At 40.8% G+C, this 144179-nt stretch overlaps 1 protein-coding gene and 2 long non-coding RNA genes across 5 annotated transcripts; 1 reads left to right on the top strand and 2 right to left on the bottom strand.

The window, feature by feature from the left end:
• Positions 1–1340: 1340 nt before the first annotated feature.
• SP3 (Sp3 transcription factor) lies at positions 1341–56046 on the bottom strand. 3 transcript variants are annotated; one of them, XM_027589466.2, is made up of 7 exons: positions 55875–56046; positions 55105–55245; positions 54477–54605; positions 45873–47232; positions 11656–11848; positions 6163–6359; positions 1341–3251 (listed from the first exon to the last, which is right to left on the bottom strand). In XM_027589466.2, the coding sequence occupies exons 2-7, from the start codon at positions 55225–55227 to the stop codon at positions 2935–2937; spliced, it is 2319 nt and encodes a 772-aa protein (XP_027445267.2). In that variant the 5' UTR covers positions 55228–55245; positions 55875–56046; the 3' UTR covers positions 1341–2934. The 3 variants fall into 3 exon arrangements, with proteins under 3 accessions (XP_027445267.2, XP_027445266.2, XP_027445265.2); XM_027589465.2 differs by having other exon boundaries at positions 54477–54596; positions 55105–55256; positions 55875–56026; XM_027589464.2 differs by having other exon boundaries at positions 55105–55256; positions 55875–56026.
• Positions 56047–100656: 44610 nt separating this feature from the next.
• LOC113920103 lies at positions 100657–103012 on the top strand. Its single transcript, XR_003519233.2, has 2 exons — positions 100657–100994; positions 101946–103012. It is a non-coding gene; the product is annotated as an uncharacterized LOC113920103 (long non-coding RNA).
• A 39063-nt stretch (positions 103013–142075) lies between these two features.
• On the bottom strand, positions 142076–144087 carry LOC113919218. Its single transcript, XR_003518897.1, has 3 exons — positions 143966–144087; positions 143433–143499; positions 142076–142377 (listed from the first exon to the last, which is right to left on the bottom strand). It is a non-coding gene; the product is annotated as an uncharacterized LOC113919218 (long non-coding RNA).
• Positions 144088–144179: the final 92 nt, after the last annotated feature.

Raw genomic sequence — 144179 nt, forward strand, 5'->3', positions numbered from 1 at the left:
TCTAGCTTACTAGACGAGTATGTTCTGATAAACAGGAATTATTTGCATGTAAATACACTGAATATGCACTCTAGCCTTCATGAAAATAAAGCAATTGATGAAACACCTATTAAAGAGTATACTTGCATTAATATACTCAATATTGATTCTGTAACTAGAAAAAAAATCAATATATTCAGCATTTTTAAATACAAAAATAGAAATATTTGAAATCACCTAGGCTGAGGTGGAATACTCATTTTTTTGTTAGGCAGAGATTCAAAGCTCACTGACATATTCCTAGTGGGCACTCTTTAAAATCCAAAAACTTAATTTTCAGGACTACTTACTTTCTTGATTGTATTCATGCTCTAAGAACTGGTAAAATATGCTTGGAAACTCATGGATCAAAAACACTCTAGGGGCGCCTGGGTGGCTCAGTCGTTAAGCATCTGCCTTAAGCTGAGGTCATGATCCCAGGGTCCTGGAATCAAGCCCCGCATTGCGCTCCCCGCTCGGCGGGAAGCTTGCTTCTCCCTCTCCCATTCCCCCTGCTTGTGTTCCCTCTCTCACTGACTCTGTCAAATAAATAAAATCTTAAAAAAAAAAAACTATAAACTTAGTGTAGAATTTCAATATTATTTTAAAACATCTCTATCACACTCTAAAAAGATTTTTAATCTCCTGACTTAATGGGTATTTTGCTCAAGTGAGCAACCCTCTCACATAATCTTCACACATCCTCAATAGTGAAAAAAATTCTAAAAATTATCTGAAGGAGTTTAAAGATTCAAATTCTAATCCTTGTTAACTTCAAAATAACTGTATATTCCATTAATTTTTATAATTCAAGTAATACTTCCTATTGCACATCACAAGCTTAAGTCTCATATTTAAGAAAACTCTGTGTTTTTATGTGTATCTAGAGTTGTCCTATGCAAAGATATTACTGACAGTATCAGATTGGGCCCGGAAAAGAGACAATGGAAATCTTAATCTTTACCCCCACTGTACACATGTGGAAAGTAATTGGGACTTTTAGTTTTAAAATATCTAAAATAAAGTCACTATTAACTTCTCCCTTCCTCTTACTCTGCTTTTATCGTTAGACATACATAAACCCGAAACATAACTTTCAAATAACTCTTGCCATGGTTTACCAAAACATGTTACCAAGTTTTCAAGAATCTTCATGTAAATTCAAGTTTTCAATAAATCAAAATATTCTGCACTGCTTTAACAAGGGAAACAAGGTTTGCAAAATGACATTATTACAATTAACATGAATCAATGTGGACTTAAGAGTTAAAAGATTTTTTCAAAAGTTTTATTTAATAATTAGTTCATTCTCAGGTGAAAAATTAGTAATCTGTTAGTGCCCCTGCTCTTCCAAGTAAATATATCTGCTCACAGTAATTTTAGTGTCTGAAATCAAGAATCTGTGAACAAAAGACTAAGATGAAGAAAATAAACCACACAGATTTTTCTTACCCCATACCACTGCAAAATGCATAGGAATACAACAAACTCAAAAGAAAAAAAATAGTGTTTTATTAACTACCACACTGTTATAATACACTTTAAACGTACAATAAGGTAGCCTTTAAATTTGAGGTGGTCTTAAGAATAACAAATGAACAGAATTCCAAATTTTTGAAATAGGTGAACTGCTGCAGTTATAGGTGTACATTTAGGAAAACTATAGAGCTCTTACAAGACCAGCAATGAAACTGCATTTTGTACATTTTTTTAATAATTGAAAATATAAACAATAATTAAAAAATAAAAAGAAAATACAGCATAATAAAAAAACATACATTTCTCAATTAAATGTACTGGATACATATAAATTTAAAGGGAAGAAGCAAAAAAGGAAAATGGTTGATATTTAAGTGCAGACTGACTACCTAGACAAAAAAAAAAAAAAGACTTAAAAAAATATCATAAACCTCTAGTTTTCTATGACTAATATCCATATGGTTGGAGTATCGTCACTATGGAAGTGATTTTGTTATGTTTGCATATGTTATACTTTACTGGTAATTTACATGATGGCTTTTAAGGCCCTGGCAGACATATGGTTTTTGGAAACAAGATTGGATAAAAAAATCACTGCTAAGACGCAATACACCTTATTTTTTTGGTCCTCCAATATTCAAGAAAAGGGATAATTCACTGTAACATTTTCTTACCACCCAAATGCCTCAACCTATACATTTTAAACTTTTTTTTTAAACATTGGTTATATTGCCCAACTTCGTTATTGAAAGAATATTAACAAGACATTATTTTGGCAAATTAAATCTTAAACATGGCTTTTCAACAGGATTTAAAAGGTGACTATCCCTAGAGTTCCATGTTAAAATGTAGTTTTCAAAATCTTACAAGAGTAATGCTTAAAATATTGTACATAGTTAACCTAATTAAAATAATTAGCTTCAAAATGACAAATTGATAAGCTAAGTAAAGCCTACACTATGTAACATTTGCTTGGAAACTTGATTTGTCAGTTATGCATAATAAAAATTCCAGTCATCAAGAAAATTACAAAAATTTTTTTTATCATAACATGATTTCTTTCACCCACCAACTTTTTTTTATCTTACAATAGATAAATACCAACATGTTCTCATTTTTACACTAAACCACACAGGATTGATGCATTTGGTTAGACTACCATTCGCATTGTTAAATTCAATTTTCTCTTTATATAACTTGGTAAAATTTCATTTCTTCTAGATTCCAAAAGTACCTACAAAACCCATGCAATTTTACCATTTTTAATATACTATGGAATATCATACAAAGTAAGGCATTTCAGTGTCATGTATAACCAAGTTACTGTCAATCCAAAAATTTTTGCACATCAATAAAAAGATATCTAAGAACTTAGGAACAATATTCTTCTCACTACTGTATAAAAATAACCACAATGAATAAGTATTTGTGTAATATTTACTCCATTGTCTCATTTCCAGAAACTGTGACAAGCTGTAAAGGTATTTCAGTGTTGGTAAGGATATCTTGATTGCTGGTGGTGGAAGTATTAACAGTTCCTATCCCTGAAACAGAACCTTGTTGAATATTGGCAAGGATAAGTGTTGTTCCTCCTGCAGTAATCAAAGTATCATCTCGTGCAGCTTCCACAGATGCCAGCACTGTACTGCTAGAGTGAATACCTTTTTTATTCTGATGTGTTTTAATATGTTTGGCAAGGTGGTCACTTCTCATAAAGCGTTTTGAACATTCTGGACAAACAAATTTCTTCTCACCTGTTAAAAAAAAAATTGTTACTCAATTTTTAAAATTCAACATTAATAGACTGCTCGTTTGCTGAGAAAGAAAGCCAACCTAACTGACAGGGACAGGAAGCAGAGTTCAATTAAAACTGTATTAGTATCATGAGCTGCCCTTGCAAGATTTCTCTCTTAAGAGTATTTTCCCTCAAAATAAATCTGTCATCTTTACTTTTCGATGAGAAGCGATCTTCAAACATTATAGACTGATACTCAGATAAGACTTTAATATTTCAACTATGCCAATAGTTTTGAAGCATGTTACAAGAAAGATACCATACAGCTAAAAAATGACTTCTTTAAAGAGTATACTGTTATTTAAGATATTATTAACATGTCATATCCATGATAACTAAACCTTCAACTCTTAAATGTGAATTCAAGTAACTATGCAGAGTACTTTGAGATTAAAGCAAAAACACAAGCTTGAGGTCCATTAAGACTGAGTAATCCGAGGAATAATGGAGATGGCTATATGACTTGATTTTAGCTGGAACAGTGAAGAGCAAGCCGATATATCATGATATTAAAGTTAACTTAAGACCCTCATGCCTAAATTTATTTCCCAGCATGAATGAAATACGTTTTTTAAATACAAAAGACAGGCTGGAAGTCTATTTAATGTTGGAGACCTACTATGTAAGAGAATTACTGGAAGATAAAGCAAAAGGCCAATCTAAAGGGAATCCAAAGAGAAATCAATCAATAAACAAATCGTGTATGTTCTTAATTAATTTCCTTTAAAATTCTTACCGATCTCGTTCCAGCACCTCCACCCTAAGTAGGTCTTCACCAGGCTTCATGCCTGATCTACGCTCTGATGACACCTTAAGTCATTCCCTCTCCAATCCAATAAATCAATGCCAGACAAATCTTCTTTAAATACCAAATTGTTTTACAGTGTAAAATTCCATCATTATACTAAGTGGTATGGGAATACAAAAGTAACTTGCAGATAACTAGTTTAAATTCTCTACTGCCTAACTTAAAAGGACCTCTTTGTGGCTCAATCCTACTTATTAAGAGAAATGTGCTGTACAGACTCTCATCTTCACTCATGGCAAATGGTCTCTCACCTCTTCTATTCACATACTATTCTATTCTTCCAGGAAATTATTTCCCAAAGTTTCTCTTGGAATTAATCTTGAAAGATGCTCCATGGAAAATGGCACAACAATCAGAGGAAGTTGGGAAATGCTACGCATACTACACATCTCCCCACTTACAGATACAGTCTTGCTAACGTGCAATTAAAGGTCCTAAGAGGTGCTGCCCTGAAGGTACTTGCTGTGACCCTGTTTAACCAAGTGCTTCCCACATTCATTTGATCAACTTTTTTTTTCCTTTTACATTATTCCTTTTTATACCCTGCTGATCAAATTCCACAGATGAAAATTCTGTCATCAGGCCATCTTAAAGTCTACTATCCCAGCCCACTACCCAATAAGCCCTTACTATCCTAAGCAGTAATGATCTCTGCCTCTGAGCATACTTTATTGACTTTCCTACACTGCTGCAGTTTCAAACAGTTTAATAATAAGCTCATCTACCTACCTAACAAGTGAGACAGAAAATAAAACAAGTAGAACATGTAATATATATACTACTACATACTTCACAGGTTATTTTATATATTTAGAGAGAACGTAGGAGGTGTGAGAGCAGAGTGAGAGACAGCTTATTTGCCTAATCTAACAGAGAACCTGGATTTGAATCCAGATCTAGGAGACTTCAAAAACCAACACCGTCTTTCATTTCACCATGCTTCTTCCATCTAAGCTCTCTAGTGACTAAATACAGATTTTTCAATTCTTCAGTGTTGAGCATAGACTGATGACTACCTTGACCATCATATGGTAGCAAGAGAAAACTATCTCTAAGATATATTAAGTTAGGATTTAGTTTGTGTCATTCCTAGGCTCATTTCACATAACCACAGAATACCGTGTAAAAACAATTAAATCAAAGAGTCTTTCCATCAATAACATCTTGGTTAATCCTCAATGCAATGTTTTTTGCTTACCTCACAGATATTAAAACGAGAAAAGGTGAAATGCTTGAATTTATCAGAAAAAAAGGAATTACTCTTTACTGTAGTATTGAGGAAGAAGAGTAAGAAGGTCAAGAGTAAAAGCAGACAACTAATTTAAAATGTTAATATAGGGGGCGCCTGGGTGGTGCAGCCAGTTAAGTGGCCAACTCTTGGGTTCAGCTCAGGTCATGATTTCAGGGTCATGAGATCGCCCGGCATCTGGCTCCGCGCTTGGCGAGGAGTCTGCTTAAGATGCTCTCTCCATCTCCCTCTGCCCCTCCCCTCCATACTCTAAAAGAAAGAAAGAAATAAAATAAATCTTTAAAATGTTAACATAACAAACAACAATAGCATTAAGTGTGGCTTAAGACATTCAATGATGTTAAAGCAAAACAAAAAAAGCTAACTAAAAAGGGAGGAAAAAGCTAACCAAAGTCCGAATAAAATAAAATATTATTTTACAAGGTAAGCCATATTGGCTTATTTGGAATTATTGTTTTTCTTTTTCAAGATTTTATTTATTTGACAGAGACAGAGAGAGCACAAGCAGAGGAAGCGGCAGGCAGAGGAAGAAAGTGAAGGAGGATCCCCTCTGAGCAGGGAGCACAACATGGGACTTGATCCCAGGACCCTGGGATCATGACCTGAGCCAAAGGCAGATGCTTAGCGACTGAGCCACCCACGGGCCCGGAATTGTTTTTAAATTGGTATTGCTGAAGATAAAAAATGGATTAACTGGTCATATTTTAAAAGATACAGATCAGTAAAGTATGCTTAAAAAAAAAAAAAAAAAACTTCAAGGTAGTATGTAGCCCTGTAATTCACTTTTGTCTGGTAAAAGTAAATATTAGTAACCTGTATGTGTTCTTCTGTGCCTCTGTAATTCATCACTTCGAGTAAATCTTTTACCACAGAACATCCAGTTACAAACAAAAGGGCGTTCCCCAGAATGCCAACGCAGATGAGCTCTCAGATGTGAGGTCTTCCCATAGACTTTACCACATCCTGGTATATGACAAATGTGTTGCTTCTTTTTCCCAAGATTGGTACCTCTAAAAAACACACAAAGAATAATATACACTTATATGAAAATATTCAAATAAACATTACCACTTATATATTCCCGTGCTGAATTTCAAATAGAAGACATTATCACCATGAGGTCAATCAGAAACCAAGACTATTTAAAATCAATTTAAATAAAAATTTGTATGTCTCAAACATATAAGTATTACATATTAATTTTACTTCAGAATTAATATGATTGCTGTCCAAATGTAAATATGCTCAAGAATTACATAACTTAAAAGGACATTTCATAAAGAATGTATAAATAAAGCTTTTTATTATTCTGTCAGAACCATTCACAAATTTGATGCATAGGCCCAATCCACATTATGTTAGTTGTATAAGAAACTAAATGATCTATTCAAAGTCATGATGTCAGCTAATTTAAAAATTAAAACCAAGAAACGACTGCAAAACTAATCACAGGTACATTTAAAAACAGATAGGCACCTTAAGCAGACTTTAACATGACTTAAGCATATTTATTCATGTATTTGTATAGCCACACCCTGAGTATACACTGACTTGGAGAAAAATCAAAGGAAAAAATCTAGACAAAGCTATTGTCTCAGCTCCTTTAGCACTATATGAAATAAATATAAATCAAAATTATCTTTACAATTAAAATTCCCTTCATATTAACCATGCAAAGATATCCCAAATTATATACATCAGTTATATAATAAAAATACAGTTCTCCACAGCGCAAAATTTGACGTTTGTTACATTTTAGTATTTGATACCAAGAACAAGGTTTGGGGGATATGTGCTTATTAGATGAATGAACACAAGTATTTTGGCCTAAGCAAGAAGAAAACTTTTTTGATTCCAGAACTGATATTCAAATAAATATTAAACACTATAGAAAATGTTGTTACTCAAGCTCAAAAAAAAAAAAATAGGCTAGTTACTGAATAAAAATAAATGAGTTCACAAAAAACATGACATTTTAGACTCACTGTCAAAATAATATAAACTTTGCAATGTTTCTGAGATTTAAAAAAAGGTACATTTAAGAACCCCGACTTCCCCTCCTCCCACAATCTCACAGTCTAGGTATAGCCTGTGAACTTTCCATAAGCCTGCAAATCCTCCTTTATATATTATACCTATCGTTTTTCAAATTTTACTGGAAAAATGCATATTTCCCCACATTTATATTTTAATGTACTCACACTCAGTAGCATGTGAAATTGCCATAGGACAAACAGTGCTAAACGGTGCAGTGCTGGCTGTTAGATGCCATAGGTGTTCTGAACAGGGAGACATCAATGTGGGCTCCAGTAGTTAGAGAAGGCTTCGTGGAAGAGGTGGGTAGGATTTAGATAGAAAGGAGGGAAGGCATTCCAGGCAGAGGAATAGCATAAGTAAAGACAAGGAGGAGTCATGCTGTTGTCTTAAGGGCAAGGACGTCATAATCTAACACAATTCTAGTTTCTGCTCCAGTCCACCCCCAATTTCTACAACTCTTTTCCAAGAGCTGAGTTGAGTGAAACAGGTTTTTCTGGCTCACCTGCAATGCCAAAGTATTAACCAAAGCCAATATTTCCATTTAATTTAGCTTTTAAAATTTATTTTATTCTTAAACAGCCCTAAGAAAAAGAGCAATGTTTGTGATTATTGGTGTACAAACCAATTTTACATATTGTGTTCACCATAGCAATTTCACAGAGAACCCAATTCAGTTCACTCTTCTTTTCATGACTTCTTGCCTCTATGCTAAGCATACCACTCGAGTGAATTGATGTGCTTTTATAAACTCAAAAGTGCTATTTTACTAACTTAGCAAAATTTAGCTTAAGAGCACTAACAAAGCACAAGATTGTAATAAATTACAGTAATGAATCTGGGTTCTCAAGAACCAAAACGCCCGGGAAAGATATTTTCAGCTGAATTTAAGAAAACAAAAATTCTCTTTGAAAATGGGATAGGCATCTAAGAAAAAAAAAATGGGGACAGGGATGCACACAAATATATGTAATGTAAAGGAAAAGCCCAATACCCGGGTCCAAGTTTCTATTTAAAAAGAAAATGTTATTCAAGATAATATCTATATATGCTAGATATGGATTTATGGCATGTGATATGAAGGAGGAGCACTGACTTTCTCAACAAATAAAAAGGTAATAAAAGATTTGGCTATAAGTTTTCTTCTTGATTTACATAATCAGACCACTAATACCTAATATACAACCTAGAAAAAAACAATTTTAAGCTTCTATTCCTGATTGCCTAAACTTTTTCTCAATAACTTAACAATGCCAAAACAGAGTGACACAGAATAAATAAAGCTAATTCTCAGTATGGGAATTAAAAGTTAAGTATATCAAGTGCTTTCTCTTGCTTGGGATGGGAGAAATGAGACACCAACTGAAATGCTGACAGAGAAGAAAATTTTTAAAATATGGATCAATGTTTAATCCACACAAAACCCACATAACAATAATGCCTTTAGAATTTACTCTATTAAAATTATTTGTCTCTCCGACTAGAGTAAAAAGTCTCTGAAGGCTGGTTCTGCTTAATAAATATTGGTTAAATGCCCAGATAAATACAATTTTAAATATTTATATTTTATATTTTTATAATATAAATATAAAATAATTATATTTTACACCTTGCTCAAGAAGGTAAACAAAATTTTGTTCTCTAAAGTTGTCACTTTGTACATACATATACGTGTGTGTGTGTGTAAAGAATATGGCTAAGGAAAAAAGGCCAATATTCCAAAATTTTTAAAGTACTCCCTACTTCACCTTTGCAGAATACTTTGGAATGTTCTGGATTTACTATATGCTATGCTTCTATTAATTAGATGCAGCAACTGTCAATGACACAATTGTGCCTATCATGTATGTTAGTTGAAGTTTGTTCAAATTAGCTCTAAGAAACAATACAGTTTTTTCTTAAGGACTTCAATTTTGATTGCTTAGAATAAGTTTTTAAAAAAAAATTCACAAAAGTTCTAGAAAAAATTTAAAGTCAAGTCTCCTTATAAGGTATTTCATAAAGATTGACCAACTAAAAATTTTGTGCATAAATTAAGTGATGGAACTCTTCTTTTTTTACTTGTATTAACAATGCATTATGCAAACCACTGACAAAGTTGAAAGACGATGTAAAACTAGGAACAAAATATCTGCATATATGACAGTTAAACACACAAACTGTTAACAGATTCACAAAAGACAAATAATTCACAACAGAAATTTTAAAATGGTAAAATAACATCCCAAAAAATGAATCTCACAACGTAACTAAAAATATACTAAATGAAACAATAATGAGGAATTATTTTTCATCTGTCAGACTTTAAAAGGTATTAAAAAAATGTGAAATCCATTGTTGGCAAGGGTGTGGGAAAGCAGATACTCTCATACAACACTGGTAGGAGTATAACTTGATACAGACAAGAAAAGCAGACAATTCCCTTTCATCCAACAATTTCATTTCTGCCAACGTACACTGATAAAGTAATCAGGCAAATGTGCAAAAATGTATGTGTAAGGATTGGAATGACAATAATAAACTCTCAAAAAAGATATTAAATTCTTATGCATCCATACAATAATAGAACAGCCATTAAAAAATTGACGTAGACTCTATATAGACTTGGAAATATGGTCACAAAACTTTTCAAAATAAGAGCACAAACAGGCAAAACAGTAAGAATAGGATGGTTCCACTTTAAAAGATACGTAAAATGTGGAAGGATATATAAAAAAAATGTTATAATGGTTATCTTGATATGGGGTAAGTTTGGTATTCTTTTCACATTATTCTGTGTTTCTGAATTTTTATGTGCATGTTTTAGTTTAATAAAAACAAATCTAAAGGATTTTCAAGAAAATGACAAGTAAAACATAGGCCAGACTTGACCCTCAATTAGATTTGACTTTCATGAACAATTTATCTTGAAAGTTATTCTAAAAATGAGAGTAAGTTTCAGAAAAGTTATTGCCTAACCAAAATTCCACATTCACTTATTTAAATTGACCAAAACATTTCAAAGAATAAATATTTCAAACAATTAGATTACCAGTAAATACAAATACCTAAGGATCAGATGCAGAAGCAAATCCACTTGTGAGGCAGTAAGTACAGTTTAGTGGTTAAGGCTCTGGAGTTAGACACTGGGTCCAAATCTCACTTGCAATTCAACCTCTCTGTGCCTCACTTATGAGACGGTCTAAAACTCTCAATGTTAGCAGTTATTAGTCATTATTACCATCACTGCGAGTGGACTGGCCAATGTGCAAATCAACTAATAGCACCAACTCAAAGGCAGCAAGAAAGGCTATTTCTAATAGATGAAGTTCATTAACTGAATTAATAGTATATTTGGTCTAAATTTAAACTGTTTCTGGGAGAGATGTGTTAAGGCTTTTCACTAGGACTGGGGATTTGATCTCTATGTCTTTACAGTGTTCTATCAGTTTTTGCTCTATGTATTTCAAAGTTATGGTGAAAATTTTGTATTAAGAAACCTACCCCTATTTATCCATTTAATGATATTCACCTTAATCCTTCATTGCCTAATAGTAACATTGCTATCCAAGGTTTCTTGTTAACATTTGCATAATATATCTATTTCCATCCCTTTATCTTCAACACTCCTGTGCCAGTCAGTTTGAGATGTTCCTTATAATCAACATAAGGCTGGATTTCATTTTTTAAATATGATCTGAGTTTCAAGTTCTTAATTATTAAGCTTAATCCATCCACATTTAATATAATCAGTAATCTGTTTTTAGTTTTTCCTGTCATGTTATTCTGTCTTAACATTTATTTTTTTAAAGCACTAAATTGAAATACTACAGTTCCACTTTTTTAAAAAATTCCATCATTAGGCTTATTATTCATTTCTGTTGAAAATAGAAAATGTTTAGAAAATGTTTATGCTTATCAACTATTTCTGAACTCATTTTTATATGACTGCTATTCTCAAGCTAAAAATCAACTTTATCTTATTTAGGCAAATCTCATTGCTGGTTTGCAAATAGGCTAATTTCTGATATGGGCCTATTAAATGGCATCTGCTACATTTTTTTTTTAAGGCAAATTAAGTAACTTTAATTTCAGAAAAGGCGTTTATATCTGAAAATTCTATCTTACATATTTGTTCTCTTTTTCTGCCACACTCATACAGACATACACACAAAATGATCATGTAATGAATAAGTTCCCATAATTAAGTGATACAGCATGCAGTATTTCAAAAATTAGGGTGATGATATTAGCAGCCTAAAAAAAAAAAGAGTATGTTTCATGTGTGCATACCTCCCACCACCTTCTTTACAGTTGGGACAGGTGCAAGCTACCCTCCGAAGTCTTTTTCCTTCTTGATGTTGTTGGTCCCCTTCTTCATCTACCACCTGTACTCTTAAGTGTGTTAGATCATTGGTATTCAATGTAGAATCGCCACTGAGCTGCCACTCTTCAGGATCAGGCTCTTCTTCCTTGATCCTAATATCTAAAGAAAAAAGCAAATACAGATGAGAAGCAGCCCACTGGCCCAAAAAGCATGAGATCTGAGCCCCTAGATAAGGTGAATACTATGTAAAAGTCAAAACTCATGTTTGTGGAACATAACCATTGGTCCTTATTGTGACTTATTCTTTTAAAACTATTTCTATTTTATTCTAAATACCAAAGAATTCAGCCAAAAAAGGGAATAAAGCCAGCATGAGAGCTTGCTTTTTATAAGAAAAACAATTTTTTTTAGCAAGCTGAATCATCAATTTTGAAACTTCAATTATATATTGTTCAACTAGTCAAGAAATCCAACAGTCAATTCAGATCAGAACAAATTCTAATGCCTTAAACCTCTTTTTCATAACCTGTATCAATTAATCATCCCTACCTATAGGTACTATGTGAATGCAAAAGAAGGGGTCATTCACTTGAATCTGTTACTCACAAATTTAAGCTTTAAATTAAGTCAATCATTACTAAAATATCTACAATAGCCATAACATCATGGTGCGAGAGGGTACAGAACTATGAGACAGTTTCTTTTTTCAAGGAGTTTTATTACAAACCAGACTGGGAAACAGAATGAGGATGCAATGGTAAGGAAGAGCGGACATGGCAGCAAGTTATGCCATTTTTCTCAGCAGAGCCAATCATATTTATTTATACTGATAATGATACGATATCATTTTCTATGTGAAACAAAGAGGTTTTTTCATCTCAGAAAACTTTTTTAAAGAAATAATACAGGATTTAGAACAAATACTGAATATAACCATCTTTGGTAAAACAAATTCTTGTAAAACAGAAACTTATTATTTTAGATCTAAATCAGTCACTAATAATTGGGGCAAAAATAGCCTTAAAAAAATCAAATGTGCCTAGTAACTCCCGAATTTAAACTAATAAAAACTAGAATATATAGCCAACAATCAAGAAAAATGCCTCAAACAGTTTAAAACTGGTTTATTTTGGGCGCCTGGATGGCTCAGTTGGTTAAGCGACTGCCTTCGGCTCAGGTCATGATCCTGGAGTCCCGGGATCGAGTCCCACATCGGGCTCCTTGCTCAGCAGGGAGTCTGCTTCTCCCTCTGACCCTCCCCCCTCTCGTGCTATCTCTCATTCTCTCTCTCTCAAATAAATAAATAAAATCTTTAAAAATAAATAAATAAATAAAACTGGTTTATTTTATCAGAATAACCACAACTAAGAATCAGGCAGAAAAGTAGGAAGAAAGGGGAGTCTGGCCTGGGCAACAGGGTAGATAGTGGTACCATTCACTAAGACAGGAATACTGGAGAAGGTCCAAATAGAGGTAAAGAAGGACAATTAATGAGTTCACGGTTCAAGACCACGGAGCCTGAACTGTTTATGAGACGTACAAGCAAAGAAGTTGGGACCTACAGCTCTGGAGCTTTTAAAAAAAAAAAAAAAAAAAAAAGGCAAGTGCTAGATACAGAAATTATCAGTATAGGGCTGTTGGGTGGCTCAGTCGGTTGAGCATCTAACTCTTGGTTTTGGCTCAGGTCATGATCTCAGAGTTGTGTGACTGAGTCCTGTATCAGGCTCCATGCTCAGCGGGGAGTCTGCTTGAGATTCTCTCCCCCTTCTTCTTCTGCCCCTCCCCCCCACGTGTGCACACCTGCTCTCTTAAAATAAATATATAACTCTTAAAAAAAAAGAAAGAAAAAGAAATTCTCAGCATATATATACAGTGATGGGAGTCCATCCAAAGAAGTAGGTGAGATCACTCCACAACTGTAAATAGAATGAGAAAAAAAGTAGCCTATGAGGAATACAAACATTTAAGGAACCAGCAGAAGAGGAGGAACCTGCAAAGGAAATTAGTATCCAGGAAAATGTGCTACATCAAAGAAAGCAAAGAATGTATTTCAAGAAAGAAAGGAAGTAGTCAACATCAAATCTTGCAGATAAATGAAGAAACTAAACTAAGAAAATGGGCAAGAAGTGAGAAAGTGTTTAATATAAAGTACAGATAAGTTTTTCAAGAAGTCTGGTTTGAGAGACAAAAACATGGCAGTAGCTTAATGGGACCAAAGAGGAGAGTTAAGGGGAGGAGTGTTTTGTTTTTAAAGACAGGAAAAACCTGAACATGTTTAAATGCTTATGAGAAAGATCCATTACAGACAGGCTGAAAATACAGGATTGAAATCCCTAAAATGTGAGGAAGGGATGATAAGCCACAGCACTTACAGGTTTAGCTAATGGTTTAGCCACAATTTCCTCCATTACATGAAGTAAGAAAAGATACGACCATATTCATTCGTCCAGTAAATAATTAGCTACTATGTGCCATGAACTGTGCTAGACTCCAGACCCAGAGAGAATTCGACAGCTGGAAATTAAGGGAAAATTGGTTTCTCTTTCCTCAGTGAAATGAAGAATTAGACTATGTATAAAATTCCTCCAAATACACAACATAAATGAGTACTGATCTCTGTTCCTTTATAATCAGATGTCCATCTGCATCACTATGACAAAATACTTAAGTAACTTGCACAAACACTGCACAGTACTAACATAATATATGGATAACATATATCCAAAGTTGGGTAAGTTTGAAGTCCATAAAATGAGGAATTTTATCAGATGTTTTTAAAGCTGCTTGTCTTACATTATTGTGACAAGACAGCAAGTAAAAAGGAGGGCAAAATACTAATATCAAGAATGGACAAAGGAGTCTAGAGAGACAGAAGAAAAGTTTTACAGACATAAAGAGAACAAAAAAAGCAACTGATGAGAAAGGGCAACTTGACCGAGGGGATGAGGGTATTGTAACACATTCCTGCTCCTATCGCTAATTCTCTTCCTGGAACCTACAAAATATGTTTAAACGATATGTCATGGACATGAATATTCACAACACAGGCACATAAAAGCTAACATATAAATTGAACACATCTTGTCCACCTACCAAACTTTCTCCTTGCATCCTCCTTAGTTTTACAGCATTATAAGCCACCTAATTGCTCAAACTATCAACTCTAGGTGACTCCTGTCAGTCCGTTCCCAGCCTCTCATCTTCCTCTTTTGTCAATCCACCTTCTCCACAGCTTCTAGAATTTTCTTCCTAAATAAGAATCTAATGGCATCACTTTCCTGATAACCATACTTGCACTAATTCTCTATTTTCTACAGTATAAAGACCAAACTCATTAACTTGGTATTCAAGAATGTTCTCAATCTGGCCCCAACCTGCTCTTCCAACTTCAGTATTAAAAACACTAAAATTCTCATTTTCAAAATATATGCCCTTTGTCAATGACACTCTCTTGTGTGTGCGTTTTGCCTAGACTGTTTTCTAGTTCTTTCCTTTTTCATCTAACCTCCGTTTATTCTTCAAGGCTAGTTCAACTATCATCTCCTTTATATATACTTATGGTAGTTAGATGTATTGGCTCATACATCCCTTTAGATAATGAATGCTTCACTCCAGGGTGCTCAGAAAATACAATCTAACTAAATGAACAAATCTTCCCTAAGGAGGAACTTCCAATATAGGTAATAATCTACCTGGAAAGACTTTGCCCTCTACTTTTCTATGCTCCTTCTATCTGCAAATAATAAAGAGATTTTTTATAAGATTAAGAGCCATTTACTGGGGGCAGGACTACAAAGTGCTCACTAAAAATAATAGATTAATTGCCCCAACAAGTGTTACACCAAGTTTTAATCACTTCACTTGCTCATACACAATCTGGGGTATTTTAGAATCTTAATGATAATATTAATTAATCCAATAAATCCAAAATAATTCCCCTTTGCCAACTGCATACCAGTTTAATTACAGACACCTTAAAAATAAGTCTCCAGTACTAGGTGGTCAAGGTTACATCTTCCTCAATATCTTAGTGTAGATGTTAGGAAAATATTTTTTACTGTGCTCTATTTATTAACGTCCGACAGGTGGTACCTACTTATTCTTAGAAGTCTACGATTTACAAGGCTCAGGAAAAGGGGAAATAATAATCCATTAAAATGGCCCACAAAAGTATGAAACAGTACACATTAGGTATCAGGAGAATAAAAATTAGTATCACAATGAGATATCCTACATACCACCTAGACGGCTAAAATTCAACAGACCAGGGCAACTGCTGGCAAAGTAGTGGAACTGAAACTCTCCCACACTACTGGTGGATGTGTAAATTGGTATAACTTTGGAAAATCTTATGACCACATCTTCTAAAACTAATCCTATGTATATCCTGTATCTCAAGCAATTTTATTCCAACAGAAATGCATACACATGACACCAAAAGTAAAAAAATTCACCCTAAAAATGGAACAATTCCAATATCCACTAGTATTGGAATGGAAAATAAATCATGATATATTCATTCATACAACGAAACATGTTAAAACAATGAAAATTAACAACCTATATGCAAAAGAAACAAATGTCACAAACATAATTTTAAACAAAAGGCTCACACGCACATGCTTTCACTCTCTTGAAATTCCATTTATATAAAGCTCAAAACAACAGGTAAAACTACTGTATGGTGACTGCCTACCTTTAAGAGGGGTAATGGCTGGGGACAGGGAGACTGCTGGGTTGTTGGTAATATCTTATTCTCTTGATCTGGGTGGTAATTTTTCCTAGGTGTTCATTTTATGGAAATTCATCAAATTATACACATATGATTTTACATTTTTCTGTATATTCAATATACTTATACTCAATACACTTATATTCAATTATACTTCGATATAAGTATTATTCTAAATTTTTTTTTAGTAATCTATAGGAGATTACTTAGGAATTCTGTGTTGGTCAACTTCTTTTGTTGTGGTTTCATCTCTTAGTTCCTATATAATCAATTGTAACACCTTCCCCCAACATAGGAATTTAAAACAAAACAAAACCCTTAAGATGAGTGTGCTCCAAAAAATAAGTCCATAAATTGATGTTTAGAATATAATGTTATTCACTCAGTATGTGAATGACAACAATGTGCCAGTCACTGTTGTAGGTTCTAAGGATAAAACAGTTAACATGAATGAAGTTCATACCTTTATCAAGCTTCCTTTTTAGTTGGAAGAAGACAGAACAAGTAAATACATCCACAGTATTTTAGGTGATAAAGTGTTATGGAAAAAATGGTAAAGAGAGGCAGGAAGTAAAAGGAGTGAGGTACTGGCTATTTTAGAGTGGTCAGAGAAAACTGCCTAGAGGCAACAGATCAAGTATGGTGGAGGAAAGTATTCGGGCAGAAGGAAAAGCAAGTTGGATGTATGCTTGGTGTATTCAGGGAAAAGCAAGGGGGCTTGTGTGGCTGGAATGAAATGACTATGAATAAAGTATAGTAAGTGATAAGATCACAAAGGTAAAAATATGGGGGAGATAAAAATATACATGAGTTACACATTGTATATTATCTCACAGGCCATTATAAGGACTTTACATAGGGAAGCCACCAAGGGATTAAGAGTAGAGGGGTGATATATAAATTACATTTTTATTAAAATAAATTCAAGATCACTCTAGCTACTGCACTAAAGAGACTGCTGGGAGGCGAAGGCAGAAGTAGGGAGACTAAATTATGAAGCTACTATATAATTACCAAAGCAAAAAATGATAGTGGCCTAAAACTAAGGTGTTAATGAGGCAATAGTAAGAATTGGTCAGAGTAAGTATTTTGTAGGTAGAGTCAAAGACATTGCTAACAGGCTTAATAACAGGGTTTTTTTTTTGTGTGTGTGTGTGAGGTGTGAGAACAAGAAAGGAGTTAAAGACAATTCTAAGGGTTTTTTCTTGTGCCATTAACTGAGATAGGGTAGACCAGAAGTAGAAAAGACTGTGGGAAAGGGGTGCCAATCAAGGGCCCATTACTGGATACGAAAGTTTTGAGGTGCCGAAGAAATAACCAAGTGATGATGCTACTCAGGCAGTTGGTGGGTCTGGAGTTCAGGCAAAAGTATGGCCTGCAGTTATAAATTTGGACATCATCAACATATATAGTTGGTTATTGAGAGTGACCTGGAATAGAGTACAGATAGGAGGAAACTCTGGGCCACTTCAAAGTTAACAAGTAGAAGAGATTCAAAAGAACCAGCCAGTGAGACAGGAGGAAACTAGAATTCAGAAAGCAAGTGAAGCAATCATTTCAAGAAGAACAGAATCAGAGGTGTCAATGCTTGGGATAAGTCAAGTAAAATGAAGACTAAGAAATGACTTTTGGATGTAAAAATGTGGTAATCACAGGTGATCTTGACAAATGCTGTTGCAGTAAAGAAGTTAGGACACAGCCCTGCCTAGAGTAGATTCAAAAGAATGGAAGATGAATTGGAAACAAGTATATACAACACTTCCCAAGAGCTTTGCTGGGAAAGCAAGCATTATAAAAATGTCACTGAAATTCCTAAGCCACCCAACAAAGGCAGATTTAACATGTCTAGTAGCAATACATGTATAATATACACCAGCAGTATAAAAAATGAATATGCTTATTTAAACATGATTTTGGGTACATAAGGAAAAAGAAGTTTAAATGCAAAAAAATTTAAGCAATGCAAATAGATTTGCATACACATTTAAGAACTTTATAAACAGTACTATTTTTTTTAAATTATATTTACTCTCTACCTCAAAACGTTTAAATTTCCTTTTCATCTGGCCTGGTATATGATAGTACTATCTCATGATTATGGTGGTTTTCAAGGCCTACCCTAATAAAACAAAGGGATACAGAAATGAAAAAAATTACCTATGTATCTGGGCAAGACTTGAAGGAAAAGAGAAAACAGGGACTTTAAATGATGAAATACATGCGACATAGACACACACACATGCGATATGGTTACACAGACTAATTTTCTTGTATAGCCTATGGACAAACACAAAACTGAGAGAATGATACACCTGAACATGTTATTAATACACTTTAAGTACAGAAATACCAAAAAAAAGGAGAAAGAATGTGATAGAAGCAAAATGTCCTGGGGTACAGGAGTGTGGTGAGGGTTTAGATGAAACTAACTTCCTATAGCCACCACTATATAGCACTGTTGACTTTAAAGAGTTTGACTGCTTTTGTGTATCAGGAAGATAAAGCCAGCCAGTGGTCTCCAAATCTTTCTGACTGTACGGCACTATTAGTAAAGCTGTGAATAGGAATCCCATAAATATTAATTAAGCATATACACTCTGATTATAAAATATCGTAAAACACAAATACATATAAAAGATAAACAATTTTAATTTTGTTAATTATGATAGCTCAACATTAGGTAATATGTCACAACAAAATATTTAGGGCAAGATTCAATGTTATCAATAGCAGATAGAAAGGGACTACTCTGTCACTTTCTTGTTCAGCGATACCCCCATTTTCTTTTCTAGTCAATCCATGGTTTCTTTACATGGATATTAAAGTCCACTCTGAAGGTTATTCAGTTCAAACCAGAAAATATAAATCCATTTAATTCAAGCTTATATAAACAGCAATATGCAGAAGGCGTGCTAAAAGCATATAAAAAGTGAGAGAGAGAGCAGGCTTAGCATATGTAACACAAACATAGCTGACATGCAATTAATGAAGGCACCAACGGTAATCTGTATAATCAATATTAGTTAAGCATTAATAACTCAGGGCATGCCTAGATTTCTATTAAAAATATTACCAGAAAATGCTAAATGCTTCCTCTTAAGACTAACTGGCTAATTATTTATCAATAGAGCTAACAGAATATTTAAGATACATTCTTAACTGGTTTATCAAGTCTGGAATATGCATATTTAATTTAAATAACACAGATAAATATGAATTACAGTACTGTTGATAAAATGAGATATTCTTCTTTATCAATAGCATATCATTAGGATTTTGTTGGTCTTATCAAAAGCTTTCATATTCTCTGCCTTCAATTTTTTAAGCCCTGATGAAATTACTTCATTTGATTCTAAAGTCTATGTTACATTTTCCCTTTAATCAGTTTCACCTGCCTTAAAAAAAAAAATCACCTAAACAGAATTATAGGATAATCCTACAAGATCTCATATATTATTTTTAATTAGATTTTCACATTCATAACAATTCACATTCCTAAGGACATATCAGAGCTACCAAGTCTTTTTTTTCCAATTTTTCTTTCAAGGAGAGAGTTTTCAACTACAGACATGGATTCTTATAAATACAACTTCGTTAACTTAATCAAAAGAAGTTAACACTTTAGGGGATAGTTATAAAACCGAATTTTATTCCTTTACCTATTATAAACAAAATATATGTACATGAAGCAAATCTCTTTCCCACAAACCCTATCTCCCCAGATCTGGATTGTTACTCTTCTATGACTGCTCCCTTCCCCCTATTTAATCTTTAATTTCATCTCAACTAATCTTTTTTAAAGCCTCCCTTCTATTTTTTTTATAGCAGTTTTCCAAATTATCTTCAAAGCTTTTCTACCTAATTGGGAGATTATACAATAGGATTATTCATCCTAGTAAATCTAGACAATACAACTTTTTATAGGATATAAACACACACAGATGTAAACACAATTAGAAATAACTGATTCTAATACACCTTACAGAAGACCTCAGTTATAGCCACACCACAAATATATAAGAAAAAGGCCATGCGACTTACAATTAACACACTGTAAATAGTAAAATATTAACTTCACTTTATTTCATCTGAAGTACTAAAGTCTTTGTCAAGGGAGCAGTGTTCTATCAGATGATGATGATAATAACTAGCACTTAAGATTTTACTTGTCAGACACCATTGTAAGCACCTAATATATATATTCCCCTACTTTCTACATAAGAAAACAAGGTTAGTAGTTTGAAGTAGTAAGAAGGCACATAATTGAAAATGGATAGAACCAGGATATAAGACAAAGAATTATGCAAAACATACTGCAAGTATTGCTAAAAATCAGTTCTCTACCAGGGTCAGTTCCCAGGAAGAGCAGCTTAAGTTAGCTTCCTAACATATGAATATGTAACTTTAACTGTAGTATGATCAAATCAAATTAATGTGACTTAAAATCTGGGGAGGATAAAGAAAATGTTGTGTATACATACAATGGGAATATTGTGCAGCCTTAAAAAAGAAGGAAATCCTGTTACATGCTATACAACATGATGAACCTTGAGAACATTAGATGCTAAGTGAAATAAGCCATTCACAAAAGAACAAATGTTGTATGATTCTTCTAATATGAAGTATCTAAAGTAGTCAAAATCACAGAAACAAAGCAGAAAGGTGGTTGCTAAGGGCTAGGGAGTAGGAAGGGGAGAATGGATACAGAGTTTCAGTTTTGTAAGATGAAAAGTTCTAGAGATCTGTTGCAGAACGGTGTGAGTATACTTAACACTACAGAACTGTACACTTAAAGTATGTCAAAATGGTAAATTTAATGTTATGTGCTTTTTACCACAATAAAAAAAATCTGGAAAAATCTCCCTTGTTGCTTCCCACCATGGAGGACTTCATTTTAGGAACCTCACAGATAAAATCTTCAATGTCACATATAAGAAATTCAGAATAATATAAAGGAACACATCAATATATTACCGCAGACAGTATTCCTTCCTAAGGCTCCTCCCTCCCCCCCGCCCCGTAAGTCTGAGACTAGTTTTCCTCTCTCCTTCAGATAAGAAAAGACTACTTTAAAGTTACTCTAAAGTTTAAAAAAAAAAAAAAAGATAAAGTTGTTCTCCACCACTTCCCCAGGTTAAAATACTAAAAAGGATGACAGTTCCCAATAATCCTTGACTGATAAGAAACAACAAAGTGATTTGTTACAAGCAGCTGTCACAACTCTCACTATTCAAATCTTAAGAGTACCAAAACATTCATCCTAAAAGTAGATTCAATTTTTGGATACAACTAAAGATGAACTGAAATAACATATTATGAATAACATTAATTAAACTGGGAGATATAACATTGTTCTTCATTCAAAACAGACCATAACATAAACTGGATCCTACAGAAATGTACCTCCTTACCACCTAATCATCTAAATATTCTATCCCTGGCATAAGCAAACACTTTCCTAGTCTAAGTAGTTGACGACAAAATTACACTTAAAAAAAATCTTTTTCTGGGCACCCAGGTGACTCAATTGGTTAAGCATCCAAGTTGTGATTTCAGCTTTGGTCATTATCTCATGGGGGGTGAGATTAAGCCCCCCATGGCGCTCCACACCCAGTGCCCAGCAGGGAGCCTGCTTGAGATTCTCTTCCTTTGCCCCTCCTCCACTCATGTTCTCACTCTCAAATAAATCTTCAAAAAAAAAAAATATTTTTTCTTCAGTCTAGTAAAAGGGGGGGAATATACAAAAACAGCAAACAAGTTACATATGATTTTTTTTAACCTCACCTGGCAAATCCTATTCTTTTTCATGCCACCTACCCAAAAAACATATCTTCTTCCATGTTCATATATATATATATTACTCACAAGAATACAAAAAAATAGGGGCACCTGGGTGGCTCAGATGGTTAAATGTCTGCCTTCGGCTCAGGTCATGATCCCAGGGTCCTGGGATTGAGCCCCACCTCGGGCTCCCTGCTCAGCGGGGAGCCTGCTTCTCCCTCTCCCTGCTGCTCCCCCTGCTTGTGCTCATGCTCTCTGTCAAATAAATAAAATCTTTAAAAAAAAATGCAAAAAATAGCTCTATATTGATTTTATTACTAATCCAATCTCATTTCATGCTGCAAGAAAACTCTCTTCCAAATTACATGGTTTGCAATCATCTCTTAAAATATTCCTAAAAAAAAAAAAAATAGCCATTAGAGGGGCATCAGTCAGTTAGGCATTGGACTGTTGATTTCGGCTTAGGTCATGATGATCTCAGGGTTGTGACACTGAGCCCCAAGCCTGCTTAAGATTCTCTCTCTCCTTCTCCCTCTGCCCCTGCCTCCCCTCTCAAAAAAGCCATCACAGAACAGATTTCAGTTATGCTTTTTAAATATATTATACTCTAACTTCTTGAAATACAATGGCAATGGCATATAGCATAATATAAATTCATTTTCTCAAATTAAAATACCCTGGGGCTCTTTTCATTAAGTTTTAATTATAAAAAGTTTTTTTAAAAAATTAAACATTGGAAGAGTATTATTACTACTTCAATGTTTAATTATTTGTATACCACTTTAAAAATACATCAAAAACTTTTTTTTTTAAAGATTTATTTATTTGAGAGAGAGAAAGAGAGAGAGAGAGCACGAGAGGGAAGAGGGTCAGAGGGAGAAGCAGACTCCCTGCTGAGCAGGGAGCCCGATGTGGGACTCGATCCCAGGACTCCAGGATCATGACCTGAGCCGAAGGCAGTCGCTTAACCAACTGAGCCAGCCAGGCGCCCTACATCAAAAACTTCTAAAAATCAAAACCTTCACAGCATGAGCTGTTTAGGATGGTAGTTTACGAGATTAACTACAGGTTACCCACCGTATTTTGAATGGAAATCTCTCCAGAATTACACACTCACCTACTTTCTTTAGCAGGAACCTGAAAATGTTATTTAATCTTTGTTTAATGATTCCAACTCATTATTAAAAATAACTTATGGTATTAGACAAGTCCTGGAACACTGCACTAAAATAAGTCCAGAATTCCAATTTGCCTCCTTCCCAACTTCAGTGGTATCAACTCTCTCTGTCTCCCAAGTCACATACCCATCATCATCCTTTCTAATGTCTATCTTCTAAGCCAGTTTGAAACTTGGAAATCAGCCCCAGGATTGTTAAAAATTGTATATGAATACTGGAAAAATGAAGCCTAAAGAATCTGAGGCTCTTCCTAAGAAACCCAAACCCCCCAAAATACACCACAGTGCCTATACCTGCTCCAGCTTAGGGGCTTTCAAACTGTCCTTAAAGGACACTATAAACTTTAAGTTCATCAGCAGAGAACATGAATATATAGGGTCCCAGGTTCTCATATAAATCAGAGCAGCCCCATAGGGTCAGTTTTATATACTGGGGTTCTACTGAGACTGCATTTGGGAGGAAGGGGTTCTACTCTCCGTTGTACTAAAACTAATGTGCCTATCACTATATGGGTAGAAAAACTAATGTTTTGGGGTTTATTTTCCACTGCCCCCTCATTAAAAAAAAAAAAACAAGTTAAACAAAAGATTCCCTTTCCTCCATTGTTTTAGAAATGCTTATTTTGGGGTGCCTGTGTGGCTCAGTTGGTTAAGCATCCAATCTCGGTTTCAGCTTAAGTCATGATCTCATGGGTCATGGGATCGAACCCATGACGAGCCCATGGGCTCCATTCTCAGTGGGGAGTCTGCTTGGGGAGTCTCTTCCGCTGCCCCCCTCCCCATTCACTATCTCACTAAAAATAAATAAATCTTTGATTAAAAAAAAAAAGAAATGCCTATTTTTTTCCCCTAAGGATTATTTACAACACTTTCTGTGTATTTTCAACAATCTTAATTTGAGTTGCTATCATCAGAAATAGGAAACCATACCACATATGTGTAACTCTGAACAGTTATTTTTAGTTGTATATTACAAGTTTCATTGTTTTCTATGTTTTCCTTTGTCTTCTACCTAATCTCTTTGCCATATCACCTATGTTAAGAGGGCACTTAGTCACCGCGTGGGCTTGGCTATTACAAGAAATATAAACCAAAAAGCTGCATCTCAGCAGTTTTAGAATTTGTACATTTTCCTTTGCCCTCAAATTCCAGTATCTTCAATTCAAACATTTAATGAGCACCTACTGTGACTAAAATTATAACCTACCACATCAAGCAGGACTAGTAAGGCTGTGCTGTAGTAACAAAGAATCCCAAAATCTCAATGGCTTGACACAACAAAATTATTTACTTCTCACTAATTTTACATGTCTGATTCAGGTTGGCAGAGGGGGATCTGCTCATCAGTCCCTCAGGAACCTACACTCTACTTGATACATGCTTCCAAGACTGCCTTGACAAGGAAGTGTAAAAGGGAATGTGGTAAATCACATCCTGCTTTTAAACTTCCATTCACATTTTACTGGCCATAATAAATCGCATGGCCTGACTTCAAAATGACAGGAAAAGGCAAGAGAACAGAATTGGACTATTTATGAAGAATCCTGACTCCCAAGATCCCTTGCTGGTCAAACATTCAATTTCTTCTCCTTCCTACAAGTGGAATACACCTGTACCCTGCAGAAGATAACCCGGAACTCCCATCTAGTTACAGCCATCAAGCTCAAAGACCAGGATCTGTGGATGATATGGACATAACCTCTCTATCATGTCCAGATGTGGCCCCTCTTTACAGAAACCTATTACTGGCCACCTGGGTGGCTCAGTTGGTTAAGCGACTGCCTTCGGCTCAGGTCATGATCCTGGAGTCCCAGGATCGAGTCCCGCATCGGGCTCCCTGCTCAGCGAGGAGTCTGCTTCTCTCTCTAACTCTGCCCCCTCTTGGGCTCTCTCTCAAATAAATAAATAAATAAAAAGAAACCTATTACTACAACAAGTTATCTACCTCTGCCTACACATAAAACATACAATGATATATAAACATATTAATGAGGTAAGTATAACCATAAAAAATGAGGTAAGAACGAGGTAAGTATAACTTAAAAAACACTCCCGTTCAAAAGAAGAGGAACGGGAGACACAACAGTCAGTGGTTGGTGGTAATTCATAAACCCTGCTGAACAGAGGACCGGGTACGCTCTGACTGATCACTGGGAGGAGTTTCTCAGTACAGTGTTCTCTGGGCTTCTTTCTTAGCTCTGCCCTCCAGTTTTTCCTTGTCTGTTATCCTCCTCACCACAAGTAGACACAGAATGTGCCTCCCTCAGCTAAGCAGGATTCTCAGCCTGCTGGTAGAAGGCTAGGGAGCAGGAACCAAGAACATTAAATCTCGATTCGTTACAATTTTTTTCACACTTTTTTCATGCTTGTGGTTTCCTTGGCTACACAACTCCCTGAAAAACTTAGAAGGTTCTTATCTATTTGATTCTAGCCATTTCCAAGTGCCAATATATAGAACACAGCTTTTTTTCTAGATACATCTCTTAGACTGACTAAATTTCTTTGCTTTCCTGTCACATGAGACTGTGTCTACTTCTACTTAATTGTGAGTACCTTGGGCTTACCTTTACCTGGCTTTAGTAGGGAATCCATACCTTTAGTCTCTTTACCCTAACTAAAATGAATTAGTAAACCATCAATCTGAGTCACCTTAATCCATTCAGATGTTTTAACAACGAATGATGGTCATAATCTTGTTTGGGTCCTTGCCATTAGACAGTTTTGATTATCTGCTCAAAAGTCTTCTCAGTTCATCTCTTACTGATTGAAGGTGAAAAGCTGTTGCTTCTTCCAATCCTACAAAACCCCCAAATTTCTGGCCTCTGTATAGATTCTCATTCCTATCATTTTCTAGCTCATTTCCTCCGTATATCTCATCAAATGGAGCTAACAGCAGTTAAAATACAATTGTCCAACTTCATCCCCTAAAGCTAAAAATGCAAGTTATTGCAGGCAAGTTTTACCAGATGCTTCTCTGCATTGCATCTTCCCATTCTCTAATATCAGTTTCCTTGCTGCCTGATCCTCGAACCAAAGTAACCATATTTGAGGATTTTTTGTTAGGGCACCCTACTGCATCAATTTTGATTTTAGTCAGGATAGGCTACATTGGTGCTGCCCAAAAGAAACATAATACAAATCACATATGTAATTCTAAGTTTTCTAGAAGCCACCTAAAAAACTTAAAAACAGTGGAATTAATTTTAATAATATTTCAATATACCCAAAATAATTACATTTCAACCTGTAAACAGTATAGAATTTAAGTGCTTACCTGCATCAGGGAGCTAGTAGCTACCATATTAGAAATGCAGGGCAAAAATTACATTGTAGTAGCAAGCAAGCCCTGAAATCTCAGTGGTTTATCTTTTTATTTCATGTCCATGATAAGTCAGCTGAGGGTATATACTGCATGCTTTCCTCACTTAAGAGTTTAAGGCTAACAGAATAGTCACTTTGGTATATTTCACTGGCCAAAGCAAGTCAAATGGCTACAACCCAACGTGGGTGTACCCAGAAAGAAAACCAGAATTATTAGACAGATAGCACTAATGACAACTATATCCATTTTTTAAAATCACATTTTAACACTTTCAAAGTAAGCCTTTAAGGAATTAGAATTTTAATTTTTTCTTTTTTGCTAGTATATACCTACTTCAAAATGCAAAAACAATGAAGTAGTAAACTACTTTTACTACTAGCTATTTAAAACTTGAACTCTAGAATACATACAGTTTCTTTACTATGGAACTTGATTTTTTCTTCAACAAGGTTTCTGAAGATCTGATAAGAGCAACTGAAAAGATAAGACTAGAGCTCAAATACTATTCCTTTTACTTCACTTTGGCAAACAAGTACTTCAAATCTTTAACTTCTTGTACCAAGCCTAAGTGATTATGGCTGCTGAAACAAGTACAGGCTGGAAAAAAAAATTAAATGGGAGAGGAAAAGCCAAATTCCTCAAAAGTGGGGTGAAAGAAAAATGAGACAAATAATACTATTCGTAACTAAGGATATTTTTACCATTTTTCAAAAAGAATTCCTTATCATCTTTATAAGTTAACTTACTGCCATTTAACACTGTAACATAAAAATCAATTGCCTATTTATTTAACCAAAATATAAGGTATTACTACTTCAAAGACTAAGGCTTTATTTTCACAGGTTTAAGGCTGAAACCCTCTTCCTCCAATAGACAAATGCTTATTAAATTCTATTCTACCTTCACATAAGCATCCAAAGAAAGAATTTTGGCATATTTGAGGACCCAAGATAATGGCTGGATTAGATGAAATACTGGGAATTAAAGCGTATCACAGTGAGTTATATGTAGTAGGCAATAAAAAAGCATCACAAGGAGGGGCTTGTGTAAATAAGAGCAAATTTTGCTTAGGGAATAAAGGCACTGGTATATATGTGGACTGGTTTCATATAGCATTTAATTCCTTTACAAAATCTTTGTTTTGAAGTCTGGTGTTCTAACTTAAGAGTCTAGAATAAAATAAGCTCTTTTAAAATAAAGCAAAAGTGATAACAGAACTGATAAGCAATCCATGTGGATGCTTTGCTGAATGATGGTCATAATCTTGTTTGGGTCCTTGAGAGAAAATAATCAGACAAAGCCAAATCCCAAACAACAAAACATCCGAAACCAAATCTATGGAGTCCAAACTAAATTTTCTGATGCCAGAAATGAGACAGACAAATGTGTGTCTTTCTGCTACCCAAAGAAATAATCACCCACTAAAATTTTATTTTTTTTTAATTTTTTTATTTATTTGAGAGAGAGAGAGAGAACAAGCAGGGGGGAGTGGCAGAGGCAGAGGGAGAAGCAGGATCCCCGCTGAGCAGACAGCACGTCATGGGGCTTGATCCCAGGACCCCAGGGTCATGACCTGAGCCGAAGGCAAACGCTTAACCGAATGAGCCACCCAGGTGCCCCTCACCGACTAAAACTTTATAATCCTACAAGAATGTCCTAGAAATGGTGGAAAATATGTTTTTCTGCATGTTTTATTGATGTTAACAAGCAGCTAATTTAGACTCCCCATCCCTAAAAATCTCCCAAAACACCTCTCTTGTTCAGTTTTATCTACTCTCACGACTCCATGTCCATCACTGCTACAGAATTTCAGTCCTTCATCTCTAGTACCAACGGTCATTTCAACCTAGAACTACAAATTCAATCCACTAAAACTGCTGTCCCGGTGCACCTGGATGGCTCAGTGGGTTTTAACAGCGTATGCCTTTGGCTCAGGTCATGATCCTGGAGTCCTGGGATCCAGCCCTGCATAGGGCTCCCTGCTCAGCAGGGAGTCTACTTCTCCCTCTCCCCGACTTGTTCTCTCTCTCCTCTCTCTCAAATAAATAAATAAAATCTTCAAAAAATGAAAACAAAAAAACTGCTTTCCCTTTGCTTCCCCCAGATCAGTTTCCCTTCCCAAATCTGCCAATGATATGACCTTTTTTAAAACAAAGGATTAATCTTTTATTTCCAATAGCTAATCACGAAATCTTGTGGATTTGTTTTTTGAAATGTCTAACAGCATTTTTACTTCCTTACTTTATTCCTGTATAACTGAAATAGTGTGACACTTATGAAACAACTAAGTATTTCTCACACCCTGTCCAAGCTGTTATTGTGAACAAGGCTCAGTAACCCAAATATCATGGGATTTTTGACACCAAAATTAAGTCCAATCTTATATATTAAATTTCTTTTTTAGAAACTTAGCAATCCAAAAACAAACCAACCAACCACCAAAAAACTTAGCCATCCAAAATGTCCCCTCATCAAAAACAAGAGAGAATAAGACCTACATTTCCAAAAGCTTTTTAATAAAGAAACCTCAAATATATACAAAATTAGAATATAATAAACCCCAATGTACCCATCACCCAACTTCAACAATTAACTCTGGGACAATTCTGTTTGTCTATATCTACATGCTTCCATTATTATTTTGAAACAAATCCCAGACGTAACATTTGTTCCACAAATACTTCAGTTAAGTACTGCTCAAAGATACAGAATTTATATTTTTAAAATCTTTCATGTTATTCTTATAATACCCAAAACATATAGTGTTTAAAAAAAAAAAGACTTCGGGCAAAGTCATTTAATTCTTCTAAACTCCCTCACACTCAGGCAGGACTAAATCTAAAATTCCTTTTGCTTCTCTTGGCTTTCCCCCCCCCCCCACAGGTTTATAGGCTGGTTTCTGAAACATAATTCTAAATGTCAAGTCTTTGCAAAGCTATAAATTTAACAAAATTACACAACTCAGAGTGGTATGAAATAAACAGGTACCATGCATCCCAAACATCTGAACAAAGTTAACTATTTCAGAAGTAAACAGGTAAAACTTACCTTATATATTACTACACAAATCTATGTTTATTCTGTAACTACTACTGATTATTTCTTCATGTACTCATTCTCAATAAAAGCAGAGATAGAAATGAGTAAGAATTCAAATTTTAAAAAAATAAAGGTGCAGTCTACACTGGATAAAAAAAGAGTAAGAAATGACTGCTGAATTCCAAAAGAAGCTAGACATGTTAACTATAATACAAAACAAAGGAAACAGACGCTATTAAACAAGCAGTAATTTAAAAGAGGCAGGAGTCACAAAAGGCTATGGGACAAGGTAGCACCTAAGCTAAGCCTTCAAAGATGTCAACCAGGTTACTCCTCTCTGCTCCTAAAGTACTGTAGTTCAATGTTAGTATACCATTACCATGTCATATTACAATCTTATACATGTCTGCTAACCCAATGGTTCTCAAAGGGAAGAAGGTGGAGTTTTGCCCTCCTGTGGACCTTTGACAATGTCTGAAGCCATTTTTTATTGTCATGAATTACAAGGTAGGGAGTGCTAACTGACATCTAGTAGGTAGAATTAAGGGATGCTACTAAACATCCTAAAATGCACAGGAGAGGGTGCCTGGGTGGCTCAGTCGTTAAGCGTCTGCCTTCGGCTCAGGTCATGAGCCCAGGGTCCTGGGATCGAGTCCCACATCAGGCTCCCTGCTCAGCAGGAGACCTGCTTCTCCCTCTCCCACTCCCCCTGCTTGTGTTCCTGCTCTCGCTGTGTCTCTCTCTGTCAAACAAATAAATAAAATCTTTAAAAAATAAATAAATAAATAAAATAAAATAAAATAAAATAAAATGCACAGGAGAGGGACACCTGAGTAGCTCAGTCGGTTAAGCATCTGCCTTCAGCTCAGATCATAATCCCATGGTTTTGGGATGAGTCCTGCATGGGGCTCCTTGCTCAGTGAGAAGCCTGCTTCTCCCTCTGCCTGCCGCTCTCCCTGCTTGTGCTCTCTCTCTGACAAGTAAATAAATAAAATCTTTTTAAAATATTAAAAAAAATTTAAATTTTAAAAATTAAAAAATAAAATGCACGGGAGACCCCCCCTCCCACAATCAATCATCAGACCCAAAATATCAATGATGTGGATATTGAGAAACTGGTCTAACCTGTTAGATTATGAACAACTTTAGTGCATCTTTGTATCCCCAACATCTGGCACAGCAGGAACTTTCTAAGTATCTGTGAATTCAACAGACTTCAATTTAAAGGCAATGGAATACAATTTTACGTATCAAATATACCTCAATACAGTTGAAATAAAAAAATAAAGGTAACAGAGAAGTCGGTGAAGATTTTAAGGAAAGCAACAGCATGACCTGTGTTTAGGGAAGAGAACTTCTGTAAATAAAGAATATATTGGAACAATTTTCAGTATCTTCCAAAATTTAAAATCCATATACTGTAATCTCTAATCCAGGAATTTTGCTTCTAGATATTTATCTTTCAGATATATATACTTTCTCTAAGGGAAAAAAGAATACATGTATATAAGAATATTTATAGCAATATTAGCTGAAGTATGACTGAAAATAAATACCCATCAATAAGGATCTTATTAAATAAATGACAAGGTATATTTGCTCAGTAGAATACTGCTGCTGCCATTGCTAAGAATGTGAGAGCTTTATACTTGTAGTATTAAGAGATCCAACATAAAAAATTCAAATGCAGACAAATGGGTATAGCATGGTATAATTCCAAGAATGGCAGAGAATATATAGGTATGTTAATGTTTGTACATGTATCCTTCCACTAGAGATAACCCACACACTGGAAAAAAAAAAAAAAAGGTGTCATCTACACTTCAATAATAAACGTAAAAAAAAAGAAAAAAACCTGGTAATGATGGCTACCTCTAGGGTAGGGAATTGGGGGGCTAAAATAAGAACGGAAGGACACTAACTTTTTCTAATTATCCTTTTATACTTTCTGAATTTGTGCCTTGTGCAGGTATTGCTTATTCAAGAAATAAACACATTTTTTAAAAAGAATTTTAAATGCCCTGGGGAAAGATTGAGGCTTGGAAAAAGATTAAATGTTATAAACAATAGCCTAGAACAGTAAAAGCCGGACTAACAATATAAGAATGGAGAAGAACAGATCACAAAAATATGGCAGAGATAAAACCAACAGGACTTAGAACTTCCTACAAGGAAACAGAGAAGAGTTAACCCTGCATCAGCATCAAAGCTGCTCAAAGTACTGGAGAAAAAAAACACAATTGTGCTAATAATTACTCCAGTGGGCACCCAGTAAACCCTGCAATTCTGTATTTCATCAGTAATTTTACTTTCTAATTCTCTCAGATGACCATTTCATATCTTCTTCCTTCTTAAATTTCTATCACCTGACCTCCTCAGCCATCTCAGCTTGTTTCTTATTACAAAAGGAAATTAGAAGCAATATAACAAGAATTACCTTATCTTCCTACCAACACATCTGTATCTGCAAAGCTCTATCTTATGCCCTTTGTGTTAAAACATGATTATCCCTATTTTTATCAGTAGTGGCCAACCCCTATACTTGTGTCCTGGATTTCATCTTGCTTGCCCTCTTAAAAATTTTCCTCTATTATACCCTCTTTCTGCATCATCAATTTCTCACTCTTTATTCAGACATTCACAAGAATGTCTTGACCTCAAGTCCACCTCCAGCTACCATCTCCTATTTCAAAATTCCTCTTAACAGAAAAAAACCTTAAAATATTAGTCTGTAATTACTATCGCTACTTCCTCTTCCCTTAATCTCCTTTTCAGTCATTCTATTCAGGCCTTCCTCACTAGCACTCCATTGAAACCCCTTGTCACCGACAACCCATTTCTCTAGCAATCTTAAATTTCCTCCACAATATCTGAAAAGTTAAGAACTATCTCCTCCATTCTTAAGCAGTTTATTCACTTGGCTTCCTGGATATCACTTTCTCCTGGAAGTTACTTCTATTTCCTTTGCTGGCACCTCCTCTAATTTTCGCCCCCTAAAAATGCTAAAATGTATGGGATTCAGCTCCAAGGATTTCCCTCAATTTTGGCTGTTTTAAGTTTCAGTTACTGAATTTCTATTTGGTTCTTTTACAGATCTGCTATGTCATTTTTGTTATAGTCTCTAACTCTGTTAAAAAGTGCTCAAGATTGGCTTTTATCTCCTACATCATAGTAAACAGTTTGTGTTGGTCCATGTTTGAGAATTCTAGTATCTAGAGCTCCAACGTATCTTACTTCAGTTGTCTGCCAGTTCTCACTCATGCTGTTTCATCTCCTCATATGCCCTGTTACCTCTGATTCTGTGCTCAACACATTTGAAAACCTAGAAAAATAATTCGAAGCTCAGAACGACACTATCTTCCAATCTCTTCTCTAGCTATATTCTTTCTCTACTACATTATTTCCAAGCCAGCTGCACCTCAAAATCACTTGGGGACTTTCAAAATAGATCTTTCCTAAACCTCATGAAGGGCAATTAAATCAGAATTGGGAGGAAAGTGAACACAAGCTGTTGGCATTTTTTTAAAGTTGCCTGTCAGAGCTTATTATGCAGCCAAATAAGATTTCATCTGATCACAACTATCTATATTAATGACTCCCAAATTTTAACTCTAGCCCAATTGAGTATCCACCCGTTTACCTGAACCATCCACCTGAATATCTAATAAGCATTTCATATTTAACAAAGCCAAAACAGAAGTCCTAATTCTCCCTTAACTCCACCCTTCCCCAGACTTTCCTTATTACTAGCCTAGCCAAATTCGGTAACCTCTTTTGCCTAGATTATTGCAGCACTAGCCTTGTGCTGACTTCTGCCATTCCAACTCCCACCCATCCCATCCCCATCTGCCACAAGGATCTGCCAGAGTGATCTTTTTAAAACATAAATAAAATGGTATCATTTCCATACTCAAAATCCTCCAGTGTTTTCCTATTAAAAAGATAAATAGGGGTGCCTGGCTGGCTCAGATGGTAGAGCATGGGACTCCTGATCTTGAGGTAGTGAGTTTGAGACCCATGATGAGATTACTTAAAAATAAAATCTTTAAGGGGCCCCTGGCTGGCACAGTTGGTTGAGTGTCTGACTCTTGGTTTCAGCTTAGGTCGTGATCTCAGGGTCATGAGATCAAGCCCCACATTCGTGGGATCCGTGCTTAGCATGGAGTCTGCTTGGGACGCTCGCTCCTTCCACCTCCCCACAGCGCTCTCTCTCTGGAATAAATAAATTATCTTAAATAAATAAAATCTTAAAAAAAGATAAATAAAAATCCAAACAGCTTACCATGGCCTATATCATCTGGCCCCTGCCTACTTCCAATCTCGTCTTCCAACACCTCTCATTCACTAAGCTCCAACTATCTCAGTCCATTTCCTCTTCCAGGAATACTCTTTCCTCTAGATTTCAGTAACAGGCTCTTTTCTTAATGTTCAGATCTGTACTTCAATTCCATTTCCCTTATAAGGAGGTATTTCCTAAACATCCGACCTAAAATAACCACCATCCTCCATAGTTTTTCCATGTTCCCTACTATTCCATAACCCTATTTCATTTTCTTCATAACACTAATTATCTAAAATTACTGTTTGCTATTTATCTTCATCCACTAAAATACAAATTCATGAGAGTGAGGACTCTTTACTATTGCAAGAACCTAAAAAACATTACCTGGAATACTTTAGCGTACCCTCAAACATCTGTTGACTGAATGAATGATGACAGATTGCTCTCATCTAGGTTGCTGGGAGGATGATGTTACTATTTATCAGAGGAGAATTTATGAGATTTATGAAAAGCATCACATGTCAAATACCCTCATGAAATAAAGTTGAATACAAAAACTATTCCAAGAACCACTAAAATGACCGAGTATTTTAGAGACCACCTTCAATAAAGTTATTCTTAGATTAAAATATGACACTATAGATCAATGTATCAATGAAAGCATACTAATAAAAAATCACACATTAGGTGATTTCCATTCTGTTGTGTCTATCCAGAATTCTAATTTGCATTATTATTACTGGCTAGACTATGGAATAAATTCAGTTAATGACAGATTGAATATACTATTTACAAAAATATTTAAAAACAGACATGAGCAGCCATTTGTTAAAGATGCCTTTAATGAGGAATGTCTGGGTGGCTCAGTCGGTTAAGCCTCTGACCCTTGATTTCAGCTCAGGTCATAATCTCAGGGTCATGAGATCAAGTCCTGTTTTGGGCTCCGCGATCAACAGGGAATCTGCTTGAGATTCTCTCTCTCCCTCTCCCTGCATCCCTCCCCCACTCGAGCTCATTTGCTCTCTCTCAAATAAATAAATCTTTAAAAAAAAAAATTTTTTTTAGTAAGAACTTACATGTACCCAAAACTCAGCATGAACAAACTCAAAGGCAAACAAATGGAGAAAATATTTGTGGTAACAAAAGATTAATGTCCTTAACATATAAAGATGTCTTAAAAAATTTTTTTTACAAATCAGTGGGGGTGATACATACAAAAAAAAAAAAAAAAAACCATGAAAGGCAACTGATCAAGCATAAACAGCCAACAAACTGGCAAAAATGTTAAAATTCCCCAATAATAAATGAATGCATTAGACTCTATTTATACCCTCCAAAACTTTGCTCATTTGATAAAATGATATCCCAGTATGAAAGAAGTATGGAAAACCTGATACTCATACAATGCTAGTACAAGAGCACTTAGGCAATATATTAAAAAAGCCTTAAATAGTTAACATTCTTTAACCTAACAACTCCACTTCTAGTACTTCTGCATAAGGAAGGAATTAGAAACGGGAGCAAAGATTTCTATATAACAGGAAAAAATAAGAAATAACCTAAACACCTGACAATAGGGGATTAGTTAAATCATGGAACATCCATACAAAAATACTTAGTAATGAAACCAAATAATCATGTAGAAAAAACTACTGTGGGAAAATACACACAATACATTGTTTGAAAGAAGTTACAAAGCTGTTATGTATATAACCTCAATTTTATCAAGACACTTAATAGTATACAATATACACAGAAAAAAAGACTGGAAGATTATATAGCAGAATATTAGTAAATAATTTACCAACTTTACTGGCTGTGGTATTACTATTTTTTTTTTCCTGTTTCCCTTTCAGAGCTGTCCTGAATTTCTGTATCTATGATTCTTCTTCTTTGCTATATTTCTTTTCTATTTTCTATTGGACTGATCATTTTCTATCTCCTGCCCCAATTTATAAGTTAAAAATTGCATTTTTATTCTCTTGATACTTATATCAAAATTTAAATTTCTGCAAAAAAACTAAAACTATTCTAAAGGTTATCCTAAAAATGACAAGGACCTTTACCCACACCTGGATTCCTTTGTTTTCATGTTTAGCATTCCATTTCTTCTCCAATAATATAAACATTAACTACCAAGAGTAATTGCTATATATTAAAACACAATTGATAAAATGAGTTCATAATGATATTCCAAAAAACTGAAGAGAATCTCTGATAGAAGCTAGGAGAACAACTCGTTCCAAAAACAGATAAAAGGAATGAATTTAATAGTTTATCCTGCCTTTCTTGTACAAACTGTACTTTTGGGTAACCAAATAGCTAATGAGGGAAAGTTTTTTCTGGAAGATTCAAAGCTGTAACACAAAAGGATTCAGAAAATTAGAAAATTTCTGTCACCACTTTACAAACCTTAATGAAATAATGAATCCAAATGACAATGAAAAGCTGGTAAAACATTAGTCGAGAAGCAGAGAGTTGGAGGCACATCAACCAATAAAATACACAGTCCCGTTTGAATCCTAATTTGAACAAATTCTAAAAAGGCCTTTAAAAAAATTTTTTTTAATTTATTACTGAGGTGTAATTGACATACAGTGTCACATTAGTTTCAGGTGTACAACATACTGATTTGACAATTTTATACATTATTCAATGCTCACCACAACACGTGTAGCACCACCTGACACCATACGTTATTACAGTATTACTATTTTATACTCCCTATGCTGTACTTTTCATCTCTGTAGCTTATTTATTTTATAACTGGAAATTTGTACCTCTTAATCCCCTTCAACTATTGAAAAGACTTTTTTTAATCGATTGGGGAAAACTAAACATTGCAAGGATATTAGGTAATATTAAAAGATTACTAGAAATTTAGGGTATAGTAAATAATGGTACTGTGCTTATATTTTTAAAAATCCTTATTCATCAGAGCAGGTCTCAAACATTTAACTCTTATAAAACTCATGATCACTTTAACTCTTAAAAATTGCTGAGGATGTCAAGGAACTTTTGTTCTGTGAATTATACCTATTTGCCAGAGGACAGGGTGAGGGAGAATGGCTATGAAGTAGCACATGGGAACTGATAGGTGTGATGAAATGATACTACATCTTGAGTATGGTGGTGATTACATAACTGCATGCAGCTGTCAAAATGCAGAATTATGCATTAAAAAGGATGAATTTTACTGCATGTAAATTACGTCTTTATAAAAAAATGGGAAAACTTTGTTAAATATTTGAGGACCTCAAAGGGCCTTTGTTTACCTAAGTATATATATCCATATTACCATATTAGGCATCAAAATTGGGAAAATTTTAAAGCTGTATTTATTAATTTTAAAATAACAAACTCATTAAATGTTAGCATAAATAGCATTTTAATGGAAAATAGATTTTCAAAAAAGTAAGCACAGTAGAAGTTTTTGCAAATCTCTTTAATATCTAGCTTATTGGGAAACAACCAGATCTTCCTATCAGCTTCTGTGTTCAATCTGTAGTGTTAACACAAATTGTGTAGCCTCAAGAAAACTCCACGGTACACACTATATGTGAAGGTGAGAGTAAAAAAGGCAAATATCTTAGTAGTAGTATGAAAATAGCTTTGACCTCACAAACCCCCATGAAAAGGGTACCAGGGGCTCCCAGACCACACACTGAGCATTCCATCAGTATTTTTGGGTAAAATTATACAATTCTGAAATTCTACTTTAAATGACTCCAGCAAGAGGGACGGTTATGGCTCAGTCAGTTGGTCTTGGAGTTGTGGGAAGAACCCCATGGAGGGCCATGCTTGACAAGGAGTTGGCTTGAGATTCTCTCCCTTTCCCTCTCCCTCCCCCCCAACCCCGCCTCCCATTTCCCCACATGCACACACCCTCTAACAAATACAATCTTAAAAAAAAATAAAATGCTCCAGCAAGAATAAAATTTTAAATGGCAGAAATAGAGGAAACAAGAATGACAGAATACTGACAAATGCTGAAGCTGGGAGGTGGTTACATTAAGGTTCATTATACATTTTTCTGCTTGTATGTATTTTTGAAATTTCCTATAACTTTTAAAGTTACAAGTATTTTATTGTCAGTTAAACTGTTAATTCTGGGTGCCTGGGTGGCTCAGTCAGTTAAGTGTCTTGCCTTTGGCTCAGGTCATGATCTTAGGGTCCTTCCGCATAAGGCTCCCTGCGCAGCGGGGAGTCTGTTTCTCCCTCTCCCTCTCCCCCTGCTCGTGCCCTCTCTCTCTCAAAATCTTTTTTAAAAATTAAAAAAATAAACTTAATTTTTTAGCCACTTCTGTGATCACTATTATTTCCTTATTTCCCATTCATTTCCTCTTGAAACATTTTTCCACTTAATCCTTCAGTAGTTTAGTAAGGGTCTTTGAATAGTAAACTCTAAGGCCTTGAATTAAAATGTCTTCATTACATCCTAACTCTTGAGTAGAAGTTTAACTGCATATAGGATTCTTGGCTGCTGGTTATTTTCTGTTGGTACTATGAAGATATTACTAAACCATCCTCTGGGATCTGTGTGGGTGGCTGATGACAAATTTGTAGGTCTATAATTTCTTTGTAAATAATTTGTCTTTTCTTTCTGCCAAATATAAGAGTACCTTTCTCCATGATTTTAGGGGTGAACTTATTTCTGTTTATCTTAATACTTGGAAGTAAGATTTTCATCTGCTAACTGTATTTCTTCAACACAAGAAAATTCTCATCCATTATCTCAACAAATACTTCTCCTGCCATTCACTCTATTCTCTTTTTCTAAAATTCCTACACTGGTGGCTCTCAATCTATTTTTCACGTCTCCTGACTACTCGTTCGTTATCTCTATGCTGTACTCTGGGCAAATTCCTTAGCATATTACTAGTGACTCACTCTTTTTCTAGGTCTAGCCTAAAAGTTGTCCTGTTTCCTCCCCCCCCCCCGCCCCTCCGCAAATTTCTCTATTTCATCTAAGACAACGCTGACAAGACACGCCACTACCAGTAAAAAAGAAAAAGCACTGTCGAACCTTCACATGAATTGTGAGATGTACTCCGATTTCAGAAATATCAAAATGTTCAACAGTGTGTGTTTTAGAAGCAAATGTTTCTCATTTCTAGGATTTCTGATTGTTTCTTTTACACATCTACCGTCCTTTCACAACTTTTCTAAAAATGCTACAGCTTTCTTTATCTCATTGACAATTATAAACATACTGATTAAACTCTTCAATAGGTTGTTCTTTCTTTAATATGACATGAATTCATTTCCAAATTGTTGATTTTATTGGCTATCCTTCATAGATTTTATGTTTATCATGTATTTTGGAATTTTGGTTTTCAGGCTTATCGAGTAAAATTTTTCTCTGTATTACAGCTCCAAGTCTGGAACTTTTACAAGTGCTTCCACCAAGTCTCTCCAGCCCCAGTGCAGATCCACGTCTTATACTGGCTTTAGAGAAAGTACTGGAGACAGCACAAATCCAGACGCTGAGCTAACAGTTCAACGGTTCAGACCGGTTCAGGGGCTGACCACAGATTCTGTCCCTGTCCTATTTCCTTGTGTCTTCTTCTCGTTTCTGTAAGGATAAGCCTCACGTAAGCCACACCTTGGCGTGAGAGAGCAGCACCCTTTTTTTTTAAGCTCCCCTCTAACACAAAGGAGCCCTACTCCAGCTTGGTATTAAGCAGTGAATCTGATCCTTGGCTCTTCCTCATGTGAGGTTACTTTTATCTATATTAACAGATAATTAAACAGGCTATAATTCCTGACCTAAATACTTAGCAGGTATGTTCATCCTATTTAAAAAAAAAAAAAAGTAACTAAAAATTAAGCAGGATAAAAGAACTGTACAGGCAATATGATTATAATAATATTAAAAAACATATATGACACCAAGTTTGATTCCTGAGATTAGAGATTTCCACTTTCTACATTAAAATTTCCATGCCAAACATGTATTACTTTATAAGCAGATAAAGCAAACTTTAATAAAGTACAGAAAATACATAATTATAATAACACTAAAATCGAATGAACAAAAAAATAGTTGGGGAAAAATCAGAATATGAGTGATTTTCCCAAACTCTGAAATAAAAATTTTAGAAATTTTTAGAAAAAAAATTAAAAAGTTTAGTGAAAGACCATGGCATGCAGGTACAGGGTACAGATTCCCAAATGAAGAACTTAGAATTAGAACAAAGCAGGGTATAATGTACAATACCTAACTAAAAGGTCCTCAGTTATACTGAATAATAAAACTTTAAGGTCTACATAAAACAATAGCTAGATTGGTCCCCTATTTGTGTAAGAGGGCTAAAAGATCTACCAATTGCTTTAAATCATCATGGATCACAGACAAGCACATTTTTTCCCATTCTTTCTTTAGCTCTAAAAAGACTGCATTTCCACCATACACTCCACTTTTTAAGCAATAGGTTTGGCCTTTTAGCAGTATTCATACATTCCTATAATCAGGCAGTTCTGACATGTGATTCCTGAGACAAAACCAAAAACCATTATTCTTATTTTGTTAGAATCGCCAATAAAGTTGTTCCAGAAGACACCCCCTACTTACCATGAAAAAATAGCCTAGTATCTTTCTCCAAAAAATGAAAAAAAAAAACCATATTGATGCAAATTAAACAGCAGAACATCCAATCAGTGTAGCATAGAAAAACGATAACCAGAAAACCAAAAAACAAAACAAAAAACAAAACAAAACAAAAAAACCACCAAAACCCCAAAGGCTGTTGTGAAAGCCTTGGGCCAGTTTCCTTCCCTACCCAAATGTTAGAATAGTAACAAGATTACTGCAAGAAAGAATTACATATCTAAAAACACCTAAACAGTAGCTGACATATCTCTCTCTCCCTTTTGCCCTTCAATACTTAAATTAACTACAAAGTTTTAAAAATCCAACTTTTTGTAATGCTTCCATTCACTATTAATTTTAAAAAGCACAGCTACCAATTAGTTCACAACTATGCAGTTTTCCAAGGGTAATGGGAAATTCCAAACATGAGGCTTTTTGCTCTAAAGAAGTAATGATTTCCATAAACTTTTCTTCCTACCTCAAACACCTGACTGAATTTTAAATACACCCAGTCTTAAAGGATAAATTTGTATTCATATAGAACAAAATCTGGTAAAGAACTAAAATTTGAGAGACTGAGTAAGTCTTGGTTTGAACTATGAGGAAATTTTCTGACTAGAAAAAACTTTGGAAAGATACATAAATCCATACTTTGTCTCTTCCCACCCATTTTCAAATACACAGCAATGGTAGACAAAGTAAAACTTCAAAACCAGAAGTTCTCTAAATCAACATGCATTTTCTCAGTGAAAAAGAAACAAATATTAACAGTGAGTGAGGCTGGAGCTTGGGGCATGATGAGCTGCTCTACCTTCCAAGGAAAATGGGGATCTGGTGTCTAAAGGGTAAGAGGCACTAAACATACCCATCACGAGGGGGTCCAGAGTCAGACTCACTGCCTTAAACAGGCTGAAGCAGAGGTCATTTTTGTTAAAGGGGAGCTTAAGAAAAACAAAAAGTCAAAGAAATTCCAGAGTCCCAGTAAAAAAATCTGTGTCTTCTCATTCACTGTGAAAATTATTATATTATTTCCATACTTATCAAATACAAAAATTCAAACCAATGATGAAAAGTTTTAAGCATTTCCTCTGGGCATACTATGCTCTAACACAGACAAAAAAACTTTATTCTTAGTTTCAGGTAAAACACATCCTGAAGTAATTTATCTGGCTTCTTGCCAATTAAAAAGACAGTACACCAAGGGGCAGTTTTCCTATTACCAAATCTTCCCAAAATTAAAATTTCCAGGTTCCATTACTAAATATGCTGTTGTATACTATGCAGCATTTATTCTCATTCTCTTTAACTTTTATTTTCTCAAATTTTTTCCCTATTCCTTTAAAATTGGGACAAAATTCACATTTAATGGCCTTCTGGAGTACTTCCTTATTTTACCCTACCTTGTCACCATTCAATAAACTAAATTACCATTTTAAAAAGTCCATTTTAGGGGCGCCTGGGTGGCTCAGTCGGTTAAGCATCAGATTCTTGATTTCAGCTCAGGTCATGATCTCAGGGTCATGAGATCGAGCCCCACCTTGGCTCTGCACTGGACGTGGAGCCTGCTTAAGATTCTCTCTCTCCCCCTCTGCCCCACCCCTGATCTCTCTAAAACATAAAACAAAACTAAGTTAAATTTGTAAAGTACAATTTGAGAAAAATAAAAAGTCCATCTTGTATCTAATTCATACAATGTTGCTATTTTTATAGTATTTTAGAAATAAATCACTGTACTGAAGTATTTAGTGCTCTGTAACAATCTACTTCATAAATCCACAAAAATCACAAATAAATCTCCTAGGAGTTTTTTAACATGTATAGATCTCCACGACCTTAATTTTGTTCAAACTTTAAAAACTGGTTTCTAAAAACTACCAGCGCTATCTTTAGAAGTCTGTCATTCTATCAGTATTCTGAAACTTTTTTGTCTCAGAATTCCTTCTAAACTCTTAAATATTACTGAGGTCTCCAAAAGCTTTTGTTCATGTAGATTATATATTTTAATACCTACCATATTAAAAATTATGACAAACTATGATTTTCTGTTTTAAGAATAATAAATCTATTACATTAACACAAATTAACATTTTATGAAAAACTATTTTCCAAAAATATAGACAAAAGCTTAACGAGAAGACCATGTTTTACATTTTTGCAAAACTCTTAAAAAATGTCTAGGTTAAAAGAAAACAACTAGAGTCTCATATTTTGCCTCTGCATTCTGTTGGCAGCATGTGGTCTGGAGTGAAGTACAAAATGAATATCCAGTCTTACAAAGATATATGCCTGGAAAAGGGGGGAGTAATGTGACTGCCTTTCAGCATTCTTTGATACTATATACCAAACTTGACAAGTGGCAGTTTCTTATAGGTCAGTTGTAGTGTAAAACCTGAAACCATACTGATAAACTTTCTACACACTTGTGACTGGTCTATCTCAAACTTTGAATGGATCTTTTCACCCCTGCATGATTTTGTAACGTGAATTTATATTTGACAACTACTGGTTCACTGAGTTATCATATAGATCTTCCAAATGTTGGCACATTTCTTTATAATACAGTAACCCCCCAAAATCCCATTTATTAATATCACTCTCCATCTCATCAGAAAAGTATCTTATTAGTAAAAGCTATCAAATTCACAGTAGTAGTTTCGAGTTTTCCAAAATTCTAATTTTCACTGGAAAACCCAAATTTTATCATTGGTAGCAAATACTGTCAGGCTTTTTTCCTTTAAGTAACCAGCTCACTTTTTTTTTTTTTTTGGAGAAAATATTTGCTCTTAAATACATGAATCTCTCAATAACCATAGTTTGTCAGTTGTTCTTTCAAGAAAAAACAATCTTTCATGAAAACAGCATATAATTCACCTTGCAACTCCTACAACTGCACAATGAAATTTTTTTAAGGCAATCACCTTATTTTGGTATACAGCAGAAATGCTTTGTTAAATCATACTTCCCATTTTATCACAAAGAATATTACAAAGACAAGCAGCAAGAACAGCAAATCAAAAACAGAATGATACCACTTTACACCCATTAGGATATTAGGATGGCTATGATCAAAAAGAAAGACAATTGTAAATGTTGGTAGGAATGTAGAGAAATTGGAACACTCAATGGTGTAGTCCCTTTAGAAAAAGTTTGACAGTCCCTCAAAACATGAACAGTTAGCATACAACCAAGCAATTCCACTCTTTTGTATATATACTCAAAAGAAACAAAAACATGTCCACACAAAAACTGTCCACAAATGTTCACAGCAGCATTATTCATAATAGCCAAAACGTAGAAACACTGTCCCTCAACTGGATATATGCTGCAGTCTATTCATTTACCTTACTGTGGAATATTATTCAGCCACAAAAAAGGAATGAAATACTGACACAGGCTACAATACAGATGAACCTTGAAAATATACTAAATGAAAGAAGTCAGATACAAAAATCCACAAAATGTATTATTCCACTGATATGAAATAATAGGCAAATTCAGACTAGGCAAATCCAAAGAGACAAAAAGTAGATTAGTGGTTGCCAAGGGCTAAGAGGAGAGAGGAAATGAGGAGTAGCTGCTGATGGGCATGGGTTTTTTTGTGAAAACACTCTAAAAGATAGTGGTGATGGCTGTACAAGTCTGTGACTACATAAAAACCACTGAATTATATATACTTCAAAGAGTGAATTTTATGGTATGTGAATTATATTTCAGTAAAGCTATTTTTTAAAAAAGGAAATGCAGCACTCAAGGGTCGAGATTTAGTAAAAATAACTATTTTGACTGGTTCATCAAGATCATCCTTAAGTGAAAGTGCATTTTTCTTTAACTGCAAGTACATGATCATGAAGAATACAACAACTAGTAGTATAGTTTGGTGCCACTACTTTCATTTTTGCTAAGACACAAGCCATTTTGTGAAAATGTAAACACAATGAGGGGCACCTGGGTGGCTCAGTCGTTAAACGTCTGCCTTCAGCTCAGGTCATGATCCCAGGGTTCTGGGATTTAGCTCCACATGGGGCTCCCTGCTCAGCGGGAAGCCTGCTTCTCCCTCTCCCACTCCCCCTGCTTGTGTTCCCTCTCTGTGTCTCTGTCAAATAAATAAATAAAATCTTAAAAAAAAAAAGTAAACACAATGAAAAAGGCAAGTAACTTTAGTATTATTAAGAAAAGTAATCTGACATCAAGGACCTCTGAGAGGGTCTCAGGGATCCCCCAGGGGTCCACATGCTTTGATAACGGGTGCTCTAAACCATTGCTTCAGAAGGCTCAAATGCAATTAAAGGCTTGCCAAGTACAGATCTGAGGCTTTAGAACAATTCCAATTTTCTAAGTATAGATGACAAATTTCTCCAAAAAAAAAAGGTAATCTCTATTGTGATAGGAATTATTTCAATAAATCAAATTCAAGTGTCCTAATGTAAGAGTTTGGAATCTTTGACTCAAGTGCAAGGTTATAATAGTAGTAGTCACCACAAGAACCCAAATACAAAGGAGAAGTGTAAAACTAAGGATTTAGTGCACAACAAAACACTCAATAACATGTCATCTAAATGAACATTAAGGTAATGACGATACCATCTCTTTTAAACTGTATTATTTAATTTCTGCCAACAGTGAAAGAGCAGACTTCTGAAATTTCTACCCATACTATCAATGACAATATAACTAGCACAGTTAATACTCACTACACACTTGGAAGAATAAACTATCACAGATTCAAAGAATTTTAAGTCTGGAAGGTACCCTAGGATATAGTTACCTAGTCCAATAACCCCATTTTATATAATGAGACAACCGAGTTTGCAAGAGAAAACATAATCTGGCCACAGTGGCTAGTGGGTGAGACAACATAAATGGTCTTGGCTCCCAGTGCCATGTTTTCACCATGCCAACCTGACTCCCCAGACAAATATAATGCAAAAATATTTAATTTAGATCACAAGAAGCACAACCAAGACACCTTACTTGCCAAAGAAAATTTTGTAATGCTTAATAATACCAATCAGATGTGAAAACAGATATAAAATTAAAGAAAAACTACAAACATAATTTATGGCATAATAAGAAATGAATTCTTGACTTCAAAACTTCAAAGAACAATCTGGAAGACACCTTGATGTCTACTTTTCATACAAACAAAGGGAAATGTATCATCACCTTTAAAGATAGATACTGAAAACACCTTAAAGTAAAAAATACCCCTGCATGTCAACAAATCACTTATCTATGGCATGACAAGACTTAAGACTCACCTGCAGGACTGTCAGCATTCTCTCCTGGGTGTAGCTGTATACCAGTAGAATCTATAGAGTTTACTGTAACTGTCTGTAGATTTGGCAACTGACCAGTGCTTAGACTAACTGGAGTTGAAGTCAAGGCTCCACCTGCTGCAACTTGACCAAGCGTGAGTGTCTGAACAGGCGTCAAAGTTATTTGTTGGGCAGCAGTATTCTGTATTTGCAAATTCTGCAAGTTCTGGACCCCTTGTACTTGAAATGTTTGCCAAGTTATCTGTCCAGAAGGGGTCACTGTCTGTGCCTGAATTAAAAAGGTTCCAGGATTCAGCTGCAACTGAAGATTCTGCAAAGCCTGTTGTGATATATTCTGACCACTGGCTTGCACACCATGGATTGTCTGTGGTGTAATGCCTTGCACAATTTGGGCTTGACTGGTTGGCTGCTGAGACTCTGGAAGTTGTAGATGTTGTACAACAGGCTGTGCTGTAGAAACCTGAATATTTTGAGCCTGTGTCTCTTCAGAAATAGGCGACTGGATATAATTTCCCTGAAGATCTGAAGAATGGACTTGCCCACCAGAAGCAGTCAAGCTATTTGTGTTTTGTTGTAATATACCTGTACTATCTATAGTAACAGGCAACTGTGATGAAGATGATGTTGGCACAAATAAATCTGTATCAGTATTAGTTTCATTAATATCAGGAGAAACCCGCTCACCAGTCCTTTCTGAATTGTCTGAACTATCCATAGCTTGTCCTGTGTTTATCAAATGTCCATCGGCATTAATGCCTGCAGTCATTGTCTGAGAACTGCCCGAGAGTCCCAAAGAATCTAGATCGACACTATTGATTGGTACAAAGGTAATATTTCCTGGCAGACCAAGAGGCACATTAGCAACTACTTGGGTTTGGCCAGGAAAAGATGAACCACCAATTGCAACTCCCTGAACCTGGACTTGACCAGTCTGTGGTATGAGATTCTGGATATTAGCAGGAGGTGTTCCAGAGGCAAGCAAGGTTTGATTAGAGCCAGGAATGATCTGAATTTGGCCACTTTCTTGATTTATACCCCCATTATCTGAAGAGCCTGTGAAACCAATCTGAACCTGCTGACCATCTGTTGACTGAATCTGTGGTATTACTTGATATTGAACATTGGACACTGTACCATTTGACGAATCTGATCCTGGTGCAACTGAAAATATTTGTTGATTCTGCAAATTCTGAAGGGGAAGGACATACTGCCCACTCGAAGTAGCAGCACTTGGAATCTGTACTAGATTACCAGCTTCATCTTTTATAGTTGTAGGTGTGGCTGACAGAACCTCCCATCGGTTTGGTGCTCCTCCTAACTGTGCAGAAGCCAAATCACCTGTCTGGATAAAGAAAACAAAAAATGTTATGTGATATATATTTGTGGCATATTTAAACCAGTCCTCAAAAAAAAATCTAAAAACTGACAGAAATTCTACCTGAAATTAAAAGTTCTCTTAATAACACAGCAGACTTCAAATACTGAAGCAGTACTATATAAACTACAATAATCATTATTTCCAGTTTTGTTAGTTACTGCAAAGATAACCCATGCTATTTGAACAGGAAAAAAATTTCAATCAGAGTAATCTTTGTTTTACGAACTGGTCTTCTAATTCCTCACCTATGATCTCTAACCCATACAATTAAATCAATAAAAGTATAAGTGGCTAGGAAAGATTATGGACAGCTCAAACCAAAGATCTCAAACACTGAAGAGTTAAAAAAAAAAAAATACATATAACCTACTAAAAATATATATCACTAATTAGGTACATTATATTTGTATACAAAAAACAAACATAACCAGTACAGTGTTATCAAGTCATCTGAGTTAGAAAAGTTAAGATTTGTGTATTATTGCTGTAAACCTTAAGTCAAACTATTAAAGCTACTCTTTTATGGCATGCATTAATGTCCTCCAGAGTAAACTCTTGGCTAAGGCTATTCCATTAGCAAGCCATCAAATTCTTTACTTTTCCCATGAACTACCAAGAAAAAAATAAAAAGAGACCTTAAAAATTTTTAATGAGTTAAGATTATTGCCCTGTGACCGCATGGCAAAGTCACTCCATCTGAAAGGTTTTTCTAGACTCTAAAAGCTGGAGGACATAGACGATGGTTTTACCTACTACTATTTATGTTTGCAGTAAGACATATCCATTGTGCATTCTGTAATGTGACAGAATTCTCAGTTATCATCCTCGTATTTTATGGATTAGGCAATAGTGGAAAAATACCAACAAAGGAAAGCAGAAAGCAATAAAATCTTACACATCAATGTCAAAGAATAACATTTTTTAAGGGAATAAAGTAATGTCTCACAATGGAGCCATTCTCTTAATGCCAAGTTCTATGATAATGATTTATAAGATTATATCATCTACTCCTTACAACAATCCTGTAAGGTAGGTGTTATCACTATCCTCATTTCACAAATGAAATAATTGAGAAACAAAAATCACACAGGTCTCAAATGGCCAAGACAGGATTTTTAAAACTAGGCCAAGTCTAACTCCAGAAGCCAGGCCTTTAATTCTATACTAAGCTTGTCTCCCACTAAGACCAAGGGTAAAGATAGGGGGAATGAGATCCTATATGAATTACTCACCCTCAAAATAAAGCCATTCCTATGCCACTTCCTTCTAGATCTATATGCAATTTCCTGTGACTCTGTGTATCACTAGACAATGAAAACATAAGCGTATCTAGCCCAGCATTCTCAACATAGGACCCACACCTGGGCTTCAAGGGATCTATGAATCCTCTAAATGAACATAGCAACCTTTTGAGAAAGTACAATTGGGAGACAGAGGGATAATCTAGGGTTTCATCATATTCTCAAAGGAGGTATATGACCACACAAAAAGGTTAAGACATACACTGTTCTCTCAGTATGATCCATTCCACAAAATTTAATACAACCATTATAAAACCAGAAGATTTTAAGAGTTTCTTAAGGAAACTACGTAATTTTCATGCAGATACGTAGTTGAAAAGCATTATTTCAATGGATGAACCACAGTTTAATGATTCAAGAGATTCGAGCATATCTGCCAAGTTGAAATAAGCATATGAGTAAGCTCATGAAATAAACAATCTCTATTTCAAATGGTTCCCAATTTATCCAAGCAGACATACACATACATGCTACTACTATGTGAACAGTGGTGCAAAACGCTTTTTGGGAACACAGAAGATGGGGAAAAAAAAAAAAGATCTCACACAAGAGATATTTAAAGTAATCTTAGAATAAAATTTATGACTTCACCATAGGCAGCTAGGAAAGAGAGACAGAGGCATTCATAAAGGTATAAAAACAACAGCCACAGACAAAAGGAAACTCTAAAGAATGTGTAGTTTGGAGTTCAAGAGAGGATCCAGAAAAGGCTCATATTCATAGAGAAAAGTAATGGGGAACAAGACTAGACATTTTATCAAGGCCTGTAGTTAATGGCTTTGTAGATCCTGCTAAGGAGTTTGGACTTCATCCTACAGATAGTAAATGAAAGCTATAAAAGGTTTTTAAGCAAGTGAGTGGTGCAATCAGGTCTGTGTTTTATAAAGATAACTAAGGCCCAGTGAAGGAGACTGAAAGAAAGCCGGAAGAGACTAAAGACAGATAAAGAGTGGAACCCAGTACAAATGTATAGTCTTGAACTAAAATAACCATCTTTTAAATACAAACATTTAAACTTATCAAACTTAAATTACTAAAATAAAGACCAGTCATTAAAGTTCCATGTCATTCTTCAACTTCTATCTGGTACAGGAATTAGAAGTCTAAGTCATCTTTCCCAATATCAGAGCAAAAATTCATGTTTCATTTCAGTCTCTTGGCATTTTAAATAAAGACATTTACATCTATACTTTATAGTGAAATCTACACTAAAATATAATGCCTAACATCCAATCTTTATTTTCCTAAGGTTGTTGTTTACCTCTGGAGAATTGACTGTTGCATTTTTTTTTTTTTGACCAGCACTAAATTTACAATTATTCAACTTATACCAAAGAATACAGTATCTTGGGTACAGATTATTTTACAATACTGGCATTTTATCCTTTTTCATCCTCAAAAAAAAAGTGAAATTTGTGGCATTTTAAGTATTACTTTTTACAAAATTGTAGTAAGGACAGATTTTCAACCATCAGTGAACAGCTTTTTATTCAAGAAATTCCGTGAAAATAAATACAGCTACTCAAATGACAAATCTGAGTAAGTACTACCCAAGGACCCCTCTCCGGAAGTTAAATAAAAATAAACTGTGGTACCACTTTTCCCAACAATGCAGGCCATTAATTGAAGGGAAATCCCCAAACCTAAGACAGCATGATGTATTTGAACTTTTCTGAATAAACCTAAGGTGAAACGGATATACAAGAAATATTTATGAAGCACAAACCCAGAGGGAGGAAAACCAGCAACAAATAATTTAAGAAGAAAGACAGGCAACAAAGAGGATCTTTTAAATGAAATAAATTTACTGTTTTAAAAAATTTATTAAGTATTAAATGTTTTAATGGAATCGGAGAGAAAACATCGAGTCAGAAAACTATTAGACCTTCATGATTTTTAAGCTACCATTATGCTTGGGGGAGGGGAGTACATTACACTAGAAAGGAAAGAACTCAGAAATGACTTCTAGTCCTAGCTAGAATTGTGGAATTGTGTGTGATTTAGAACAGGACTCAATTTTATGTTGAAAGTGGGAAAATTATTACCTTGCGGGGTCATAAGAACCAAAAGTGTTATGCTTTACGAACTATAAAGCACTATACAATCCTAAGGTAACATTATGATTAGTAAGATTATGAGGACAGAGGATGATCTGAATGCCTAGTACAATTCCTGGCATAAAGATCAGTAAATATTTATTGAATGAATAGTTAAAGTATTTACTTTAAAATCATCGCAAAGAAAATGAGAACTGATCAATAAAACTGACCTTGAGATAATTAGTCTTCTATGAAAAACTTTACACACCAATTTTAAACCTATTTATTTCCATAATTCCACAATAAGCCCCCCAAATTTCCAAACTACAGAACTTTACTAAGCCCATGTAAGAGAAATTTTATCAGCAGTACACCACAAAAAAATATGAATTAGAAAATCATCTGAGACCAAAGAACAGTTGTAAAAATGTCTGATGTTAGGCTATTGGAAACACTATAGAAACAAAAGAAGAGAGACATAAAAACACATAACCCAGCAAGAACTAGTATTTGGTTCAGCTAACCCTCAAGAAAAATCTAGCAGTGTTTCTCTCAATAATTCTAATATTCTTTTTAGACAACTAACAAGACATCATCTGACATGGAAGTTGGCATTATTGTAAAAAGTTGTAACTGAAGGTACTCTTGAGTCTCCCTCTGTACATAAACACATAATCACAAGGTAAAAAGGACCAAAACCAAGAGTAGCCCTGGGACGTTGCTATAGCAATTCATTACAAGGGCATTCTCCAGTGCAACCAGGCATAAAAATGGAGGGGGGGAGGGGCAGTTGAATGGGGGAAAAAAAAAAAGAGGCTATCTTCTCAGATAATACCTGTGGAAAGGAAAAAAAGAAAAATTCATACCACTTATTGCATAGCATTCAGAAAGGATTAATAACTTCTCAGTTCCCACAAATGGCTTTTTGAAAGCCAGAAACAGGCAAGGGCAGAGTGTTACTGGAAATAAAAACAAGTATGAAGCTAAGGTGGAAACAAACTAAGAACCACTCTTAGGCAAATACTCAAGTTTCTTAAAATCTTCAAGGAACACTGAAGAACTCAAAACCAATTTCAAATAAAAACAATTACCCAGCTAACTGATTACAATTTAAACTAAAGTACAAATGGACTAAGCAAAATTAACAACCCAGAAATTCACATCAATACAGATTGGACAAACTTATATTGCATGAAGGTCTACATCTTATATTTCCTGGTTTATTACTAAAATTAACTATACAACTTCTAATAGTAAAGTAGAAAAAAGAGACCTGCCACCAAACCAACTGTGGGAGTCCATGCTGTGGGACATTATAGGTGAGAATGGTTTATGATTAGACCTATTCAGCACTATACTGGGGATAACCATTCTTGGCCAGGATCCAGAAAGAACCCATACCATAATATAACAAATTCTAAATTCAAAACACCTAAAACAAATCTCCAGGGCAGGTGACTGGCTTTTCAATGCCCTATTAATCTTAAAATACTAAACTAAACCAGCACAAACTTGAATTTTATGTGTATATTTCTATTTGATTTTAAACACAACAATACCATATGCAATGCGGTACCCTAGATTAGATCCTGGAACAGAAAATGGGCATTAGTGGGGAAAAAAAGTGAAATGAGAGTAAAGTCTGTAGTTTAGTTAATAGTGTATAACTGTTAGTTTCCTAGTTTTGACAAATGCACTATGGTTATACTAACATTAGGGGAAGCTGGGTGAAGAGCATACGGTAACTCTCAGCTCTATCTCTGCAACTTTTCTATATATATAAAATTATCACAAAATAAAATTAAAAAAAAAATCACAGCTACAAAAAAGCTCTCTACAGACCTCTGATTCCAGGTAACTGAGTGATTACAGTAAGATTATCTAAGCACATTCTTAAATAGAAAAAAATGCCCATAAAAATCACTTAAATTCTTTCATTTTCTGAGATGTACATGCCTGAAATTCACTTTTAAACTGGAAAACTAATTTTGCCACTTGCTAAGGCAAACATATTCAAGCCAGTCTTACTAATTCTACTCAGTGAAAAATTTTATGCATGCGTACCAAACATACAAAGAAAAAAGTGCTCCTACTGATTCTAGTTCATGTTCATCTGGCGGGAAATGTGATGTCAGTAGAGATTTGGTAGCTGAGAGGAGGAGTTGAAGAGGCATGGAAACAACCTCCCTACAAGTATATGACCACAGCAGGATAAGACCAGAGACAGTGTTCTATTGCCAAGGCTGAGATTCACATCATATACAAGTACATATACATATTTTTCACCCATAACTTCCTCCTTCACTCCTCCCCTCCCCCATCAGTGAGCCACATAAACTAGGTAAGTTGCAGTTACAAGAAGTTTTTCGTTGTAATTGAAAATACTGTAAAAAAACAAGAAGAAGCAATATGCTTTGCAATTTTACTTGTGCAGTGGTTTTTTAAGGTTAAACAATTTGTTTTGGCACTGTGGGGCTAGACAGATAATTCATAAAAAGGCTTATCAATCCGTAAGTTTGTTTAGAAGTAACCATGCTTCTCACGAACATAATTTTATGCTTTTACATTTTAATCAGCTTACAAAAGCACAAAACCCAGAATATTTTTGACATTAAAGCTATTCACACCCCTCTACAGTATCATTTGAAGCACTAAAATTACAAATACAATATTTAACAATACAGCTTAACATTAGCTTCACTTTTGGTGTCTAGACATACTAAGAATTTCTTGCAGACTATGCCAAATACCATACTTTTTTGTCTATAGTGACCAGTCAAAATACCACTACACAAATCACTTCCTATAAGCCACCTCAAAAGAAACCTAAAACGACTGGGGGAGCTTTTTAGTATTTTAGTAAGTGAATCTACCTACATGTTTAACACAACAGCAACGATTCAAACAGATAAAAATCACAATTAACAGTCTTAAAAATTGTGTCTAGCTAATTTGTATTAAGCTCTCATACAACACACTGACCAGCTCCTCCCCCCGCCCCCAAACTAAAAACACTACAGAAACCCACACCTTATCAGACCAGTAATCGTAATAAAATGAAAATACAGCTTTGCCAACCAAATTCAACTGTAAGTACAGTATACGTTAGCATGCATGTAAATACAATTCCTTACATGTAGTTTTGTTTCTAACGCTGGTATTTCATATTCAATTTCAAAAGCCAAAGTATCATCTAAGTAACTTCGCCAATTTCAACGGCCGCTAATTGAATGTTTCACTTACTCCACTTAATGAAAAATTCCTGCAAATTTAAGTCTGCAAAAACTAAAATTCAACAATTTAGAATGGCCATTAAAAAAGCACTCACAAAGTATTCACTGCTGCATACAAAAGGGTAATTCAAAGAATAAACCTTCATTCCTTTTTTGGTTTCTTTTTAGCAATTTGCGATTTAAATCAGTAAGCTCTAGTAAGTTCCAGCAGAAAAAGCTCCAGGTTCAAAAATACTAGAAACTAAAGACTTAAAGACACTGCCCCTGTAGTTGATACTATCTATGGCCGATAGGCTGTGCTTGAAAATTTTGTAGTGTTCAGCGAAGGAGTTTTCAGCACTGATATGAATTGCTCAAACATCCATTTTGGAGTCCTCTACCCCCGCCCTCTCTGACTTCATTTTGTAGTGAATTTGGATCGAGGCGCCGCAGTGACAATTTAGAGAAAGCCTGGGCTGGCCTCTGATCCACACGGGCATGCGAAAGAGCCCGAAAGGGCGCCCCAGCTGCGCGATCCGTCCGTATCGCGGAAGGCGCGGGCGCCGGGGAGGCCTTTCGGGCTGGCGGGCGCGCCGCAGGCCCGGGATGGCGGGCGCAGGGCCTTGGCGGGGGCGGGCCGCGCGCGCGAGACTTACCGCTCCGGCGGCGGCGGCGGCGGGGGCCCCGGCTGCGGCAGCCGCCTCCTCCTCGTCGTCGCCCGGCGATGGCGGCCCTATCTTGCTGCAGGTAGCGGCCAGCAGGGCGAGCGGTGACGGCTGAGTGTCCTACCCCCGATGGGCGGGTTCAGAGAGGGAGACAGGGGGAGGGGGTGGCGGTTAGGGCCGGGCCGCCGCTCGCACAGGAAGTGCGCCTCGGTCCTCGCAGGCTGAGCCCGGGCGAGCGCCAGCCCGCGCTCTCCTCCTCCTCCTCCTCCTCCTGCTCGACTCCGGCTCGCGTCCTCCCGCTCGCACGCACACCGACTCCACCGTCCGCGGGAAGGCGGGCGGCGGGCGGCGCGCCGGGCCTCCACCTTCCGCCCGGAACCCACCCCCGGGAGGGTGCACACGCTCGCACGCTCACACTCTCATACACACACACTCACACACACACTCACAAAAAAGCGGCGGGAGGGGGAGCGCGGGCGGGGTCGGAGCGTTGGCGCCTCGGGCGGGCAGCTCCCGGGGCGGGGGGAGGGGAGGAGAGAGCCGCGGAGGGAGGGGAGAGGCGAGGGGAGGAGAAAGCGGCGCTAGGGGGGAGCCGGGCCGTGGCTCAGCCGCTCCTCACCTGGGCCGCCGCCGCCGCCGCCACCGCGCCGTTTCCGTGCTGCTGCTGCTGCTGCAGATACTCGCCGTGGCCGCCGCCGCTGCCGCCGCCGCCGCCGCCACTGTCCACGTCCAAGGCAGCCATTTCCTCTTGTTTCACGGGCTTTTCGGGAGCTGCAGGCACAGCGCGGGGGGGTGGGGGTGGGGAGGAAGGCGGGTGGAGGAGAGGGAGGGGGCCCGCGGGCCGAGGCGAAATTACTCCGAAAGCCCGGACCGAGTCCCCTTCCCCTCCCCCACCCGCCCCCCGGCGGCGGCGGCGGCGGATCCCTCCTCCCCTCCTGCTGCTGCCCCCGCCCGCCGCTGCCTGTAACCCTCCTCCTCCTCCTCTTTCCCTCCTCCTCCTCCTCCCCGCGCTGCCCCTGCCCCCTCTCCTCTCCTCCCCTTTCCCTTCGCGCCGCTCGCTCTCACTCGCGCTCGCTCCTCTCGCACCGTCAGTCACTCACACACGCCCGCCCGCCGCCCGCGCCCGCACACGGGGGGATGCGCTCCCGGCGGACCGGGCCGCCCGCCCCAGGGCCCGGCAGGGACACGGCGTTGCTGGGGCTTAAGGGGTGGACGGTGGCTGGCCGGGAGGGGAGGGAGGCGGAGGGGAGTGCGGCTTTCTGCCTCTCACAGACACTCGGTCGCACACAGGGGGCCGGGAGCCGGCGGCGGCGGCCCCGGGCTGGCTGTGGTCGGCGGCGGCGGCAGCGGCGGCGGCAGCAAGGGTTGCTCTCTCTCGGCTTTACGTACCGGTCATAGTGTGTTTAGGGCACCTCAGGCGGGGCTCCCCGCCGCCTTACACATGGTGAGGAGCGAAGGCGGCGGCGGCGGGAGAGGATGCGGGAAGCGGCGGCGGACACGGCCGGAGCGGTCCGGGGATTTTTTTTTCCTATTTTGATTGACTGTGCGGGAAACACAAAAGGTGGAGCCTCCAGCCCAAAAGGGGGGAAGAGGGTGACAGCCCGCCCGGAAGTCCCGCCTCTCTTCTCCGCGCTCATTCGCCACCACGCTCTCCGTTGCCAACGCTCATTGGCCCGAATACCCGTCCGTCGCTCGGCCAGCCGGCGCGCTTCCTGTTTGCCCCCGGGTGGAAGGGGAGAGACAATAAGCGGCCGTGGCGGCGTAGGTTCCTGAGAGCGGCTACGGCTCAACTGTTACCCCGCTGTGCCCGCCTCGTTCGCCGGCTGCAGCTGTCAGGCCTTAGACGCAGGCCTCTTCCACCTCGCAGGTGCTTGGAGCAGGCCCAGCCAAGCTGTAAGGAGCTGGGCTGGGGAGGAAATCCATCCCCGGCGGCTCCGGTTCCACTCGACGCTTCCTCCATCCCGACGGCAGCCTCCGCGGGATCTCCCCAGGGCCTCACGCTCTCGGAGCCGCCGCTTCCCTGCGCTGCCAGGAGGCCGCTGCCGCTCAGCCCCGGGGCTGCTGCTACGGCCGCTGCAGCTACTGAGCAAACCAGACCCGCCCCACGAGCCCGGGGGGGAGGGAGCTGGTATTGGGGGAGACACCCCCTCCGAGGCTGGAGGAGGATTTTCTGTCTCACACATTCAGCTCTTAGATTCACAGTCAGAGCCATCTCGTTCCCATCCCCCTTAGCCCCAGGTTTCCAACCCGTCTCCCACTTGTACGTACCCTGGAGGCAGGCACTTAAAACAAAAATCTCAGTTCACCTCGCTTACTGGAGGAGAGCTTTCATTCTAGCCAGTGGCACCAAAGCGGGCATTTATATTTCATTTAATACAGGGCGAGTATATATATTTAAAGGGCAGAATTTTTTTTTTTAATCCACTCAATCATTTTGCTGCTCAAACATATATTATTCCCGGCTTCTTGATCGTCTTGGTAACAAGTCAACAACTGAAAAAGCCCATCAACAATTGCCAACATTTTTTAAATAGTGATTCCCAGCGAAGTTATTTTTTTCTTGTAACGTTTTACTTATTCTTTAAAATCTCGTTTCACATATTAGTTTAACACTCCTTTGCCCTTTTCATCCTTGATACCTTGCTGTCACCCGGGAGGAATGCTCAGGCTGTATGTGTGTGTGTGTGTGTGTGTGTGTGTGTTTTGCCAACTAAGAGACATTTCTGCCTATTACCTTTAGATCTAATTGCCAATAAAGTTTAAATTCAAGAAGCGAAAACATTGTCCACAATAACCCTGTTTATTAGCTGACTCAAGAATTCGCGTTTCAATTATTGTGATTATTGTATTCTGTGTGATAAAGTTGTGCTGGGGGATGGGGTCGATAAGTCCAAGCAACTGAACTAGATTTTGTGTGTGCTAACTAAAAAGAATTCTTAGCCCATTTGTGAGACACTAAATAAATCTGCATCTCAATTCTTGTGATCTATGCTCATAGGATCAAAAACACTGTGTGGTTATTTGGCATTTAATTTTACAAAAGACAGAACTTCCCAGGGAAATGACCTAAAATCCATAAACATGCAAAAAAAAAAACTAGGCTTGAAATTCTGGATCCAAGAATGGGGTTGATATTGCCTAATAGTAAGAACTTAGATCTCCTATTTAAATAGAAGAATAACTTTAAAAGGTAAGTAGTATAAATGCTGTACTATTTTACACTTAAATTTTAAAGGAACATTAAAGCATGGAATAAGCTGATGGGGATGGTGAGGAATGGGAGGCTTGAAGAGGACAGAAGTAAAAACAAGTGGGAGAGAAAGGGAAGGCACAGTATTATCATTTTTCTGGCATGGATATGTTGGATAGAGGATCACTCTGTCCCTAGAAGAGAGATTTCGGGCATTTTCAGCTGTTTGTTTCCAGGAGTGGCGATGTGTTTTATGGGTCTTAAAATACTATCTCCGTGCCCCTTTTATAAAGTCTTAGTCCAGCCACCCATAGAGAGCAAAGTATTTGGCCACAGGAATTTATTTCCTCATTGATACCACTTAATTGTAATGAAGAAATCATTTTCAAACTTCTTTGGTCCATAGACCATTCTGACAAGATGCAAAAACACTTCATCTAGTCTTTCTGAAAAGAAAATAACCTACCAGAGCTAACTATTCTGCTTTTAATACAATGCTTTTAAGAGATATGTATACCAAAAGTATTACTACTACGAATCAGATTCAGAGGACCCTCTCAGACCCCACTTAAAAGAGTGATTGTCATGCAAGATCTTAAGGCTGAGGATGGAGATAGTCTCTGGACAGAACACCTTTTCTTAGTTATTTCCAGTACTGTAGTCAAATCTTGAAGTACAGCTTGTGTTAATTAAAAGATAGCTGTTTTCTCAGTCGAAGTCAGACTCAATGGCAACTACTGGCACACTACATAAGAATCCAGAACTGCAGTTGCCTCTCAGGAAGGGAAGCACCATGCCAGATATCATTTATACTTTCTTCCTTCCAAAGATGATTTCATGAAGGAAGCTCTGTGCTAGCCACTGTTGCCATCACAGTAGGAGATCTGGGTGTTACTGTATTTTCCCTTCTCAGTTTCCTCACATTTTTTTTATCTTCGATGTGTTTCTGTAACGTTTTCTTAAATCCTTTGGAAACATGAATGTCAAAGGGCCTAAAAGACTTCTACACCCAATGACATGAATTTTCACCCTTCTTCAATCCCCTTTTTCTCTACAAAGAGAAGAGGCTACTAAATAATGCTTGATTCACATCTGCAAGAGCCTAGTCATTCTGTATTAAAAATAGCGACAGCCCTGGTTAACTGCACCACACCTGAAGGACTGCCCTTTCTGCTTTTGTTCCCTCCTGAGTATCTGTTAAGTGGACCATATGAAACTGCCAATACTCAACCATTTTCATCTAAAAAGGTGGCGTTTTTATAGTTACACCTAAATCCACGTCTCTTTGGCATAACCTTTGTTGCTATGATTGTGACCCTCCTCTTACGTACCCCCCTGGATCTCTTTAACCTGTTCACACTGCATTTCAAAAATCTTCAAGTCTGTTCTACTTACATAATCACTATCATATTTCAGAAACATTCTGGTTGACATTGACTAGGTATACTTAACCCCCTTCATACTTCATCTTCCCTACTTTTTTAAAAATATACCTCGATAACCATATTTCTTATTTTTTCTTAATCTACCAAAAGAGAACATTTTGGGGCCTTTACTGTGTACCACCTACTTCACATTTTTAATCCTCACGGCCTTAGGAGATAAATATCCTAGGTTTATCACTTTATAGATGAGGAAACTGAGGTTCAGCAAGATTATGGGACTTACTCAGGGTCATTTTTCAAATAAATGGCAGAGTCAGGATTCAAACTCACATGCTGGCAGTTTCACCAATCAACATATCAAGTTTTCTTAAATGACCAGTTTAAGAGATTCACATACCTATTATGGAAAAAAGAAGAAAGAAGATAAAAAACAGTAGGGGCGGGGCACCTGGGTGGCCCAGTCATTAAGCATCTGCCTTCAGCTCTGGTCATGGTCCCAGGGACCTGGGATCGAGCCCTGCATCGGGCTCCCTGCTCAGTGGGAAGCCTGCTTCTCCCTCTCCCACTCCCCCTGCTTGTGTTCCTGCTCCGGCGATCTCTCTCTGTCGAATAAGTAAATAAAACCTTTAAAAAGAAAAAAAAAAACACAATAGGGGCACCTGGCTGGCTCAGTTGGCAGAGCATGCTGACTCTTGACTTCAGAGTGGTGAGTTTGAGCCCCACGTTGGGTGTAGTGATTACTTACACACACACACACACACACACACACACACACACACACACACACACAATAAAGTAGATAAAGTAGGTCCATATGTATAAGGAAGATCATTTTTAAAGTGAGTCTTGGGATGTGAGCTCCTTATGTTAGGGATCGTATTTTGAATGCTCTCACCAAGACCTAACACATTGTGGGTGGTTAATATTAAGCAGAAAGATTGTCAAGACTATTATCTTGTGGGAAAATGAATGATGAATAAAAAACTACAATTAACCAATAAATACTGTATGATAAAATTTCTTCAACCTTATAATAGTTCATCTCTTTCAAGATCACTTTTCCCAAATGAGTTAGACCCTCATTTTCATTCAAGCTCCACACCAATGATATCATCATGGTACAAAAGGACTCATCTTTTCATAATTCAAGGAATCCCATTCTTTTGATCTAGGTTATTGACATCCCTAGACACTTACGAAACCATCTTCATGTCAGTCCAGGAAGCTTAGTGCACTGACAGATCTCTGAGTCACTGCAATTTTCTGAAAAAAGATGGTTTATGTATTTCTACCTTGTTAATCTATCTTCGAAGAATATTGAATGCTAGAAAGTGTCTTCTTAACTACCTTTCTTAGAATAATGAAGAATGCTAGAAATTCTCTTGGTTGTAAATTAGCAAACTTATGAGGTAGCTTTACTTAACAAATGATACTAATAATCACCTGATTCCATTAAGGTGTGGTGTCATTAAACGATGAGCAACAACCTTCAGCATGAACTATATTCATACATTACTTCATGATTCACTATCTTATAATGGAATTTTTTTCTATCCTTTAATCCTGTAATGCAGACATACCCATCAGCTACAGCTGACCCTTGAATAATACAGGTTTGAACTACATGGGTCCACTTTAAGCAGATTTTTTTTTTCAGTAAATACAGTACAGTACTGTAAATGTTTTTTCTCTTACTTATGATTTTCTCAATATCATTTATTTTCTCTGGCTTACTTTATTGTAAGGATACTGTATATAATACCTATACAAAACATGAATTAATCGACTGTTTATGTTATTGGCAAGGCTCCCAGTCAACAGCAGGCTACTAGTAATTAGGTTGTGGGGGATTCAACGTTATTTGCAAATTTTCAACTGTGCAAGGGGTCAGCGCCCCTAACCCCCATCTTGTTCAAGGGTGAACAGTATGCCCCAAAGAGCCAACTATACCCAAGGCCTAGTTATAGAAAGTAAGAGAAAGGGGAAAAAATAAAGAATCAGGTAGCAGGGAAAAAGTTGGATAGAACTGTATAAAATACTGAAAATAGTTTTTACCTGCCATGAAGGAACAGTTTTTCCAATTACCACTAAAATAGTTGAAATGCTGCACCATGTATGTCATCATTCCATTTCAACCCAAGAAGTGGAGTAAAAAATAAATGCAATTATACCTACACATACATATATATGTATTATATATGTAACATATATAGTATAACCCACAATGATTAATAAATTACAGTGTATTCATTAAGCAACATTTAAAATAAATGAAAAAAGATGATTCATCATGGATAAATCTCAATAATATTGAGTGAAAAAAAGCTAGTTACAGCAGGATAAACAGTATAATACCACTTACATAAAGTTTAAAAACATACCAACTTATACCCTAGATGGGGAGTACAACTATAACATCTTGCATGGCAATGATAAATGCTAAATTTTAAATGGTGATAAGCCGTGGTGTGGAGAGGAGAATGAGATTTGAATGGGTTTCTCAAGGGGCTTTGTTTGTATTTGCAAGTTTTACTTAAGTTATGCTGAGTATGTTGTTATTGTGATTCTGTCCTCTATTACTACTGTTTGCCTGAAATACTTCATAATCATTATTTTAACAAGGAGAATAAATTAATAAATCAGTCTATGGCAGAGATAATAAAATAAGCATGCCCAGGCAACTGATTGACTAAAGGAGTGGAGGGGAAGGAGAGAATGATTCACATATGACTAAGTTTTCCTGCTTTAGTAACTGGAAAGATGAGCCAGAATAAGGAATATAAAAAATGGGAATGGGTATGGGATGGACAATCATGAGTTTAGTTTTGGATGTGTTGAGTTGGGGGAGGCGCTAGGAGGATATCCATGAGATATCCAAGAGACTCCTGTAAATTGGAACCCAGAGCTAAAAAGAGAAGCAAATGCACACTGTGGATTTGGAAGCCTATGAAATAATAGAAAATATATACATTGATCGCTGCTCCAAGCTCCTGGCACAGAGCTCCTAAAACTCTCGTGGTTTCCCGAGTGGTAAGAGCACTACGTGCATCTTGTGTTCAAACATTTGGTGTTTGACCCTGGATCTTAACACAGCACTCCTAAATCCCTTGGAATGTCATAAATGATAGGAGCATCTTTTGTTCTAATGAAGTGACTTGTGGAGGGCTCCTGGATGGGGGCTGGTCACTAGAAAGACCAAGCCATGATTAGTGGCTTGGAGCTGTCAGACCCACCCCCATCCTCCAGAAAGGTATTAGAAAGTGAGTTAATAATTAGACATGCCTATGTGATGAAGGCTCCATAAAACTCCTTTAAGTAGAGAGTTTGGAAGCTTCCAGGTTGCTGAACTCACGAAGGTGCTACAAAGGTGGCACGCCCAGAGTGGGTACAGAAGATACACACCCCCGTTCCCCCTACCTTGCCCTATGTGTTTCTTCATGCAGCTGTTTAGCTATATTCTTTGTGGTAAACTGGTAAGGGTAAGTAAGTTTTTCCCTGTGTTCTGCGAGACATTCCAACAAATTCTCTAACCCTAGGAGGGAGTTGTGAGAACCCCGATTTATAGTCTGTTAGTCAGAAATACTTGCAATTGGTGTCTAAAGTGGGAACAGTCTTGTGGGCTTGAGCCCTTAACCTACGAGATATGACGCTAGCTCCAGGCAGATGGTACCAGAACTGAATTGAACCTGCAGGACACTCAGCTGGTGCTGGTTGTTGTGGGAATAAACACGCATATTACGTGACCGGAAGGGGAGTGTTCTGAGTATTGTGAACGTGAGACTAAAGAGAGAAACAGAATTTTTCCTAGATGGAGCCCTTACCATCTTCACAGGCTTTCATAACTTCAAACATCAACAGTCTCCCCATCCTTAAAAAGCCTCCTTGTGACTCTTAAGTTCTAATTATTGTCTTCTTTCTTTCTTTCCTTTCCTTGTCTAAGGTCTCAATAACTTGCTCTTTACCTACTGCCTTCCTAATTTAAGGCTATACTCAATTTCTGTGCCTACCATGCTACTTAAAATTGCTGTCTGAAAGGTGGCAATGACTTCCTTATCACAAAATCATGGACCCCCCCACCACTACCAGTTTTCATTGTTTTTCAGCATTTGACACTGTAAAACTCTCTCTTCCCTTGAAAGGTCATTTGCTCTCTGGTTTTCTCTCAAATGAGTATTTCTCTATATCTTTTCAATGCTGTCCAATAATGGTATCTGTGATGATGGAAGCATTCGGTTTGTACTGTCCATTATGGTAGCCACTAACCACATGTGGCTATTGAGCACTTGGAATGTGGCTAGTGTGACCAAAGGACAGAATTTTTCACTGTATTTCATATTCATTAATTTAAATTTAAATGGCCTCGTGTGGCTAGTGACTACCATACTGGACAGTGTAGTTGTAGGGTTTCTTTCCCTCCTTCCAGTTCCTAAATACAAACATTACTTCAGACTCAGTTTTTGATTCCCTGAACTTATCTTTCATCCCCTGGAAGGGGCACCATTCCTGGAACTTCAGCCATGTCTCTAAATTCAATCCCAAATCTTACCTTTGTCTCCTGTCACCTGAGTTCCTCAAGCACTAAAAATGCTCTTAATGTCTCAAAATTTACATCCAACTCAGAATGTTCCAAGCTGAACCCATAACTCTCTCTACAGAACCAGCCCCCCAACCCTTATGACATTCCTATCTGTGACAGCAATGTCCTCAACATTCTCTCAGACACCCAGACGTGAAATTACCTTTGACACATCTCTTTCTTCTCCCACTGGCAGCCGCCTACCAGGCGTTAACAAGCTTTCCTACAGAATCTCTCTCAGCTATCTATTCATTGAACCCACAAAATTAATTGAACCCTACCCTTCCAGATACTGCATGGCCCCTATCCTCAAGAGGCAGATAATCCGGTTAAGAGACAAGATATAAACATACACAAATTCAGATAATATAGAACAGAAATAACTAAGATGCATTGCCAAAGGAGTTCCCCTTGAGTTCAGAAATCACTGAGGGGCGGTCAGCTCCTTCTGAAAGAGACGCAAGCATGCTTGGACTGGACTTCTGCAGCTCTAGCTGGTACTCCAGACTTTCCTGCTCCTTTCTGTTCTGTATCTGCCACCAAATTCATCTTCCTCTACCTTGCTTTACCACGTGAGTGATTCCCAAGATGTAATCCACACAGGGTCTCTCTCAAAAAAAAAAAAACCCTCACTGCCCTATATTTAATCACCCTTAGTACCAGAACTGTCTTTCCCTCTCCCCTGTTCTCATGCAAATTCTAACGTGCCTTTAAGCTTCCATTCAAGTCTTAACCACTTCCCAAAAGCCATTGCTTCCAGCAATTAGTAATTCCCTCCCTTTCAACTTTCCATTACCCTTAGAGGATGTACCCTTCACTTAGGACTGTGTTGCCACCACTGTTTAAATCCTATGCGTTCTGTGTACAAGCAGGAGGTCTCACCTTCCCCAGCTCCTATGCAATGATTATTTAAGGAAGGGGAGAGGTCTAAACAGCTCTTCGTTTGTCCCACTGGGAGTTTTTTTTTTTTTTTAAGCTATGACATTAATTTATTTGAATTTCAAATATTAAAGAAAAACGTTCGATTTGTATGCTTTGTCAAAAGAGATATCTTGTTAATAAAAGAGAATAAGAAACACATCTACAGTGGTGAGCAAATAGAAGATAACCAACAAAATCTGTTGAATTCATTGATTTCAATAAACCACAAATTTGGAATCTGTTAGGGTTAAAGTTTCAGACTTCTTATTTTAACGAAGAAACTGCTAATAACCTGCTGATCGTAAAGGGGCCACAAAACTAATATTCGCCAGTTGAACAAATCATCAAAAACTTATACGGAAATCTTCAAATATTTTTGTTATCTACCATTTGATATATGCGTGTGTGTCTGTATATAAAATCTGTGCAACGTATATGTAAATTATAAATCATAATAAATAATAAATTAGGTGACACTGTCAACTAATTTGTTTCTGGTATTGATAGACCACCCATAATTTAAGGTTTCTATCATACTTAACAGCAAGTGTCATTATTTTTGCTCTAATTATATATATTCCAGTGAGTTATTTTCTTAGTCTAGTATATTTAAAATATACTTAATATTTTTATTTAAAATATTAACATTTACATGAATATTGAAATTCTGTAATCAATACCCCTGTCTCACTCACAGCATTTGAATGATTTTCATTTAGTTCTAGCATGCTTATTTACACGTCTCAAGAGTTTTTACTTTTTTTACTCTATTTTGAACATTCTGATTTCACATTACTGCGAGATAATCTTTCTACTTCATATTTCCTCCACACTGAATTGAGTAAGCCACTTATCTGCTTATGTTCCTAGTCTAGTCAACTTATTTCATTCCTTTTTGTACTGACTGTCCCTCCCTCTGGTTTTGTACAACAAGCTTACTGCATGTTCCCTCTTCTAAGTCACTGACATATAAAATGAATAAAATTGGTCCTAATGTTGATCCCTGGAGCTTTGTAATCCATCTGTTCCAAACTCTTCCACACGTTGATATCAAAGTCAATGTTTAATCTACTTAAGTAGTTCATCCCTATACCATACTTCTCTAACTTCTAGATTAGTTGTTTGTATAGTATTCTTTTCATGGTGCTTTATCCCAAGTAATTGGTTCATGGCTTCCCTCAGCCCATATTTGTCATTAGACCCAGAGGTTATTTCACATCACTGAGGCAGATGAGATGTGAATCCATGTTGACTCCTTAAATTAAATCATAACTTTCTGATACTTCCAGCCATTGATTTTCTACAAAGTTTACCAAAGTCTTATCTTCCATGTAAATTACACTTAATAATTCTGAATTTTAGGGGCGGCTGGCTGGCTCAGTCAGTAAAGCATGCGACTCTTGATTTTGGGGTTGTGAGTTTAAGCCTCACACTGGATGTAGAGATTACTTAAAAAATAAATAAAACATGTATTAAACTTTTTTTTAATTCTGAATTTTATATTCAGGAGAAACGGGATAGTTAGGGAATGATCAATAATTTGATGAGGGTTTTAATTATAACTGATATAGACATAGTCTATAAGTATTTCAAGTCACCTTTATTGATAAATTCCAGACACTATTAAGAATCAAGAAGAAAATACTTGAGTTACAAAAGTCAAAATCTAGTAGTCAGAGGCGCGTGGGTGGCTCAGTCAGTTAAGCATCTGCCTTCGGCTCAGGTCAGGATCCCAGGTCCTGGGAACAAGCCCCGCATCGGGCTCCACGCTCTGCAGGAGGCCTGCTTCTCCCTCTCCCGCTCCCCCTGCTTGTGTTCCCTCTCTCACTGTGTCTCTCTCTGTCAAATACATAAATAAAATCTTAAAAAAAAAAAAAAAGAAGAGCATAGGGACCTATTCCTGTACATAGGGGGGTTTAACTCATCATGGAAACTTTATTTTATTTATTTGAGAATGTGTGCACAAAAGCATGAGGTGGGGGGGAGGGGCAGAGGGAGAGGGAGAAGTGGGCTCCATCCCAGGATTTTGGAATCATAACCTGAGCTGAAGGCAGACACTTAACCGATGGAGCCACCCAGGCATCCCCATCATGGAAACTTTTTTGAGGAGGAGATGAGAACATATGAATAAAGGCCAAGCAACTAATATTTTGAAAGTGGATAAAGTCCATGGATGAAGCAATGGAATGGAAAGAAGTACAAACTATTTAAAGCTTATTTAATGTATACTAAAAGTAAATGCATAAAAAGGCAAATGAATAAACTCACAGAGTCCCCCAGAAACACAGGTCTCTGAACACAGCAAGATAGTAAAAGAAGAGCAGTATATATTTGGATATACCTGCTTTGTCCACTTGAAAGCAGGGACCAGCAGAAAACTTAACACAGAGTAGGACTTCAATACATTTATTGAATAGATGGATATTTAACTTCGTTAGCCTATTATCCCATTATTAGTCAGTTGTCCCTAGTTTGTTTATATTTTTTTAATTTATTTTGTTCTTTTTTAGCAAACTTTTTATTTTTGAATACTTTGACTTACAAAAAAAGTTCCAAAGATAACAGAGAGTTCCCATCTACCTCTAACCCCGTTGCCCCTAATGGGGACTGGGATTGAGCAATCATTCTAGTTTTCTCGGGACTGCCCTGGTGTCAGCACCGAAAGTCCGATATCCCAAGAAATCACTCTCCCAGGCAAATCAGGATTGTTCAGCACCCTACTAAGTCAACGTCTTATTTTACCATGGTATATCCGTCAACACTAAGAAACCAACACTGCGGAGTTACCACCCACCGAACTCCAGACTTTATTTAGATTTCACCAGTTTTTCCACGAATGTCCTTCTTTACTGTTCCAGGATCTGATTCAGGATACCACACTGTGTTAGTTGTCGTGTCTTGGTGTTCTCTGACCTGTGACAGTTTCTCTCTCTTTCCTCATTTCTCATGACCTTGACTCTTTTGAGAAGTAATTATAAAGTATTTTGTAGAATGTCAACTTGGATTTGTCTGATGTTTTTCTCATGTTTAGACTGGTGTCAGGAGCTTTGGGGCCCTAATTAATTTTTAAATTCTACAAACGTCAGTGCTTATTTTCTTGGTTACATTAGCCATGGTGGACTTTAAATTCCTCAGAACATCATTTTAATTTTTAAAAGAAGATAAAATCACTTGTCCAAGAGTTAGAGTGAATTTTTTATTCTAGATACAGTTCTCACATTACTATTCTACAAGGGGCAAAGTCAAATTGCTTCAAATTCAAAAAATTCTTATTTAAACTTTGAAAATGACGAGAAGTCGGGGCTCATTACCCAAGTTACCTTTGAAGTCATGAGGCTTTTCCATTGGTACTGTCGTCGGAGGGTAAAAACTATACCACCATTTGGCTAAACAAAGCTAGGAAGGTTTATTTTTTCTAGTTATGAAAAGAAAATATATATTTGTAGAAAATTTAGAAAAGAAAAAAAATGAAAAGGAAGAAAATCAAATTACCCATAATCCCACCGCCCTAGGAAAACCACTAGTTACAACTATTAGCTTTTTTGTATATGCTGTTAGTGGTTTTTCTATCCATTGCATCATCTTTTACAAAAATTGGATTATACCATTATATGCTCATTTTAATTAACTTAAAATTTGATATATCATGAATACCCTTTTATATAATTAAACATCTATGACATTATTTTTAATACCTGCAAAATAGGGCACCTGGGTGGCTCAGTTGGTTAAGCGACTGCCTTCAGCTCAGGTCATGATCCTGGAGTCTCAGGATCGAGTCCCGCATCAGGCTCCCTGCTCAGCAGGGAGTCTGCTTCTCCCTCTGACCCTCCCCCTTTCATGTGCTCTCTCTCTCTCTCTCTCTCAAATTTACCTGCAAAATATAGTATAGGTGTATTACTTAACATCCTTGTGGCTAAATATTTATACAGAGCCATAATCATTTCCTAAGATCAAATTCATTAAAGTAGACTCACTGTACCAAAGGGTATACACAATTTGAAGACCACTGAAATGCACCACCAAACCGCCCTCCAGAATGATTTTACCAATTTATGCACACACTAGCAACTTATCAAATTAAGTACCCATTTCTCCACATACTCACCAACTCAGTTTTTTTTTTTTTTTTTGAGTAAACTCTGCCCCCAACGTGGGGCTTGAACTCAGGACCCCAAGATAAAGAGCTGCATACTCTACTGACTGAGCCAGCCAGGTGCCCCTCGCCAACTCATTTTTTTTAAGATCTTATTTATTTATTTGAGAAAGAGGGAGGGAGGGAAGGAGGGAGAGGGAGAAGCAGACTCCCTCTGAGCAGGGAGCCCAACAAGGGGCTTGATCCCAGGACCCCGCGATCATGACCTGAGCTGAAGGCAGTCGTTTAACCGACTGAGCCACCCAGGTGCCCCTCGCCAACTCAGCTTTTATTTTTATTTTTCATCTTTGCCAATTAGATAATAAAAAATATGGCATTTTTTAAAGTTACATTTCCTTGATTACTAGTGAGGGTGACCATTTTTTTATATTATTACTGAAGTGTAGTTGACACTCAATATTACATTAGTTTCAGTTATACACCATAGTGATTCAACATCTCTATTAGAAGTTATGCTTCGCTCAACGGTGATTAACATAACAATAAAAATTATTAAAAAAATAAAATAAAATAAAGAAGTTATGCTACGCTCACCACTAGAGTAGCCACCATCTGTCAACATATAACGCCATTACAATGCCATTGACTTATTCCTTATGCTGTGCCTCTCACCCCATAACTGGAAGCCTGGACCTCCCACTCCCCTTCGCCCACTTTGCCCAAGTGCCCCCTTCCCTCTGGCAACCACCAGTTTGTTCTCTGTGTTTCTAGGTCTGTTTCTGCTAGGTAGGCATTTTTATATGGTTAGTGCCATTCGTATATTTCTTATACTGTGTACTACTTGCTTGTATCCTTTAAAATCCAACTTCCTCTCAAGGCATTCATCATTTTCTTATTGATTTACAAGTACGCATTAGGGCGCCTGGGTGGCTCAGTCGTTAAGCCTCTGCCTTCGGCTCAGGTCATGGTTCCAGGGTCCTGGGATCGAGCCCCACATCAGGCTTCCTGCTCAGCGGGGAGTCGGCTTCTCCCTCTCCCCTCCCCCTGCTTGTGTTCCCTCTCTCGCTATCTCTGTCAAATAAATAAATAAAATCTCTTTAATAAAAATAAAAGTGCGCATTAAGGACATTAAACTTCTCTTGTATGAGTTTCAAATACTTATTTTTCATTTGCCTTTCAATGATGTTTAGATTTTCAGAGGTATGAAGCGTTCTCATTTATTTTCTGCCTTTGGTAGGTGTTTTTGGTTTTTTGTTTGTTTGGGTTTGTTTTTATGTTTTATGTTTTTATGAGTTCAGTCCTGCATCCTGGTTGTTCCTGTTCGGGGCAGCTCATGTGAGTCTAGGAATCCTGCAGCACAGTAATTCCAGCAAAGGTTGACATGCTCCCTTTCCTAATGAGGCAATAACCTGAGTCCTCACAGAACCAAGCTTTAGGAGAGAAAAAAGAAATAAAACAAATTCAAAAGCCCACTGCCCTGAATGCTGCCAAATTTGGGCTGCCACTGGCTTCCAAGGAAATAAATTCCAAAGATAGTAAAAACTCAGTTAAAAAAAAAAAAAAAAGTCTTTTAAAGACAATTCAGCTCCCAAACCTCAAAAATCGTCTGTTTTAATAGCTTTAGGGCTGCACCCAGTGGGGATCCCCAGCCCACCTCGTATGAGTACCCCTGCCTCCGAGTCCTTCCCTGGTCTCCCAGCTCCCTCTGAACAGGGAGGAGAGCCTGGCTCAGGGGGGCCAGGAATTCTCTTCCTATTTCCCCTTCTCCTTGCCTCCATTTTAGGACAGCTAAAGTCACAACAATTTTAGGGCAAATGCCAGGACTGAAAGTAAGAACCAGAAAGATTTAAAAGCCTTCCTCCTCTTTTTTTTTTTTTTTTATGAAAACATGTAAGATGGCTCAAGTTTTACATTAAACTTAAGCCAAGAAAAAAGAAACAAATAAAAAAAAAAACTTAAGGCAAGAAGAAGGCCTGGTTCACGGACAGTAAACATTGTCACTTTTGTGTCACGATTCCAAGGGCCTGGGGAAGGCCTCCTCCTCACACATTCCCCAGTATGTCTCCCTACCACAAATTCACCATAAATGGTACCTTTCTGAAGTGCCTGATCCAATAACCAGATAGAGTGGGTATTTGTTAGTAACCGAGAGAAATGTGATCCTTCTCGGGAAGTGCTGGGGTCTATGAACAAGGTGTTTGTCCCAAGTCTTCAGAGAGCAGACTGCCCTCCAGAAATAAATGGGTGCTTATGGTTCTGCCTGATTTGCCCTTTCCAGTTGAGAAGGGGCCCCCGATAGAGACAAGAGCCCTATGGCCTTGATTAGAGTGGGAGCAGGAACGGGGAGGAGAGTGTTGTAAGTACATGCTTACTCTGCCCACCAGCTCATCTGTCCTGAGGGAGATACCACACTGATGTTAAAGGGTATAAAAATCAGAAAATGGGATATGGTTTTCATCCCAACATACTCACTACTCCCAGAAGCTGGTCTAAGTCTGACGCCGTACAACAGAACAACTCAACATTCAGCCAGCAACCCCAGGTCACATCCCTGGTTCTAAAAGGCTCCAGCCCAGCTCCTGCTCAATGAGGCTGTGTTATAGAAATATTTTCTTGGGGCGCCTGGGTGGCTCAGTTAGTTAAGCATCTGCCTTCAACTCAGGTCATGATCTCAGGGTCCTAGGATCCAGCCCTGAGTCAGGCTCCCTGCTCAGTGGGGAGTCTCCCTCTCCCGCTCCCTCTGCCCCTCCCCCTACCACCCCCCCCCCCGCCGCCACCCAGCTCATGCTTTCTCGCTCTCAAATAAGTAGAATCTTAAAAAAAATAAAAAAAATATTTTCTTTAACACTTGTAAACTGCCTGCTTTCTAGAGTTTCCTTGTTGGTGACCTTATTTTGCCATCCAGGTTCAATATTAATTCAGCATGGAAGGGGAGTGGAGGGATGTCCCAGCCTGAGCCTGAGCTGGGCTCCGAGCCAGGATTCAGATTCGTCTGGGCATGTCTCATGGGCTTGCCAGCAGTCTCTCAGTGTGAGGGATGGAGGAAGCTCATAGAAAACAACATCCTAAGGCAGTGGGTATGGGGGATACCTCACAGGTATCAGAATCACCAGGGAAACAGTAAAAAATATGTATACCTTCCACAAATTCTGGTCGGGGGGGGTGTTTGTCTATGCATGTACACAAATGGATGCACACTAGCAAGGAGCACTGCTTTGGCTCCAAAACTGGCCTTGAGATTTATATAGATCAGCCTGCACCAGGGGCACTGAGGACTCCAGAGAACACAGGGTAGCTTCTGTACCTGGGAGTTCCCAGAGCTCCGAACACCCATGGCTTCCAACACTTCAGGGCCCACCTGCATCCGGCACTCTTAAACTGGAGACCATGGCTTCGTAGGAATCCAAGAATAGGCTACGGGGGTCCCATAAACTTCTGAAAATTGCGTGCGACTTCCTGGGCATACGTGTTTTTCTGGTAAAGGTTCTATCAGTTTCTCAGATTTTGAAAAGAGGATAGGATCCTCAAAAGGCTAAGAACTGGCAACTGCCAAGAAAACATTGAGCAAACAGATTTTATAAGATTTTGAGAATGCCGTAATGATAGATGTGAGCAAGACCAGAAAAACACTATTTTTTCAGTGAATATGACTTATTTTTACCTTGAGGCATCCGCGACCTGGCAAAACTCTGGTCACATAGAAACATGAAATCCCACCTATGCTTCAAGCCCACATCAAAGGCCTCCACCTACACCCCACCCAGAAGTCACTGCTCCCTTGCCTCTGCCTTGTTTGTGTACCTCTTGTGACACTTAACACTTTTTACCTTGTGTGTTAGATCTGTGCGCATGGATCACGTCTCTTCTACAAACCACAACCTTTGAGAGTGAGAATCACGTCTTAGCCACTTTCTCTCTCTTACGGTGTCCAACATGGCAGCATATTGACTTAGTTCCGCTGGAGGAGGGAATGAACAAATTTGCAAATCCATGCTATCTGCCAGAACTTTTTATCCTCTTTACTAAAAGCAACTGGCCCTATTTCCTTGTAAATTATGCATTTAAAATGTATTCCATATACTTTATATTGCCAGCCAATTGATTTACTTCTTCATGCATCATGCATAAATTACCTGCCTTATCCGTTTGGTCGGTTGTAAACTGCTTGGAAGGCAAGGGTCACCTATAACCCAAAGTACAGAACCCCATGGGCCTCTGGGGAGGAACACCTGGGGCTAACCCATGTGTTCAGTGTCCCGAACAGCTCACTCACCAGGACATCTTTCTTGAGAAGACACAGGCCTGGATAGAATAGGGTTTGGTAGAAAAGCAAAAAAACAACCGCTAGTAGGAACAAAGCAAAAGAGCAAAATCATCAGGTTATGGGACCGCATTCTAAAGAGGAGAGAAACCAGAGAGAGAGCAGCCTGAACCTGTGTGAAGAAGGAGAGCCCTGACAAGACAAGAGGCCGCCCAGCCTCAGAGGGGGTGTGGTTGGACCACAGTTCAGAGCTCCCTTTGGCTCCTCCACCTTCTGCAGGGCTGCCAGATTTTTTTCTAGCCCTATGACCCTATTTGGTTTATTTCCTATTTGTGTCAGGCTTTTCTTGTGTTCCAAGAACCCTGGCTGCCATCACGACACGTAAAATGATGTCAATGAATCATTTTACGTGGTAAGTCTGTTTTCAGGGTAGAACACCAGCAGAGTATTTTCAAAGGGATCTGAGCACATCCCTGATTAGCAGGGAGGGGGACACGCAGAAACATGGCAGCATTCTCTTTTTCTCATTTTCTTCTCAGTTGAATATTTACTTACTTCCATATCCGCCCACACATCAACACACCCTTAGTTCTCTACAATCAATGTCTCTAGAAGACTGCATGATTCTTGCTGACCATTTTAGCTTAATGACTGAACTGTTACAGTAAGGTTATTCTGGGGATGTTTACTAACTGATGGTGGACGGAGCCATAAATGTCAGACCAACCATTCCACGGGCAAGAGTCAAAAACGTGCAAGTAGTAGTAGGAAAGTCCAGGCCAATTGGTGGCTCCATGGATAGCAGCTTAGCTAGTGATTCTCAATTAACCACTACCGCTCAGATACCAGCCCTAGGACACAGGGGTAATTTTAGGGTGAACACAGATAAATTAGATAATTTCCCATTGCTTATTTAGTTTATCGTAAGTTTAAAGTATTCATCATTCAACAGCATGTGTTGAGTGCCTATGTGTGGGATCCATCTTTAACCAGAACAAAAATCTAAATCATCTGTCAGTCCTTGCGGTAATTTTGCATCTTCTCTAGATCTTAACTCTTGGAAGTCATTATCTTGCTTGTCTCTATTATTTGCATCTCTGAGCCCCAAATGAATTTGTTTTCAGCTAAGTCTTTGGAGGAGAGGGGTCTTTGTGTGTCGTTAAATTAGAATTTTAAAAATCCGTGTTCCATAAACTAATCCATGTGTATGTTTTTATAATTGTTTTCTCAGTTTATTAGGATGAGCCAATTTTGAGACGGTCCAGTGTTGTCACAGTTGGGCTAGACTACACTACCAGGAAAGAGAATTTTTCTAGATCTCATTCAGTATCAGAATTAGGAACAACAGCTGCCTGAACCAACAAGGCTGAGGAATATGGGACAGGGAGAGCTCAAACCCTGGGGAGCGTGAGTTTGCTTACCATTTGAGATTTTCTCTTTTTTTTTTTTAAAGGAAGTTGAGGATATTTTTAAAATTTTATTTATTTATTTCTTTGAGAGAGAATGAGAGAGAGAGAGCACATGAGAGGGGGAAGGGTCAGAGGGAGAAGCAGACTCCCTGCTGAGCAGGTAGCCTGATGCGGGACTCGATCCTGAGACTCCAGGATCATGACCTGAGCCGAAAGCAGTTGCTTAACCAACTGAGCCACCCAGGCGCCCTTGAGATTTTCTCTTAAAGAACCCTAACGAAATGTAAAACTTAGTAAGAAACTATATGATCCAAGTCATATGTACATGATTATTTAGCTTCTAAGTCTTTACCAACTAATTAATTAGCAGTTACGAAAAGCATGGATTTGGACTCAGAAGACTTACATTCTTCACGTACCAGTTTTGTTTTTTAAGATTTATTTATTGATTTGAGAGATAGAACGCTCACGAGTGGGGAGGGGAGGGAGAGGGAGGGGGAGAGAGTCACAAGCAGACTCCCCGCTGAGCATGGAGCCCGAGGAGTCCCATGGGCTCGATCCCAGGACCCTGAGATGATGACCTGAGCCCAAATCAAGAGTTGGACGCTTAACCAACTGAGCCACCCAGGCGCCCGCTTCATGTACCAGTTTTATGACTTGGGGAAAGATCCTTAACTTTTCTGAGCCTTGGCCTCCCCATCCACAAAGTAGAGATAATAAAACCTGCCTCATCTTCCTCTCCACGTTGTGAAAGTTAAGTGAGCAAGCATAGGAACGCTTTTTATAAACTGCGAAGAAGTGTAAAATTTTAATTATCATTACCAATTAACAATTCAACCTGAAGACATTCTTAATTAAGCTCAATCTTAAATTTAGTAACAATATGAACTTAAAACTCTGCTGTGGGGGGGTTTACATGTTTATTTTAAAATTCAAAGAAATGAAACAAATTCCTACAGGTATAATCCCATGAATAAAAATACTTTTTCTTTCTTTTTTATTTATTTTTTCCTTTCCTTTTTTAAATAAAAAATACAATTTCTTTCCCTTATTGAGGAAAAATTAGAGGAAAAAAAGCCACTGGGGCCCATTTTTTAATACACCCTTTATGGAGCAGATATTGTTTGGTCAATTGCTAAGTGCTAGAGCAAATGAGAATCAGTATTAGCTGCCCATCCTTCCAAAGGGCTCCCATGTTTGACTGCTAAGAAAATCTTGTTCTCTCAGATCCTCTACTTTCATTTTCTACCACTGAAATGTTGGTTACTTGGTCCTAAATTGCATAAAGCCCTTTTTGCTGGGATAAGCAAAGCTGTGGCACTTTCGGTACCCTTGAACCCAAAATGATTCTACAGATTTGGCTGCCCAGACAAACTGACTGATGGTCAGATATTTATGAGTATGCACATAACTGAGGGATACTCTTATAACGCAATAATTCTTAAGTCCACATCTGCCAACCTCCAGGGCATAATTAACATTATTTTATTTTATTTTTAAAATTGCACCCTGTACAACACAGCCCTAAGGCGCTTCCAGAGAAAATGAGCACATTATGACAAATAAAATATTATAGAACAACAACTAATAGCTGAAGCAAATTAAAAATAAGAACCCATAAAATAGTCTTATTGCCAGGCCACAGGGGAGGAACAAAGCCCTTTAACCACTACAACTGTTAGACGCTTTAAGACTTCCTGCTTTCACGCAAGAGAAGCAGGAGCTGGTGGAGGGAAGAAGGATTGGGAGAGAAAAACCACAAGCTTCATTCAGAGCACATTATTTCCCAGCAGGACCATGACAGGCCCCTGAGTTATGGGAAAGGGCCAACGATGCCCTGATGCCCATAGATAGGTAGGGTCACGTTTGGTTTCTTGAGATGCATGGTCCAACTTTAAATAACTAACTGAAGCCCTTCGGTCCTTCACTTTCCTGCTAGACTTAGATCTGATGTATTTTCTTCATTTTCCCCAATAGGAAAAGTTCCATATTATTTTAAAACTTAAATAGACCTTATCTATTCCATACATACAAATCATGACACTATCAATATATAAATCGGTGTATACACCCATACTATACACATGTATACACAGACACTCCCACATCTGCAAACTGAACTTACAGGCCCTTCTGCAGATGACAACACAGGATAACTGAACTCATCTACTAGCCAAACTACAAAGCCAGTCCACTAGGCATTTTTAAAATAAGAGTGTACTCTAATTTTTCCTTAAGCTTCCACAAAGTTTTGCATTGCTATCAAAATATTTTTGGAAATTCTGTAATGTTTCTCCTTTTCCCTTGGCTTCTTATTTCTGGCAAGGACTAAACCCCAAAATATCTTTCCTCTGGGACACTGAAATAACTGTCCCAAAGCAGCTGCCAGAGCCATAGCTATTCAGAGATTTGGGACAGATTTCCAAGGAAGGCCACTTGCAATTTTAATTGTTTGAGTCAAAAGCTCCACCTCCTGAGATTCTCAAAGAACAGGTGTGCGAGGCAGGGCGGGGGTGCTGTCTCCTGGATTCTCTCATTTTCGTTCATGACTCCGTCTGCTGTTTCACTTCCCTTTCTTCCCTCCTCTTGTCTGCCGCCCACCCTCCTCTGGGTTTTATTTTAGATGTAAAGAAAAAAATCAACTCATCTCTCCCTCTCCCACCCCCACCCCCCAGGGCTCTGAGGTTGGATCTCTCCTCTGCTGACTTTCCAAAAGCTTCCCTTACTATAATGGTGCCATTACTGGGTTCTTCTTACCCAGGGCCACCTCCCTCAAGTTTAGAACTCTGTAGAAGGCGTATCTGGTAATTAAGAGAAGAACGAGGTCTCCACCACCAAGCACAGCTGCCTGACTGGCTCAGACTTGGGGGTTTCCTGCAGACAAATAAGGTTTGGACTCGTTATGTAGCACACAGGGACCTTTACATCAGGGGTTCTCAACCCTGGTCACATCCCAGAAGCGCCTGGGAACTGTTCCCCAAAATACCTTTGTCAAAAAAAAAAAAAAACCCTTTGTCCAGGCCCGTTGAATTGAATCTCTGGCCGGGGCCTGGGCGTTGCAATTTTTTAACAGCTCCCAGATGATTCTATTGTGCAGCAGGATTAAAAACCACTGATTTAGATTCTGCTTGTGGAAGTTATCCAACCCTGAGCTTACTCCCTTCCTTCCAAATACACCCCAGGAGATTCCTCTGCCTGCTCTCACACCAAAGATTTCTGGGAGCCAGGAAATTGAGTATGGTGGCCTCGGGAATGCAGTTTAGTTTTAAAAAATAAAGAGGGCTGAAGAGAGAGGGTGGTGCCGAGGCATGGGGAAGGCTGGTCCTGGTGGTACCCCGGCCCCCCCACCCCCCCCCCACCCCCCCACTCCCCGGCGGCGTCGGCATACAGCTGGTGTGCATGAGGCCACCTCCTCTCCCTGGGGCCTGATCCGCTTAGAACTTGGCAGATGAGACACTTGAAGCATCGTGACGCTCAGTTTCTTTCTTGCCTGCGTGGGAGAGGGGAAAAACTAAGTCGTGGAGGACACTGGAGACTCAGAAACTATGATGCAGAGACTCAAGACAGGAACACATCCCAGTCAGCAAAAGGCCAACCTAAAAATTGAGTCACATCTATCTTGAGAGGATTAGGATGCAGGAACAAGTATGATTTTTCCCGCAGATTGTAGCCGGAGAGACAGACACACAGCTGCAGCCGTGACACAGTCCCCACCCCCCAACCCCCGGGTCCCACAAAGGCTGGGGACTCCGCCGGCCACGGAGAAAGTGGTTCCTGAAGCCCCAAACCACCACGGCCCCTCAGACTCTCCAGCTGCTCACCCCGCCGTTAGGAAAGGATAAGGAGTCCCTCCCTTGAAGCCCAGAGTTCTAACGAACTCCAGGGGGTTCCAACCTCCCACCCCCTGTTGCTGAGGCAACTGGCGGGCACCGTCCAGCTCTTCTAGGCCAGTGACTCTGCTGTGCTTAGCTTTTGCTCAGAGCTTCTTGGCTCTCCGCCTGCCTTCCTCTGGCACACTGATGGCCGCTGCGGCCCTCCTGGTGTAGTCCCTGCAGAGAAGGTCTCCCTGCCTCCACCCATCTTTCTTCCAATCTCTCTCTCTCCCCAGATGTCTCCGAGTTCATGTGGGAAAGCATGTTCTTAGAGCCTATTAAAAAGACTTTCAAGGTCACGCCTTCCCCCCCTCCCCCGCACCCTTTGGAGTCCATCGTATCCACTGTATCCAGGCAGTGTGTCAAGTGGCCTGAACGAGAGGGGGTGACAATTTTGCATGCTCCTAAGGTAGGTAGAGTTCCTAAACGTTTCTGGCTTTCCTCTGGCATGGTTCCGATTTGTGCACATCCAGAACTCAGGTCCTTGCCCTCAGAGACAACCAGGAAAAGCACAGGCAGAAGGATGAATGCGCATGTGCAATGTGAATGCGTCCCAGCTACCAGGGAGCAAGCAGTACGTTTTCCAGCCCAGTTAAAAACCCGCCCCCATTCACGCAACCTTGGCGCTTCCAATATAATGAAGTTCCATTACTTGGAATTCGGGGTGTGTTCCTTCCCTCTTCCTCCCCGCTCCCACCCAAAGCAAATTCAAGCGAAGAAGACCAAAAGAGAGTGAATGATCTCTCTTTCAGATTATGAACTGCCGGAGTCCTGGCCCCTTTTGAAAGGCACCCCATGACCAAACCAGCAAATGGCCCCCAGTGCTGGTCACCACTGCTCCTTCGACAGTCCGAAGTCACCCAGCCGGACTCCTGTGGGGCTAGGGCCCCACCCTTCATAAAGCTTCAGCATAAATTAGCAAACACGTTTGGCTCCCAACTATAAGAAAGGTTTTTTGTTTTTGTTTTTTAATGAAATGAAACCACGTAACCTACTGCACTTTTCTCTAAGCCAATAGTTAGATCTGGACATTGGATGTGATATATCTTTAAAACTGGTCAGAGTGATCGCATACCAAGATTGGGGACACGGAATGCCTTAAGGCAGACCCTCCTGCAGGAGAAGCCTGGCAGGGAATGCCCCGCCTGGAACTAAGGCTCCCTGCTGCAGGGGTTTCTTGCCTTGTTTCATTTTTAGAAACCAGAAAAACACGAAAGGGCTCCAGTTCTAACCATCCCACTCAGGCTTGGCCGCAGGCAAAACTAGGAAAATTGGCCAGGATGGCCAGGCCAGGCTTCCAGCCCCTACCTGCCCCCATGAAAGTCAAGGACCCAGTCAGGGGCCCCCTACTCCCCAGCCCAGGGTAGACAGAAGCAGGCCAGGGGCACACGCATTCCAGAAATCTCGGAGTACAGGACAGAAGAGAACAAAAAGCAGAGAAGTATGTCGGAAAGTCAATATAATCATCATCATTATCATAATAATAATAATAAACAACCTAATGGCCACTAGGACCCTTCTCCTGGCTCTCCTACTTAGAGGCTTGGTGACCTTGAGCACTTAACCTCTCTCTTTCTCCACCTGTAACATGATGACAATTTTCTACCCAGAACCTTGTCCCAGGGGTTGTCATAAGAACCAGATGAGATCATGTAAAAAAAAATTTTTTTTGAAGACGACAAAGTTGGTTCGTAACCTATTCAGAATATTCATTCTTTTTAGAATGAAAGACTGCTTAACATCAATATGCAAAACCAGGTACCACACCTAAATATTATACCAAGTAAATGAAATCTTAGCCACCTATTGATGGTTAAACATGCATATTGTATTTTTCTTATAATAAATTCCTGTTACTGGGAAATATGTAAATAGCCCCATTGCATAAGGCCAGTTATAGCATTTGCTAAAGTGGGCTTCCACCTCTTGGGGTGGTATAGTTTCAAGGGTCCCTAAGGAGTGCTCTGTACAACTCTGAGTGGGTGGTGCAAGTCTTTAGCTAGACCACATAAAAATTATATCCATTCTCATGGAATGCCGCTATCTCTCTGATTTGTGAGTAGGCTGCTCGATGAGTTCAGAAAAACATTTCCTTCTAGCTCCAGCTGGCAAGATGTCAAGATTGAAAAACACATTTCCTGCTTCTCTTTCTTGCCGCAATTGGGATGGATGACCCTAATTCTCACCACCCCATTTCCTTAAGCCATTAGCAGTGATTGAATCTCTGCCCATCCCAACGAGCCTCACACAGACGATTTTAATGCACAGCAGCACCCGTAATAGAGAGAACTATGTTGTGAAACTTCAAATTTACTTTTAATTCCATCTTTGACAGACCAAATTGAAGCCATGGGTTTTACTTTGTTATGGCCGCTTAACACTAGCTGGAAATTCGGGCACCCTCCGGTTTGTAAAAGTTTGCCTCTCCCATTAACCTCAGATCAAATAAGATACCTCCATCTCTCTCGATGGCTTTCAGTTCACAGAAAGAGTCCGTCATGATGGGAGGAGGTCGTCTAAAAAGACAGCCAGAAGCCAATGTCCCTGAGGAATTGGGGATCCAGCAGAAGAGACGAGACAGCCAAGTGTGGTCTGATTGTCCATACATTCACACGCACTTGTTACGTGCTGCTCAGCGAGGAAGGAGTTTCATGAGACACACAAAAGCACTGCAAGCAATATTCACTCGTTCTTAAGTAACCAGGCACCACTTGCCCGCGAAGCTTGAGAGAAGAGAAAGATAATAAGGGCAACACCACTGCAGACTGCTTCCCTTTCTCCACTCTCTGGACAAGCTCACAACGAACTATGATCCCCACTTGATAGACGAGGCACTAGAAGGCTTGCAAAGGTTGTGTACTGGGGGCACCTGGGTGGCTCAGTTGGTTAAGCTGCCTTAGGCTGAATCCAGGAATCAAGCACCGCCTTGGGCTCCCTGCTCAGCGGGGAGTCTGCTTCTCCCTCTAACCCTCCCCCTTCTCGTGCTCTCTCTCTCTTTCTCAAATACATAAATAAAATCTTAAAAAAAAAAAAAATAGGTTGCATACCTTGCCTAGTATGCCATAGATGCTTGCTGCAGAGCAAAAATTCCAACCGAGATTTATCTGATTCCCAAGCTTCTGCTCCTAACCATTATACTCGGCTGGCTTCATTGTCCGCAGAGTCAGTCAGGAGACCTTTGGGATGCTGAGGTTCGAATTGGCTCTTGAGGGCAGTGTGTGCTTGGCCTGAGGGAAAAGAGGAGATGGTGTCATCCAAACTGCTGACTGTGTATCCCCAGGGCCCAAAGCACTGCCCAGTATAGGTAGAAGCTCCATGTCTATTTAAATGAATGAACAGACAAGAAAATGAGAAAACAGTACAAACAAAGTCAAGGAGATCAGTATAAGGATAGAGAGCAAAGGGGGGCGGGGGGGAGGGAAAACGAGAGAGTGGAAGAGGAAAGAAGAGCAGAGACCGGAGAGGAGCAGTGTTCACTGTAGCAAGGAGTAGGCGCTGAGGTCATCCAAGCCCGGTGGAGCTGAGGAAGGCTGAAAATTCTAGGGTGAGGAGCTTGCATTCAGTTCTGTGCATGATGGTTAAATAAATTCCTAAGGAGGGGCCTGATAAGCAGGAAGCCATCACTGAGAACGATTAGTCTGGCTCTGTTGTGTGGGAGGGCCTGGAGGTAGAGGGACCAGAGACTCAGACCAGCCGGTGACTGAGGAACCCACTAGGGAGGACCTGGGGGCTCTGACTGGTGACCTAGGTAAGAGTTGAGCACAGAAAAACAAAAACCAAACAAGCAAACAAAAACAGAAACAAAACAAAACAAAAAAGAGTTGAGCACCAACTCGTGTCTCAGTTGAACAGACAAGAGAGTTGGGCAGGCCATGGTGTCCACATTGTTTCCGGCAAGAAGAGGACAGCAGGGAAGCCTGCAAGCTCTCTTCATCACAAGCAAGCCAGGAGACGGACATACCATGAAAATAAGCAGCTCAGCCTCACGACCCAAAGAATTACTTTTAAAAATCTTTGGTCGCCAGGTCAAAGAAATTGGCTCTCAGTCTGAGCAAGTGGTTGCAAGTGCTTTTAATAACCTTCACTGGCCTGAGATTTTTTTTTTTAAAGCCCTCAAATTGGAGCAATGCCTTTGTCAAATTTAGATGGATCGTCTTGCTAATAAGAGTCATGAACCATAGGTAGGTAGCCATTGCTATAACCACCACCCCCCACCACCCCCCCGCCATCCCAGCCAGATGGCAAACATGTTGAGAACAAAAGCAGAGCCTTCTCCTTTTGGGGGAACCTCACAGTGCTTTCGGCATGGAGTACGCAGAAATGAGAGCCTTGCAAATATTTACTACACTTGCGTTTTAACAACAAAAGCAATCAGAAAAACTTAATTTTCTGAGGTAGAATGTGATAAAATACTACCCCCAAATTCTTTCTGTGTAACAAACCTCCCCCTGTGAAAACTCTGGCCCTACCTGGCAGGGCCGTTCTCTGTCAGGTACCATTCTTCCTCTGAGAACTACAATCACAACTGCTCTTTTATCAGGATGAAAAACAGATACCAAATTTGTGTAGGGGGTAATTAATAGCCAACAGCAAGTCTTTGCGTTAATTCAGCGGCACATGAACGAGTTGTGAAAATTCCCTTTGCCAGAGAAACAATCGGCTGTTTTACCACTCACCCAGCAACCTTTATTTCCCACTTGGCCCTATACTTATGGCTTTTATGGGGATAAAAGAGGCTGGGAACTCTGTGTTGGATAAATTTGATATCTGTCCAACCAATGATAACAATTCACATTTAAGTGCATATTGTTAAAACCGTAACCTCTGTCCCAGACTCTAAGCTATTTCATAATACGGGTATTTTCAAGACTTTCAGATGCCAAATGGCTCCCCAATCTAGAAAATTATCTTACTGTTCAGCCAGTCAGGGGTTTGGTCTTGCACAGAGCCAGTTTCGACAAAGTTCCTGAAACACAACGTGTTCTGAGAAATTAGAAAATATGCAGCGTGTGTCTGTTACGTGATTATAACTCGGTTTCTGAGGGGGGCTCATGCTGAGTGGTTCTGCTCCAAGATTCACCCCCAACACTACTACCCCCACACGTCTACCTCTTGCCCACTTTCCTCTGGTGGCTCACAGACCTTCACTTCTGACTGCACAACACAGTTCAGGCCTTCCCCAATTCCGAGCTGCCGAGACCAGAGTACGTGGCTGAAACACTTGAATACTCATGTGAAATGAACTCAGCTTCTGCTTTTGGGTCATTTAGTAACAGTTGCTCTAGTTCCTTTTCTTCTATTAAGCAATTCTACTTACCAGAAAAAAATATAACCAACAAAGGATTCTTTTTTTGTTTGTTTACACCAAGTACTAAAAGCAGTGATAGTGAACTAAACCATGCCTACTCCGTGCTCAGATGGCAATGTCACATGTGGCTGCGTGACATGAGCCCTTTCAGAGGAGAAATAAGAAAGAACTTAAATGACAAGAAAAAATTGTTTTTACAAAGAAAAAAGAAGCGTGGTTTAATTGTGATTTGACTCAACAAGAGACACATCCTGCTTGGCGCAAAAATGCTGAGACTCTTGGGCAAATGATCAGGTTGATGTTGAATACACCTGTTGATGATTTCCATCTTTTTCCAGATGTTCAACTCCACAGCCTAGTCTAGAACTACTAACTACATCCTGTTAAAGCACAGGAAGAAAATGGATGCTTTCTTCCTAGGAAGGCTCGCCTAGAAATAAACACTATCCCTGCCCTATCCATTCTCCAGCCTGCATTCCTGACTTCCTACCTACACCAAGCAACGCTGTGTCTCACTATCACCTCAACCATCCTGCTATTGTGGAGATGAATTAACTGTGACCAGATGAAGTGATTTGCTCAGGATGGGATCACCAGAACTGGAACCCAGGTGCTCTTTTGCCCAAGGTTATACAAGTAATTAACGAAAGGTGATATCATTCCCTGATTTCCAGCTTCCAGCAACACCCAACTTCCCCGCCCTCTAGCGTCGGCCTCAATACACCTAACCCGGGCCTCGCACACAATGGCAATGTCTTACTGCTGTACCATGCATTTGAGTCCAGTTTCTTCAACGCCATTTGGTTGAGTGCTGCCTGTCTTAGATGCAGGGCTGATATACAAAATATTTAACAACTGGTATGGCCTAGGCACTCACCGGTAAGCCTAACACTGGCTTAGTGTTAAGGACTGAATACTCCAGAGCACTGCTCCCTGGGAGCCTTCTCATTTTTCATTGCCTCCCAGGCACCCCTCCCCCTACTTCTGACCCTACTAGAGAACAGGCAGGCATTGACCAAATGGCCTAAGGGATTACATGCCTTTGCTGGGCTCTGATGGGCCAGGGAAGAACTGGCGATTGAACGCTGCCCTTGGAATGGCTGCCTGGGAACAGGATGCATTCTCTAGCCCGCTTGGAGGCAGCCCAGCACTGAGTCTGGCTCTAGTCCAGTCTGGTTCCAAAGCTAGGAGGGAGTATGTGACAATGAGCTATGAGTGCTCCCCAGTTCCTCAGTTGAGGCTGGAAGTGGGAAAGGGGAGGGTTTGTTAAAGGCAGATCTAAAATATGAGTAGGCGAAGAACACAGGGTGAAGTCATTTGAGAAGAATGATGGATTCTCAGATTCTGCTGTAGACTACAATGGAAAAGAATTTTTTTTTTTTTTTTAAAGTTGCTTTTACTAGGGCGCCTGGGTGGCTCAGACGGTTAAGCGTCTGCCTTCGGCTCAGGTCATGATCCCAGGGTCCTGGGATCGAGTCCCGCATCGGGCTCCCTGCTCAACAGGGAGTCTACTTCTCCCTCTCCCTCTGCCTCTCCCCCTGCTTGTGCTCTCTCTGTCTCTCTCGCAAATGAATAAATAAAATCTTAAAAATAAATAAATAAATAAAAGTTGCTTTTACTGTCTCCTATAGAATATAAGGGTCCCTCATAATTTTAGTTCAGTGATAGAAACTAGCTACATGCTAACTGGAAAGAGCGTGCATGGGCTTTGGCGTTCCACCAATCGGGTCCAAGCTCCTTCCTTGTGAGGAAGAGAGCACACTTCCTATTTACCTAGAAATGATGCATTGGCAGGGAGGGTTCATGGATTCAAGATGAGTCTAGGAAAAAGGAAGTTAGTGAATAATAATTTGTCAGTGCCTCTCTACCATAATGCAAGAAAGATGGGACTCTGTTCTCCATGACTGGTCGTCTTAAACGTAAGTACTTGTAGGATAAGTACAGATAGGATAACTAGCTCCCCTTGTCCAAGGGCCATGTTCCCTGAGAACAGCCAACTGCCTCTGCCCTGATTCTACACCCAACAATCTGCCTTCAGATCTACAATCCGGTTTCCTGAGTAGACTTGCTTTAGAGCATCCTGTATACATAACCGGCCCCAATGTTCAAACAAAGCCTTTCTCCTATTGCATTGTTTTTCATATTGGAGTCTTTAATCAAATATTCAGAGGTCCATGGATTCCTTAGGGTAATCTTTAAATGCTGTGTTTTCATTTGAAAGATACATAAAAATTTTAACACAAGCATCACCTGGATCACCACCTTTTTACAGAGTAATGCCATGTAATATCAATACCCAGACTGGATTTACCTTTATGATTATTTCAATCAGGTGATCACCTAAAGTCTCATAATGTAAGTATGAAAGCAATATTTCTCAAATGGGGATATATTCAAGGGTCCACAAGTTCAAGTCTGAAAAACATTTCCTATTATAAAAAACATGACAAGCTGATTTATACATCAGTCTCTTTTAAGTTTGACTATGATGAATTAATCCCTCTCAGCTTAATCACCCTGAGTGAAGGGCCCAATAATTATTACATCTGTAAAGCTAAGTATCAGATCTGTGTTATCTGTCCCAATATACTGCCAGTCAGTGAAGCAACCAGCCAGGTGGCCTCCTCCTGAAAAGCTCTACTCTCTTCTCTGTGACACATGGATTGTGACTGGCTAATTAGACAAACTAATCTTGGATTTGAAATAGAAAATTTTCTGATCTTGGGTAAGCCCCCTAATCTCCACTCTCAACTCTGTTAAATGCAGGCACAGCGAATACTACTGCTACTAACAGGGATGTTGGGCTAATCACTTCAGACTTTCTGCCATGCCAGCTCTGTCTGGGCCTGCTCCTGAGTCAAGACCCTTAACTTAAGGGGATGACAATGTACCAAGGGACCGATGAGATGGGAGAGGCATGAGAGAGAACATTTGGAGAAAGTTACCCCTGAGGTCTGGAGGGTAGCTCTGATAGGGCTGTAAAAAGTTCCTTTAGGCAAACAGTGCATCTGAAAGACATCTCCCAGTCAGCAGTTTGGGATGCAAATAAGAAAGTAACAAAGGGGACTCACTGGCTCTTGTAACTAAAGTGCAGAGGTGGATCAGGCTTCAGGTGTGGACTCTGGCTCAGCACTGCCCTCAGGACAATTTCTTCCTGCCACTCTGCCCTGCCCAACACAGCACTGGCTCCGCTCTCAGGTTGGATCTCCTCATGAACACAGGATGGCTGCCAGCAACATGTGGACCATGCACTTCCTTATTTGGGGATGCTTCTGCTCAGCATTCCAAGCAAAAAATTCCAAGATTCACCCTGATTAGGGTCCTCATTGATATCTCTCTTCTCCAACATTCACATCTAATCAGTCGGAAAATGATTGGTTCTGCCTTCAAAACATATACAGCATCCAACCACCTCTCCCCATATCCGCTGCTACCACCCCGTTCCCAGCCATCAACATCTCACCTGTATTACCAGAGTCGTCTGCCTGTTTCTGCTCCTTTTCCCCCTGTAGCAGCCTGGGTGATACCTTAAAAATGTAAGTCAGATCATGTCACTGCTCAGAATCTTCCAGTGGCTCCCCATCTCACGTGAGTATAAGCCAATGACCTCGCAATGCCCTATAAACGCATGACCTGGCTCCCCGTACCCTTTCAGACCTCAGCCCCTGTCACGCCACTCCCTTTCTCATGCCAGATGTACTCAGCTTCTGACCAGGGACGTTAGACTGGCTGTCCTCTTTGCCTGGGACACTCAGCTTCTGGAGAGCCACATGGCTCACTCTCCAGTCACTCTGCCAATGAGGCCCACCCAGGATGACCCACTGAAAACCGCAATACACTCTGCACTCACAACCTCCCTACCCAGCTTATTTTTTTCTACAGTACTGCCCACCTAGTGTATTTATCGATTTACTGGCTCTTTCCTCCTAGTTAGAATGTAAGGGACTTGTGTCTATTTGTTTCACTGATGCAGGTGCCAAAAACTTTGTTGAACAAACGAATGAATCAAAGAATCAATGAATCAATGAGACTGGCTCTGACACCCCATCTACTTCTGAACTCTTAGCAGGGGAAATGCCTAAGGCCATAAAGTTAGGAGTAGGACCTACCAAAGTTGGACTATGCTGGGTGTCTCCAAAGTTTGGAATTTCAATTATGCTCTAAGAAAGAAACTGATATGAATCAATAAACAATCGATAAGGTGAACAGCACCTGTGGTGCTTATTAAAAATGATGGTTCTTGGATCCAACCACAAACTTACAAATCAAAATTTCAAAGGGCAGGGATCATAAATCTCCTTCTTCAGGGCGCCTGGGTGGCTCAGTGGTTAAGCATCCGCCGTTGGCTCAGGCCATGATCCCAGGGTCCTGGGATCGAGCCCCGCATGGGGCTCCCTGCTCCACGGGAAGCCTGCTTCTCCCTCTCCCACTCCCCCTGCCTGTGTTCCCTCTCTCGTTGTGTCTGTCTCTATCAAATAAATAAATAAAATTTAAGAAAAAAATAAATCTCCTTCACTAGTCTGAGGTGTATATATAAATAGTTGGCAGGAGCAACACAGGTGTACTATGAGACTTAACAAGTATGATGAAGAGAACTGAGATATAATAAATGGTCCTAACCCACGAGAAGAAAGAGAGTATAAATGGAGCAAAGAAGATGTTCTTGGATTTAGGAAAAGGAAACCCAAAGGCCCAAACTTGGGGAGCAGTTTTCTAGTACTGCCAAAGGGACAAAGACTAGATCTAGGGATTACAGATAATCTGGTCACTAGACAGGACTACGAGGTAATTCATCTGGCTTCACAACGTGAATCAGTCTGCAGAACCATCTGTATCAGTTTATTAGGGCTGCCCTAACAAAGTTTAAACCAACTAGCTAGTTTGAACGATTTATTGTCCCACAGACCTGGAGACTAGACCTTTGAGATCAGAGTGTCAGCAAAATTGGTTCCTTCTGAGTAAGGGCTGTGAAGAAGAATTCCTTCCGTGCCTGTCCCCCAGCTTTTGGTGGTTTACTGGTAATCTTTGGTAACCTATATATATATATATATATATATATATATATATATATATATATATATACATAATCTTGGTTTATAGAAGCATCACTCCAATCCCTGAATCTCTGCCTGCGTCTTCACACCATTTCCTCCCTCTCTATGTGTCTGTGCCCAAATTTCACTTCTTTTTTGTTAATTTTTTAATTAATTTATTTATTTGAGAGAGAGAGCACATGCAAGTGAGGGGGGCAGGGGGAGAGAGAGAGAGAAGCAGACTCCATGCTGCACGTGAGGCCTGACCCAGGGCTAAGTCCCAGGACCCTGAGATCATAACCTGAGCCAAAACCAAGAGTCAGTCCCTCAACTGACTGCACCACCCAGGTGCCCCTTCACCTTTTTCTTATTATAAAGATGATGTTACAGAAGCATATGTACTGATGTATACAACTGTTTACATCCTATTGTTAAGGAAAAAATGCAGGTTTTATATTTGTATGTATATATGTCTATATGTATAATTATACATTTAAAATATTTCCTTTTGGGGATGCCTGGGTGCCTCAGTCGGTTAAGAATCTGCCTTCAGCTCAGGTCATGATCCCAGGGTCCTGGAATCGAGTCCTTCCTCCGGCTCCTTGCTCAGCAGGGAGCCTGCTTCTCCCTTGTCCCCTCCCCCTGCTTGTGCTCTCTCCCTCTCTCTCTGACAAATAAATAAAATCTTTTTTTTTAATTTTCCTCTTGAATATTTACACACACAGGCAAAAATCTGGAAGAATACTTTTTTTTTTTTTTTTAATTTGAGAGAGACAGAGGAAAAAAAAAACACGAGCAGGATGGGCAGAGAGAGAGGAGAGAGAGAGAAACTTAAGCAGACTCTGCACTGAGCACAGAGCCCAACACTGGGCTCCATCTCACAACCCTGAGATCATGACCTGAGCAGAAACCAAGAGTCAGTCACTTAATGGACTGCGCCACCCAGGCACCCCATGGAAGAATACTTCTAGGTTGAAACTTATGATCTTTGGGAGTTGGGGTTCTGGCTCGATTATTATTTACTTTTGTTTGCTTAAATCTCCATTTCTTGATTTTTATATCTTTTTGAATCAGTGTTTTCATTTTCTTCAAATAAATACCTAGGAGTGGAATTGCCAGATCATGTAGTAGCTCGATTTTTAATTTTTTGAGGATCCTCCATACTGTTTTCCACAGCCACTGCACCAATTCACATTCCCATCAATGGTGCATAAGAGCTCCCTTTGCTCCATGTCCTCACCAACATTTATTTCTTCTCTTTTTGATAAGTCATTCTAACAGGTGTGAGGTGATAGCTCCTTGTGGTTTTCATTTGCATTTCCCTGATGATTAATGATGTTGAGCACCTTTCCATGAACCTATTGGCCATCTATGTGTCTTCTTTGGAAAAATGTCTAGACCCTCTGCCCATTTTTTAATTGGATTCTTTGGGTTTTCACTACTGAGTTGAGTTCTTTATATATTTTGGATATCAGGCCCTTATTAGAGATATGATTTGCAAATATTTTGTCCCATTCAGTAGGTTGAGCTTTCATTTTGTTGATTGTTTCCTTTGCTGTGCAGAAGCTTTTCAGTTTGATGTAGTCCCACTTGATTATTTTGCTTTTGTTGCTTTTGCTTTTGGTGTCAGATTCAAAAAATCATCGCTAAGGGGAGCCTGGGTGGCTCAGTCAGTTAAGTGTGCGACTCTTGATTTTGGCTCGGGTCATGATCTCAGGGTCTTGAGATCGAGCCCTGCAACAGGCTCTGCACTAAGCGTGGAGCCTGCTTAAGATTCTCTCTCTCCTGGGGCGCCTGCGTGGCTCATTCATTAAGCGTCTGCCTTCAGCTCAGGTCATGATCCCAGGGTCCTGGGTTCCAGCCCCACATCGGGCTCCCTGCTCAGCGGGAAGCCTGTTTCTCCCTCTCCCGCTCCCCCTGCTTGTGTTCCCTTTCTCGCTGTGTCTCTCTCTGTCAAATAAATAAAATCTTAAAAAAAAAAAAAAGATTTTCTCTCTCTCCCTCTAGCCCTCCCCCCGCCCCTCCGTTCACACATGCACACTCTATTAAAAAAAAAAAAAAAAATCATCACCAAGACCTATGTCAAGGATCTTACCATCTATGTTTGCTTCTAGCAATTTTATGCTTTCAGGTCTTACATTCAAGTATTTAATTCATTTTGATTTAATTTTTGTGCATATTGTAAGATAGTGGTCTAGTTTCATTCTTTTGCATGTGGCTGTCCAATTTTCCTAAGACCATTTACCAAAGGGACTGTCCTTTCTCCATCACATATTCTTGGCTCCTTTTATAATTGACCGTATATGCATGGGTTTATTTCTGGGCTCTCTATTCTGTTCTATTGATCTGTGTCGTTTTTAATGCCAATACCATATTGTTTTAATTACTATAGATTTGTAATAGTTTGAAATCAGGGAGTGTGAAATTAGGGAAACAAAGTTTCCAGCTTTGTTCTTCTTTCAAAAAATTGCTTTAGCTATTCAGGGTTTTTTATTGTTCCATACAAATTTTAGGATTTTTTTTTTTTTTTTTAGGATTGTTCTATTTCCATGAAAAATGCCATTGGAATTTTGGTAGAGATTTCACTGAAACTTAAGATTGCTTTGGGTAGTATAGACATTTTAATAATATTGATTCTTCCAATCCATGAGCATGAAATATTTTTCCATATATTTGTGTCTTCAATTTTTTGCATTAATGTCTTGTAGTTCGTTTTTGTTTTTTGGGTCTGTTTTTTTTTTTAATATTTTATTTATTTGACGAGAGAGAGAGAGAGACAGCGAGAGAGGGAACACAAGCAGTGGGAGAGACAGAAGCAGGCTTCCCACTGAGCAGGGAGCCCGATGCAGGGCTCAATCCCAGGACCCTGGGATCATGACCTGAGCCCAAGGCAGACACTTAACAACTTAGCCACCCAGGCGCCCCTTGTAATTTTTCATATACAAGTTTTTCACCTCCTTGGTTAAATTCTTTCCTGGCTATTTTATTCTTTTTTATGTAATTATAAATAAGATTGTTTTAATTCTCTTTCTGATAGCTCATCATTAGTCTATAAAAATGCAACGTTTTTGAGCATAAATTTTGTGTCCTACAATTTTATTGAATTCGTTTATTCTAACAGCTTTCTGATGTATTCTTCAGGGTTTTCCTGTATATATTATTATGTCATCTGCAAATAGTGAATTTTACTTCTTTCTTTACAGTTTGGATGACTTTTACTTCTTTTTCTATGACTTTCAATACTATGTTGAATAAAAGTGCAAGAGTGGGCATTCATATCTTATTCCTGATTTTAGGGGAAAAGCCTTCAACTTTTCACCATTGAGTACGATGTTAGCTGTGGACTTGTCATATATGGCCTTTATTATGTTGCGGTATGTTCCTTCTATACCCACTTGGTTGAGAGTTTTTATCATAAATGGATGTTGAATTTTGTCAAATGCTTTTTCTGTATCTATTGAGATAATCATATGATTTTTATCCTTCATTTTGTTAATTTGGTGTATCACACTGACCGATTTGCAGACATTGAACCATCCTTGCATTCCTGGAAAAGGCCCACTTAATCCATGGTATATGATCCTTTTAATGTATTGTTGAATTCGGTTTGTTAGCATTTTATTGAGGATTTTTGCATCTATGTTCAGCAGGGATAATGGCCAGTAATTCTCTTTTCTTGTCGCACCTTTGCCTGGTTTTGGTATCAGGGTAATGCTGACCTTGTAAAATTTGTTTATGAGTTCCCTGCTCTTCTATTTTTTTGGAAGAGTTTGAGAAGGATTTGTATTAATTCTTTGAATGTTTGGTAGAATTCACCAGTGAAGTCATCTGGTCCCAGACTTTGTTTGTTGGGGGGGGTTGATTATTGATTCAATCTCCTTACTAGTAATCAGTCTATTCAGATTTTCTATTTCATCATGATTCAGTCTTGGTAGGCTGTATGTTTCTAGGAATTTATCCATTTCTTCTAGGTTGTCCAATTTGTTAGTGTAAATTATTCATAGTTCGGCTGTAACATCTCCTCTTTCATTTCTGATTTTATTTGGGTCCTCTTTTTCTCTTGGTGAATATAGCTATGTGCTTTCAATTTTGTTTATCTTTTCAAAGAACCAGCTCTTAGTTTCATTCATCTTTTCTATTGGCTTTTTAGTCTCTATTTCATTTATTTCTGCTCTAATCTTTGTTTTTCCTCCCTTCTACTACCTTTGGGCTTCATTTATTCTTCATCTAGTTTCTTGAGGTGTAAAGTTAGGTTTTTACTTGAGATTTTTCTTGTTTTTTTTAAGATTTTATTTATTCATTTGAGAGAGACAGAGAGGATGAGCAGGGGGAAGGGCAGAAGGAGAGGGAGAGGGGAAGTAGAGGGAGAGAGAGAGGGGAAGCAGACTCCCCACTGAGCTGGGAGCCCAACATGGGGCGTGATCTCTGGACCCCAAGATCATGACCTGAGCCAAAATCAGATGCTAGACTGAGCCAGCCAGATGGCCCTCTTATTTCTTGAGGTAGGAATTTATCACTATAAACTTCCGTTTTAGAACTGCTTTTACTCTTAACTATAGAGAACAAACTGATGGGTTACTGAAGGGGAGGTGGGTGGGGGGGATGGGCTAAATGGGTGATGGTTAAGGAGGACACTTGTGTGATGAGCATCGGGTGTTGTATGTTAGTGATGAATCACTAAATTCTATATCTGAAACTAATATTACACTGTATGCTAACTGAAATTTAAATAAAAACTTGGAAAATGGGGTGCCTGGGTGACTCAGTAGGTTAAGTAGCCAACTTTTTTTTTTTTTTTTAAGTAGCCAACTCTTGATTTTGGTTTGGTTCATGATCCCAGGGTCGAGGGATCAAGCCCCACATTGGGCTCTGTGCTGAGCATGAAGCCTGCTTAAGATTCTCTCTCTCCCTCTCCTTTTGCCCCTCTCCCTGCATTTGCTTGCACTCTCTCTAAAAAAAAAAAAAAAAAAAAGGAAAGAAAGGAAAAAATAACTGCTTTTGCTGCATCCATAAATTTCAGTATGTTACATTTCCATTTTCATTTGTTTCAAAGCATTTTTTTATTTCTCTTTTGATTTGTTTGTTGAACCACTGGTTATACAATAGCATGTTTTTAATCTCCACATGTTTGTGAATTTTCCAGTTTTCTTCATGTAATTAATTTCTAGTTTCATACCACTGTGGTCAGAAAAGTTGCTTGATATGATTCATTCCTCTTAAATGTCTTAATACTTGTTTTGTGACCTATGATTTATCTTGGAAAATGTTCCATGTATACTTAAAAAGAATGTATGTTCTGTTGCTTTTGGATGGAACACTCTGTATATATTATATCTACTAAGTCCATCTGGTCTAACACATCATTTAAGGCCAATGTTTCCTTATTGATTTTCTGTCTGGATGATCTACCCGTTATTGTAAGTTGGGTATTAATGTCCTCTACTAGTATTGTAGTGTTATTTTTCCTTTATGTCTGTTAGTATTTGCTTTATACATTTAGATGCTTCTATATTGGGTACCTATTTATAAATGTTGTATCTTTTTATTGGATTGACCCCTTTATCATTATGTAACACCCTTCCTTGTGTTAGACTTTGTTTTAAAGTCTATTTTGTCTGATAGAACTATAGCTATTCCAGCTTTCTTTTGGTTTCCATTTGCATGGAATATCTTCTTCCATCCCTTCACATTCAGTCTGTGTGTGTCCTTACATCTAAAGTGAGTCTTTTGCAGACAGCATATTTTTTTATCCATTCAGCCACTCTGTCTTTTGATTGGAGAATGTAGTCCATTTATATTTAAAGTGGTTATTGATAGGTATGTGTTTATTGCCATTTTGTTCATTGTTTTCTGGCTGTTTTTACAGTTCCTCTCTGTTTCTTTCTTCTGTTGCCCTCTTCCTTGGTGGTGGGATGACTTTCTTTAGTGGTATGCTTACATTCCTTTCTATTTAACTGTTGTGTATTTACTATAGTTTTTGCTTTGTGATTACATTAGGCTTATCTGTGACAACTTATTTATATAACAGTTTAAGTTGATAACAATTTAATTTGATCCCATCCCTTTTTATAAAGGACCATTTTATATAATCCCAGTCATATTGGATTAGATGTCACTCTACTCTGAATCTTTTTTTTTTTTAAGATTTTATTTATTTATTGGACAGAGAGAGACAGCGAGAGCAGGAACACAAGCAGGGGGAGTGGGAGAGGGAGAAGCAGGCTTCCTGCCGAGCAGGGAGCCTGATGTGGGACTCGATCCCAGGACCCTGGGATCATGACCTGAGCCGAAGGCAGACGCTTAATGACTGAGCCACCCAGGCGCCCTCTACTCTGAATCTTAACTAATTTCATCTGCAATGACTCTATTTCCCAATAAAGTCACATTCCAAGGTACTGGGGTTAGGACTTCAATATATGAATTTGTTGGGGACACAATTCAACCCATAACACAACCATTTCTCTCTTGTGATTTTAAGATCACTAAACAACCGTCTGATTACTAGGATGGTTCCCCAAGGTACCCAGGATTTAGCAGTGAGAGTCCAGGAGAACATATATGAGTCTTTTGGTCACTAGAGATGAATGTCTCCATTGTAAAGTGGCATTCTGTCCTTTCAAGAGTCTCAAGTGAGCATGAATCAGTCTCTTGGAGCCTGGTCACTCTGGTTGTATTGACAATGTGACTTTTGGGGACTACACAATAGTGATGACCTCTCATTAGGCCCTTTTTGCAGAATTGGTTGACTTCTCTCTCTGACATTAATGTATCCTCTCTATAACTGCAATCTCTCTATAACTCTATCCATCTTAGAAGATTAAAAAAAACAAAACAAAACAGCTAGCAATGCTAGAAGATGTGCCTAGTGCACATCCTTCACCAGTCCTGTTTCTCAGCAATCTCCACACCCAATCTATTTCTAAGGCTCTAGGCCTGACATCCTCAGAAATGAAGGCTGTCATACTGTGTGCCCTCATTAAAAAGGGAATAGAGGTACCTGCCTCACAGGTGGAGAATCCCAGATATTTTGCCACAGATAATCCATTCTTTCACCAGCCCCGTCTTCCCTGAACAACAGGTATTTTGAAAAGGAGTAAACTTCTGAAAGTTAGTACTGCAGACCAAGGTAGATAGAGCTATCAACCCAGGAAAATACCCACCTGCTTTTACTACACTCTCTGGCAAGATAGCCCCCAATACTTTTTGTAACTTGGAACCTCCACTGAGGAGAAGGAAGGTCTTGATTTCAACTTCAACAAATATTCTTGTTTGCATATCCTTTTCTGGTTCCATCAAATATCTTGCAAGTCCTATGTCCATGGAGAGAACCCAAGGCTAAGACTTAAGTGGAGGTTCTTTAGGGGCCCCAGACATTATCATAAACTAGGAAAAGTGTTTTCTTATATTAGCTTAGACATTTTATCAATTAATCTCCTTGTTCTAGCTGTGGAAAAGGATATCATCAAATGGCCTTAAAATGGCTCAGGTATGGCTGGTTAAATATATGACATGAACTCTGTGGACCATTAGCACTAACGCTAAGTTTGAGAGTTTTAGATCCATCCACTCCAGCTTTCTTTAAAACTCAAAACAGAGCAGCCAAAACTTGAGTGCAATAAGATTTCCAAGCCCAATTGATGCCAGATGCATTGAATACTAGGAGGCTACTCTTTAACACAGTATTTTTCAAATATCAATTTACTGGGTTGACATACTAATTTCATATCAATTTACTGGGTTGACATAAATTCACTAGGTCATGACTGGCATTTTTTAAATATAACAGTATAGGACAGTTATGCTGTATGCTTAAAATCAGTTATTTATTCTAAAATGTGTTTATATCAATTACATAAAAATAAAATATGAGTGCAAAAAAAAACTCAAAACAAATAAATTTTAAAACCAGACATGAAAAATGACATAAAAATGAAGTTGAATGCTTTGAACAAAGAAGATCACTAAAAAATAAATAACAAAATAAATAAGTCATAAAAACTGATGTCAAATTAGTTGCAAGCTAGAAAACTGTAAGAGATGAGGAAAGAAATTATAAAGGCTAAAAGAACTCCACAGTAATATTGTTTCACAAGTGCCTTAAGCTCTTTCTACCACTATAGAAAAGCAAAGGTTGGAAATCTTAAACCCAAAATATCAAGAGTGGGGCTTATATAAGAAAAACAAGGAGTATTTCCAATCAGCAGACCCACACAGTGAGTCTAACACCAAAAATTGGGGAATGAACATAAAATTACACGTTTTAAGTAAAAATAAAAAGTTTAAGGCTTAAATTGTCTTGTAAGTCTACACCATACATGTTAAAAGGACTCATATATTTTTAAACTTTGTCCATTCCTCAGAGTATGATGAAATAGAGTTTGAATGTTATAAACTCACCTCACCTATCAACAAAGGAAGGAATCACAAGGCATAGCTTTAATGTACAAAAGAATGTAGTCAGATGACTAGAGTATAAGACAATATGATCAGAGCAAAGTACAGAAAAAAATAATAACCTCCCATCAGGAAGGACTAACCATTTATGAGCTACAGATTTGCAATTAGCCCAGATAACTAGTTTTCTCTAATGCTTTCCCGCCTCCTCATTCTTGCTGCCCTCTTGCCCCACCCGAACTGGGTATACCTTCATATCCCACTGGCTGCTGTGTTTGTCTACTCAGGGACCTACCAAAGCCGCTCAGGTAATTCCCTATACACCGTTGTTTATATACACATGTCCATCGTCGAGACACCAAGCTCCTGGAAGATAAAGAACCAGGTCTTGTCCTGTATTCCCAGCATCAGCCTGAGGCTTGGCACTTGGTAGGTATTCAGTAAAATTTTTTTTTAAAGATTTTATTTATTTATTTGGGGCGGGGGGAGAGAGCACAGAGGGAGAGTGAGAGGGAGAAGCAGATTACCGCTGAGCAGGGAGCTCAACGTGGGGCTCGATCCCAGGACCCTGAGACCATGACCTGAGCCGAACGCAGACACTTAACGGACTGAGCCACCCAGGCGTCCCGGTATTTAGTAAACTTTTGTTGAATGAATGACTATGCACTCATAAGTCAAGGTGTTGTCCTAATTTTCAATAAAAATGGAAGGTAACTCAGTTTGAAGTAAATTGTAAATTTGGCAATTAAAAAAAAGGGGGTTACAGTAATACAAGCAGGAGGGCACTGGTGCATTTTTCAGCTCAAAAAGAGAATCACTGGAAAGGTCAAAGTTCACTAGACTTTTACAGCTTGGTTGAAACAACCATTAAAACCATTCTACTCACGTTGCCTTGACTCTGGATTTAATATGAACCCTTCTTGGATTTTGGTTCCCTGTTTGAGATCTTGACACTTCAAAGGAAGGCCCCCTAAATAGTCAAGACAAGATTCTGGTCACTGAAAAGGAAATGTAGAGACATTTTACGTCTCTAGAGTAGAGACAACTGATAAGTTGATTTTCTAGTACAAATCAGAAAAGACTGGCGGGCCTGGGAAAACAACGGTGGAAAACTATTGCTTTATTCTTAGGCTTGTCCCTCCATCTCTAAATACCCAAAATATGGGCGCCTGGGTGGCTCAGTTGGTTAAGCGACTGCCTTCGGCTCAAGTCATGATCCTAGAGTCCCGGGATCGAGTCCCACATCGGGCTCCCTGCTCAGCAGGGAGTCTGCTTCTCCCTCTGACCCTCTTCCCTCTCATGCTCTCTATCTCTCATTCTCTCTCTCAAATAAATAAAATCTTAAAATAAAAAAAATAAAAAATAAAATAAAATAAATACCCAAAATATGGTTTTTATTAGCTAAATTACATAAACAATTAAAGTACTTTTCCTGAATAACAGTGTAATACATACTGACTGTAGAAAAGCTGCAAAGGACTAAAAAGTATAAAGCAAGAGAAAAAAAAAACATACTCATAATCCTACTACACCAGGGCATCTACTCATTTGGCACATTCACTTTCAATTGTCTTTTTTGCAGTTTTCTTTATATAGTTGAGATTACTATACATGATACCTTTTTATACGGTCTTAAACTAACAAGATAAGTTCTCATATTAGGTTTTCTTCTACTTACCCTGCCCCGTGAAGAGTTTTCCTTTTCCATAACTCCAAATTTTCTAGAAAAATCTCTCTCTAGATGATAAAATCAGTGAGATTTTATTAATCAATCAAAAATGTTTATTGAATACAAGCTATGTACAATGTATCAAACTGATATTGAGATAAACACACAGAAATTAAAAAGGGACTATGTTTGAAGAAATTAAAAAGCAGGCTGAAAAAACAAACCATCTGTACACAAAGAAAACTTGTCAAGTAACCCCTGTTTAATTAGTTAGGTGATAACGGGGTACAGAAGGGGGGAATACCAAAGGTAGCTTAGGAGTAAGTGGGCACTCTGGGCACTAACAGATAAGACTAGATAAACTCTACACGAATCCTTTCACTTAATCCCCCAGTGAACCTTGTGAGGTGGATACTACTATTTCTCCATTTTACAGCAATGGGAACTGCACTGCAAGGAAATACATAATTTTTTAAAGATTTTATTTATTTTTCAACAGAGAGAGAGAGAGAGACAGCGAGAGAGGGAACCCAAGCAGGGGGAGTGGGAGAGGGAGAGGCAGGCTTCCCGCGGAGCAGGGAGCCCGATGCGGGACTCGATCCCAGGACCCTGGGATCATGACCTGAGCTGAAGGCAGACGCTTAACGACTGAACCACCCAAGCGCCCAAGGAAATTCATAATTTGACTTAAATCATAAAGCTAATTAGTGGTGGAGCTGAGATTCAGCCAGTCTGTCTCCAGAGTTGGGTTCCTAACCCTGCCTTCTAGATGTCCAAAGGCTTAAGAGACTGAAGAGTCAGAGGGGGAAATGTCCAATCAAGTGGTAGCGGAAAGGAAAGGAGGAACTTGCAACCTATGGTTGAGAGTAGAGAATAGGCAAGAAGGGGTAAACAGATGCAATATACATCAGTATGTAATGATAAGCTTCCCAGGAGATTACCATGGGCAGGGCAGGAATGAAGGCAAGTTGTGTCTCTACCAGTCTTCTTTGTTTCTACCATTCCTTAAGATGCTCAGTACTGGGGCGCCTGGGTGGCTCACTCGGTGGGGCCTCTGCCTTTGGCTCAGGTCGTGATCTCTGGGTCCTGGGACAGAGTCCCGCATCGGGCTCCCTGCTCGGCGGGGAGCCTGCTTCTCCCTCTGCTCATGTGCTCTCCCTCCCTCTCTCTCTCAAATAAATATATATAAAAAAAAAAGATGCTCAGCACTCGGGTCATTTTGGAAGACGGGGCTTCCCTGGGGACTTCCTGCCTCACCTTCAGGTAGCCTTGACCCTTCACCCCACTAATGCCTAGAGGTCTGGGGAGATGAGGTTCTGTAACAAAGACCCTTCATCCTTCACGGACGCTCACTCCCGCTCACATACCTCGGTACACGCTCGCACTCACACACACCTTCTGCCTGGAAGAGAGCCCCCCCCACCACCACGTCTTCCTCTGCAAGTTTCCAACATGGGGCCCACAGAAGCGAAGAGCTCACGTTCAGAACCGGGAGCGCCTGGGCCGGATGGGGGGGAGGGCGGGGATCGGACAGGAGTCGCACAGGAACCCCGACCATCAGGCTCCCGCCCCTCAGATCCGAGCACCAGCAGTGCGAGGCGCTCTCGGCCCCCGCCTTCTACCCAAAACACAGCGTGGCCGCGCTCCACTCGTAAGCCCACGCTTAATTAATGGGCCGCAGCACAAGTGAAGCGGCCCCCGCGAGCCGCCGCGCCCTCCGCCAGCCGCCCCTCCTTCCGGGTTTCCGCGCGGACTTCCGCCGATCCTCGGGCCGCCCCCGGCCCCGGGCTGTGCCCCCAGCCTCCAGGGACGCGCGTGCCCAGCGGGGCGGCGGCCTGGCGGCGGGAGCCGAGCTCGAGTCCCGCGGGCAGCGCGGGAACCGGAGCTCGACGCCCCTTCCGACGTCAGGAACCGCTCCTCAGCCCCGTCGTACGCCTTCCCACGGCCCGGCTTTGGGCGGCGGGCGCGGGCGCGTCGCGGCCACCCTCTGCCCCGCCCCGGCAGCGGGCGCACCGCCCCGACAGCCCTCGCCTCGCCTCCTGCGGCCCCTCCTCGAGCCCCCTCCCTGTCCCCTTCCATCCTCTTCCCGCTCGGTTCTCTTCCCCTCTCTCCCGAACTCTGTCCCCTCCTCCTCCCCGCAGCGCCGGGCAGGGAAGGGGCCCCAGGCGGAGGAGCGGACCCCTACCTCCCCAGATTGCTGGAAGCTATGGAACTTGGGGCCCCGGCCGCGCAGCCCGCTGCGTCCCGGAGCTTCTGGACCCAGAGTCTGTAAACACAGCCAGTGACAGTCGCCCAGCAGGTTAAAGGCGCGGAGTTGCGGAGTTGGATTTCCAGGAGGCTCTTTTGGCAAATTAAGCTTTTCACACGGGTGGCTCCTTCCTTAGGACCCGGGGAGGTAAGGCAAGATTGCGTGCATCTCCTTAGAAGTGTTTGGACGCGGAAGGGGCTTAGTGGCCCTGAGGCGCGGTGGAGAGTGGGCAAGATTTTAGGTAAAAGAGCAAAAAGTCAGACCCAGCTCGCCCGTGTCCGGCCCTCTACAAGGGGATCTAAGCCCCCTTGACTTTCCTTCCTGTGCCTTCCAGGCCCTTGGCTTGATAGAACCATTTTGAACGCCTTTCCTTGGTGGTCCCCAAGGCTTCACTGGAGAACATTAGAGCCAGTATTTCAGGTTGAGGGAAGGGGATTACAACATCAAATCTTAGAAATTTAGAGTCAACGTTCTGATTTGACCCAAAAAGCAGAACGATGTGCTCAAAAAATAAAATAAAAGTCAGATGGAAGTACAGAAAGATGGTCGGATCTAGAGTAAAAAGATTGGCTTAAATCTTGGCATTACCTCTACCTAGTTTTAGGTCTTGAATAAGTCAGTGAAGCTCTTTGAGACCATTTCTTCTTCTATAAAATGGAATAATAATCCCTACCCTCGGTGTTGTAAGGAAAAACAGATAATGCATGACAGTGTAAACTATAAAATGTTATACAAATGTAAGCTAATATGTCTTCAGAGATTTCTGGTCTAACCGAAGGAGAAAAAGAAACAAGATAGCTTAAACTTGACTTCCAACAACACCACAATGAAAGCCACATTTCCCAACACTGTTTTAGCCATGCTTTGAAGGAGACCCCAGGGACCTGTGAGACTGTCACAAAATGTTTGCAAAATTGTCTTAACCACGATACTTGTATTTTACCATCATTAAAAAAAAACAGCTTGTCATTTAATACATCTGAGAAGAGGGACTGTTATGAATCAAAGACGGAGTGTCAAAGTAGTGAAAAAGTAGATAAAGACTAGGAAATACTCAGTTAAACCAAATAAAACAGGTCCTGTGTTGTTTTACTACAGAATTCCTCGGAGCCTTGGGTATGCATACTCTGACTCCAAAAAGATTTCCCGGAATCAGCACATCAGGCTGATGGATCTGTAAAGAAATGCACTTGAACACCACGCCTGTCCTTTATTCACATCTTTATCACAGACAGACTGAACTAATCCATGCTTGGGATTTCTAAGCTTTAGAACCTGAGGCAAATCATTGCAATTTCCCCCTTCTTCATCTGTAGCCAAATGCTTGCAAAGAATTAAACCTCATAGATTCATTAACTGAGCTTTTATTGAGTGCCTGGGTGCCACGCCTAGCACAGGGCTATTGGTACACAAGCACTTCAAGCAAGTAAAAACTTCAGCCCTTGAGTTCCAATCACAGAAGGAGACAAACACAAATAATGAAGTGACAATGCAACTGGCCATTCACTTTGAACAGCTGTCAGTTGAGCAGAGGTCTGGTCTCAAACTCCAAAGCCTACTGAGAAGAGCCAGGGAATATAAAGGCGACGGGCTGGGACTGCAAAACGGGAGAAGACAGGCCTGCTCTGCAGGCAGAACCACCATGAAGCATGCACTGATTGTTGATAGGGAGGACCGTGTTACTACATCTCCCAATCTTCCAAGAGAAGCCGGAAATCTGGATTCTGGGAAATCACCTCATTTCTAAATGATGTCAGCTAGTTAAGACTTTTAAAAACACTTGTAGGACCATCAAAACTCATTTCGTGTACTGCCGTTGTGTAACTTCTGGTCTGCAGTGACCCATGTGACCACAATTATTCAAAAGTGTGACAAGAACACAAGAAGTTTGAGAAACACTGCTTTGTAGCTACTATCAATAAAGGAAGTATAAGTGCCAGGTAATATTCAATCTTCATGACATGGAGAAATATTTATAATGGGCATAATAGGTGACGGTCTTATTACTGTTTTGACTGTAATAATCTATGTGAATAAGTCATCAGGATACTGTACCTCAGTGTATCCATCAAAAAACAACAACAAAAACTTGGCTTTACCTTGGTAGCAAAAACCTAAATTTTCCAAAACAAAGCAAATAAAATAGAAATGGTGAGGGGAACCTGCAGGTTTGCTGAATCCAAAATATTGTTTGAGAATCCCATTCCTCTAGATTCTCAAAATACTTGAGTTTGGGGAGGAATTGTGGTACACACGTACTATATTTATATAATTACCAATTGTTTCAAAACAGCTACCCAGTACACTTTGCATTTGTTTTGCCAAACGTGTCACCCAACTATAGTTTTTTTGTTTGTTTTTTGAGGGCTGGAGTTGAAAACAAAGATGCTGAAGGGTTTCCTAGTTTGGCTAAGATTACCTCAAGGAGAAACAAATAGTTGATTAATTTGGTCTCCCCTATTTCACTGACTGCTATTTCTCACTCTTCATGGAATCCCCTCTCTCCTTCCTTGGGTTATTAAAAGTTAACCCTCCCCTTCCTTCTCTTCTTCCTGGAGAGGTTATTCATGCCCACAGCTTCTATTATCATATGGTCACTGGGACTCCCAAGTCTGTTGCTCAGGCCTAGCCCTCTATCCTGAATCTAGGTTAATGTGTCCACAGACCAGACATCTCTGAAAGGATCACAGGTCCCTCAAACTCATCATGTGAATAACAGAGGACGGGGCAGCTGGCTGGCTCAGTCAGGAGAGCATGCGACTCTCAATCTTGGGGTTGTGAGCTGAAGCCCCACGTTGGGTATAGGGATTACTTAAAAATAAAATCTTTAAAAAAATAAATAACACAATACATCACCTTTACCCTAAAGGCCACTCTTCTTCCTCTATTCCTATCCTTGGTTATGATACCAGTTATCTATGCTAAAAACCCAGGGCTTATCATAAGCTCCTCTTGTTCCTACCCCCCACCCCCCAAATCAAGCCTGCCATCAAGTTGGATCTTAGCAATTTGTTATCTCCTCATCACCTTCACAAACTACTTGGTTTAGTTCACCTCTTATCTGGACTTTATTAGGATAAGGTTGAAAATACCTTGCCCTGCCAACAGGACCCTCTACAACTGACCCCTCTCTAGCCTCACTTGTCACTGCTTCACCCCTTGCATGTTATACTCCAGTAAAAACTATCAGTGTTAGGCTAATGTTAATGGGATCCAAATGTTTGCAACTCGGCATCTTTGTCAGCCTCAAGCCTTGACTCAGACCCCAGTTTCCTTACAGTGGGCAGTAAGCAAACCAGAGAGAAGTGCAGAAAGCCAAATCACCGGAACAGGCTCCAGGGGACCCCTCCTAAAATAGTGAGCCCCCACCACAGTGTCCTTGGGATGCCTTTACAGGTCCCCTTGCCCGCCTCTGCCTAGTAGACCCTTGACTCATTGAACAACTTCACCCTCACTTTCCTCAGCCACCTTGCCTGTCATCCTCTTGGACCTTAGGAATGCTAATGTTTGCCAATAATGAACATACATGTATCCCCAAATGTTGCTGCCAGGGTCATTGCCTTATCTTGGAAAAAATTGTCCCAACTAAGAGGGCCCGGTTTTCTCCTACAGGCCCTTGTCCGTTCTGCTTCTGCTCCCAGCCAATCACAGGTGGATTTTTCTTCATAGGGAGGAGGGACCCCACCGAGGCATTGGCCCAAGTCAACGGACATTTCTCATCTTCATCAGAGTCCATGGCTCCATGGATAGTGTTGGTTAGGATGAGGCTAACTTGGGCATTCGTGGTTTTCAAAAATAAGTTTATTAAAACAAAAAAACATAAATTAATAACAACCCGTCCTCATATAGCTTCAGCTGCAATTTAAGGCTAGTAGTAAGAAAATCCTAACGTTCTTAACAACAAAATTTACTGGGGTTTTCAGCAGGTGGGAAGGAATTTTTATGGCACTCTATCCTGCAACTAAGACGGGACAGGGGGGCGCCTGGGTGGCTCAGTCGTTAAGCGTCCGCCTTCGGCTCATGTCATGATCTCAGGGTCCTGGGATCGAGCCCCGCATCGGGCTCCCTGCTCAGTGGGGAGCCTGCTTCTCCCTCTCCCACTCCCCCTGCTTGTGTTCCCTCTCTGTGTCTCTCTGTCTGTCAAATAAATAAAATCTTAAAAAAAAAAAAAAAGACGGGACAGGAATTGCCTTTAGATGCCTTGACTTGTGTGCACAGAGGAGAAAGGAACAAATGTCACTCCGTGACAATAAATTGTCAATTTAATTATCTATTAATGTCCTGCAAACTGAAAGTCATTTGATATTTTCTCCAAGAAAACATCTCCAAATTGTCAGCAGTCTCCCCTGCGTCCTAATTATTGTGTCACTAACTGTATTGGTTTCAATTCTTTTTTCCACAAAATGGGTCCCTCAGCATTGGCTGATCATAGTTATCATTTTTTAATGGGCAAATTTGATGGATTTACAAAGAGTTTCCCCAAAGCCGCGGGCCATTTGGGCCTCATGCATCAGTGCGAGGCAAATGTGAATCGAGTAATTCTGTCTCAGCCATTTGTCAACACCTCAGAGCAGGGAATGTCAGCAGCGCATGACGGTGATCAAACTGGTTATGAATTTGAATTTGGCTGTTCTTTTAAGGATGATAACTGCGTGATGTTAACCATCTATTACCTTCCAATTTTATAGTCTCTCTCTTTTTAATTAGATAGTTTAATTTTTATGCCACAATTCTTGGCCTACCAACCATCGGGAGAATAACACCAAAGGAACTAGGGATTTAGTCTATGATAGCAATAATTACAAAAACAGTAACAGCTAACAGGTGACAAGGGCCAGGCCCTGTTCCGAGTGCTTCCTATGTAGGGACTCACTTAATCCAACAAAAACTCTATGAGCTGGTTTTTGGTATTATCCCCATTTTACTGATGAGGAACTGAGGCACAGAGAGTTTTATTATGGTTTCAAAGCCAGGCAGTCTGCCCTCAAAACCAATCGCCCACTCCAGAAGCAGCAGGCAGTTGGTGATTCTTCATTATCATCAGAAACATTTATTGGATACTTAGAACAGGCATATGAACTGTTTTACCTGTGTTCTCTCATTTAATTCTCACACCCTGTAAGGAAGTACGATCGTTACTCCCCATTTTACAGAAGAGAACACCGAGGCTTACAGAGTTATGTGCCCAAAGTCACATAACGGCTGAGTGCCGGGTCAGGGACAATAGATCCGTCAGACTCTTACCACTGTGAAAGTTGCCTGAAAGGATAGGATTCTGATCCTGGCAGAGCAGCAGGTCCTAAATAAAGTCACCAGCGTATCAGCAAGGAAATTAAAAATGCCCTGGGAAGCCCTCTGGAGAAATGGCTGCTTCTAGGGCTGGGGCAGCTGGGGCTGAAAACACACGGCGGGCTTGGGGCATTTCACACTGACAGAAAGTAAAGTCATGCTCGGAACAAAGCAAAACACGGAAAGGATGAAGGCGTGTCAGAAGGACACAGGAACAAAACTGAAGTTGTTCCCAACGTCCAACACTGGAACAATTTTGAGCACCAAATGAGTAACAATAATATCAGATTATAACTCAAAGAAAATAAATACCCACGAGTCCATACTGATAAAAATAAATGATCGAATAAATAAATAAATGAGTAGAAGACAAAAACTGTCCTGAAGGAAGGATTCCAAATGATAAATGAGGAAGGAATGAGGAAAGGAAAAAAATCGCCTGAAGGCCCGAGGAATGATGGTGGCAGGTGGGAGCCCCTGAGGAATGTGAAGGTTAGTGGGTGAGGCTTTAAGGAGAAACAGGATCTTTGTATAGCCTCAGATTGGCTACCCAAAAGTATTAATTAATACTGTGGTGGTTTTCACATACATCCACAAATGCTTTGATACACCTGACCAATACTTTTCAAAAGTGTCAAGGTCATGAAAGACCAGGGACGCCTGAGGAACAGTCACAGATTGGAGAAGGCTAAGGAGACAGGACAAGTAACTACGATGTGGTATCCTGGATTGAATTCCAGAACAGAAAAAGGATATTCGTGAGAAAACTGGTGACATCTCAGTTGCGGTCTGTAGTTTAGTTAATAGACTCCTATCAACATGAATTTCTCAGTTTGGGTAACTGAGCCATGGTACTGTGAGGTGTTAGTGTTAGGGCACTCGGTGATGGCTGTGGGGAAGGCAGTGCCCAGGAGGCACGGGACTGGGTAGGAGGCTACAAATAATAGCTTGTGTCTGGAGATTGTTTTTTAACTGTTTAGAGCTTCCATGTCTTCTCTCATCAGACTGGACCCGCTCACCTCAGTTTTATGATTTTCTCTATAGCTTTCAAAAGCCTGGAAGAGAATTCAAGAAAACAGGTAGCCCTGGATTAGGGAGTGGCACAGTAGGCTTAGAGACATCTCCAGTTGATGGAAAAACTAAGAAAATCAGAAAACAATATGCACTTTAGTTAATAGCATCTCATTATTGGTTCGTTAATTGTAACAAACGTACCGTGCTAAGGTAAGATGTTCATAATAGGGAAGCTGGCTGTGGGGTTATTTGGGAATTCTCTGTGCTATTTTCTCAATTGTTCTGTAAAATTCCAACTATTCTGAAAAATAAAGTCTATTTAAAAATAAAAATAAAGGGGCACCTGGGTGGCTCAGTCACTCAAGCGTCTGCCTTTGGCTTGTCCTGGGATCCAGCCCCACATCGGGCTCCCTGCTGGGTGGGGAGCCTGCTTTTCCCTCTCCCTCTGTCCCTGCTTGTGCTCTCTCTCTCAAATAAATAAATAAAATCTTTTTTTAAAATAAAATTAAAATTAAAATTAAAATTAAAAAATTGCTCCACCCGCCTTCCGGAGGTAAACAGAGCATTGGGACTCATTGAAAGTTCACCAGAGCTGCCCTGCTTCGGCTTCAGGGCCCTCCTGAAGGTGGCCAGAGAGAAAGGATGTGACAGGTGGCAGAAGCAGCACAGAGATGATAGCAGGACTCAGAGGGGACACATTTAGTCATAACAGGAAGGAGAGGGGTGGCGGGAGAGCGAAGGAAGGAGAGCATGCGCTTCAGGCGGTTTGTTTTACTTGGCTGCCCTGACCCCTCAGTCTTTGTCCCTCTGACCCGCTCCTCTTCCTCCTGTGCCCATCGCCTTCTAATGTACTGCACGGTTATGCTAATACTGTTTGTCCCTCCAGATTCCCTCTGCGTGGGCGGGGGTGGGGGTGGGGCTCGGCACCGGCAGGAGCTCTGAGCATGGAGGGGAACAGGGTCCAGTCCCGAAGCTCCCGCCCCACATGGGACGCCTCGCCCGGCCAGGTCCCTCTCGCAGAGCTCTCTCCCTGGGTTCTGGTGACTGCCCCTTGTCTTGACCATTAGGCACACGCATAGGCGGTGGTTCCCCACAGTGAGTGGTTCTTGGTACACCACCACTTCTTGTTGGTTTCCCTGAAGTCTGCCCACATCTTGGTAAATCCTCTCATTAAACTCGTCTCGATTACTCAGTTGAATATGTCATCTGTTTCCTGCCGGGACCACAACTGATGGAAAAAGTTACTCTATTTATTGTCTGGTGTTTATCTTCCCCTTTAGAACATAAACTCCATGAAGGCAGCGATGTTAAGGGCTTCCTTCATGGCTGCCGCACTCCGTGAATGAATGAAGGAGGGTTGGTTTCATCTGTAATGTCTCATTCGGTAGCCGCTAGCCGCTGCTGGCTATTGAGCATTCGCCATGTGGCTGGTAGGACTGAAAAAACCATTTTAAATTTTATTTAATATTGATCGTAATAGCCACAGTATCAGTCTTGGGGAATTTCCTGAGCATAAGGTAGATGTGGAGCTCCCGACGTCCATGGCGCCCCAAGAGGAGTTTGGAGAGTGGCTCGGCAGCCTCTGCTGTTTGCTCGGCCCTGGGGAGCTGCAGTGCTGGCCTTTCTGGCATGCTTCTAGGCCAGCAAGCTCAGGATTGTGTGCCTTGCTTTTATACATTTACATTTTCATTTCCCTGCAAACTTTCCGTTTCTTGGATAATAGAGTTACAGCTTGCTCACCAGGCCCTTACAAACTTGCAGCTTACAAAAGGGCTCTGGCCCCTAGCCAAGGGAATCTCCAGCTGCTGACTGACCCTGCCTGGAAAGTCAACTTGGAAGAGACGCAAATGTCCTAATCCTCTTCCAAACCACTCTAAGTAGGTTTTATCCAGTGACCTGTAAAACCAAATTAGTAAAGGGACACTTTAATTCCAGCTCATTAGAGAGCTTCTAAAATCTTTGAGAAAGCCAACACAGCAAATTTCTGTGCTGGGGGGCTGAGAAACGCATCGCATTTTCAAAAGCAAAATGTCCTTGCTTTCTTAGGGTTCTTGCACATCATTCAATATGCAGAAGATATTTTCGGAGGCTTTCACAGGGATCCCCAGTGAAGGTGGGAGCGGTTCCTGAGAGGGAGAAAAATATGGTGGCCTAGGGAGGTCAAGTGATTTTCCCCATGTTCTGCCAAGTCCAGTCCCAGCTCCGGTCTCCTGACTCCAGTGTGGGGAACATTTGCACTGTTCTTATTATTACCCCAGGAGCTGGCTTATTGCACAAGATCAGGAAATAGTCCATATGGAAGCCTGGCCCACAGAGCGTACATGTTCTGCTTTTTATTCTGCAGCTTTTTTATAAAGTGTGTTTTCCTTTCCCATAATGTCATCTGGAAGCAATTCCTCCCAACAGCTGGATTTGCTTTCACAATTGGTAAACACGTAAAATGGAAGGCAGGGGAAGATGCGGAGTGTCACCAGAGGAGTCTTTCCCCACCCGCTTGGCTCATGTTCTGAGGCTTATCATGGGTCTCTGCACAAGCCTCATCAAAACTGAGACTGTCTTCAAACAAGCGACCCACACTGCATTCCCTCCTTCAGGGGGTCAGCATGTTCTTTGGGGGAGAAATTTTCTGAATACTTTGCAGATAAAATGGATCAGATGCAGACCAGATTGCCAGTCGCCCAGATCTCGGAGCTCCATGTGGAGGCCAGCAGAGCAGCGACCTCCCTAAGTTCCCACCATCTTGGTACCGTCAGCACTTCTGAGGTCCCACCAGAAGTCTCTCGGAGGGCATGGCCTTCCCAGCACCCCTGCCACCGGAGCAGAGCCCATGCAGGACCAGAGCCCAACGAGCACTGACTAGGTCATCAGAGAAGATGACTATTCCCTCAGGAGCAAGCTTTCACCAGGCACACAGGGAAGGCAGCCAGTTCTCCGGAAGGCCAAGAGCACAGCTGTCCTGTGGGTGTTGGCTCACACCCTCCCCACTCTGGCTCCAGGGTCTGGGGGGGCCGCTTGTCTAGGGGTTCACCAACACGGTTAGTTCTGGTCAAGGGGGTCTAGGCACAGTTGAAGCTGGAATATAGTGCTGGGGGACAAAGCTCAGGCTTCAGGCACTCTCCTCCCACATCAGAAATGCTATTCTTTGATCGAAGTTTCAGATTTGGAAGAAATCAACCTAGCATATGGCTGAACTCTCAGAGGGAGCACGCGAGTATGCCATTGACCAGGCAGCCCTACAGAGTCGCAGGAGAGGGTGCGTGTCACCCGGCCCCGCTGAGTGGATGACCTCAACACGGTGCTGGCCTGCTGGGGTGAGGGTGGGGAGGGGCTCCCTTCCCAACACCACCAATGCGCCAGGTAGCCAGGGCTCTGCTTACCATGCAGGGAGCATCCTTGTGCTATGGCCCTTTGGCTGCAAAGTTCTGCTGGAAGAGACGGGCATCCCTCCCACTGAACAAACAAAAGGAGACTCTCAAGGGCAGTGCTCAGCAAAGGATCCTGAGGAGGCTGGCTGCCCAGTTCCTCGGCACAAGCTGCAAATAGAACCCCTTTGCCTGGGCCCATGATGCATGGAGTGCTCTCCCTCTCGGTTCTGCTTCTATCCTGGCGTCCCTCTTCCCTCTTCCTCCTCCAGGAAGAAGCTGTATCTTGTCTGGAGCCAGGGGACAGAAATTTCACTATACATTTTCCAAATGTCATACCTCATAGCTGAAATTTTGAAACTCCATGTTTCTGGTTGCATGCCAAGGCTGCTTCCTCCAGACCCTGGTCACTCTGGTCTGGTGGCGTGGACTGCTAGGGAGGGCCCTCGGGGTACACTTCGAGAGATTTGCTGAAGCCCAGGACAGAGGGGTGGGTGGGTGAGAACATCCCATTGCTGAATACTTCAAGGTGATCCTCTAGATTAAAGCAACTAGAGACATAACAGCCATATGCAATGTGCGGACCTTGTTTGGATCCTGATTCAAATGTACCAACTGTAAGAAGACATCTTGGGATAGATCAAGGAAATTTGAATTTGGACCGGGTATCAGAAATATTTAGGAATTTACTGTTAATTTTGATATTGTGACAATGGTGTTGTGGTTATATAAGACAACGCCCTCATCTTTCAAAAAGTATATACTGAAATATTTGGGGATGAAATACGATGTCTGCGATTTATTTTAAAATACTAAAGAATAAAAGCCTGATGAAGCAAATATGGTGTCTTAGTCCACTTGGGCTCCTATAGCAGAATACTATAGTCTAGGTGTAAAGAACAAAATTTATTTCTTGCAGTTCTGGAGGCTGGAAATACAAGACCAAAGTGCGGGCCGATCCAGTGTCTAATGGGAGCCTGCCTCCCGGTTCACAGACGGTGTTTTCTCACCAGGACCTCCCATGGCGGAAGGCGCGAGAGAGCTCTTGGATCTCTTTTATAAGGGCACTAATCCATTTATGAGGGCCCCGCCCTCATGACTTAATCACCTCCCAAAGGTCCCACCTCCTAGTATCACATTCAGGTTAGGTTTCAACCTATGAATTGCGGGGGGGGGGGGGGGCATAATCATTCAGACTATAGCATATGGTAAGATGTTAATGGTTGAATCTAAATGATGGGTATATGGGACTCTTTATACTCTTCCCTCTACTTTTATGTATGTTGAAAAATATTTATAATGAAAAGCTTAAAGTACAGGTGATGTTATTCACAAAAGCTCAGAGGAGAACCTAACACACCTGTTGACTCACCTCAGCGGTGACTGAAATCTGTAATGAGGTTCGTAATCCTCCTGACGGTCAGGGGAAAGTAGAACAGGGGGCCACAGGGGGCTGAGTAACTACCAGGTAAAGTTCTTGCTGCTACAGACCCGATTGCTCTCGCTGCCCTCACTCCCCAGCATTCTACCCCGTCCAATCTGTGCACTGGCCGCATCCTGCCCCCACTCATGCACAGACACGGATCCGGGTGATGCTTTGCCAGGTCTTTTGCAAAGATGATGACTGCCTTTTAGGGGCAGTGGAAAAGGCCTCTAGTTAGAAAAGTCAAAGCAGGTCCGACACTTACTCTTTTCCTGTTCTGGCCCTTGGCACCACCTTCTATGTTCTCAGCCTAGGTTCGTCCATAATCTTTAGCCTTAACTTGGTTTTGGGAAGGAGAAGATTCTTCGCTGTTTTACTTACCTCATCTTTCTGGCTGAAACATAAGCTTTTTCTAGAAAACTGTTTTTTCCCTTCTGTTTTGAAATATTCTGGGTATTCTACTTTTCTGTCTTTGCGTAAAAGGCAAGTGCCCATTCCTGGTGCCAGGCCATGCCTGTCCTTTCTTTTCTTCTTTTTTTTTTTTCTTTCTATTTTTTCTTTTCTTTTCCTTTTAATTCCTGTGTAGTTAATATACAGTTATATTCCTTTCAGGTGTACAATATAGTGATTCAGCAATTCCATGTATTACTCAGTGCTCACCACAATAAGTGCCTTCCTTAATCCCCATCACCGATTTCACCCATCCTCCACCCACCTCCCCTCTGGCAACCACCAGTTTGTTCTCCATAGTTAAGAGTCTGTTTCTTGGTTTGTCTCTTTTTTCCCCTTTGTTCATTTGTTTTGTTTCTTTAATTCCACATATGAGTAAAATCATATGGTATTTGTCTTTCTCTAACTGGCTTATTTTGCTTAGCATTTTACTCTCTAAATCCATCCATGTTATTGTAAATGGCAGATTTCATTCTTCTTTATGGCTGAGTAATATTCCATTGTGCATATACACCATATCTTCTTTATCCATTCATCTATTGATGGACACTTGGGCTGCTTCCATAACTTGGCTACTGTAAACAATACTGCTATAAACATCCAGGTGCATGCATCCCTTCAAATGAGTGTTTTTGTATTCTTTGGGTAAATACCCAGGAGTGTGATTACTGGATCATAGGGCAGTTCTATTTTTAATTTGTTGAGGAACCTCCGTATGGTTTTCCACAGTGGCTGCCCCAGTTTGCATTCCTACCAACAGTGTAAGAGGGTTCCTTTTTCCTCCACATCCTCACCAACATATCTTGTTTCTTGTGTTTTTGATGTTAGCCATTCTGACAGGTGTGAGGTGATATCCCATTGTGGTTTTGATTTGCATTTCCCTGATGATGGGTGATGTTGAGCATCTTTTCATATGTCTTGGCCATCTGGATGTCTTCATTGGAGAAATGTTTGTTCACATCTTCTGCCCGTTTTTGAATTGGATTATTTGTTTTTTTGGTGTTGCATTGTGTAAGTTCTTTATATATTTTGGATATTAACCCCTTATCGGATATATCATTTGCAAATATCTTCCCCCATTCTGTGGGTTGTCCTTTAGTCTTATTGGTGGTCATGCGTGTGCTTTCTCAGCACTGACCACAGCACCCAGTCCTTTGGAGTGGGAAGAAAAGCCTCATGTGTAGAGGTAGTGCTGTTGCTGAAGGCCTGCCCGAGCTATATTGCCAACACATTTTGTCAGTAAGACAGCTCTCACGGAAACCAGAAATAAATCCTAACGTTCCTATTTATACTTTGTTAGACTCAATATTTGGTATTTCTACAACATTTAAATAGGTTCTCTAATTTTCCTTCTTTCTTTCCTAATGAGTTCCATTTTTGTCTCAGTTGTAATTCAGTGAGAACTACAGGTTCATTTGTCTAAATTTCTGCTCCTTTTTGGTAAATAATAAGGGCACTACCACTGCACAAACCGAACCAGAGCCCCCCGGTTGTGACGGCATGCAACAGCTGTGACATTTCACTTGTCAGCAGGCGCGTCCAAGTCCAGACTCAGCCTACAAAAGGTGATAGAGAAGGTCAACATATAAAGTGCGAAGTGTGCGTTGTTCAAAAGCAGAATAGACAAAAGCTGAAAATGTTGCCCAGCCCCAACTAGAATGTAAGTGCCTTGCAGGCAGGAACGTTGTCCATTGTGTACAAAGCTGTATCCCAGTGCCCAGAACAGGGTCCAGCACACAATAGATGCCTAATGCTTTCTGGATTCATGCACTGTCTGTGCTTTGGAAGTCTTGTAGCCACTTGTCCCATCCTGCTGTGTATGCCATTGTCACATCTTACTTCAAGTCTCTTGAAAGCAGAAGTAAATCTCTTTCTCTTATCACGTTTCCATCATCCGTAACTGAGATTCAATAAACGTGTATTGAACAGGTAGAAACATGTTTCTTCTTTTGGGATCTAGCTAGTGATCACGTAATTTTAAAACAAAATCCCTCACAAGTCATGAGAAAAAGCCATGGCTCATGCTATAGAAAGGGACAATTGCTGGAGCCCCCAGAAATTTTTCAAGTACTGTGTGGCAGCGAAGTTGATTTCCTGCCCCAGAAATCTGGCAAAAGAATTCACTGGAGGATTTAAGTCTGAGGAAAAAAGACCCAAGAAAGGAGGCAGAGAAGGGGCGGTCTTTTCCAGGGCCTATAGATTAAGGCTATTTAGGTATCACTTAAGAAAGGAACCAGATGCCAGGCAGGTTTGTGCTTCAGTTTAACCATGTCCCCTGCAAAACTTGCTTATGGGAAGATCAGAAGCTCTGACGATCATTACTGAAGGGGATTCAGAGAAATTATTGTCTACTCCCGGTTGAAGAGAGAACAAGTCCTGATCTTTTTTTGGTGTCAACCTCTACTGAAATGTGCTGTTGTCAAATCAAAAAGGGGATAGATTCGAATTTTACAACTCTGATGAAAGTGAAATAAAAGGAAATCTGTATCATCTTAATCAAAGCTTGTGCCACCTGAGTCGGCTCCCTGTCTCGTCCCTTGGCCTTGGTGACTCTCATGTGCTGGAGGTTAAGGGTTTGTTAAAGAAGATGGGTTTTGATTAAGTGTCACATTTAGTGTGATGTGACATGCTCTTTATCATTGCAAGGGAAGATTGGGGACCAGGGGGAGCTTTATAGCTAGTTCCCAATATAAATTAGGAGTCTTGGGGAATGGGTACTTTGCAGTTGGCCTTGATCTTTCCAGGGCCCAATGAATGTGTGTGTATGTGAGAGTGTGCACGTGTATGTGCGCGCGTGTGTGTGTGTGTAGAGATGGCAGAAAAGCCCGTTTTCACGGGGTCTGCGCTAATGGGCTGGTTACCCCACTTGGAGTTTGACTTGCAATTGTAACATAAGGCTCCAGTTCTAAATGTGTCCATGTTCTTGATGTACTGGGTAAAGGTCTCCCCACCTTTCACTCCTTTGGAATTTTAGTGTTGTGTCAGGAAATCTCAAGCATTCCTTCATCCCTTTTGGGGACCATGACATGAATTCGAAGATGGAGAAGCAGGAGGAAGCATTCTAAGTGCCACATGCCATTTCTAACCAGAGGCCGCGGATATTGCCTCCCCTGACTTTATCTAGAGAAAGGAGAGCGGGCAGAGCCAAAGCCTCCTCCCTCCAAATCTAAGAAGTGCTACACACCTTCAGACTCAGATTCTGGCTTAAACTGGAGTAGTGAGAGCACAGTGAAAATGGAGGTACAGTAAATCCCCAGAGTGTTCATGAGGAGGGAAAGGCAGGCGGAGGAGATTGAGGAAAACATCCCAGAGGGGACCACTCCCACCCAAAAGGCACCCCACCTCCAGATTAATCTTTCTAAAATACCACTTTTGGGGCACCAGGCTGGCTCAGTCGGGGGAGCCTATGACTCCTGATTTTGAAGCCATGAGTTCAAACCACACTTTGGGTTCAGAGATTACTAAAAATAAATATACTCAGAAGAAATTCACTTCATCAAGTCCTTTCCCTGCTCAAAACCCTTCCATAACTGCCCCTACCCTTGCCTCCCGTTGTCTATGAAAGAAAATCCACACCCATTATTCCAGCATTCAATGCCATACATCCTGGCACCACCATATTGTCTACTCATTGCCTCCCAAATGATTTAACTTCCTCCTACCTTCTAGCATTTGCTTGTCACTCCCCTCTGTGGGATGCCTTTCCTCTTTCTCTTTCCTATGGAAAGGCTGCCCATCTTCCAAACATTGGCTACGGCCCTTCCTGTTTTTTTTTCTTCCAGCCTTTTCTTTTTCTTTTTCTTCCAGCCTTTTCTTTATTCCAAAAATATTAATGGAGCTTCTACTGCTCTCTCTTCCAGAACTGCTCCCAACACCTGAATTAGGTCAGAGACCCAGACATAAAGGCGCCTGCCTTCAAGGAGCTTGCACTGCAGTAGTCAGGGGGATGTGCAGGAAACTTAAAAGACAACACATCAAAGTATTACTTAGTGATGACAATTACGACGGTAAAAGAAAAGAACAAAATAGAGCAGGGTAGGGAAGATGAGGAGCTCCTGCAGTTTGGGGGCAGGGGGCTGGCTGCAGTATTACAGGATGGTCAGGGTACGTCTCATTGAGATGGTGAGAGACTTGAGGGAAGCCAGGAAGTTAGTCAAGATACTGGAGGGAAGAGAGTTCTTTTTTTTTTTTTTTTGTAAGATTTATTTTATTTTTATTTTATTTTATTTCTTTGAGAGATAGAGAGAGAGCGCGGGGGAAGGGGCAGAGGGAGAGCCGACTCCACACGGAACACAGAGCCGGACGAGGGACTCCAACCCACGACCCTGAGATCATGACCTGGGCTGAAATCAAGAGTCCGACACTGAACTGACTGAGGCCCCAGACTTCCCTAGACAAAGGGAATATCTAAATATCTAAGCAAAGGGACTTTCTAGAGCAAAGGCCTCCAGGCAGAACTGTCCTGGTCTCCCTCCTCCTCACTTCTCCAGAGGGCTCTACACACAGGATAGCATCGGAAGAGGATCTGTGAACGAAGAAACTAGAAGAACATCCATAGTGTTGAATAACGAACAGAAAGCCCTCCAATGTTTGCTACTGGCAGTCTGCATTAAGGAAGAAGTTAAGCGAGTAATGGAGAAGCGCTTAGGTTTTTATTACTAGGTCCATTGGTAATATTTTTTAATTAGAAAAATTATTTACTTCTCCTTTTCTACATCTTATTGTTCAGGAAACCAACTTACATATATATCTGCAATAATGTACTGTCCCCACTCTTTAAAGGCAAAAGAGCAGAGGTAAACACCATCTCAGCTTACAGGATCTTACGTCCTGATTTTACATTAATTCCTGAAAATCAGAAATGTGTTCTCCAAAAAGGAGGAAAAAAGGGCATTGTAAAAAAAATGTTTTTTCACTTTTTTTCAGTATTACAGTTGTAGAAATGGAATCTATTTTCTTTAAGAAATGAGAAACTGTGAAGTAAATGCCATTTTATGTTGTTGGTTTGTCAGTATGGGTCAGCAGGAAAAAACAGTGACAAGCTTGTCTCTTCCTTCCCAAAACATCCAGGCCAAGCTATGATATGCTTGCTTTCTTTTCAGAGATGCTTCTTTTTCTGCGGCTTTCCATCCTTTTCCATATTTCATATGAGAGGGTTGGTACAACCTTTAAAACTTCACGATCTGGAGCAAATCCACAGCCACTGATTTCTTCCCAAAAGGCACGCGAACCCCTCACATAGACAGCCTGGCAGGGCCATACTCACGACCAGTCTGGCCATGAAAAAAACCAACAGGACACAGAGGAGTCCAATGAGCAGAAGAAATCTACTGAGTTTTGGAACGTTGGGTGCATTGTGTTGGTCCAGGATTATGAAACAGAAGCTTTCCAACTTCCCACTGTAAACAGGAGCTGGATACAAGTCCTTCCACAGTATACTGTCCGTTTCCTCTGTAGGCCAAGAAAGCTGCCGGCCTCTGACCCCCGCGTTCATCAGGCACAGCGCCAACACTTGCAAGTTGGGCAACCACATCATCAGTGCTCCTCCTGTGATGAAGAAATCAGACCCCACCCCCAGCGCCTACGCCGTCATCGTCCTGCACCCAGGGCGACTTCTCAGCTTCAGGTTGGGACAATCGAGACCAAGGACAAGACTTGGTACAAACTGCCCATGTTCGTGGCGGTAGGGGCAGCGCTCAGCCTCAAGCCCCACGTGCCCCCCGAAAGCAGCTAGGGTAGCTTTTTAGACGTTAAAATGATAAAAGTATTAACTGGCGATCGCTTCTTGACGTGAGAAAAATAACAAATATCCTTGTGAAATGGCAAACACCCCTTTGCGTCATGAAATAGTCCCTCCCTGTCTCCCCTCTTTCCATGACTCTGGAGCCCTCCAGACCCACACAGCCCCGAGGCTTTCTAGTAACCCGGCCCGAGGGCCGCTCTTCGGGCCCCAGTCACGCCCGGGGCAGCCCAGCACTGGGATGCAGTCTGGAGCCGCGTCCCCGCGCCGGCACTGCCTCCCCGTGGGTCCTTGGCCGACTTCCTCCGCCGGCCTGTGCTCGTCTGGAAAATGGGCCTTGTCTTAACATCGTTCCGCCGCTCGTTTCGGGATAATTCTCGGCCTGGCCCATAGTCCAGGGCAGTGAGTGCTCACTGTTGCACGGCTGGCCTCGGGAGGGTCCCATGCCTCCTGGTAGAGCTTTCTTCCTCTTTCCGCTGGAACCCCGAGAACTTCACAGCACCCCCCCCCCCGGCTGTGTTTATCTCTTCTGCCAGGCCCACAAGGGGTGGGGTTCCCCCCAAGGCGCTCTCTCTGCCCACACTTCTTCTTTTTTAAGATTTTATTTATTTATTTGACAGAGAGAGAGCACAAGCACGGGGAGCGGCAGGTAGAGGAAGAGGGAGAAGCAGGCTTCCCGCGGAGCAGGCAGTCCGATGATCCCAGGACCCGGGGGTCATGACCTGAGCCGAAGGCAGACGGCAGACGCTTAGCTGACTGAGCCACCCAGGCGCCCCTCTCTGCCCACCCTTCTGAAGTGGGCTCCTCACAGCCACAGCACTGGCTTCCACTCTACCCCACTCCACTTATCTTGGGGGCCACCCCTTGGTTTCTCTATCCCAGCCCCTCCCCACACTCCAGACTGGTAGATCCATGTGTACTGGGTGCCTCTGCTACCCAGAGGTCCGGACCCGCCTCACCTGTCCTGGGGTACTACCCCCGCCCCCCTTCCTGAGCCCTGTCAGTCTTGCCACCCCTCCCCCTTCCTGTCATTCACGCATTTCCCCCTCACCTGCGGGAGTTAAGAAAGATCTTTACAGAGTGCTCCCGGCTCTCAGAGAACTTACAGGGCGATGGGTGGAGGCAGATAAGGACCATCCAGGAGGAAAGTGGTTTGACAAAAGGAAGCCTGTGACTTAGGGGAGAGGGCAGGGGAGAGGCCTACCTGGCCTGGGGGTCAGCCCAGAAGTCTCTTAGGAGGGCTTGGAGCGCCCAGGTAAGATGTTTACCAGGAACAGACGTGTATAGATTTTCATTTTGGAGCAGGGCATGGCTAGGATGGGAGGCCTCCTAAGAGTCACCATTACCTCAGGGAAGAAATAAAGATAGCCGCAGGCACGCTCACTTGTGAACCGCCCCCCCCCCCCAAACAGGCCTGAAACCTAGCCTGTCCCACAAGAGACACAATTATATTGTTGTTTTCTGAGGGATCTCTCATAATTCTGCATTCTTTTTAAGGTATGTGGCTACCAAAAAGGAATTTAATATATTTTAACTATTATTTCTCTCAAAGGTCATGGGGAGTCAGAAAATCTTGAATATAACAAAAACTGAATCTACAAGTTGCTCTCAAATTTAATGAAATTTTTATGAAATCAAATGTTAACAATTAAAGGAGCTGATGTGACTTACATTTTATAGCTATTGCAATACAAATTTGTGAATATTAATTTTACACTTCTCATCTTTTTGAGCCAGTATCTCCCCCTGCCAGCAACCCCCCATTTCAAGTGTTTTGGTAGGACCTTGGCACATTTGTAGCCCTGGTAATGAGCTTAAGAAACTTTCCTGGGCCATCAGAACCAAGCGTGCATCAGCCAGAATGGAGAACACAGTTGGCTTCAATATGCTCCCCAGAAGTGACCATCCTCAATGCTTCATTCCGCCTGGGATGGTGACATTAGGCAGGAGGGGAGGGGACCTGGGAGAAGCAGAAGGCGGCGCCCTCTGAGCCTGAGTAGAAGGCACAAGGCTTACTCTTTAAACATTATTTCCTTGACCGAAGTAATACAGACTCATTAAACAAAATTTGGAAAACACGGGAAAGTAAATTAAAGAAAATACATTGCCTATAGTCCTGTTACCCAGACATAAACATCGATCACTTTTTTTATCTTCTTGTGATTTTCTCTGCATAGGGGTGTTCCTTTTTTTTTTTTCTAAACATAGTTTTAATTGTGCCTACAATTTCATATCCTGCTTTTCCTACTTACTACATTCTGTTTCCTTCTGTCATTGCTCACTTTAGTGTACTATAGTAAGTGATAAAATGTCATCACATGGATTTATCAAAGTTCACCTAACTGTTGCCCTATAGTCGGACATTTAGATTGCTTTCAATGTTTTACTCTTATCAATTTTGTATTATAGATGATATTACAATGCATATATGCACGTAAACCTTTTTTGACATTTAGGATTATTTCTTAAGCTAGAGTCTCAGAAGTGGAATTATGCAGTTAACGAATACAAACGCTTCTAAGATTTTTAAGTTCATACTGCCAAATTGCTCCCCAAAGAGGCTGTATTAATGTGCACTGCCGCTAGCAATATGTGAAACCAGTTTCATGATGGCTTCAGCTGCACAGGCTCTCTCTCTATATATATATAACTTAATAGGTAGAAAGTGAGCTGGTTTTCTTATGTAAACTTTTTGGTGAGGCTTATCATACACTCAGAGAAGTACACATATCATAAGTGAATTTTCACAAAGTAGACTTCTAAGTAAGATCAAGAAACTGAACATTACCAGAACCCCAGAGGCACCTGTCATGCCCCCTTTGACCCTTCTCCCCCCACTGAAGGGTAATCACTATCCTGACTTCTCACACCATAGGTTAGTTTTGGACAGTGGCATTGTTATAATTTTCATTTCTGTGATGACTAGAGGAGCTAACCTGTTTTCCATGTATTAGTCGATGAACTGAGTTCTTCCTTTGTAAACTGTCTTTTCAAGTTCTTTGGGAAATAGTTGATTATTAAGCAATCTCCTAAGGTCAAGTTTGGCTAAAGTTGGACTGTAGTCATCTGGACACTGTTCGAAATTGGAAAGGTGTGCATGCGTGTGTTTATGCTCTCAGGGTCTCACTCTGACCATCCTCCTCTTCTTCGTGCTTCTTTCCTGCACGGCAACGTGGCGCCTCTATAAGCAACACCTGGCAAGGGTAACTTTTCGGTGACAGAGCTGAGCCTAAATAGACTCAGCTGTTCTTTCAGTGTCTGTGAGAATTACAGAAATAGGTCACTGAACCTTTTTAAAAATAGAACTGACACATTTGGGGAAAGCATTTTTTCTGCTGAGATAGCATACAGTATGAGACGAAATGATCTTTAGAGGCTAGATGAATTCAGACATTTAGTATAAGAAATAAATATCCTTAATGGCAATAACTCACAGGAAATAAAACGTCTTTCGTAAGAAAGGTCTTTCAACATCGTTCCTGAACAGCCTGCGTCAAGTCTTCCCACTTCAGTCCAACAGGGGTTCTTCTGGGGAGCAAGCATCAGCAGCCTGCTAACCCTGCCCGGCCACACCTGGCAACAGCTGGGGAAAGAGAAGGGCCCCATCATCAACTGCAGTCAGTATTTACTCCCCCACCAAAGCCAAGATCTGCCGTCTCACTGGATTTGCATTCTCTCCTCTGAAGTTACCAGACAACCACCTGCTACCCTTGTACCACTGTCCATTCTGCCAAACAGTCAGGGACAGGGACAGCTGCCCAGGTGCAGCTCCGTTCCAGCCCTTCTGAGGGCTTCACTGATTTGTGGCAGGCCAGCCCCAGCATCTTGGCCAACGGGCCCCCCAGGAGCTGTCGAAGGGCCCATGTCTGCCCTTGAGGGGGCCCTTTTTGGCCCTCTCCTGAGACATCGTGGTGAGCTGTGTCTGGCACACCCACCCTATTGCCTTCAGAAGCCCCATGCAGCTCAGGGGCAGACACTTATGTCTTCTCCCGGGATTCCCAAGGAACTGCCTACTCTGCCTTGCTTGGGCTCCACTAATGAGAGGCAAGATCTGTGGGCTGGAAAAGCAAAGCCTGGAGTTACTATGGGGAGGACACTTTCAGGAAGACACATAAAGGGCTCAGTTGTCCCAAGACTGGGGGTGAATGGGATCAAGGGAGGAGGGTACGAAGCTGGGGCAAGGACACCTGTGTTTCCAGAAAGTCTTGGGCAGCAGGGCAAGAGGTACAAGGCTGCTAGTACCCAGGCAACCAAGCAGCAGCTGTGTGTGTGTGTGTGGGGGGGGACCGGAAGGGACAGAGGACAGGTGGGAGACATTTGTCAGAAGTAGAACACACAGGTGGGACCTGAGGATTTTGACGTTGCATCAAGGAAAAAAGAAGAGTCAAAGATGCTGACACAGCACTTTCTAAGAACACGGTTCCTTTTTTATGACATGTAATCACTCAGTGAGCATGTACTGAGTACTTGCCTTGTGCCACATAGTGTTGTAGACTCCGGGAATAACATGTCATTCCTGCCCAAAGGGTGCTTTCACTCTGCTGGATGGTGGGTGGGCAGTGCAGACAACAAACACAGAAGCAAATAAAAAAGGTGATTTCCCAGGGTGATAAGTGCTCTCGAAAGATAATTTGTGCTGGGGGGTGGGGTGTGATCAGAGATGACTTCTCTGAGGAAGTGACATTGGAGTTGATATGAAGGAACCAGTCAGGAGAAGAGCCTGGGCAAGAACATTCTAGATAATCAAAACTGCCTCTGCAAAGGGCCCTAAGTAGGAACAACCTTGGCACATTTGAGGAACAGAAAGAAGACTACTGTGGCATGACAAAAGAGTTTTACAACACAAAACTGTTTCTTGACCTATTTGCTGAGTTGCCACCGCCTTGGAGTTTCATCTTTGGTTTCTACACACTCCACACCCATTCTAGACCCTTCCCCCATCTCTCTTCTCTCTCTTTCCAGACCAGCTATGGTAAGAAGTGAGATCAGGAGCCCTAAATCTCATCTGGGGGTTGGGGAGAGACTACAACCAGTTCAGTCTTTATAGAAGCCAAATGGGGAGGAGGCCCTAGGGCCGGCCGGGGTCCTTTTTTCAGGTCTGTCATTCTTAACCACTTTTGAACTATGAACCCCTTTAGTAACCTGATACAAGCTGTGAAAAACATACAGATATATAATTCTTCTGCACACATTTTTTTTAAATTGTAATTATTTATTTATTTACCAAAGAGAGAGAGAGAGAGAGTTCACAAGCAGGGGGAGCGGCAGGCAGAGGGAGTGGGAGAGGGAGAAGCAGGCTTCCCGCGGAGCAGGGAGCCCGATGCGGGGCTCGATCCCAGGACCCTGGGATCATGACCTGAGCCGAAGGCAGACGCTTAACGACGGAGCCACCCAGGTGTCCCTCTTCTGCACACAACTTTGGAGGTTTGGCTACTGAGAGGAAAGCTCGTCGTAGACCCCGTGCTAGGGTCTCTACTTTGGCAATCCTTTTTAAGCTGACCAAGTCCATTTTCTCACTAAGGCTGTGTCACTGGCACAAGAGAGAGGATACACAAAAAAAATCACCTTATCAACAGCAAATTAGCCTAGAAATACAAGTTCTTATGACCACTGTAACTTCCATAGGGATATATTCACATATGATAAAATGTAACCCTAATGATAATAAAAACACACTTGCACAGTGTTTTTTACTTTCCCCACACATTTCTACTTATAACATTTTATCCCATTGACATCCTTGGCACATGGGTAAGGAAGGCTTTGTTGTACCATTTTACAAATGAGGACACTGAGGAATAGAAGGCTAAGCAGCATGCGTGCAATAACAGGGTCAGTTGGCTGTAGCTTTGGGATAGGAACCACGGTCTTGTCACTCCCAGGTCCAGGCTCCCCAAGAAGAACAGGTCAGGGCAGTGACCATCGTGATTTCTCTTTGACTTCTCTCCCCATGGCCTTACCCCAGGGCCTAGAGTCACTCACCACAAAGGCAGTCTTTGCATGTATAAGCCCTCCTGATAACCGTGGTTATGGAGGGAGAAACTGTGATGTGGAGGAAGTGATGTTTTCCAACAAGGGCAAAGAAGCACGGAGCCTGACTATGGAAGTCAAAATTGTGTGGATGGAGGGGAACTTCCCAGTGGGGCTTCCTCTTGGCCAATTAAGCCTAGTGAGTCATTTCCTTTCTCTTCTGAAGCCTTACAGCATTTCCTCCTACAGTCCCACAGAAATGAATCTAGAGGAGTGCCACCTAGTGGCTCAGACTAGAAGGATCACGGATTATTTTCCCCATGTCATCCCTCCCCCACTCCATGGGGACACCTTGCCTATCAGAGAATTGAACCCATACCTCTTACTATCCACCAGGATAAATGCCAGATGGGTCAGAAATGTAAATGTAAAAAAATGAAACCACACAAGTATTAGAAGGAAATATAGGTGGATTTATTTACACTGTAGGTGTGGGGAAAGTTTCTCAAACCCTATATAAGCCAAGGGCAGCTCTGGGTACCTGCTCCTATAGAAAAGAGAAGATATGGGGCAGCATTCTCTCTCATGTGACATTCATCCTCCCCAATGAGAGCTAAGTGTCTGTAACCCTCCCCAAGCAGGATTCCTTCGGTCAAGGAGAGGCAATGGGACCTCTTGGAGGAGAACCAGGTAAAAAAAAAAGAACCAATCAGGCTGGCTCGGCTCACAACCCCCATTACCTCCTTGGCAGAAGGGAAAAGAAGTCTCACTATTTTGCCTCACAAAAGAGAGAGATTTAGGTCATCAAGATGCATGGGAACCCACTCCAAGCCCAGCCCAACTCCCAAATAAATGCTTTCTAATGAAAAATATCCAAATGCAAAAAAGAAAATATTAGTAAATTCAGCAGCATTTTTAAAAACCCTGCTCTATGACAAAATAAAGAAAGTGTAGCACAGTGAGAGAAAAACTTTGCAACGTTTATCATAGATACAGGCTAATCTGTAATAGGAATACAAGGAATATTTAAATATTAAGAAAAAGAGGCCAAATTAAAGGCCATAATATGAAAAACCCACAGCTAACTTAATACTCAATGGTAAAAAACTGAGAGCTTGTCCCTTAAGATCAGGAATAAGATAAGGATGTCCACTCTTACCACTTTTATTCAACATAGTGCTGAAAGTCCTAGCCACAGCAATCAGACAAGAAAAAGAAATAAAATACATCCAAGTTGGTAAGGAAGAAGAAAACTTTCACCGTTTGCAGATGGCATGATATTATATATGGGAAACCCTAAAGACACCACCAGAAGACTAAGAACTGATAAATGAATTCAGTTACAAGATATAAAATCAATATACAGAAATCTGTTGCATTTCCATACACTAATAGTGAAAAGCAGAAATGGAAATTAAGAAAACAATCCCATTTATAATTGCACCAAAAATAATAAAATACCTAGGAATAAACTTAACTAAGGAAGTGAAAGACTTGTACCCTGAAAACTATAAAACACTGATGAAAGAAATTGAAGATGACACAAGCACATGGAAAGCTATTTCATGCTCATGAATTGGAAGAACAGATATTGTTAAAATGTCCATACTACCCAAAGCAATCTACAGATTAAATGCAATCCCTATCAAAATACCAACAGCATTTTTCACAGAACTAGAGCAAATAATCACAGAATTTGTATGGAACCACAAAAGACCCTGAATAGCCAAAGCAATCTTGAAAAAGAACAAAACTGGAGGTATCATCATCCCTGATATCGAGATATACTACAAAGCAGTAGTAATCAAAAAGTATGGTACTGGCACAAAAATAGATGCATAGATCAATGGAACAGAATGGAGAGCCCAGAAATAAATCCACAATTATATGGTCAATTAATCTTTGACAAAGGAGGCAAGAATATGCAGTGGGAAAAAGACAATCTCTTCAACAAATGGTGTTGGGAAAACCGGATAGCCACATGCAAAAAAATGAAACTGGACCACTTTCTCACACCAGACACACACACACACACACACACACACACACACACACATGCAACCTCAAAATGGATTAAAGATCTAAATATGAGACCCTGAAACCATAAAAATCCTAGGAGAGAGCACAGGCAGTAATTTCTCTGACTCAGCCCCAGCAATATTTTTCCAGATATGTCTCCTAAAGCAAGGGAAACAAAAACAAAAATAAATTATTGGGACTATATGAAAATAAAAAGCTTCTGCACAGCAAAGGAAATAATCAACAAAACAAAAAGACAGGGGTACCTGGCTGGCTCAGCCGGTAGAGCATGTGACTCTTGATCCTGGGGTTGTAAGTTTGAGCCCCACATTGGGTGTAGAGATTACTTGAAAATAAAATCTTGAGGCGCCTGGGAGGCTCAGTCGGTTAAGCATCTGCCTTCAGCTCAGGTCATGATCTCAGGGTCCTGGGATTGAGCCATAAGTCAGGCTCCCTGCTCAGCGGGGAGTTCTCCTTCTCCCTCTCCCTCAGCTTTCTCTATCTCATTCTCACTCTCTTTCAAGTAAATAAATAAAATATTTTTTAAAAAAGAAAAGAAAATCTTAAAAAAAAGAAAAGACAACCTCCTGAATGGGAGAAGATATTTGCAAATGACATATCCAATAAAAGGTTATAGCCAAAATATATAAAGAATTTAGAATTCTTCATATTAGTGAGATCATATGATACATGTCCTTCTCTGATTGACTTATTTTGCTTGAATGGAACACTGGGTGTTATACCCAAACAATGCATCATGGAACACTACATCAAAAACTAATGATGTAATGTATGGTGATTAACATAACATAATAAAATAAAATTTTAAAAAAAGAATTTATACAACTTAGCACCCAAAAACAAACAATCTGATTAAAAAAGTGGGAAGAAGGCATAAACAGATATTTCTCAAAGAAGATATCCAGATGGCCAACAGACACATGAAAAGATGCTCAACATCATCCATCATCAGGGAAATGCAAATCAAAACCACAATGAGATACCACCTCACACCTGTCAAAATGGCTAACATCAAAAACACAAGAAACGAGAAATGTTGGCGAGGATGCGGAGAAAAAGGAACCCTCTTGCACATGCAAACTGGTACAGTCATTGTGGAAAACCATATGGGGGTTCCTCAACAAATTAAAAATAGAACTGCCCTATGATCTAGTAATCACACTCCTGGGTATTTACCTAAAGAATACAAAAACACTAATTTGAAGGGACGCATGCACCTGGATGTTTCTAGCAGCATTATTTACAATAGCCAAATTATGGAAGCAGCCCAAGTGTCCATTGATAGATGAATGGATAAAGAAGATATGGTATATATACACAATGGAATATTACTCAACTACAAAAAAGAATGAAATCTTGCCACTTGCAACAACATGGATGGATCTAGAGGCTATAATACAATGTGAAGTAAGTCAGTCAGAGAAAGACAAATACCATATGATTTCATTTAAATGTGGAATTTAAGAAATGAAGGAACAAAGAAAAAAAGAGACAAACCCCAAAACAGACTCTTCATTACAGAGAACAAACTGGTGGTTATCAGAGGGGAGGTAGGTGGAGGAATGCATGAGACAGGTGATGGGGATTAAGGAGTACACTTATCATCATGAGCACTGAGTAATGTATGCAATTGTTGAATCACTATGTTGTACACCTAAAACTAATATAACACTGTATGTTGACTATACTGGAATTGAAAACAAAAACAAAAACAAAACTTGATAGAAAATTGGGCAAAGAGCATAAACAGTTCACACACACACACACACACACACAAAATATGTAGATGGGTCTTAAAAATATGAAAGATGGGGGGTGCCTGGCTGGCTCAATTAGAGGAGCATGGGACTCTTGATCTTGGGGTCGTAAGTTTGATCACATTGGGTGTAGAGATTATGTAAGAAAATAAATAAATAAATAAATAATAAAGATGTGTACTTTAAAAAATTTTTCTTGGAGCGCTTGGGTGGCTCAGTCGTTAGGCTTCTGCCTTCGGCTCGGGTCATGATCCCAGGGCCCTGGGATTGAGCCCCGAGTCAGGCTTCCTGCTCAGCCAGAAAGCCTCCTCGCTCTCCCACTCCCCCTGCTTGTGTTCCCTCTCTCGCTATGTAGCTCTCTGTCAAATAAATAAATAAAATCTTTAAAAAAATTTTTTTCTTAATAAGAATATGAAAAGATACTCAGCTTCACTCATCATGGTATAACACATATTAGAGTTACATTGACATATTACTGTTTATCAAATTGTCAAAAATTCAAAAGTTTGGTAATATATTCCATTGGCAAGGCTGTAAGAAAAAAGGCATTCTCATAATCATTGGTGGGGGTGAAAACTGGCACAACCCTTAGGGAGGGAATTTGGAATATCTGGCAAGACAACCTGTGCATTTACCCTTTGATCCAGCAATTCCAATTCCAGGAATTCACCCTGAAAGTACACTGCCACAAACATAAAACAGTATTTTTATAAGGTTCTTCACTGAGACATTCTTTATAATAACAAAATATTATAAACAACACAAATGCTTAATCCATTAGGATACTAACTGAATAAACTATGATGAATTCATGCAATGGAGTAATCTAAAGCCAAAAAGGGTTGAGGAATATTTCTATGAATTAATATGTGGTGATCTCTAACATATATTAAGTGGATAAAAATCAAGGTGCTCAATAGTGGCATATAGCATGTTACTTTTTTTTTTTTTAAATAATCTCTACACCCAGTGTGGGGCTTGAACCCATGATCCTGAGATCAAGAGTGGCATGCTCTACCGGCTGAGCCAGCCAGGCACCCCTAGCATGTTACATTTTGTATAAGAAAAAGAAACACAGGAAGAATAAACCAGAAACTAATAAAAATATTGCCTATAGTGGATAGGTGGGAATCGAGTGGAAGGAATAAAAATGTGAGTAAGCCTTCTGAGTGTACTTTGTTATATACAGTTTTGATTTGTAAACCTTATGAAAGTTTGGTATATTAAAAAAATAAATTCAGGGCGCCTGGGTGGCTCAGTTGGTTGGGTGATTGCCTTCGGCTCCCAGAGTCCTTGGATCCAGTCCCACATCGGGCTCCCGGGTCAGTGGGGAGTCTGCTTCTCCCTCTGACCCTCTCCCCATTCATGCTGTTTCTCACTCGCTCTCTCTCGCTCTCTCTCAAATAAATAAATAAAATGTTTAAAAAAATAAAAATAAAAAATAAACTCAGGGGTGCCTGGCTGGCTCAGCGTTACTCTGGATCTCGGGGTTATGGGTTCAAGGCCCATGTGGGGTGTAGAGATTACTTAAAAAATAAAATCTTTAAAAAAAAGAAATTCAATTTTAAAAGATTTGAAGCAAGCAAACCCTAAAACTAAAACTAAATGCAGGGGGCGCCTGGGTGGCTCAGTCGTTAAGCGTCTGCCTTCAGCTCAGGTCATGATCCCAGGGTCCTGGGATCGAGCCCCGCGTCGGGCTCCCTGCTCAGCGGGAAGCCTGCCTCTCCCTCTCCCACTCCCCCTGCTTGTGTTCCCTCTCTCACTTCGTCAAATAAATAAATAAAATCTTTAAAAAAAATAAAAAATAAATAAAACTAAATGCAAATAGAAACAAAGACACCTGACTGCATATCAAATTGGTAATGGAACCACATACACACTTACACAGAGTTCATTTCAATGGTTTGTGATTACAGTACTCTGTTTACCTTTAGTGGGATCATTCTAAGAACAAATAGAACTGCAAAGAAGTCTTGAATTTTTTCTTAGAAGGCTTCTTGGAAATGGTATTGGAGTAGTAATTCTGAAACTATTTTGAGTGCACCGTAAGAGCAAATGATGAAATAAATTGATGCAGTTGGGAATCAGGGTTCTCATTGTGGAGCAAGAGAGATACAGATAATGGAATGGGAAAGGGAGGAAGAACCCTATGGACCTGGATTTGAATTGAAAGAAATGTCTTTAAAAATTGTTTTTAAGGGGCGCCTGGGGGGCTCAGTCGTTAAGCGGCTGCCTTCGGCTCAGGTCATGATCAGGGTCCTGGAATCGAGCCCCGCATCGGGCTCCCTGCTCCGCGGGAAGCTCGCTTCTCCCTCTCCCACTCCCCCTGCTTGTGTTCCCGCTCTCCCTTTGTCTCTCTCTGTCAAATAAATAAATAAAATCTTTTAGAAAATTGTTTTTAAATACACTTTTTAGCTCTGTCCACTAAAAGGGTCTATAAGCAATGATATTCCAGCTGCAATGAGCAAACCTAGCAGCCAAAACTTGGTTTCTGAATGCCATTCTCCACTAACAGACCTTGGAGAGATGGCCGATTCCAGGTCTGGGACAGGGAAATACAAAGTGAGCAAGTGCTCAAAGACTGACGGGAACGTGTGAGAGGCATACAGAGCTCTCAGCTTGAGGGAACTTCTACTAACCAAATTTGGGACAATTTGACTATCAGAAAGAAGTTGTTATAGTGGATTATTTCACTCAGGTGGCTGTTGGCGGCCTCAGGAGAGTCCCATCCAAGATCAGTCCTGTGGGCCTCTCCCCCTGGCCGCCTCCCAGCATAGCCACTGGCTTCCCTCAGGACAAGTGATGCAAATAAAAAGAGAGAGAGAACCCCCAAAATGAAAAACACCGTCTTTTTATAACCCAATTTCAGGAGTGACATTCTCTCTCTCCTGCCATGTTCCTGTCTTTAGGAGTCACTAAGTCTAGCCCACACTCGGCGTGGAGGGAAGGTGGGGGGAGACAAACCAGATGTGAATATCCAGAGCTAGGGACCACTGGGGCCATCCTGGGGGCTGCCTACCACACCAAGCAATCAAACACGATAACATCACCTATAATGGGACAAACTGACATTATATACCTCCTGAGACAATGCAGCGGGAACTACACAATGTCACCCCATGTTGTATTCCTGGGGAGAAATATGAGGGAACAAACAGAGAAATCCAGAAAGTGGGACACTCCACAAGAAAGTTAGTCTGGGGGCGCCTGGCTGGCTCAGTCAGTAGAACATGCCACTCTTGATTTTGGGGTCATGAGTTCAAGCCCCACATGGGGAGTAGAGCTTACATTAAATTTTTTTTTTAATTTTAAGAAAATTAGTCTAAATTCTAAAATGTCAGTATCATGCAAAAGAAAAAACCTGTCAAACTGAGGTTACAGGAGACTAAAAAGAAAAGGTAATTCGATATCTGTGATCCTTAATTAGATCTTGGATCAAAAAACAAAAATAGCTATAAAATGACATTCTGAACTAATTAGGGAATTTGAATATAGACTATATATTAACGATTAAGTATATATGAGATTTGGTGGGTGGGATAAGGGTGTTATGATTATAGAGGAGAATCTTTCTCCCTAACAGAAACGTGCTGAGATATTTAGGAGTCAATGGTCATGATATCTCCAAATCATTTTCAAGCAGGTTAGCAAAAAAGCCAAAAACCAAAAAACCCAAACCCCCTAACATAGAAATACATATATGAAAGATATACTCGTGTTCATTGTTGTACTCTTTCAACTTTTCTCAAGGTTTGAAGTTTTCCAAATAAAAGGTTATGAAGGTGGGAGGTAGGTGTTGGTCATCAGGACCCCTAGTATTTGCTAGGCCATCTGGAGATTCCAAGGAACGCATGAGGGCCATAAAGCTCTCTCTGTGGTGCTCGGTGTACATGCTGAGGATTCTCTGAGTCAGTCCTCACCCCACTAAGTAGGGTAAAAAGTGATTTGGGGAGTCAGACAGATCTGAACTGTAATCCTTCCTCTGTCCCTTCTTGGCTGTGTGTCTTGAGGCAAGTTACGAACCTTCGCAGTCCCACCTCCCAAACCATCAAATTGTTCCTTCCTTCCTCCCTCCCTCCCTCCCTCCCTCCCTTCCTTCCTTCCTTCCTTCCTTCCTTCCTTCCTTCCTTCCTTCCTCCCTCCCTCCCTCCCTCCCTTCCTCCCTCCCTTCCTCCCTTTCTCCTTTCCTTCTTTCCTTCCATAACCATTTATTGTTATTCCCTGCAATGGGCAAGGGATACAAATATGAATTTAGTTACTCTAGGAAACTCATAATCAGATGGGGGGAACACACTGTGGTCAATGCTAAAAGATGCCTGCTAAGGCTCTTGCAGAAGCACAGGGGGTAGGGTGGGGTTAGGGGCTGCCCAGGAAGATTTCTCAAAGGCCGGGAGGTCCGGTGGCCTCCATGGGGGATGAGGAAGGAGCATGAGCTGCACTGAGGGGCCTCAGGGGCAAGGGCAGAGAAGACTGGAAGAGAGTTTGACAGAATGGACAGGTCCAGGCCAGGAAATTGGTTGGGGAAGCCATGGGAGCAATGTGGGCCCTGGTCTTGGATAATGGGGCACACTAGGCCACGATGCTTGGTTCAGAAAACATAGCAGAGCTCTGCTATATTCAATTGGTTTTAAAAACGCTTACGGGAGGAGAGGCCCCCAATACAGAGAAAAAAACTATTAAAAACAAACACTTGAACTGACAAATAAAAGGAAGTTATGTACTCTAAACTTTTCCCTGTTGCTCTCCTTCCAGGAGAGGAGGAGGCACGGATGGGGTGCCAGGTCTGGCACTAGGGCTTGCTTCCGCGAAGAGAGATGGTGACCCCCAAAGAATGAGGCTCATGTATCACTCGCTACCACCGCCTCCTTATCCAGGGTCTGTCCCCACGCACATAAAACTGTTAGGTCTACCCACCACCCCATTTCCGCTTTCTAGATCACACATTTCTGTAATGCACCAACGATCCGTCTGGCCGGGGAAGCACGGAGGGCCCCCGCCAGGTGCCAGCGCCCGGCCGGGAACTCGGGGTTCCCTGCCCCCGCCAGCGCGGGAGGCCGTGCTAATGGGCCCGAGGGTCGGCGGGCACGAGCGCTGAGCGTGGCTGGCTACGCAGACGCAGAAGGAAGCTTCTCGCCTAATTCCAAATCATTTTTCTAAGAACAAAAACTATGTACAAATGAATATTTCCATCTTTATTTCAAATTCTAGGTTTCAACTGCAATATTAATGCTACTCCACAGTGTAATTTACTTGTAATAATATATCATTATTTCCATTTTACAGTTCTCTTCTTAAAGTAGTAAAGCAAATGTTTAAAACAGCACAAATCCACAGCCCCACAATTCTCCATTCAGGCTCAGAATTTGTGCGCTCCTTTCAGAATTGCACATAATTGAAAACAATGAAAACCCCCGATGTGCTAAATGCTCTAGTCATTAAAGCATTTTTTTACTTTGGAATAAAAGACCGTTCTTGTGGTTGTAGTTATTATTTATTTATTTATATTTAGAAGCCCCAAACAAGCTGCTTCCTGTTCCCAGACTGACATCTGCTGGGGATGTCAGGCTGACCTGCTTCCCGGGCAGGCCCGCAGCCGGCGGCCACTCCTCCCAGCCTTGGGGGGCAGGGGACGGCACCTGGCGGCCAGGGCCAAGCTGGCGCCTACCGCCGCTTCAGCAACCAGCCCCAGGGGACCCAGTTTCTCTCTTGCTTCCGGCAGCTGGGTTAAGCCCCAGAATGGCAGTGGCTTGGCACAAGGTCTCCAGTGTTGGTGGCTCTGGCAAGGGGCTGGTGGGCAGGAGAGAGATTGGGGGGCGAAATTAGGCACGTGGGCACGATGAGTGCCCTCTGCATGCAAACAGCCCTGCAGACTCTCGAGAAGCTGCCCTATTTCTTCGCTTTCTCTGGGACGTCTCTACGGACATCTTTTATTGTTGTTGCTGCTGCTCCTGCTGCTGCTGCTGTTTTGTTGTAGGTTCCTTTGCCTCTGATAGAACTGCTTCCTCTTAGGCAGCCCTGGGCGTTGGGTCCTGTAGGGGAGGGTCCCCGGCCTTCGCAAATTAGATTTCCTTTCCATTGGCTTCATGGTTAACAACCAGGGAACAAGCTTCCTTTTCCATCAGAATGGAAACAGGAATGCCTATTTCCCAATTTGTAGGAAGCCTGGTCTCCCTCTCCTCTGCAATTTAAACCACAGCAGGGTTGAGGGTGGGGGTGTGTGGGGCTGGGGAAACAGAGGGTTCTTTTCTCTCTTCTGGAGAGATCTTCTAGCTCCAGGCCCCCTTTCATCCGTGTCTCTGACTCTGAGCTTTGGGTTCCAGCCCCACGAAGGACATTTTCGGTAAGGTGACTATGGGCCTCTCAAAGTCAGCATCTTGCCCAAGTCAGCCCCCTAACACGCCCTCCCACATACTCCTGCCCTGCTCAAGCGCCTCCCATGGGCCCGGATTCCTGCCGCTTGGAACCCTCCCACCCACCCCCATCTGTCCCACATCTGTCCCTTCATGACCACCACCATTTCCTTCCCCCTGCCCAACTTCTTCCACTCCTGCCAAACTGCTCACCTCTACACCCAGACGAAGGCATCCCCAAGCCCACGGAAACACCTTTAATGAAACGTCACTGTCCACAGAAAAAGCCCAAGCCTTTGGCCCCGACATTCAAAGAAAGTGCAGCCCTGCCCAGACCCAGCCAAGGTTTCCCCAATGCCCAGAGCTGCCCTGGGGGTGGGGGAGTCCCTGGGATGACTTCAGGTGGACTGAGGAGGAGGCCTTAGGAGACAGGATGACCACATGAGAAAAGTGAGTTTGCTTTTTACTCTCTTTCATTTCTCAGCGTCAAGGAGAAAGTCTGGTTTGGTGTTAGTCCACTTTTTTTTTTTTAATAAACTTTTAATGTTAGAATCGTTTTGGACTTACAGAAAAATTGCAAGAATATCTCTTAAGAGTTTCAGTACTCAGTACTCCCGGCACCACCCCCCCATGGTGAACATGGCCAGAGGAGGCTGGGACACCTGCTTTGTGAATGTCCCTTTCAGCCAGAGCCCTTCCCCAGTCACAGCAGGGAGGGACTCTAATCACCTTGCTTCTTTTTCAATAATATATTTTCTGTTACCTTTTATTTCCAGCAAGTGATACTACTCATCCACATTCTAAATTCCAAAAAAGCTCTGAAAAAATGAAAGGTTTTTTGTAAGTTTGGAGCCAAAGCTGATTTGAGGCAAGCTATAAATAGTCTTTACCCTACTTAGTGTAAATATTCATACATTTCTCTGCAGAAATATTCATTCATTCTCTGGCCCTCTGGGGATGTTAACTAACGTTGCATATATGCACCATATCACCTTCCAAAATCAGAAAAAAATGTGAATTCCGAAACACATCTGGCACTGTGAGCTTACCATTTACAGTTATGATATAAAGTTTCTTTTAAAAATAAATTTACATAAAAAGAGCAAGTCATTTCAAGAGAAACAGCGAGTAAATTGTAAGTACAGGTGACCTAGACTTTTAAGTTCCTCTTTCACTTTTTCCCACCCTTCATAGAAACATATAACTAGCACCAAACAGAAAACAAAGAATCTGCAAGGCCTCCAGATCCTGTCCAAACACCTCAGGTGGTCTTCATCTGTGCTCAGGCCCTACTCACTCCTCCACCCACACCCATACCTCCATACCTTCAACACACCGCACTGGCTCTGGCCTCCAGGCCTTCACACAGTCTGCTCCCACTCCTTGAAACGCTTTTCCCTGGCAAGCTCCTGGCCCTTCTTCCAAACTCAGCTCAGATGCCACCTTTGGCAAGAAGCCTTCCCTGGTTGCACCCGGTCTTGTTTAGGTGGTCAGCCTGTGTGGTCCCATGGCACCCCGCACACAGTATCGTGGGTAAGGAAGCAGCTTGACTCTTAATTTGACTCTAGTTTGACTCGGCGTCTTTTAGCTGGGTGATTTGCTCTCTTATACTCACTAAGATTAATCAGTGGGATGGGTGATGATAGCTGCTATGTGTTGAACTCACTCTTCTAAATGCTTTACATACATAAATTCACATCATCCTCACAAGCCTGAGAGGTAGAAATTGTTTTGGTTTTTGGTTTTGGGTTTGTTTTTTTTTTTAAGATTTTATTTAATTATTTGTCACAGAGAGAGAGAGACAGCGAGAGAGGGAACACAAGCAGGCACAGTGGCAGACAGAGGCAGAGGGAGAAGCAGGCTTCCTGATGAGCAGGGAGCCCGATGCGGGGCTCCATCCCAGGACTCCGGGATCATGACCTGAGTCGAAGGCAGATGCTTAACCGACTGAGCCACCCAGGTGTCCCTAGAAATTGTTTTGATCTCCATTTAATATATGAAGAACTGAGACCCAGAGAGGGTTAAGTCCCTTTCCCAAGGTTACGGTCAGCAGGGGCGGTAGGGATTTCTTTCCTCCATCCCTCTTGATCCCCACCATAGAACAGCTAGGGAAGTGCTTGCATCACAGGGCTGCCCAGAGAAAAAAATGGCATAAGGTTGGCCAGGTGCTGTGCCTCATCCTCACAGGCTACTTCTGGTCAAACCTGCACTGGGTACCCCAGGCACAGGGCACTGACTTGCTTCGGAGGATAGCTCGACCCCAGGGCCCACAAGCTGTTGCTCTCTGCTCTCCCATTTCCTCAGTGGACTCTTCCTGCCCAAGCCCAAGCCGGGTGGGGTTTACCCACCGCTTTCTACTGTAACCGGTATTTACAATTCTGGCCTCTCTCTCTGAGCTCATCAGAAAAAAAATGTGCCAGACTCACACGTCTTTCATCTAGCACCCTGTAGAGGGTCTGAACGAAAAGTGTTTGGTAAAGAAATGCAAAGAAAAAATGATGAAGTAAATGTATGGATGGGTAAATGGATGGATGGATGGATGGATAGATGGATAAATAACAACGAATGCACACATTTCTGTCCTTAGAATTTCTAATGCATTTGCCATACCATGACTAATGAAAAATAACATTATCCAGTTAACACTCCTAAGCAGAGGTGCTGAGGCTGAAGAGAAAAGGAGAGAAGACAACCCGTCGCACTGCATTGCGCTCTGTGTCTGCGTTTCCAGTAAAATAGTGCGGTAGTAATATTGAGCTCTTCAGATAGGAAGCTGGGAAGGGAACAACCGGGATTTATGATAAAGTCTAGACATCTCAGCTGTCATTGGATAAAGGCGATGGCATAACAAGACTTAGAAGTGACTCTGAGGCGAGGTCCTCCATGGTGCTGAAAAGGGCCAAGCGGCGCAGGCCCCGCTCTGGAGCCGGCCACACGTCGGCCCTGACAGAGGAGTAACTATGTAATGAGCAAATGGAATCCAAGGCAGACTGTCTGCGTGTCCATGGTGACAAAGGGGTACCATATCATTGACATTCAATTTATTAGCCTACTGTCCCTTATCTTCTTTCTTCTCTTCTAACTTGGGCAGTGGAAGGGTAACATATTCATTAAGGAGTACAGTTTGTAAAGGTACAAGTGTCTAATTATGGGATAAGAGGAAATTATTGTGCTGGGGAGCACAGAGCCGCCGTGAGCCGGGGAATGGCAGCCTCAGACCCTGCAGTTTAATTTATGTGCTATTTATCTCCTCACGTACATCTGGCAGAAACAATTAGCACTTGGTAATTTGTTGACCTTATCAAGGCCCTGGGATTTGTTATCATAGTTGGCACCAATATCAACGCTGCGGGAAAGAAACAATTTAGAAATGGCCCGCTAGTAAATCATGCCCATTTAACCAGGTTCGAATTTATTTTAGTCTGGTGGAGGCTTCACGTTTTGTCACTTCTTGATCGCTATGTTAATTTTCCAAGGGCTTTTAGGATGCTTTCAGAACCCTAGACTATCACAGTGGGAGTCAGGATCCTTTAAAACGTGAGGACGGCCCCTCAGAAAGCACTACCCGTGGAAACACAAGTGCAACAGTGAATCTTGCAAGAGGGTTTTCAAGAACAGCACTCTCCCCACTGGTCCTCAGCAGCCCCCGGGACTCAGTTACTTCAGGTCCACCGGGACTCCTTCGGTGTGTGCACCCATTCCAGAAGGCCCGCCAGACTGCAGAGCGCTTCCCCACTGCCCGGCACCACGCTGTGAGCCCTGAGCCGTTCCGTGGCACCTCCGTGGCTCCCAGCATGTCCCTCCATAGACCACGTGGGACGCCACTTACAGAGTTTCCCCAAACTGTGCTCCCCAAAACTGTTCCGAAGTTAAAACAGGTGTGAAGGAGCAAAAGGTATTTTTAGATCTGAGCTTCTTTACTCTCTCTCTCCCAATTTCAAGCCTTCCCTCCCCATTTAAAGCTGGAACGGGGTGCAGCGCTCACAGCCCTAGGGGAGGCTTCTATTAGAATAGAAAACAAAACAACCAGGCTTTCTGGCTTTTGTTATTCAAAACCTAAATCCTTTGGAGAATTCAGCTGATTCTCAAGCAAAGTCTGGATGAATAGAAGGGCATTTACCCCAGCCTGGAAAGTTCTTGAGCTGGAGGAAGGTGTGCAGGGGAAGGGAGGAAGGAAGGAAAAGACAGAGAGGAAGAGTGGGGAGGAGGAGGGGGAATCAAGGGAAGGGGGAATCTGGAAGAGAAGGGGAGAGGAGGGAGCCCGTGACTGTGTGTGGTTCAGTAGAGTTCAGGGAGTTGGCTCAGTGGAGCCCAGGAAGGGGACCAAGGACGAGATCAGCAAGGTCAACCAGACCAGGGTTTGCACTTGGAAGCTTTCCAGAGCCAGGCAGAATGGGTGAAACAGGTCTGAGAGGCAATAGGAAGGGCTGTGGACAGAGGAGCTGGAGAAAGAGTGCATCCTTCCCAAGGACAAGGAAGTCGCAGAAGGGCTCGCCCCAGACCTCAGACCTGGCAGGGCCATGTGGGCTGGGATCTGGGGCATCTGAGCAGTGCCTGGATGGATCAGTGAGTGAGAACCGGAACCAGAACACCACCCCTCCTGCCACCTGGAACTGGGGCACAACCCCTGGGGTGGGGGTGGGGGCTAGTGAGGGAATTCCTGGAAGGAAGGACATTATGTTTTGGTTTTCTTTTCCCCATCAATCCGGAAGAAAGGGAGTCAGAATCTGAAATTACATAGCTTCTGATATGCTTGAGTCTGTGGACGAAGATGTCTATCCATGTCCTATCTTTGGGGAATGCTTATCCACAAAATTAAACACATTCCCTATTGTAGGACTTCCTAGAAATTTTAATATGCTAAAATAAAACATTCTGGATCTCAGAGAGAGGGATTCAACAGACCACTTGTGTGCTGGTAAATGAGCAACTCAGGGATCAACTCAGGGATTAAAAACCCTGCCTTATAGCGTTTGCCAATTTCCGTGGTATAAATACTCTAAATACCCCATCCCTTGGGCAGCGCTGCCCTGGGTCACAGATGAGGCCCTTGAGGCCCTTGCCCCAGTTCTACAACTCCCTGGCCCCCGTCCTCCTGCCTTCACTCTCCACACACCAGGGTCCAGAGGGCTTTCCACAGCAAACTTCCCACAGGCACATCTCTGCCTTGAAGATGTTTCCCCAGGTTATCTGAGCTAAGACTTGTCCTTTTACACATGTATCATCGGTTTTAATTAAAGGGACCGGTTTCCTGTTCACTAGGGTATTTCTACTGGTTGAGTTGTTGCTGTTTTTTAAATTTCTTTTTAAAGATTTTATTTATTTATTTTTGCGCATGCGTGCGCACTTGCACACAAAAGAGAGCGAGAGAGGGACAGAGAGAGAGACAGAGACAGAGAGAGAGAGAGAGAGGACTGAACTCCCCGAACGCTACTGAACCACACACAGTCACGGGCTCCCTCCCTCCTCTCCCCTTCTCTTCCAGATTCCCCCTTCCCTTGATTCCCCCTCCTCCTTCCCTTCCCTCCTCCCTTGCCCTGCTCTCCTTCCTCCAGCTCTCCCCCACTGAGCCGGGAGCCTGATGCAGAACTCATCCCAGGACCCCGGGGATCATGACCAGAGCCAAAGGCAGACGCTTAACAGACTGAGCCACCCAGGCGCCCCGAGTTGAGTTCTTTTAAGTGTACTTATGCCAAGATCTGTGATTTATGAGGCATAACATAATGAGTGAATAAAAGACTGGATCCCAGTGGTAGCCAGCCTCCAGGATGGCCACAAATGATTCCTCCCTCCTGGTATTCATGCCCCTGTAGAGGGTTGATCTATGTAACGAAGGGGAGCAGATTTTGCCACCCTAAAATATGTCTCTTTGGCATAAGGATTATTTTGACCTAAAGGCAATCAAAACTTGGCAGATTCAGGAAAAGTTCTTTACCTTCCCTTCAACTGCCTAAATTTACACTGGAAAGGGGTCTATACCAGGAAGAGAGCTATTACCAGAGAGACTTTTTACCTAAGAAAGGTATCTGCATAACAGGACACCTTTGTTTTCCAAACTTCTCTTCTGCCTTCCTGTGAATGGCTTTCCTCCCCTTTGTACCCCCAGACCCTCTCCCCTTTCCTTGGCTCTGGATGTTATATAAGCTTCAAGCACCTGGCTGCCCTTTGGGTCTCATATTTTTATGGGGCTCCCCTTTGTTTGAAATTTGTTTTTCTCCTGTTAATCTGTCTTAACATTAATTATTAGACCAGCCAAAAAACCTAGAAGGGAAGAAGGGAAAGTTTTTCCACCCTAGGGTAACAAATGGGAAATTTGGGAAATGAGTGTGTGACGTCTTCTGAGGCTAGCATCAAAGACATTGTGGGTTTTGCCTTGCCCTCCCTTGGATTACTCACTCTGGGGAAGCCAGATACCATGTCATGAAGACTCTTGAGTAGCTCTATGAAGGAGGCCACATGCTCAGACACTATATAGCATCAGTTTGCCAGCCCTGAGAGTGCTCCATGTTGGAAGCAGATCCTTCAGCCCCAGTAAGCCTTTATTTGGATGACTGCAGCCCAGCTGAGCTGCTCCTGGGTCTCCGGCCTGCAGAAGCTGTGCGAGATAATGAGCGCTTATTGTTGCTTTAAGCTGCTGGGTGTGGATGTACTTCATTGTGCAGATATTTCTAAGTAGTAGAGCACCTAATCGGGAGGAGCTCTACAACTCTGAACAGGGGAGAAAAGATGGATGTGGACATACACAAATACGTGGAATAAGCCAGTATATGTATGTATCATCAGATACTGACTGCGGAACGTTTGGAGAACAGGGAGAGAAGGGGAAGAGGTTGTGCACCGGAAAAACAAGAGGCCCTGTTAGGGAAGCTTTCAGGAGGTCAATTTTGGAAGAAAAGGCAGGACCACATTTGGGGGGGTGTCTTTCTTTTTTGGAGAAATTAAATCTCTGAGGAATCAAATTTCTGAGGAGTTTATATAAACGTTTTTTGCGAACTGTGAAATTCACTTGAAAATCAATGTTGCTTTAGGACATTACAGGTCAACCTGTTTGTAGTAAAGTCAGTCAGTCTTAGAAAAAGTACAAAAAATTTATCAAGACACAAAGTTGTAACCAGTTTGCTGTCTACCACCGCGTACACTGGGTGAGACATACCAGAATATTTATTTATTAGGTGGGTTTAAATTACAGAATAAAAAGATTCAGTTCTTGGTGGGTTGGTTTCCAACCAGGAAAAATGGGTATAAGCTGAAATAAAGGGAATGATTTCTATTTAGTTGAAAGGAATAAACAAACAAACAAAAGCCCTTCAATCAACCAGAGAAAATTAGTACCTCTTCCCAGTCCATTGTTTTTCATTTTGCTTTGCCTTTTGTTTTTGTTTTTGTTTTTTTAAAGGAAGTTTAAAGCCATAGTGAAATGTGATGGGGGCTGGAAAAGCATCCTGCTATCTTTTTCCTTTTGCCTAATTCTCATTCAAGATACCAGTTTCAAATGACATAGGAAGTTTGCTTAAATCAAATAGAAAATTAAAGCACATGAATTAAGCAGCTGGAAGAAAAAGTACTATAAATATAAAGTAAATGAATAAATATATTAAAAAGATACTCAGCCTCACAATAATTAAAGAAATGCAAGCTACAAGGAGATGCAATTTCTAAAACCCTATCAGACTGGCAAAGACTAAAAGGTTTGATAATGCTCAGTAATTGGGAGGAAGGGGAATCAGGCATATCACAGGCTAGGGGTGGGAATGTAAATTGGCACAACAATTTTAGAGCGCAGTTTGACAACATCTAGCAAAATGTTAAATGCACATACCCTTTGACGCAGTAACTCCATTCCTGGGTAGAAATACAAGCTCGAGGTTATCCATTGCAGCCTTGTTGGAAATAAAAACGAAAAAAACAGAAAGAGCAACGTACATAAGAGAGAGCGACTAAATCACAAACAAATCGATGATAACAAATGTGTGAGTCCTTGCTTATTTTGTGATCAGCACTGTTCCAAGAGCTCTCCTGTGTGAAGTCATGCGATCTCAAAAGAACACCGAGACTTGATTCTCTTCTTAGAATGGTACAGCCACACAAACAGCATCTAGCCATCCAAGTTACCAGGGCGTGGGCTGACACAAGGGCTATTTATGCAATAGGAGGGATAAAAGGAAATTTTAGAACAGGCTATAGAGCACAGTATCATTTATGATAAAGAAACAATAAAGTGTGTATATACGTTAACATTTGTGCAGAAAATGTCTAGAAAGATACATTAGAAAGAAAGAGTTAACTGTGGGACCCTCAGGAGAACTTTCCATTTTTTATTTAATACCTTCTTTACTTTTCACATTTATTTATTTATTTACTTACTTGCCTATTATGCATGTGTAGAGGGTTCACCTAATTAGACCAACTGCAAAGGTTGAGGTCAGAATTTTCAAGACTGCCTTCGCTTCTGACACCAACTGCCTATGGAATGGTCAGTTTCCATCATTCACTAGAAGGGCGCACAGAACTCATTGAAGCTTTTCTATTCATGGCTGTGGTTTATTACAGGGAAGGGAGGCAGATTAAAATCAGCCAAAGGAAGAGACACATAGGGTAGAGTCTGGGAGCGTTCTAGACGTGAGGCTTCGATGGTTCTCTCCTGTGGTTTAAGGATGCATTACCCTCCTGGCATCTGTGTGTGACAGTGCACACGGAGTTCTCCCAGCTGGGGAAGCTCATAGGAGCATCAGTGTCCAGAACTGGTTTAACGGGGTTTCATTATGTAGGCACAATTGATTGATTGCCCGCATGGTTGAAGTCTAAAGGTTGACTGACACTACATGATTCAAAGCCACACCCTAAATTATAACATCTTTCTGGAGGGGTCAGCGCCTACTCAAAGATCCAGTGTGGCCATCTTGTGCCCTAAACAAAGACAGTCCTATCAGGTATGACATTGATTAATTCCAGAGGCTGAGAGCGAAGGCCCGACCTCTTTTGGGGGCAAGACCAAATTCTTTACTATACAGTTTTGTAATTAGAACCTGGAATAGCTGTGTGGTTGGTTTTCCATGTGCTTGTTGGTACATAGTATAGTTTCTAAGTTGTGTTTTTATGTAAGAGGACTGGTTTGCACTGAGACTCCCTGATAATGTGAATTTTTGTCCCGTGTTTTCTTAGATTCTGTATTTGTCTACTTGGTACTCACTGGTCACCGGGTCAGACTCCTGGCCAAAGCTGTTTACTTCTCCTCTGTGAGCCAGCTTTTGTGTCACCTGATAATCATATTACAAATCCTCGAATCAATCATGAGTCCACACTCCCAGCCACATCTTTTATTTAACTCACATACCAACCCAATATTCCTCCTCCCCAATCACCCAGGGCCAGGTAGCATACAGCTAGAGACCTCCTCTAGAGCCCAGAGCCTGCTGACTCAAGCTAGCTGACCTGAGCTGTTTTCTCTGCCTTGCCTTACCTTTCCCATGGGAAACAATAAAGGTTCTGGCCCACGCTTCCCCCTCGTTGCCTCTGTCTCCGGATCAAACCTGGTGCTGCCCGATGGGGCCCTGTGTGGCATGATGTGCTGCCTTCCCTTGGGAAGTAAGTAGTAACGGTCTTCCTTCAATGGCATTAGCCTCATTGTATCATCTCCCCAAATTAAAATCCCATGGGTACAATCAAGACAACTCTGAAACCCCTCCTCCCCAGGCTAGGTCTTAAGAGGGTAATAGTCCTTACTTGCCGGTGCAGGCCTGGGCTCCTACATGCTTGTTGATTTTAGTGAACAAGGGTACGCTACTAGTTTTTCTTCGAGTGATGGTCCATAAACCGTTCATCTTGCTTGACGCAATCAGAGCTGTAGGTGGAATTTGAAAAGAAGTTCAATAAAGCACTTGTGGAAATGCGTATCAGTTTTCAAATTCTGCACTGAGTTCACTGAAATACTTGTGCC

This window comes from Zalophus californianus, chromosome 3, assembly GCF_009762305.2.
Source record: "Zalophus californianus isolate mZalCal1 chromosome 3, mZalCal1.pri.v2, whole genome shotgun sequence".
NCBI classification, from domain to species: Eukaryota; Metazoa; Chordata; class Mammalia; order Carnivora; family Otariidae; genus Zalophus; species Zalophus californianus.

Coding starts and splice junctions, on each gene's coding strand:
- SP3 (XM_027589464.2), bottom strand. Junction 54,606..55,104: donor CGGCGGCGGCGGCGGCCCAG/GTGAGGAGCGGC, acceptor CATCGGGGGTAG/GACACTCAGCCGTCACCGCT. Junction 3,252..6,162: donor GCACAGAAGAACACATACAG/GTTACTAATATT, acceptor TTTTTTTAACAG/GTGAGAAGAAATTTGTTTGT.